This window comes from Centruroides vittatus, unplaced genomic scaffold, assembly GCF_030686945.1.
Source record: "Centruroides vittatus isolate TY-2023 unplaced genomic scaffold, ASM3068694v2 contig_602, whole genome shotgun sequence".
Taxonomy (NCBI): Eukaryota; Metazoa; Arthropoda; class Arachnida; order Scorpiones; family Buthidae; genus Centruroides; species Centruroides vittatus.
Window position 1 is genome coordinate 169,277 of NW_027122368.1, and position 130,962 is coordinate 300,238.

The 130,962-nt window shown below is 33.7% G+C and overlaps 1 protein-coding gene across 2 annotated transcripts; it reads right to left on the reverse strand.

Moving 5' to 3' along the window:
- Positions 1-14,894: 14,894 nt before the first annotated feature.
- Positions 14,895-105,283, reverse strand: LOC136979295 (CTD small phosphatase-like protein 2). 2 transcript variants are annotated; one of them, XM_067275237.1, is made up of 12 exons: positions 105,157-105,283; positions 100,941-101,140; positions 100,718-100,856; positions 100,550-100,636; positions 100,351-100,461; positions 76,982-77,132; positions 65,421-65,532; positions 39,176-39,262; positions 38,952-39,094; positions 38,756-38,882; positions 38,581-38,676; positions 14,895-16,417 (listed from the first exon to the last, which is right to left on the reverse strand). In XM_067275237.1, the coding sequence occupies exons 2-12, from the start codon at positions 101,130-101,132 to the stop codon at positions 16,352-16,354; spliced, it is 1,311 nt and encodes a 436-aa protein (XP_067131338.1). In that variant the 5' UTR covers positions 101,133-101,140; positions 105,157-105,283; the 3' UTR covers positions 14,895-16,351. The 2 variants fall into 2 exon arrangements, with proteins under 2 accessions (XP_067131338.1, XP_067131339.1); XM_067275238.1 differs by having other exon boundaries at positions 100,941-101,133; positions 105,157-105,254.
- Positions 105,284-130,962: the final 25,679 nt, after the last annotated feature.

The window sequence follows — 130,962 nt, forward strand, 5'->3', positions numbered from 1 at the left end:
CTTTTTTTTAAATACTGAGAGGTGAAAAAAGCGAAAAAAATATTGGGTCACGTGACCCGTTTTTTGCCCGCGAACCCGCACATATACAGGTATGGTTTCTTTGACGTTTTTGCTCCCCAGGGGGTCGACAATTTGCCCCCTCCCCCGCGTCATTCGGACCTAGAATCTTGCCAATTTCAATATATATCAAAATAATACATATTGTTATTTTAATAATGTATAGACCTGATAAATCAAAGTGGTTGACAAGTAAATATAGTAGAATATGATCAATATATTCTGTTGATTGTAAGAAGTGTGATAATACTTCAAGTCTTGCTTAAACACCTTCATTACATCTTAGAAGTAAGTATAAGCATCAAAGTAAAGAAAAAATTACTCGCGATTAAAGATTTAATAAAGCAAATAATAAAGATTTTAAAGAAAACGTGATGCCGATATTTTTTATGGATTGTGGATCAACTTAACTATTAAAATTATAATGAAAAAATTTGGCTAAATTTTACTATTTTAAGACAGCATATTTACAGATGTTTTGCTGAATCATTTTATTATTATTTTTCTATCAGTTTGTATTTCTTTAATGTCTGTCACATGTACAGACTGCACGAGATTGTTGCCTTTTATCCATGAACTATGTGAAAAATAATTATGAACTTCAACTGGCACAAAGCCAGTAGTAGTAAACTATTTCATTTGTGGTATCCATAGAGCTATTAGATCACACAAAAATACATTCTTACCAGGAGAGTGTAATGTGTTCCCTCAAGTGGTACAGAACTCTGAGTCTGTAACTAGGTCTGGAATCAAAGTTTCTTTCTATCATGAATTAAATGTTTTAGTATCTTTAGTTCTGAACTATTCCACGTATAATTTGTATTAGTATAACACGTTAACTTAGTTTTTTGTCTCTAAATGCTATTTTATACATTACATTTAATTACTTTTAATGGATTGAATCATCTTTCAACTTTATTAGAAAAAATTATTATTGGAAATTTTTATGGGTCATAATTGATTCAGATATGTTGAGTCACAACAAACTTTCAACATGCTAATGCTAAATTTCGTTGAGAAATAATAATGTTATAGTCTTCATTAACTCCGTAAATATTTGTTTTTGAAAGTATTCATTTGAATTTATGGAAGAAATAAAAGAAGGCTGAATGACTAAACCAATAGATATCGGCTTCTCTTTGAAATCTAGATTCACATTTCTGAAATTTTTATAGGTCATTTGATTCAGATATGTTGAGTCCCAACTTCACCACTGTAGTGATCCATCACTAAAATTAACCTATGTTTTCTTTGCCTTAAGGGCCGTCCGTAAATTATGTAAGGTATTTTGGAGTGGGTGGGGGTCAAGGATTTCTATTTCTTACTCGGGGTACGGGGGTAATAGATCTCGTCTTACATAATATTCTTATTTTTATTTTTTAATTTTGTCGAGTGGTGGAATTTTGAATTTGGCGGTTTCTATTAAGAACGCTCGTTAATGTCATCTCGTGTGACGTGATAGAATAATAACGCTAGCAGACTCGCACTCTACACATTTTTTATCGTGGGAGAAAGGCCGTATGGTGGTTTCTCTCTCTCTTTTTTTATTATTAGAATAAGTGAACTACTCCTGTGGATGCATAACACTAGGAATATGTAAACCAAAATACATGATACAAAGTAAACATAAAATTAGTATTTGGCTTTTAGTGAAAACTAAAATGTAAAACTAGAAATTAGAAGTTATAGTCTTTTCTTCCTTATATTTTGAATATAATTGTAAAAAGCATCAAACGGTAGCTTCTGAACAAGTATGTCGAGTGGACACGGACACTGAAACCAAGTGTAAAGATTTCTCTATTTCAGAATAAGTCTATCTTGATCGTAAATTGGACAATGATAGATCGTGTGGTCGACGGTGTCTAGGATTTCTGTAGAGCAAAAGCAAGAGGCACTTTCTGCCCGGTTATACGTTGCCAGGTAGCTTCTAAAATTACCATGTTCGGTAAGAAGTTGAGCAATAGCAAACGTTAAATCTTTAAATGGTGATGAGAACCTGCATTCAACACTAGGAAAATAAAGTCTTGTTATTCTACCAGTTTTACTGCTCGACTATTGTTGATTTCACTTTTGCATAGCGTTGTCATGAATATAATTTTTAAGGCTGCTACCTGAGAGAAGGACACGAGTGTAGTCCGAGTCAGTATCCTTTTCGGCTGACTTAGCCTCAAAGTCGGCTTTTTCATTTCCTAGTATGCCAGTGTGGCCAGGAACAAATAGTTATCTTAAATAAAAGTTATCTTATTTACAAGATTTTTAATATGGTGCTGGATATATGTGATTTTATTGCAATTGCAATTTGGATTTAATAGAACTTTTAGAACAGGCTGAGAATCATTGTAAATGTTGATAGACAGAGTTTTGTTTGGTAGTGAAGTGGCCCACTGAACAGCTTGGTAGACATCTTCAGTTTGATAGATGGAGGTATGTGGGGGGATATCTGTATGTTCTAACATATTTTGGGCAAAATATGTCAGTTTGGAGGAAGATACAGATACTTGAGCCAACATGAAGGGGACTTTTGGACCCATTTGTGTAGATATTAATGTCTGCATGGTTATCCATGGAGGAAGCAGATGACACCAAATGTACCCTGGGGATAACCTTGTTTACAGGGGAGTGATCAGAGATAGTAGGGTAATTGCAGTGTGGTAGCATTTGAACAGCTGTAGATAGGAGTAGAGACTGTTGTTGAGCCTTGATGTTTGTAGTTTAGAACATTTTCTACAATACATAGTGGCAAAGGAAGGAGCTCTGCTAGTATCAGAGAGGTATCAGAGAGGCACTAGTAGAAACAGTTCTGCAGCACTTTTCAAAGACAGTTTCCATCAGAATTTGCAAAGAGAGTAATTTACTTGCTACTGAATTTTTACATGATCCCAGCAAGAGGCCGTGTAAAGTAGCATTTGTTGTATTGCCCCATTATATAGAGTTTTATTTTTATTATTTAGTCCCCAGGTGCACCTAGCACATTTGAGCAGCATGTAGTTTATTTTCTTGGCCTTAGCCAAGATGTAATCAATATGATAATGGAATGTAGTTTCTCTCTATTCTCTCGTTTATTTTGTATGACATATCTGTTTACACGTGCACTAGTCAGTCGATCTGTCAAAGCTTTTTGCGTCCTTTTGTGAAAATTAAAATTAATATAGAAATGAATATTATGACGTTGATTAATGATGATAATGACAAAAAGATTGTTGATAATTAAAAAATAAAGTTCTTAAAATGAATTGTTCATTCAAATTATTAAATTTTTATATTTTTAAATTTGTTCACATAGTCTTTTATAAATAATAGTACATATTAATTAACTAATTAATAATTATATATTTTGCACCTAAGGTTTTTAGCATTTTATTTTTGTTAAAATCTTTCTATAAAATTATGCCTAAATATTACATAAGATAGGGAAGGGGAGGGGAGATCAAAGAAAATATTACAGTTTCTTACACAGGGGTGGTGGGTGTCTAGAATGGCTGAAATTGCCCTTATGTAATTTATGGACGGCCCCTTATGAATGTTAAGTTTTTAATTTTCATTTGTTATTTTATATAATTAATCGCACCGGTTTCCTTTTGTGCTTGGAGTCCACCTTTTATGTGTTAACCTCGCGGGACTAGCCGATTGGTTGTGTGATTCGTGACGTCGACAAAGGTATAAATGGAAGTGCTTTGCCCGAGAAAGGACCTTTTGCCTTTCGGACTTGGTTTGTTATATGTTGTCTACTTGAGAACTACGAGAAGTGCACGTTGGGTAGCTCGAAGAGAGAGATTAGAGACAGCTTGGAGGTGGTGAAACAATCCATTCTCATCCAAGGCTAGTATGAAGATATGAATTGTGTACACATTGTTTTATGACTATCAATGGACACGTGTAAGACTGTTTTTTTTTTTTTTTTTATATTTTTCTTCTCTATTGTGTTGTTGGTTTATACGACCCCACCGAGAGGTGATAGAATAGCACGTGGATTTCTGTGTCACCTAGATATTTGTATGTCAGACGTGTAATAAGTCAGTAATTGTATGTTGAATAGCTATAACCTCAGTCCGTGTAAATTAATTGTGAGAAATTAAGAGTTAATCATGTATATGTTACCGGCAAAACCCGAAGCGTGTCAGGCCAAACTAGTTTAGAATTATTATTCAAGTATATTAATGGTTAATTTAAGTTCATTATAAAACACAAATAAGTTCATTTTTAATTTTAGTTTGATTTTAAAGTTGTTGTTATTATTTTGTTTGAATTTTTGAAAATATTTTCGGAAGTTAATTACCTTTAAAAGTGCATGGCTTAATAAAAAAAAAATACACACTGATAAGTACTGATTAGCTTATTTTTATTTTATAGTTTTGTACAAGTGTTGTGTCACTTCTAATCAATACCGTTTTTGGTTAATGTTACCCTAGGTATGGAAGATGGCGGCTCGTCTCTGATTCCAGCGATCAGAAGACAGGGAACAGTGGGGACGCACGTTCTAACCTAACCTAACCTATTCTAATAATTTGGTTGCTAATAATTATGGTAATTTATTAGAATAGGTTAGATTAGGTTAGAACACGCATCCCCACTGTTCCCCGTCTTCTGATTGCTGGAATTGGAGATGAGCCGCCATCTTCGATACGTAGGGTAACATTATCCCTGTTTTTTATAATTAAGTAGACTATGTTTGAATAAATATTGTTCAGTTAATTGATTGCCTTTTAATTTTATTTTAACCATTAATATGCTTGAATAATAATTTTAAACTAGTTTGGCCTGACATGCTTACGTCGAACTAGTTTGGCGTAAAATCGGGTTTTGCCGGTAACATATATATTGTATGTAGATAAATAAGCCTGTAAGATCCAGGATTAAATTCATGTCCTTACCTTACCTGTATGAGAAAAGTGTAAAGTCCTTTCCTTTTTTTTATTGTATTGCCTATTGCCCAACTTTGTACCCTGTGTACCTCAGTATATCAGGAAGATAACACCAGGATGGGATCTGATATGTTCAGGTTTTTTTTTCTTTTCTTTAATTCTATGTCCTGTAAGCACTAAGAGGGGCTTTCTTTTAGCAAGCCCATTATAGATTTGTCCAGGCCCACAATGGTACAGCTGGATGGTGAGGGACAGCCTGACATATCTGGTGGATCACCTTTCAAAAAAATTCCTGGGGTTTTTTACCCATCTAGCTTCAATCCACAGTCTTCCAGAGCAGTAGTCACCTAATTTTGTGCATGGCTAGAAGTATAATACCCATAAAAAAAGGGCTTTTACTATTCACAGGACAGGAAAATAAAGAAAATAAAAAGAAGAGATAAAAATGCAGATAGTTTTTACTACAGAGTATTTAACAGGATTAAAATTATCAGAAAATTTAACATTTATCTTACATTGTATATTTATAAAAATGAATATCCAATAATATCAAAATTAAACAAAGGTTTTCAGAAACTACATTCAGAATATTTTAAAGACTATAGAGAGGTTTCATGTTGACATCACGAGTGACGTCATGAGCATGCGCAATTGTCCAGCGCCATCTTTGTGACTCTTTGTGACTTGTTTACGTTTTGTGTGTGTTCACGTGCGCTTTAACTGGAGTTCTTGTGTTGTTTTTTTTCGTCGCGAGTATCACTATGGTGATTTGTTGTGTAATTGGGTGTAATGCTAGTTCACTCAAGAACAAAGGAACATCATTTTTTAAAATTCCCGGCATTATTTGTCATCAAGGATCTCAAACCGAGGAGCTTTCACGACGAAGGCAAACTGCATGGCTCTCGAGAATTAACCGGAAAAATTTCGTTACGAATAAAGTGAATATCAATACAAGAGTTTGTCAGAAACATTTCATTTCAATATTTACGTTAATAAACACTAAGTTATATTTTAAAACCTAAAAGAGTTTACTGATTTGCTTATATTAATTTAGTTAGGTATAATGCATTTATAAACGAATAACTAACGTAATTTCAGGCTTTAGCTAGTGCAAACTTATAAACATTACACGTTAAAACGAAAAGCAAGTAGACTTATTATATGCTAGTTTCAACTAGAAAATAAAGGTACTGAACAATTTGAATTAAAAAATTTCCACGGCTGTTTTTAATTAGACTTTTACTTTCAGACAAAAATTCTTACTTAAGAAATACGTAAAAACACGAGTTTAAACAAACAAAAGAAAACATATCTTTCCAAGCAATATTACTTCGCTGTTATTAATTACTTTTACTTTTATATCAGGAGAAACCCAGCCACTTGTTAAATAGTTATGGGCCTCTAAAGATTTATAAGCTTTCATTTGTGACAGGGTGTAGAAATTTGTTGTAAAAACCAAATAGTTTATAATGTCACCAAATTCTACTTTCGGCCACAACTCTTGATATACGACGAAGTCTGATAAACTGGCTTCGTATGGATCGCCTTGACATAACGAAATTTTCTCTTCGTACAGAGCTGCATCTCGTCCTGTTAGACTGCTAGAATAGCTTGCAAGAAAAGAATCTTTTTTAACTTAATCCATGATAATAGAACTGTATTTTTGTACGTTTAAACTAAAAAAAGACGTTGAATAACAGACTACGTGCAAGCTAAGCGAGCGAAAACTACCACAAAAATGGCGAATGGGCGGAGCAAACGTGTGTTTTATCACGTGACATGCGACCTAGAAACCTCTCTATAGTCACAAATTAAAAGATATTTTAAAAACATTATACTCAAGTCCCAAAAACACTGTTCAGTAAAATTTAATGACATATTGAAGAATTACATATTAATTATTAAAAACTATCTTGCAGTGTTATCAACTTCAAAGCCCAAATAACTTAAAATATACTCAAATTTGATAATATAGAATTATCAAAAATGCTCAGAAAAGTATTTCACACTACAATTTTAAAACATTTCTTAAACATTTTTTGAGCTTAACACCAGAAGAAAATTTTTAGTCATTTATTAATTTCCAATACATTTATGCTTTGTGAAATCATTACTTTTCCTGATATCTGTATAAATAACATTGTTACTACAACAAAATATAAAGATATGAAATATTTTTACTAACTTTGAGTAGAAAACTCCAGGGCCAATTTTTGATTTGAAGCGTTAAATATTTGAGTTATAAGCAATTAAAACTCCTGATGTTATTCCCTGATTAACGAAAATGACGCCTATGTAAGTTAGATTTAACTCTCTCGTGTCGTTAAAGAAAATTATTTCGTCATATTTGTAAGAAACCGAATTCGACAAAAAAAAAAAAAAAAATGCATGATGCCGTCTTACCTATTTGGATGACTGTTGTCCTTTACTTGTTGTACTTGTAAATTGAGATGTTCTTATGTAAAACATCTCAATTTACGGCAAAAGCAACGCTTTCCCGTGACCCTTTGACCCTGGCTGTGCACTACCATTTTAATATCAGAACTAATGGCCCAAGGAGTCAGTCGTTGCCGGTCTCTTGATGGAGTCTTTGTCCATTCCTCCATAGTCGTCACCCGGTCCTATAACAGAAGTCGTCGTTAACTATGTGCCTCCAAAACTGATATATGACTTTGATGCAGAACATTACGCAGAACTCTTAACGTACGAACCTCCTCGTTTATTCAACCTTCCTAAGGGATAGATCGAATCTTCTGCATCGGGTCTAAAAATGGATCCTTCAACCCACAGGTATTTCTCTCCATACGAATCTTGAACTCTCTCTCTCTCTCTCTCTCTCTCACGACCACAGATCCATTAAATTTAATGTCTTACTAAATTGTAAATTGTTTCACGTATTCTTTTGCTTTGTTATTAAACAGTTATTAGTTGTTAACCTAGTATCAGAGTGATTCACTTCTGGCGTAACCTCCTCCATGCAACTCGCCGTCTCTCAGATCACCTCCATCCTGAATCTGATCGCCGCACAACATCAACCCTGACATTAAACAAAAACAGCCCTAGTTACTGTGAGGTGTCTTCTATCCTGACGTAGTCATCGCCAAAGCGATCTGGACCCTTTGGTCAAGTGGTGCAGATAGCCTAGGGACAGGGCGCCTCCTAGGCTATCTGAAAATAAGCATTGTTTTCCTTGTCCCTAGGCAATCTGCATTGTTACATATTTATTATTTTCAGATATGGTGGTATTGTTATATTTGAAGTGTAACAAACATGAGGAAATGGTCAATCACATTAACAACAAATAAAAAATGCTACAGCTATGCTAGTCTATCTCCATAACAGACTTGTCTTTTTTGTCCATGCACAGTAACGTCCGAAGCTTATTCACTCGTGGTGACAGTAATGTATTTTCAATTCCAACTTTTCGCATCTGCTTTCTTTTATAAGCTTTAAACGTGATGAAAAATAAAAGTAATAAGGATGCTAACAACAAGGTAAAATAATCATGCTACGCATAAAAAAAATTAAAAGTTGTGAAGTTTCGAACTTGCATCGTTTGAGGTGGGCAGTTCACATTTCCTCTAAGAGCGATACAAGTTCGCCACTTAGAGGAAACATGAACTTCCAACAAAAGTCTTATCAATTTTCAGAGGCCCCTTTTTTCGAAAACACTTTTTGAGAAGTGGGTCCTATTATTTGGACACAGTGCTGTTTGTGTTAATGATTACACCTTCTTCAAGTTTCCTTAGAATCGGAGACACAAGCGTCTGCTCTTCTTGTCATTAGAGAAGTTTGACAATTGAAACTGTTCTATTCCAATGAATGTTACAATAAACTATACTTTACAAAAGTCTGTACTCTAAATTTTGGATCAGCAATTCTGCATTCAGTTTGTATCATTTGACATTTACCTAATCATCAGATGTGGAAAAACGGTCCAATTTTCCTGTAGCAACCTGCACTTCCAAGTTCTGGACACATTGAGTATCTACAGAACATTGTGTCTATGGAAACACTGTTGACAGTAATGTCACTGAATGACTAAATGGGACATTAACAAATACAGAAAGGACATAGTTTAGTAATTATAAGAACTAAGCTTGTTTTCCGTTTTATTGACAAATTAAAAACTTTTATGGAAACTAGTTTTTTATTAAAATTTTACTAACTTTTTCTGTAATCTTCCCTACTGTTTGGTTACTAATGGCTGAGCCAGTTCAGATCACCTCACAGGCTGCCATTTGTGAACCTGTTATATGTACCATCATTTCGCACAGCTAAATCATTTACATCATTAAAATAAAACTTAGAAACTATTAAATCTGGGGTAAGAAACGATAAAACACACACACAGGAACGAGTTTAAGTAGCCTTTATTCGTTGATGGCATGAGCATACCACCTGTACAACCACTGGTCAGACTGAGGTAAAAGGGTGCCAAAATATTACACAATCATGTTCTTCCTGACTAACACCCCCGGGCCATGACATAGCATTTAGACAATACACTACACCCCTTCCTCCTATGTTTGAATGTCTTGCAGGTATGCTGGAGGGTGAACTGCATGACATAGTCATGGTGAATGCTGAGCCGCATCACTGTGATCCAGCTCAACATGGTCTGGTGGGACTATACCTGACTCCTGTTCTGTGTTTGGTAGCCGATTCTCTGTTGTATCGTGAGTTACAAAAGAGCAGTATCTCATTTGGTCTGTGTGTCTGTGTTGGGGCCCTGTGGTGTTTGCACCTCATAGCTCACCGGTCCTGTATGACAAGGCATGACAGCTGGAATCCATTCCGAGTTCCCTCATGTAGACAGATGCACATTTTTAAGGGTGCGTACCTGTTTCCTAGGTCCCAAGTTTCTTGTAGAGGGTGGTGCCGTGTCTGGGTTGCATAAAGTCAAGACATGTTCTCAGATGCCACTTGAACAGCATTTCTGCTGGCTCATCTCTGTACTTGCACGAGAAGTGATGTGCTGTTGTAGCAGAAATTGACAGTTTTTTCACCAATCCTCGTGCATCATTTTCTTCAGTGATTCCTTTGTAGAACTAACCATGTGCTTGGCTAATCCATTCTCTTGTGGATGGTAGAGTACAATGTGTGTCTGGCAAATGCCATTGGACTTTAAGAAAATGGCAAACTCCTCTGAAGCAAACTGTGGACAGTTGTCTGACACAATATTGTCAGGTATACCCATGAGTAGTCATCAGTTCTAGAAGTACCTTAATCACTGTTGTTGTTATTGTAGTAGACATTATGTGCTTCACCTCTAATCATTTTGATGTCACATCCATTACTACTAGAAACATTTCTCCTTGAAATGGACCTGCAAAGTATGTGGAGACTAGACCATGGTCTTCTTGGGGTTTCCCGTGGATGAATAGAGCACTAGGAGGTCAGGAACAGTTATTCTGACAATCCTGACATGTATTAACCATTAACAAAATCTCATGGTCGATGTGTGGTCACCACACATGATCATGCCAATGCTTTCATTCTAACAATACCAGGGTGGGCAATATGAAGTTCATTCAGAATTTTCTTCTATAGCTGATTTGGGATTATTACTCTAGTTTCCCATAGCAAGCATTCCTTTAACAGCGACAGTTCAGTACTACAGATGAAAAATGCAGAAAGATCGTCACATGGATTTCTATCAGGCCAGCCAGTCAGTACATAGTGATAAAAATGTTTCAGCAGTAGATCCTTAGCGGTTCATGATGCAATGTCTGAAGCAATGACTGGTGAAGTGTCGAGTTGTTCCAGAAATAGAAATTCACTGGCTCATGGTATGTCCTCATGTGGGATTGGTAGTGGCAAGCGACTCAGTGCATCTGCATTTGCTACCTCTTTGCCTGGTTTGTACTTGAGTTTATAATAATATGCACTGAGAATCTGTGTCCACCACAGCATGTGGGATGAAAGAATTAATGGCGTCGGCTTATCAGTCATAAATAGTCCCAAAACTGGTTTCTGGTCTGTGTAAATAGAAAATTTTCTTCCAAAAAGGAAATGATGAAAACATTTTACTCCATAAACAACAGCAAAAGCATAACCACGTTCAGTCTTGGTTAGTGTACAAGATGCAAAAGCCACAGGTAATTCTTTTCCATTCTGTGAATGCAAACTCAGGACTGCACCTATGCCTACAGGTGAAGCATCACATTTGAGTGTGATCTCCTTAGCTCCATCAAAGAGAACAAGTATGTTTTCTGATGAAAGGAAAGTTTTTAATTCATTGAAGGCTCTTTGATGTATTTTTGTCCATTTCCAGGATATGTATGTCCTTTGTCAATAGTCAGTACAGTGGGTGATTGGTTAACAAACAATTCGGATGATGAACAGAACATACAGAAAAAGAAGCGACATAAAATAGTGAATACCGATTGCTCTTTCTTTGTCTCCAGGTGACAATTCGAAACCTTTTGGAGCTCTGAAGACGTCGACATCGATGCTCAACCTGATATCGATTGGATAGTATTTCTCCAAATTTTGAAACTCTCCCTTGTAATTCTAGCTTTTTGTTTACCTTTCTGACAAATAATTTTTTATAGTCTTTGCAAGACTGTTGGGTGGGTACTCGTTAAGTTGTGTCGGTTTTTATTTATGAAAGGCAAGAGTTTAACTGTCCCATCGGATATTCTTTAACATTTTAATACCAAATTTTGAATTTTATCTGGGCCTTCCATTAAATAATTTTATGTTCACTAGTTGATTTCTATTCTCTGAATTTTTATAAGTGCTTTTCTGAACTTATTATTTAAAATAGAAACTGATAATATTATGGAGCCTAAAAAGAATGGAGTGTCAAGAACTATGCTAACTGCAGAAACCAAGAAAGAGATAATAGTCAAGGTAGAGAGTGGGCACAAGATGTCTGATGTTGCTAGAGGCAGTATGGCTTGGACAGGTCTACAGTATGCACAATCTTAGCTATGAAAGATATATCAAGAAGTCTCAAGCAATTAAAGACCTTTTGAAGAAATGGGAGGATGTCAGAACAACAGGCATCCAAACCAGGTTGATGTTAATAGGCTTGGGGATCTCTACAATTACAATGTTATTAATTACTTCTGAAAAATCCTGAAGAGAGAAAAGCAATCGACATTGGACAGATTCCTTTAACCCCCACAAACGGAAAAAACGTGACTGATAAAAATGCAAGACTATGTACAGGTATACCTCGAGTATATCTCTTGCAGTATACCTCTTGCAAAGTCTTTCTCGATTATACGTCGCTTGTCAAAAAAGTATATGGAAAAATAAAAATCAAGTTTAAGTCATTTTATTCGACTTTACATCCGTCTGCCACAAATATTGAAGTTGTAATATCACTAGAAAAGCATTAAAAGCACATAAAATCATATTAAAATATGTACATTTACAGTAAATGTTAATGTAATCATCATAAATCCTAGAGAACGAAACATGAAAACATCTGTGTTTCTGTGTTGTTGTCTTATTTAGTGGTCTTTAAGTGCTCATTGTTGGCATTTTCCACCGTAGTTTCAACTTACATCATAACTACACAAGTAAATTCGACTTACATCGTTTTTCGACTTACGTTGCCTCTCCTGGAACCAATTACCAACGTAAGGCGAGGTATACCTGTATATATGTATTTTTATTATTACATATAAATAAATGTAGTAAGAAAGTATATATTTTTTAGTTTTTGGAGTCTCCAGAATGAATTAATCAAATTTCCGTAAAAACCTGTGGTAAATAGATAATTGGTTAATGAACAATTCGGATGGCAAAGTCTTGAAATGGATTATGTTCATTAACTGATCACCCACTGTATAGTGGTTCCATGATAGTGGCCCTATGGTGCAGAAAATTATCATAAAAGTTCACTAAACCAAGAAAAGCCTGGAGTTCTTTCCAATTTGTTGGAACAGGAGCCTTTTGGATTGCAGTCACCTTTGACGGATGAAGCCCATCACTATCTATTTGATAGCCTAAAAACTCAATATTTCAGACACCAAACAGACGCTTGTCCTTGTTCACATACAACCCATAATCTGATCATTTCTGGAAGACAGTATGAAGTCTTAATGCAAGTTCATCCCTGTTAGCAGAACAGATGAGGATGTCACCTCCCGGGGGGTTGGAGAGGAGTCTGTCAACTAAACTCTGGAATACTCCATACTGAATATGATTTACCTTGTACGCTCTTTGGTGAGTAATGATTGATTGTAGCTGTGCCAAGGGATTTTCTACAGGTAGTGTAGATAGACATATGCTTGGGCCAAGTCCAACTTTGCAAATATTGATGCAGGTGGGAGAGATGTGAACAGATGGACCACAGGTGGAATTGGATACAGATGTGCTCTAAGAGCTCTGTTCAAGGTTAGTTTATAATCACCACAAAGTCTTATTTCACCAGATAGTTTCATAACAGGCACAACTGGTGTAGCTCGCATTGGATCTTCAATAGGTTCAAGGACACCTTCTCTCAACAGAGCATCAAGTGTTGCTTCAATTTTTGGACGGAGAGTGAGTGGAACTGGATGTGCTGTCATTTGGATTGGTGGGTGTGTTGAGTCCACTATGATACAGGAGGACCTCTGTATTTGCCCAGTTTCCTATCAAATACATGTGGGAAATCCTCAATAATCCTCATGATACTATAATAAGAAACAGCATTGACACCACACAATTTAATTCCTAATGGTTCAAACCAGTTCATACTGAGGTTAGAATGACAATCACTTGCAACAAGTAGTGGAGTTGACATGCATGTCCATTGTATTAAACTGGAACAGTCCTTTAAGGTTGATTAATTTACACTGAAAATCATGGAGAACGAAGGAAATTGGCTGTAATTTGGGCATCTTGGTTGGCCACAGACTTATAAACTTGTCTTCACTGATGATTGTATAGTCAGAACCAGTCTACTTCTAACTGACATGGATGGCCATCGAGATGAACAGTGATCTTATACTTCAGGGATGGTGTAATTGGGGCAAGGTTGCTAACAGTGTATGATAATGCACAACCAACATCATTTGCGAAGGAATTAATCAAATTCCCGTCCTTAGTGGTCAATTTTTTCTTCCATATGGTAGCGGTTAAGGTGCCTTTTTAGCCCTACAGACATACTCTATATGTCCAGTTTTCTTGCATTAGTGACATTTGGCATTTAGGTGTGGGCACTTATTTTTTGGGTGTACACCACCACAACCACTACAACATTTTAGTTGAGAGCTTAATTTTGCAAAATTCTTGGCACCCTGTTTCATTTTCTGGCCTGCACATATGTCAGTGATGATAAAAGAATGAGTTCCATCAGTAATATGTGCAGCATGAATTTCTCTGCTCCTGTCAGTGGCGGCCTCTGCTGCAAGAGCAAATTTAACACAGTTGTCAAATTTTTGTTCTGACTCAGCTAATAATCTCATCCGTAAAGCTTCATCCTGAATACCACTAACAAGTTGGTCACGAAGACATTCGGGTAATGTCTCTTCGAAAGTGCAATCATCTGCAAGGTGGCGCAGATCAGTAACATAAGAACTTACAGACTCACCTTCCTTCTGTACTCTTTTTTAAAATTGGAAGCATCGGTAGATTATTGGTGGCCTGGGGCAGAAATAATTCTTGAGAAGAGTCAATAATTGATTATAGGTCCTTTGTCGAGGCTGATCTGGAGCTGTAAGGAAACATAGAATCCCAAGTGTCTTAAGACCACAGGAGGCAAGAAGCGTTGCTCGTCGTCAACAATGTCGTTTGCTTGGCAAAAACAAGTAAGTTGTTCTACATGTCTCCCAAGTCCTTGGTTGATCGAAATCAAATGGTTGTACTGAGCCAATGGTTGCAATGTTGAGATGTGAGCAAGGAGGAAAAAATCTAGCATACAATCGTATTATTGTTGGCCTTTGTGTGCTGGACATATTCCAGAAATGTAAAATAATCTCATCCTTGTTGACAATGTTAAATCCGAGGTAAGAAACAATAAAACACACACAGAAATGATTCCAAATAGCCTTTATTCATTGATGGCACGAGCATACAACCACTAATCAGACTGAGGGAAAAGGGCACCAAAATATTACCCAATCACGTTCTTCCTGACTAACGCCTCTGGCCGCGACATATCTTTTAGACGATACAGTACAGAAATAATGTTCTGATGTGATTAAATCTTTAAAACACACAAGAAGAAAACAGACAATTACTTAAACTTCTTTTACTATTTGTTTTTGTTTTGAATTATAATACACTAATTGTTGCAACAATGTCAAATATGGCAAAGCATTACATAGACTCAGGTAATTCATTTCATTAAAACAATAACATGCAATTTATATTCATAATATACATAAAAATTTTCTTTCTTTAAAAGCTATGTTAAACAATTAAAAACAAGCATGCCATTCAAATTACAATTCAATACAATACATTAAACTGTACATAACAGATCGAATAATTATATGATACAAAGTTGACGCTTTTTTTTACTTTGAAAGCGTGAAATTCAAAATTGTGCAAAATTAACAAATGCAAATTTTGTAATGTTCCATATATTTGTCGGATTTTTTAAAAATCCATAACGTACAATAAACAAACTTTACCTCTGAAAGAGGACTTAGACGTTTTGATTTTCTGAGCAACAACATTTTCTACCATTTCTTTGTTCTGTCTTAATGTCGACATCATTCAAAAATATTGTCCTTTCGATAATTTTCAGTTAGTTTTACCCTTGGATTTGAAAATTTCCGGTGCTCAATTTTGCAACCTGGCACACTTCTGAGACTGTGCAATTTGTTGTATTGTTTTTACGGGCATCCACAGTTTTTGAATGATACGTGCATGTAGTTTAGCATGCCGAATGTCTTTTTGGTTGCCTCGTATCTTGCCAAAATTTTGAAAAACAATGATTATCTAACATGCATCACAATAGCTTATGCATCATTTATATTTATATTTTCATTTTTACTTTAATTTTCCAATAATTTTTATCAACAAAATAGAATACACAAGTTTCACTTTTTAAAAAATATATCACAATTTCAAATTTTGATTTTTCTTTTTAATCTGGGCATCGAAGTGGATAAAATTTTTTATACATTTGGGCTTGTACATATTCTTTTTAACGTAAAATTTATTTAAAGTAAACATTTAACAATGACAAAAAATAAAACATTTTCTGTAATCATAAAATAAATTTGTAAAATGTGACAATTTAAATTGCACAATTGAACTTTTTGAAAGTTTTTCGTTATAAAAGGTAAAACTCCAATTTAGCTTGCTTTGAAATGATGATGATATATCTTGTTGACTGACTTCTAATTGTGTGGAAGAAGAATGTTAACTGTTCATTGTCCAGGTAAATTTGTATATAAGTTTGACATGTGTACATATATATATATTTATAACTGGAGATAAATGAACTAGCATGTTCTCTACCAAAAGTGATGAATGATATTTTAGTCAGGAGGCAAGAAACTGGACAGATGATATTTATTACAAATATGGGGACGAACATCTTCATTCTGAAAATTATAAAAGTTAAAAATGGACATTTAAAGGATTGTACATTTTATAATACTGTCTGATCAGTTTACAATGTTACTTTAGTAAGTCAGTTATTTAAATTAATTAATATTCAAAATTTCTAAATAAGAATCTCAGCTTTGTGAAAGTTATTTCTTTATTATATCAAAAATTAAAGTTAACAAAAAGCAAAAACTAAGTTTAAATGAGGAATGAAACATGATAGCATTCCTCAAACTTTTCGTTCACATGACCCAATGTAGTGTTCCACCATCCAAATGTTCGAAATATAAACTTTTTTTTATAAATCCTAGTAAACCGCAGTCACGGTGTATTATATAACGAAATGAAATTATGCATTATGGATAATAACTTCTACGTGTGAAATGTAACATCAAGTATGTTTCTATTAAGAGTGGTTTGGACCAATTTCAATCTGTAACAAATAAATTTCAATAATAACTGAAACTGAGGTAAGTTAACTATTAAAAAATGAAAGACTGGTAATTGTAAACAAAGCAGACTGTTTCAAAATTATTCAGAAGTTATTTTACTTTGAAAAATATTAATTTTTTTTTTATAAACTTAATGAACCCTTTTTATAAAATGTACTTTACAGATTGTAAGATTTTTTTCAATTTCATTGTGTATACACAAATAAAAAAAAAGAACACTCTTTAAAAATTATTTATTGATCTACTTGTGCCAAAATTCATTCATTATTTATTTTGATAATTTATTGTTACATATAACAATAAACCTAAAAGTTTAAATAAATAAGGGAATATTTCCAAAAGCATCGCAACTTAAATGGCTTTACGATTACAACTTTATGTAAAATTTTTATTTTCGTGTTATTTAAAATAGAAAAAAGAAATCAATTTCGTATACATGTATTCTATAATCTTAACTTTATTAATAAATGACAATAATAATAATTATAAGAAGAAAAATTGTTTAAAAATTTTCAGTATTTAACAAATGCATCTATTGTTCTTAGTTCAAAGAGAACATTTCAGTAATACCACCTTCCACAGAAGAACTTGTAATATTTGTATCATTTTGCGACCCAATATTGGGTCACAACATATAGTCTGAGAAACACTATTCCAGAGTATAACAAATAGCAAAATAAAGTTTTCCATATGTTGAAATAAATCACTTCAATTAAACTTAGATACGGTATTGTATTTGTTTCATATCTCTTTTCTATGTGTATATGAGGTCAACTCTTAGCAACTCATTTCTTTCATTCACCTGCTTCCCAGTCATTCCTTTGCCTTCAGATTAGCCTTCATCTTCTTGTCCTATTCTATTCCTTCTCCCCTAAACTTCTATCTCCATCATCATATGATATGACTTTTACTGTTGTCGGTGGTATTACTTATTATGATGTTATGAATGTCATGCTCAGCTGATACTGGTGCCAAGTGCTATGCCAGACTAAAGTCAAAGCATAGCTACCCCTTACAAGTGCAACATTAAGCTGTGTTCTTGATATATGTGTGAACATCTAGAAACTTCCTAACAATATGACACGTATTCAATGTTGCAGCTTTCTATAGTGCCATGTATATGTTTTTATTAACATTTAATGTTTCTACACTTTTGTGTAATGTATGTGGTATGACACTGGTAGAAGAGAGGACAACAGATATAATAAATACTTTATCCATCCTCCATATCTGTCTTATTTCTTGAGCAAGTGGAGTGTACTTGTTGACTTTTTCAATGTGAGCAATTTTTATCTTATGAGTATTTGGAATGAAGATGTCTATTATATAAGCAATCTTACTGCATTTGTCAATGAGAGTGGTGTCAAGTCCATTGTGATGAATTGTTTTATCTCTGATTATGGCTCTGTCTTAGTATATTTTGTGTCATTTTCTAAAACTGCCTGTGGAATACATTTGTATGGTATCTGGATGTTTAATAAACTGTGTGTGTGTGCAAGCTCTTGGTGTATTATATTTGCTATTTGATTGTGCCTATGTAAATAATCTGTTTGTGCTAAGAGCTTGCAATCAGAAGTTATATGTTGTATTGTTTCTGGCAGAATGTGGCATTTTCTGCCAGTGTCATTTGTTATGATGTAGCCTTCAGGATGTGTTTTTTTAAATAGTTTTTAGTGTTTATGACCTGATCTTGAATAGAATCCATAAACCCCTTGAGTTTGATGCAGTTTTGTCAACATAGTCCTGAGTTAAGTCATAGGAATGCCTGCCATAAAATGCTTTTTGCACCCATGATTGCTTTAGTGGTGTCTATGTTATTTAGTGTTGAGCTATGTCCAGGTGTTCGGAATGAAAGTTTAAAGGTAACGGACACATCAAAACTAATTTAAAACTAGCAATGACAAATATTTAACCAAATATTTTCGATATATTATGTTTACATCAGTTCCAGAAGCTAAATGAAGTATACCTATGCTAATTTATAATTATATATGAATAAATAATTGTGATTTACCAACTTTTTTTCCTCTTTTCTCTTGTATGCGGTCTGCATCAGTTCAAAAGTCTTGAAATGTGGCCCTTACATGGAAAAATGTTGCCCATCCCTGGTCTAAGAAGTCCTTCCATATAACTAGCCAGAAATTATAGATACCTAAATTCACCATGTCTAAGATCTCATGTACTTGTCTAAGGCTTCACCTCTGCAAAGTGCAACTGGTGCATAAATTACACTTGGACAATCATCAAAAGACTTGATTTCTGTGAATATTTACTGATATTGATGGAGAATGAGAATGACTACTGTCAAGCATCATTTGCAGTAAGATTACCTTCCATGTCAGTGAAAAAGTGAACAGGCACAATATTAGGTTTTGGGATAGCAAAACCTGCATCAACATATAAAGGTTGAATGCAACTCTCAAAAAGTTAAATGTTTTTTGTACCATATCAAAGAAAGTGTTGGACAGTTCTTTTTTTGGGAGGCACCAATACTGGTTCTAGCAGAGTCGTAACTAGGATTTTGAATGCCTATGGCCAAGAATAAAAATGGCGCCTTTTTAATTATTATTAAAAAAAAAGTTTTATTCTAAAAAAATGCTATTGTAAAAAATTACCTAATGACATTCAAAATACTATATAAATATAAATATAAAATTTTTTTGTATTATTAATTTCGAATACATATTATTCCAAAACCTTCTCATTGGCACCTTTATTAAATCGGTGTCTATGGCGGGGGCCACATTGGCCATACCCTAGTTATGGCTCTGGGTTCTAGTAATCTAGATATGTTAACTCTGTGGCTACTTCCACAATTGGAGGAGGGTAATCAATTCCTCTTTCAGAAAAACAGAGCCACCACCATACTGGCATCTACAAGTTTGGCAACATCTGAATGCACAAATGGATTGGACATGCTGAGAGCAAACAATGTTTTCTGCATATGGACATCCAGGTCACCTGATCTCACTGTTTGTGACAATTTCTTATGGGGTTACATCAAAAATAGAATGCTTATACCCTCAATGCCTGACAATCTGCAACAGCTGTGGACTACTGGCCATAGTCCATCCTGGTGAATCTGCTCAAGTATCTACGGTGCAAATGTAAGGAATATTGCCTTGATGTCTGCCATGTGATATCCTGGTAATAAATGTCCTAGTATTCAAATCAATATATCTCAACTTAGTATTTGTCTACGATAGAAAAAACAGTATCATTTTATTCAGGAGTGTATAGCAAATTTTGAAAACTTTACAAAATAATTTACTTAATTCTTTATGTATAAGTTTCACCATGTCTGAAAAAATTGAAATTTTTCATTGTTGTGAAGAATGTTTTTAAATTACATTTATATATGTCTAAAATATAATGTTTGGTGTTTTTACATTAAATATTACATAAGGAGTATAATTCAACCATTTATTCTAATATATATAAATAAGTTGTTAGTAAGAAAGCATCAAATTTTAGAAAATTGTACATTTATGCCATTTTTTTCCATAATTACTCGAAGTTAGAAATATTCAAACTCTCCAATTTTGCTATCTGGAAATAAATATCAAAAATACAATGTTTATACCCTCAATCAAGGTTCCCTCTAAGCTGCGTGGCTGCGCACTGCTCAAATTGTTGCTGCGCATGAGAATTTATGTGCCACGCAGGCAAGCATGCGCACTGATTTGAATTGTTTACTGATTTCTCTCTGTCTGCGACATGATTATTGCTATGTATATTTTGATTAAATACATTAAAACATTGACAAAAGATAATATTTTGTATGGAAGTATATTTTAAAATGAATTTTAATCTTTACTTTATAATTAATTATTTTAATTTTTGAAGGAAAAAAATAAGATTGTCTATGTATCTGCTCAGAAAAATTTTTTTGCTCAGAGAAGTACATGTTTTGCGTAGCTACAAAAAAAATTAGAGGAAATGTTGCCCTCAATGCCTGACAATCTACAACAGCTGTGGACTACTGGCCATTGAGTCCATCCTGGTGCATATGCTCAAGTATCTATGGTGCAAATGTAAATGGGAATATCGCCTTGATGTCTGCCATGTGTTATCTTAGGCACACATTAAGTATCCGAGGTAAGCACAAAAAGTTATATGTTTCATTTTGTAGTGACACCAATGTCATGTATATGAGTATTGATAGTGATTTTATGCCGGTTTAAAATCACAGGATATTTGTGGACACCCTGTATATTAAAAATATTCTAAGATTATTAAACCTAAATTTGGATTTTAAAAAGCCATAAGTATATACTAAATAAATTGATTATCCTTTATTGGATTTACAGTTGAACAATCTTTATTATGCAAAATAGTCAAAAAAGTGTCTATCAACTTTAATGCTTTATTACAACTGAATGACAAGGTATACAAATCTTATTTTAATATCATTTAAAACAACAACTGAAGCCTTTTATATTACAATGGGTTCTGTACATTTCTGTTTGACTTCAACGATATTTCTCAATCTTAGAATGTCTTTCAGAACAATGTGAAGATTTCAGAGTTTGAAATATGGGGCAAATTTATAAACTGAAAACATTTGTTTTTTAAACCCATTTGCTGGAAAAGTGTAAATTTTACAAGTTATCTGTTCCAGCTGTGGTTTTGGATTTTAGTGAAGATTTCACACTTAACAGATAATGTGAATTTCTCAAAAGTCTTTGAGTTGATCTAGCATAGAGTTCTTATCTACATACTGTGTTTCTTCATCCTGGAAATTCTCAGGAAAACAAAGCCACTTCCTGGTATTCTGGGAAATCCAGAAATTATTTATTAACCTTACTTAGCATAATAAAAATTATTTGCACAGGACAAATAAAATGTTTAAATAATTAAGTACATCAAAAAATCTTTACCATCTTAGATTTAAATGATATTTGTTCCATTTAGTTAGAATATTGTGTTCTATTTTTAAAATTTTTGTTCGCTTGAAAATGATGAATATCAGTTCATTGAAAGCGCTAGCAAAAGTAAAAAAAATGTTATCGTTGCACTCAATGTGTTTTTACTTTCTTTTTATGTCATATTTGACTTGAGGTTCAAGTTGTATTGTGTTATAAATCTGTATACCTAAGTAGATGAGAACAGACAAACAGGAGTCACTTTTGTTCCTGGACTCAAAAAAGACTGTGTATGGAGTCATACTTTCAACTAGTTGCTGATAGATTACACTGTGATATTCGTAACTTGTTCACTGCAGTGTATATAGAATAAAAATAAAAATGTCAAGTCAGATTATATGTTAGGTTTTTATTTTAAACCCAACAGATGTTCAATTTTGTCCCACTGTTCAATAACTTTTATAATTTTATTGATCAATATAAATCTAAAATGAACGTAAGCATTCTTTTGATATTCGCATAGTTATAAATTTAAATAAATATTGACCAAACTGCTTTTTAAGGATTATCAAACAATCTTTATTTTAAAAACCTTTTCAGCTCATTTTAAGCCATCTGTTAAGAACAGTTTAAAACTTTAACAATAGCTTTCATAAAATAGAATAACCAGCATTTCAGCTAATCAGAACAAACTATTAAATTATGTTCTAGAATAAAAGCTTTGATCTGGTGTCATACCATACATACTACACAAAAGCCAGGGAACATTAAAATTGAATAGAAATGTATACATCACACTACAGAAGGACACTATATTGAATACATGTCATATTGCTAAGAAATTCCTGAACAGAGACACACACTGACACACTTATTTAATTTTTGTCTTGTTTTGAAATTACTATGCCTTGACTCTGGTCCAGCATACTACACAGCCATTGCTGTCAACTGAGTATAACTCCCAAAACCCAACATAATAATAATAATAATAATAGGTTTATGGCATTACGAAATTCTGTTAATAGTATCATATATGTTTTTGAGGGGAATAACATTTTGGTGTGCTGTGTTGAGTCATGTCGAGTCATAGGTGTGCCGCGAGTGGAAAAAGGTTGCAAAACACTGTTATATGTGACCAAATTTTCATTGTTTTTAGACCATGTATCACTTTATTTTTTATATTTTGTATTAAAATGAACCCTTCTTTTCATTACTGTATTTTAGGGCCTATTAGGCGCAACTTTTGTCCAAATACTGGCTTAAAAAGAAAATGCAAAAATAAAAACTGGACTGCATGTCATATGTGATGTTACGATGTCCCATAGACCAGCGTTCTGCAACGAAATAGAACAATAGAACAAAGGGTAGAAAGAAAAAAACTAAACTAAACTTAAATTAATATTTACAATAAACATGGCATACAGCCACAGTTACAACTGAAGAGGACTATTTACAGCCAAAATGCATTTTAGCACAAAAAATAAAATAATAAATACTTGTATTGGAGAAACAGTGCATCATGATTCTTACTTAGTGCTTAAACACAACTGGACCTATTAGAAAACTGTTTGGAAAGAGGAACCCTAGCAGATACATAGATATATACCAATAACATTACATTTTATAATATTTATATAGCCACCCACAACAAAAGATTAACTTTATAGTTTTCTTTTTTATGGTTTTTTTCATATTTTAATTGTAAAGAATGTCCATGCTGATCTGCTGTATGTTCCACAGAAAATACTGGTAGCTTGCTTTACATATTTTGTTATAGTAGCTAATTACCTTTTGCATGTATTTATGTAGTATTTTTACAATTTTAATTGTAAATAACTTCTTTTAAACTCCTTTTTTTCCCTGATAAATAAAAGTGTGCATTCTAATTCTTTTTTTAAATTAGAATACAAAAAAACAAAAACTTTGAGGTTTAGTAACAAAGGCATGGGTGAACTTAAAATTCACTAAACTTTTTCCTAAATATTCTATAGGGAAATGAGGTTATGTATTACATGCTGCAAAATACAGTATGTTCTTTATGGCCAAGACTGACTGAGTAGAGATATGCCTTCTTGCCTGAAGTTGACAATCGGTATTTTTGTGGTTGAAATAATTAGTTTTTTGTTAGTTTTGTATGTATTACTTTGGAGGAGGGTAGCATTATTGCAGCATTGTTCAACTTACGCATTTTTGATAAGGGATTTTGTGCAAGTCTTTCACTGTGGCTTTTGTATGCTAGTTTCCCACTTTCTTTTTGTTATAAGAAAATCCATAATACCTTTGGTATTAAAAAATGAAGTAATTAAAATCAATAATTAATTGAATAATTGTAAAAGGAAATCAATGTGTAATTTAAAATGTTAAAGTGATGAGAGGAACAGAGTGTAGTACTTACTAGTCAGATGGAAACTCTTATTCAAAGTGAAAAGTAACAACTATTTCTCCATAAAAACAACAAGGATGAAACAAATATACTGTTAGAAAATAAAAATACATCATAGCAAATATTAATCAAGAGACTGGTGCAGGTTTAAAAAAAAAAAAAAACAGATTAAGACCTAAATTAAAAAGAGAAAAAAGTACAGAAAAATAATACTTTGTACTCAACATATGTCATCAGAGACATATAAATTCTTCATAAACAAAATTAAATTAAAATGTACTTGCTTTCTTGAAGTTTTAAGAGGTTTAAAGAAGCATCAGAAACATTGGGCACATAGCTGGAAGAAAAACGAAAATATTGATGGAATGAGAAAGTAAGGATTATTATAAAAATTACGAAATAAAATTTAAAAACAGACTCAACAAAAATGCATCAGATAAAGGAATACAGGTTACAAATTTATGATAAAATTGACAGAGATATAGGAAGGCAAAGAAATATGAATGCATTGAATAAATTAAAATCAATACAATAATCCAGAAAAGTGGAGAGTACTATTGCTATATAAATACAAAAGATTGGCTTAATTAATTTTAGTGCTTCAAGAAAACAGAGAATAACTTCTAATAAACACTAAAAAACTTTCAAGAGGATGAAAATATTAAAATTCTAGTAGAGAGTAACATGTACAAAATTATTAACTAATGTGCATTCCAAAACTCTTTTGGTATTAAGAGTTTCTAAATATAATTTGTTAAAATAAATAATATATATAGTAATGTCTGTGTGAAAGCCAAATTTGGTACAAAACCCTCTTTGTTTGGTTTTTGTTTTTCTACAAAAAATTTAGACAGAGACAAAATGGAAAAATTTAGTCAAAGACAATTAAAACTGTTTCCCACGGACTTATTTTCTTATTGAAGGTGACACATTAATGTGTCACCCGGAACCTACAAGTGAAATTTTAACTATTGGCCCCAATGTACTAAAATTTTAGCGATTTCGTGGGAAAAACCAAAGAGAAGCCCCCTAATAAAAGGGAAAAGGTGATGACAAGTAGAGGAGTCATCGTAATCAACATAAACTAGTTACCTAAAGTGTGTGTTCGCCACCAGCCAAAAAAAGGTGGGAGCCAATCCTTGTGTTCACTTGTGTGGCCACCTTTGGGAGCCAAACCTTATTGGCTTACACAAGTGAACAACCCAATTACAGTTCCAAAAACTAATGTCTCATTCTGCCATCAGAAATTCTAATCACATTACAGTAATATAGAAACCAAGTTATTCTTTGATCTGATTTCTTGAGAAATTTCAATACTCTAACTAATCAATGAATACTATGATACGCTTCTCGTCTAGTCTTCATAATAGCTTGTGAGCACTAAGATTGGCTTTACTTTACCACTAGACTTATTATACCACCACAGGATATCAAATTAGACTTAGAAAAACACTATTTTATTTTCAAAATGCATTTCAGACGTGGAGTCCCTCATCAGCTTTTTGCTACAAAATTAATTAAAAATTAAAAAATTGTTAATTTTTTAAAAATTAACAATTTTTAAAATAGGGGGTAATTGACAGGAGTTAAAAGGGTATAGACTTACATTTAACATGTCGATTCGATGTTTTGGACCTCAAACACTAAAAGGTTAAACACGGGATAAAACAAAAATTTTTGTTACAATAACACAATAAAAAACTGAGGTGCTGGTAAAACAGTAAAGTAGTAAAAATTATACATTGTTAAGACAAAATAAAAAGCAGATTCACAGTAACACGAATAGAGTAACATGATGATTTGGAGTACATACTGGAATAGCCGTCACCCTCTCCCCTATCTGTTTTCACACTTCTCCCTTCACCCTATGTCCCCTCTCTGGTTAACTATGCGTACCACAATTCGTGTAATTTTTAGCCGAAATTGTTGTTTATGATATTATCTTTGTTTTTAATTATTTTTAAGTGTTCATACCATCTTCTTTTATAAGTATTTTTTCTTTTTTAAGGATTTGGAAAGTATCCTTTACAATTCGACAGCCTTCGTCATTACAGAGGGCAGCTACTGCTGAGTTATCATTATTGTATGCTATGGCAGAGATATGTTCTTTAAAACGTATCTTTAAATTCCTGCTAGTGTCACCAATGTAAGATTTGGGTGTGGTACAGTTGCATTCAAATTTGTAGACAACGTTTTTTTGGTCCCATGTTAGTTTTACTGTTAGGTACATTTATTTTCTTATGTAAGCTGTTTTGATGTTCAGATATCAAAACAATACCATAGTACAATGCCATAGTTAATTAGTTTACTTTTTATTCTTTCAAAAATATTCATAACGTAAGGGATTTTAAAAAATTTGTAAGCTGTGTTGTCGATTGGTTGTTTGTGTGTATTAATATTATTATTATTAATCCAGTTACTGATCATGCGCTTGCTAATGTACTTAATGAAACGGTTGTTCATTAAGTACATTTTTATGATGTCTTCGATTTCATTGGATTTGTCAATATCATGTGTAGTACGTTGCATAATTTTATCCAAGTACATGTAAAAGGTATTCTTTTTTATATAAGTGGGTACTTCAGATGTAAAGTGTATGACGCTGTCAATAGTACAGGGTTTTTTATATTTTTTAAAAATAGTTTTGTCTTTGAGTCTCGTAACGAGAATGTCTAAGAATGGTAGCTTGCAGTTGTTTTCAGGTTCTAAATCAAATTTAATATCAGTATCTAATTGATTTACATGTTCCAGGATTTGGTCAGCCTGTATAATGTTGTCATCATAAACGAGAAAACAATTGTCGACATAACAGTACAGTTCTATTATTCCCCTGATATTAACAATGTCATAATCAATATTGACTATACTTAATTTGGCAAGGATTGGGCCTATTATTGAGCCCATGGGGATGCCATCACATTGTCTAAAGAATCTTTTTTGGCTAACAAAATAATTATTTTCCAATACAAGAGATACCATATCTATAATCCATTTCTGACAGTTTTGGGTTTTCAATGTTTCTAAAATCCTGTTATGTTTTATGAATGGATACATATTGCGAATGTCCAGGGAAGCAATCTTGTAGGTGGGCTCAAATTGTAGTGTTTTTAGTTTTTGTATAAAGCAGTCAGTGCTTTGTATGCTGTGAGGAGATTTCACAAGGGTGTTTAGTTTTTCTTTTAAAATAAGTTCTAAATTATAAAAGACATACTTTTACATCCACCAGAGGTCTATACGAGATTGGAATTTTGTGTGTTTTAACTCTGTAAGAAAGCTTTGGTATGAACACTTAGAAATAATTAAAAACAAAGATAATATCATGAACAACAATTCCGGCTAAAAATTACACGAATTGTGGTACGCATAGTTAACCAGAGAGGGGACATAGGGTGAAGGGAGAAGTGTGAAAACAGATAGGGGAGAGGGTGACGGCTATTCCAGTATGTACTCCAAATCATCATGTTACTCTATTCGTGTTACTGTGAATCTGCTTTTTATTTTGTCTTAACAATGTATAATTTTTACTACTTTACTGTTTTACCAGCACCTCAGTTTTTTATTGTGTTATTGTAACAAAAATTTTTGTTTTATCCCGTGTTTAACCTTTTAGTGTTTGAGGTCCAAAACATCGAATCGACATGTTAAATGTAAGTCTACACCCTTTTAACTCCTGTCAATTACCCCCTTTTTTAAAAAATTGTTAACCCCTATTAATTAATTTTGTAGCAAAAAGCTGATGAGGGACTCCACGTCCAAAATGCATTCTAAAAATAAAATAGTGTTTTTCTAAGTCTAATTTGATATCTGATAATTTGGTATAATAAGTCTAGCGGTAAAGCAAAGCCAATCTTAGTGCTCACAAGCTATTAATGTTAATCAAATTGTTTTGAATATTCAGTACTAGTCAGTTACTAACTACTCCATATGAGGAGAATTGGCAGTACTATTTTCTTACTGTTTTTAATAAATTGCATTTGTTACTTGTTCTTGAGAACTTGATTATCAGCAACTTCAGAATTACGTTTTGTTCATTAGAACAAAACATAATTCTGAGAATTCTGAGAATTATCAAGATGAAAATACAGAGAATAATTAAGTCAAAAAATAATATACAAATCTTATTCAAATATCATTAAAATCAGCAGGTGACTCCATCTTTATTCTAAGGAATTCAATCTTTTTATTAGCTAGCTAGCCTGTATATTCTCTAAATCTGAATACTTACATTTTATGCAGATATCTGAAAGATAATGTATCAAACCAACCCAGAGATTTGAGGAGTTTATATCAACTATTGAATATATCATCATTATTCTGAGGACATTTTTCATATCATGGTTTCAAACTCTGAGATATGACTGAAGAATATCACTGAAGTTACGGGCAAACATACAGGGTGTCCAACTTGGGAGTACAACTTTAAAAATGTGAATTACTTGCAAACGTGTGAACGTAAAGGCGAGCTGTAAGAACTGAACATACCTGTATTTAGTGGAAAACAAGTCCACAGTACAAAAGGTGCTGAAACTGTCCTCTCCCAACATCCACGCACAAGGAAACACGACGCTCCATATTTGAGAATGTCCTCTGCAACCTGTCACTGTCGATGGCAGCAATTTCACGCTCGATGTTTGCTTTCAGTTGTTCGATGGTCCTGGGTTTGCTTGCATAAACCTTGTCCTTTAAATATCCCCATTGAAAAAATCTGGGAGAGTTAAATTGGGCAATTGAGGTGGCCACAAACCTTTCGAGATCACCCTGACAAATTGGATCTCTTCCATACTGGCATGAAAGGTATGGCATATTGCCCCGTCCTGTTGGAAGTAACCTTCTTTTGTTCGTAGTCCTCCAGTTGTTGCACAAATTCGTCAAATATGGACAAGTCATCGGTGTTCACAGTATAGAGGGCGCCACTACGGCAGCCGCTATAGTGCCTGCCTCTTTATGACACAATCAATTTTTCATTAAATAAGGAATATTTTGAACCTTGTTGCATGATGATACATGCATGCGTTCACAAGTAATTCGCATTTTTAAAGTTGTACTCCCAAGTGGGACACCCTGTACTTAACATATTGTTATATAAATGGCTTTGTATATTGATTTGAATGATAATTTGAGATTTGTATAACTTGTTGTCCAGTTGTAATAAAGCATTAAATGTGGTAAACACTTTTTCAGTTATCTAGAAAATGTAACACTACTAAATAACAACTAACTGTTTACATGTAAAACTTGCCTAATACAGAAAAACATGCTAAAATATTTAAACTACTTGAGGAAGGTCAATCATTATAAAGTGGTATCTTGGAATTTGAATGTCCCAGAGGTTGAAAAACTTGGAACCCAAACACTTTTTTCAGAGAAATTTTGTCCAAAATCAAACTTTTCTTGGAACTTTTGTACAAAGATGGTCATATGGGTACACATGATGCAGCAACATTGACAGATAGGGTTCATTTTTATTCTGGGCTAAAAAAATGAATATTACTTTTCTAAATTCACTGATGTCAATTTGGGACATCAGAGTTGCACTCAATTCATCTCCTGCTCTTGTTCAAAAACATCTTTGAATAACTTACTTTTACTCGCTGTTTGTTTGGTACTCTTAAATAATACTCTGTGCATTAACCATGGCACCTAAGAAGAGTGTTGAGGCTACAAAACCTCAGTGAAAGCTTGAAAGAGCAATGATTGAGGTAAAAAAAGGAACTCATTGCTAAGCAATTAAAATGGGCATTTGTAGTGTTTTGGAACAGATTAATTCACTTTATATTATTCTTTATGGAAAAAATTGCTTTTGGAACTCAAATAGCCTTTAGGAATAAACTGAATTTGAGTTTTGAGATACCAATGTATTTTAATTTTTTGTTTTCCTTTCACTCATTTTCCTTTCTACTTTCTATTTTTTTAATCTATTTGTCAGCTCTTATGTTCAGGAAGTCACACTCACCAACAGACATTTGTTTAATTCCTAATTAAATAAATATCTGTTGACCGAGTGACAAAAGAAATGAGAAATACAGTAGATTTGAAACAATAGTACATTATATTTTATTTGAACATTAAAACTTAAAGAATTTATTCTTCTACTTTAAACTAATTTTGATATTTCAAAATATTTACGCTGATCAAATATCATAGTTTGTTTTCAGTAACTGTAATTTGGTGACTATGGAAATATACTACAAAACTGATCAGACAGTAATTTAAACATAGCAAATTATTTGATAATATTATGCAAACAAAAATTAAAATGTATTAATCCTTCAGTAGTGAAACCAGTCTCATAGTAAAATTACACGTCAGATTGAGAACAAATTATCAACAACAAAGAACCACATGTAAACAGAAATAAAACTAATTATAGAATTTTAAAATGTTTTTACTTAATCTTTTCCAAGCGTCTTCGGGTAAATACTTATAAAACAAAACAAAACTAATTGGAATAAATTTGAATACAAAACACGAACACAATATTTAAAAAATAATACCAAAATCAATAATAAATTGAAATTTGCATTACAACTAAAATTTAAAACAATCTTGATGAAATTAAGTTTCTTGTTGATAATTTGATACAACTCTCTCCAATCACTCTCTCTTGAACTGGATTAATTTTTATCTTGATCCTGGATTAGTCGTGTGAACCAGACATAGTAGCTATATTGATAGCAGAGAAAAAAGTTAAAGTGCTATTAATGAAAACTTATCATATCACAATTAAAATACGACCAGATTAGAACTTCTTTATTAACTAACATATTTTGGAATATAACAATTCTGTTAACAATAAAAAACAGATAACAAGAGGAACTTTTAGTAAAGTCATTTTTCACTTGATGAATTGAACATGAGAACAAATAATACACTTGTCTAGTATTGAGAATTGTAAGCACAATTTTACACTTTTAGCAGAGATTATGAGTTGGCAATTTGATTCAAGATCTTAGATTATGTCACAGTGCTGCAAAAGCATGCTGGGCAAGAAAATATGCATATTTCTGTTTTCTTTTGTAAGGTAATATAAACATTGTAATTATACAGAAATAGCCTACTTACTTTTGAAGATTCTCTCCATTTTCGTTTACAAAATATTTCAAAAACATTCCAATCCTTCCCCAATAGCATACAAAGTTAAATTCTTTTGTGATAGTTTTAAGAAAATTGACATTGATTTACAGCCACTTTTCCATCCAATTATCTTCAAATAAGTTCTGAACTGCTACTTCTCATGATAAAGTTAAATCTTTGTTAAATGTAAATTAAGCATCTTCCACCATCTTGTTTTCTAAATACAGTGGAACCTCGCTTAACGAACGTAATTTGTTCCAGAGTCTTACTCGTAATGCAAAACAATTTTTCCCATAGAAATTAATGTAAACTATGATAATGCATTCTATGCCAAAAAAAATGCTCAAATGTTTTATGTATAATGTTTATTCAAAAAAAAAAAAATTGTACAATATACACTGTTAAGGAGCATGAATCATCATCATCTTTTCTTCTAGCGCAGAATGAACCATCCAGGAATGAGAATTTGATTTGCAGAAACAAAACAAAACAAAAAAAAAAAAAATCACAGCTAATATTTTTGATAAACACTCCAAATGAGTCTTAATTAACCATGTATGCCAAATTCTTGGGTTATGTAAAGGCTATAATTAAATATTAGAAATTAATTAATTTGACTAGAGGTAGGCAGTTGTTTCCATCTCGTATTAAATTTAATAATTATAAATAGTTAATTTTAATTTAAGACATGTCTGATTAAATTTTAACTTAAATTTTAGAAATGTCTGAATTAAAAGAATTTGGCATATCGTTTGGCGTGTTTATTATATAACGTCAATGGTTGTTGATGTTTATAAGAAATATGTGTGAACACAAGTTTGGAAAAATATGTGATAACAAGCGATACCAAGATGCTAGCAGAATGAGTACTAAGCACAGACTGATGGAGCATGCCACATGTGCACAATTTGGGACTTCCCCTCTCCTCGTCACTCGTTATGCAAAACATTGCTCATTAAGTGAGGCAAATTTTTACAATTTGTTTTGCTTATTATGCAAAATACTCGTGTGAGGTGCTCGTTAAGCGAGGTTCCACTGGCAAACACATTGCCCGGCCTCATGCAAGTCCAATAAACAAAGATGGTGCTCCTTTTGTTTCCCCACCTGTTTACAAATACAACTCCAGGTGGGACCAATTCACAAGATTGCATCACTTTTGTCCCTACTCTGTTAAAAGCAATCCTTTACAGCATGGGTCACCCTTTGTTTCTGAAAAATTAGCAGCAAGGTCACTTGAGCACACCGACAAAATCTGTGGCAAATTTTTCGCAAAAAAAATCGACAAAAACCAAAACCAACGATAACCAAAGTCAACGAAAACCAAGGTATTACTGTACATTTCTTACTTTTATTCTAATAATACAGAACATGTAGAGGGCACAAAAATATTTTAAAATATAAAGAGGCTTTTCTTTAAAAAGTTTGAAAACCAATGAATTAACTAAGCAATAACAATCTGTTACAGTAACCCAGCTAGCAACCAGAGAGATAAATGGATACTTTTAGAGATTTATTAATAAAATGTAAACTCAAAAAACCTTTTTTCAATCAGAGGAGCAGCCATAAATTGCAATTACAAGCATGTATGTAATCTAATGCAACAAATTCCAATCATAATTACTTGCCAAACATATTTTTCTGTTTTCTTACCAGAGAAAAATTTTAATTTGTACTAAAAAGGTATTAGCAATATTATGTCAATCACCAGATAACATTTTTGCAGTCATCAATGAGGACCTAGCTACAAGAAAATTTTGAGCCTGTTAAAGGATGTAATACTGTCTGATTCAGAATTCATCATTTGTTTTATTTGCTTCAAAAAAAGCAAATAAAACAAATGATGAATTTTGTACAGTGAAACCTGGTTAACTCAAAATCATTTTCTTTTCCTAATTATTTGACATAGTGATTTACATGTCAAATCAAACAGGTTAATTCAAATTCATTGCATTGTTTAACTCAAATGAGGTTTTGATATTGTATTTTCATAAATCCTCTGGAATTTTTGATTTAAATGAAAATATTTAAAACATTCGTTTATTGAATAAACTACTCACAAACTTTCTATAAAGCGCAGGAACCAAGTACAAATAAAAATAAACGTCATGACATGTGACAGCAGGCTGGGGTTGGTGGCTTCCAGAGAGCACATGTGACCTACATAGATCCGGTACAGTACCTACCATTTGAACCTGCTTTTTTTCAAACAGTTGTTAAAAAATTTGATTTGGGGGATAAGCTTCAAAAACTTATTTCATGAATTTGAATGAGAAACTCAATTTGAACTTCATATAAAGTTTAATTTTAATGTCTTTAATTTTAAAAATAATTTTAAGTACGTAAACAAAAATTATATTTATTTAGAAAAAGGACTTTTTTAAGTTAAATAAGAAAAAACATTGTTGTATTTCAAAGATTTCACATAAAAAATAATTTCTTATCCACATATTTATATCTAAAAGTAACTTTATAAATTTTCAAATGCTCATTGATGCAATATTTCTACCAAATAGTTTTTAATATGCTAGCAAATATGGCTACTGGCGTATTTTCAAAGCACTCGGCTCTCTACATCAAGAACAAGAATTTCATCATTTTTAAACGTTAATTATCACTAATAACTTAAATTTGTTATTGTTAACTACTTATTATAACTTATATTGGCTATAACAAAAATAATTACTATGCAACGTTCTCCACCCAAACGAGGAAGACCTCCATTAAATCGTATCCAATCGGGAACAAAGAAGAACCAGTCATCTTCATCAAATTCTAAAACAATAAAGGACTTTAATTTTTGCCCCGAAGAAAACCTTCAGGAAGAATGTATTGAAGAGGTGAATTATAATCGAAAATCATCGCAAACTGGTGTAAACGATACTCCAGGTGAGTCAACTATTTCTGAACAGATTTTGACTAACAAACCGGACACTTCTTTAGACTCCACTACTTCCATGCTTTGGGTCAGAATTTCGGATTTGATAAATACAACTAACGATAAATCTTTAACTCTTAATCAAATGGTAATTATCAAACAGGAACTTGATACTATTCACGAAAACATTCGTGAAACGAAAGAAACTCAGAAAAAAATGGAAGTAGAGATTAATAACTTGAAGCAAGAAATAGACAAACTACAAACGGATAAAGAGCTTCTACAATTTAAAATGGACTCGTTAACAAATGAATATCGTTACAACAATATAATTATGTATAATTATCCAACTCATAAAACCACTTCAAAAGCAGAAATACTCAACTTTATTACTAATACATTAAATTTACAAGAAATAACTCAAAAGGATATATTTGAGATAATTCAACTATCAAAAACTTCAAACCTAATAATTAGAATCACTTTTAGTAATAACCAAACGAGAGATCTCATCTTTTCCTCATTTATACGTAGAAAACAACAAAATCTTCTTGGTGACTGGCAAAATGTTCAGATCTCCCCAGATATAACTATTAACTCAAGAACTAGACGTAAAAATCTACTATCAAAATTTTACGATCTACGAAGACAAAATCCCCAGGTAAAATTACGGAATGATATTTTAACAATTGAGCGAGAAAAGTTAACTTACAGTTTAAGAACGGGAAAATTAGTACATGTTGATACGTTTCTCCCATCATCAGGGATAACAACTTTATCTAAATGACAGATCAACAGGAGAGAGAAAACTCAATACCGCAAATCATGCTCTAATAATCAACACTTAACAATAATAAATTGGAATAGCCAAGGACTCAAAAATAAAATATCACAATTAAATATCTTTACTTCAAAGCACGATCCGGATATTACTGCAATTACTGAAACCTGGATAACCTCAGAATCAATCTATAACTCAAACTTCTTCGAAAAATATACATTGGTATCAACTCTAGCAAAAAAACAAACGGGCCCAGGCCGACCAAGTGGAGGCCTATGTTTACTAATAAAAAAAGGTCTTTGTAAAATTCTACAGACAAAAAAATCTAACAACTTCATTTTGCTTCTTATCCAATTCATGAAACCAATTCTACATAACACTATGAATAACCTAATAAGTTTGATGCTCATATATATTCCACCTGAAGACATATCAACATTGAACGAAATGTCTAAACAAATAGAACTTTGGCAATATATGACTCCTTACTACATACTAGTCGGCGACTTCAACGCGAGAATTGCTGAGTTAATGGACTCTAAATATTCCGGTAATAATTTTTTAATACAAAATATCCGTCAATCAAAAGACAAGCATTTAAATAACCTCGGCCAAAAGTTAATTGAAATAACAAAAAATCTTAAAATGTATATAATTAATGGACGAATTAAGAACGATACTCCTGCAGAATATACCTGCCTAACTCACAATGGAAGATCAACTATTGACTACACGATATGTTCGGAGTTATTACTGGACTATTGCTTGCGATTTGATGTTCTTGATTTTGACATTTCGGACCATCTTCCTACAAAAACAACTTTTTTATTCTTCTTGGAAAAAAATTCTAAAAATACCTTGGATAGAAAAATAAGTATACAATATAAAGTAAATAGATATGCTAATGAATTCGAAAACCGATTTGATAACATCCCGAAAATTATAGAGTGTAACAGCGATCAAATTTATAACTCAATGATAAATATAATGAAAAATTATATAATTGTGGATAGCGACAGAAAGAAACTTCATAAAGAGCCTGGACAGGGATGGTTCGATTACGACTGCTACAAAATGAAAATGGAAAAACTAACAAAACTAAGAACGTTCAGAAAATATTCAAATGAAATCAACTTTAACAAATATAAGGAAGCTAAACGAATGTATAATAACTTAATTAAGACAAAAAAGAATAATTATTTTAGAAAGCTTGAACTAAATCTAATTCAATGTAATAAAGACAACAAATTTTTCTGGTCCACTGTAAGGAAATACCGGCCAAAACCTTGTATAAACGAAATCTCTTCAATTATTGACTTTGATACCTGGAAAAATTTCTTTCAGCGTTACCCAAGTATTTACTTAAAACCTCCAACAATAAATAACGCAAAAGTTTATGACGAACTTCTAGATGTTGACTTTACAATCGAAGAATTAAACGATGCAATTCAAAAAACCAAAAGTCACACAGCTCCAGGTCATGATAATATTCCCACGAAATTTTTAAAATTAATGTCTAACAGTTCTCGATTAAAATTACTTCATTTATATAATACTATGTACAAAACATCTACTTTTCCCGAATCCTGGAATACAGTTAATTTAACCATGATTTATAAAAAGGGTGACAAATCATCTCCAAATAACTATAGACCTATTGCACTGTTATCAACGTTAAGAAAATGCTTTACCTCCATAATAGCAAATAGATTCCAACAATGGACTAAAACTAATGAACTAGACGCCAAATTTCAATACGCCTTCACAAGAAACAAAGGAACAGAATCTGCTATATTTATCTTATTAATGATAATTCAACTACATCTTTTAAAAAAACACAGGAAAGTCTACGCCGCATTTATCGATATTAAAAAAGCTTTTGACTCAATCTACACACCGTTATTAATACATAAATTAAAAGTTAGCGGTGCAAGTGTTAAATTCACCTCTTTAATAAAACAGTTATATGGAAATTATACCATTAGAATTAAACAAGGTAATTCGTTATCTCCACCTCTAAATCTTTCACGTGGTGTACTTCAAGGAGATCCTCTGTCACCATATTTGTTTAATTTTTATCTAAGGGACATTGATCAACTTTTTAATTATTCCTCAGATGGCATTGAAATAAACAATACCTCTTTTCACTACATCCTTTTCGCCGATGATTTAGTAATTTTGGCTCCGAATAAAATATCTCTGCAACGTAAAATCAATCAACTTAATCATTATCTTAACTCAATCTACCTCGAAATAAATCCTACAAAAACCAACATTGTCATTTTCCGTAAAAATAAAAAACTAGCTAATAAGGACTTGAAAATTTATCACGAAAATACTCTACTACAAATAACCAATGAAGTCAAATATCTGGGAGTGGAATTTGACTGGAACTTATCTTTTAAACATCAAGTATCCAAATTAAATGTTAAGGTCAAAAAGGCAATTGATAAGCTCTTATTCTTATGTTCAACAATGAAAACGTCAAATTTAAACATTCACTTTAAACTTTATAATACTGCTATAAGCCCTATCATTTATTATGCCAGTCCAATCTGGGGCTTGGATTACATTTACAGCCTTGAATCTTTACATATTTATTTCCTACGTAAATTGTTACAACTAGAAACTACTATACCTGGCTATGCCATTCGACACGAAACATCACGTTCTTGGCTTTTTCCTCAATTGTTAAAAAGAATAATAAAATTTTACTATAGACTTAAACATACAAGTGATAACAATATTAGACTATTATACCAAGAAATGGTAAAACAAAGTAAAAACAACAATAATAAACAGTTATGGCAATATAAAATTCGAAGAATATTAAATTCTTTTGGAATATCGGAACTATTATTTACAGACTCAATTCATGACTGGAAATATGGTTATTCTCTTTTGATGAATTCTGCTATCGCTCAATCAATCAATAAAGATCAACTTTCCTTATCCCAAAGCAATTATCACCCCTGGTACACCAACATCTTAAATATCCCTTCATCTCAACCTTATATATGGCTACCAGTAGACCTGAATATAAAACGACTAATAATTCAACTACGCCTAAATAAATACTCGCTTTTTATTAACAATACTTATATAAATCTTTCAAATACACACTGCCTGTTATGTCAACAAGAGGACTTCTCGGTGCTTCACCTCTTACAAAACTGTCAACCCTTGAATAATATACGAGAAAAATGCAATATCACAAATATATGCTGCTTAAAATCACCTATTGACTTCAGAAATAAATTAATCAACATCAATAAAAAAGATGCTTATAAAATTTTTAATTTCTTTGTAAAATTGACTGAGAAAATTCTCTATGTTATTTAACCATTGATCTTCCAGCTCAACTTTGAATCCTGGAAAACGAACTATTAGACAAATTGTATCTCTGATTTCTTAAACCATCAACCAATGTTGTGTTGATGAGTCATGTAGACTTACTGACTTAATTTTTATATTATGATTCTTGTTATATAACTATATAAAATAAAATGTAATATTACATTACTATATGTATACCCCCCAAAATAGGGGAATCTCCCTTGGAAATAAATTTATTATTTATAATAATTTATATGCTAGCAAATATATACAAGCTAATTTATTATACACAATGCAATTACTAGTGAAACTGAAGGATTAATATTTTTATATAATAATTTTTGAAATATTGATTTTTAAATGATAAATCAAACAAAGCTTATTTTTACTTACCATTGCAACAAGACTATCTAAAAATGGTAATAATTTCAATAATTCCATATCACCTTTGTCCATAAACCAACTTTCAATTGGAATACCATTTTCCAACTATTTTAAAATTTAAAAAATCCTCAGAATATTTTTATATATATATATAAAGTAATAGGTGTCTAACTAAAAAGCAAACCTGATAACCAAATGCTTGAGGAGAATTATCAATGATGATGGTCTTTGCCAAATCTCGACCTAAAATAGTCAGATCTTTGATATAATTACCACTTACGCATACGCAGTGCTCTCGAAACAAACGATACCTAAATAAAATATTTTTCAAGAATTAATAAAACACATCATTGCTAATTAAACTGACAGAATGAACTCACTTGATTAATTTCCTTTCAGGATCAAGTAGATTTAACAATTTATCAGCATAAACTTTCTTGGAAGCAGTGAAGAGTATCACTTCAAAAACTTTTGATACGCGCTCTAGGAACTCCCTGAAGTATGGCCTTGTTCGAACGTATACCTGCTTTGCAAAATCTATGTTATTACTATATTCATTTTAATTGTATGTAATCTAAAATTTTACAATGAGAAAGACATTTGCCTTGTATTCTATGTCTTGGAACATGACAGGAAATGTGAATGTTGCATCTTCTAATTCAGTAAGACTACAATGTACAAGTGTTTCGTCCTAAAACAAGATGGCATAACAGGATTACAATGCTGAAGATTCAAAATATTCAGCAACTCATTGTCAGATCCTGAAAGTTAAAATACACAAGTATACAATACATTTTAAGCTAGAATGACTGAGTTAATGAAGATTAAGTGCCATTGGAGGATTTTTTATTTGGAGTTGGGAGATTTCATAAAATAACAATGTATTGTTTATAGATAAGGAAAAATCCCTTATTTCATCTATTTCATCAAATACTGTTTTTTATTTGCACCTGCAGTATACTATTTAATTTTTTACTTTTCAGATAAGAGCAATCAAAATAATACAGAATACATCCATCAAAGAAAATTTCTTATTTGTCTTATATTGGAATTTGTTTAAAAAATATATATATATTACAATAACAACAACTATGATTTTAATAAGACAGAAAATATCAAATTTTTCTTATGACATAATCAACAAACTAACGGATATATGTATAATAAAATTTATAACATATATATTACATGACAGTTAATTTTTAAAAGTATCAAATTTATTTATAATATAAACATATAAAATAAACTTCTTTAACATAGCCTTCCTCATAATTAATACTTAAACTGAATTAACTTATACCAATTAGGATAAAATCTTATTTACTTAACGCTATCATTGTAAGCCACTAAATTTAATTAATTATATGCAGTTTCAAACATTCATATTTTCACTTTAAAGAATCTGAGTATATATTGAATACTATGACAAACATACCTTATGTCTCTGAGAACCAATATTTATTGTTTTACAAACGTTTTCAACCTGATCTACAGGCCATCGTCAGGTATTTTCAATTTTCTGGAACATTTTTCTGTTGGTTCCTGGTTCGAACAATTATATGAAAAGAAATTCAAATTTTTATAACTGTTCGAACATCTCGTTGAAATATCAAATATATCAAAAATGTAACAAATTAGTATAAATATGTTAAATTGAACTACAGTAGAGCATCGATTATCTGACCCCCGATCAACCGTCACGTCGGTTAACCGACCGTGTTCTAGTCGGCAAATTCAAATGTCCACTAGTGATATGGCACTACAATATTTGGCTATGGTCTTGGCTACTTTATTATTATTTTTGTTAAATTTTTGTGTGTTTTAGCTGACAACACTGGCTCGACCATGAAAGGGAGGTCGGTATTTAAATCAGGCTTAATTTTCTATTTTTCTTTATTTTTGTATTTATTTTGTGCAAAATAAAGAAATAATTTTTAACGATACAATAGCAACGATTATTATTTTTTAAAAAAATTTTGCTAGGCTTAACATTGATGAAAATTCAACGCGAAGTAGGTTTTTTTTTTTTCTTTGTGTTTAGGCCTTTACCGCTCAGAGAGCACAAAAAGGCCAAGCGAGTAGGTTAATAGCGATTATACTAATTACATTGGGATATACTAATATACTGATATACCATCATGTATTTTGTCATTCTTTTCGGTTATCCGTTTTTTCAGTTATCTGACCAACCCCAGTCCCCAATTGAGTCGGATAATCGATGCTCTACTGTAATTAAAATACATGGAATAATAAAATATAAATATATCAATACAATATACATAATTATATCGACAGAGTGCATGTTACGTATTATATTTTACTGCATTATCTTTTGATCATATATTTCCATGCTGATGGTAATCCTGTGGCATCTTTGTAGTTTAAACATTTCCCAGTAAGGCTGGATCTATATATTTCAAACTTTTCTATAGTCATTGCTAAAGATGGTGAGCGCACCAGTTTAACAATCCTAGCCTCATTCCATTCAACAACCGAACCCTCTGTTTGTGCTACTCTGGATAGTGCCATAGTATAGTACTCTTTGTTTACATCGTATATACAAGGCTGTGTCTGAAAAGTTCAGTGAACGGTCTCATAAAATAAAGAAAACAAGAGATATAAACAAAATACTTTACTGGAATTGTATGTGTTGGTTTCTTTAGATGTGTTTGTTTTGTGTTTAGTTAACTGAATGGAATGGACCTAAACTTTTGCAATGCACCTTAGGTGTCACCACCAGGAATTTCAGCAAAAGGCTTAAAGAACATATATACAATGTAAACAAAGGGTACTATACTACGGGACTATCCAGAGTAGCACAAACAGAGGGTTCGGTTGTTGAATGGAATAAGGCTAGGATTGTTAAACTGCTCACCATCTTTAGCAATGACTATAGAAAAGTTTGAAATACATAGATCCAGCCTTACTGGCAGGCAAATGTTCAAACTACACAGGATTACCATCGGCATAGAAATATATGATCAAAAATAATGCAGTAAAATATAATATGTAACGTGCACTCTGTCGATATAATTATGTGTATTGTATTGATATATTTGTATTTTATTTTATTTTATTCCATGTATTTTAATTAGTTCAATTTAATATATTTATATTATTCATTACATTTTTGATATATTTGATATTTCAACAAGATGTTAGAACAGTTATAAAAATTTGAATTTCTTTTCATATGATTGTTTGAACCAGGAACCAATAGAAAAATGTTCCAGAGAATTGAAAATACCTGACGATGGCCTGTAGATCAGGTTGAAAATGTTTGTAAAACAATACATATTAGTTCTCAGAGACATAAAGTGTGTGTGTCGTAGTATTCAAATTTTCATTATCTCCATAAAGCACTTTTCTAATGATTAAATAAACACTTCACTAAATTTTTCTACCCTGAAATGGTTAATTTAATTCTAAGATTTAAAAATTTCAACAATATTTAATTGCATTCAATATTGCATTTAATAAGCCATTCAAAATAAATTAACACATAAGCTCTCAGTTAATAAATGTAATGAATAATGATAAAATAATGTGCGTACAAATAAAAATCTTTAATCTTCATAAACAACATCAGGATCAGAAAATGTAATCAGTTACTAACAAAATATCAAATTCAATTTTTTAAATACTTAATGAACTACGTAATGTTCAGGGTTACTCAAACGATGACAGGATATAACACAAAGAACATATTATCGAGTACAAACATAAGATTTTTTTCGAACGATACAGGATCCAACTCGGAGGCAAGTCCCCCAAAAATAAAAGGATTTCACAACACAAATATATACAAAATTTGTAATAAAAATCTTCATTACAATCCTTTAGATGCCTGGAGTTATCCAATATAATGGTTTTGAATTATGCAAGCACGTGCTGCTTTTCTTTAAATTTACCTTAACCTACTTATATAAAAATGATGGTTCAGGTGGACTTAACTTCCTTTGTCTCACCAGATCATTACTCCACTTTTGGGCAGTCTCTGCATCTCTCCTTGAATTTTCCTTTTTTGATGTTCCTTCTGCAAAATACCTCAAAGACTCCTACTATATTGTCTCCTTATTCTTATTTGCTGGCTTTAACACCGCGCTTCTGTACTCTTGTCTTCTACTAACAAAACAACCGAGAGTCTCCCCTTGATCCATCCGGTCTCTCTGGCGTCTACCAAAAAAAATGGCTCTGTCTCCCTTCAGATCGCCCCAGGGCCTTCTTCTACCCATTGTTCACCTCCCACACCTTCAAGATTTTCAGTGTGGGCAGAAAGTTCTCAAATTTTGGGGAACAAAGAAATTAGAGAACAATAGGAAGTTGATAGGTATGAAAAAGATTGACAAAAGAAAGAAAGAAATTATAATATAAACCTATAAACTATGGCATCATGCCACACTATCAACACACCTTCTGTTGCTGAGAAATGTTTATTAAACAAAACACAAACATTTTCAGCCTAATACAATAGGCTATCTTCAGGTGTAACTGAATTTGAATGCCTTTTCAAAAATTTAACATTTTAACAACAGAATGTTCAAACATTTTACATTTAAATTTAAAACAAAAATATTAGATAAATTAATAAAAAAATAATAAAATAAAATGTATTAAATAAACTAAAACAACAACAATATAAATACTGTAATAAAATAAAATACACAAAAAATGCATCCAAGTATAAGGGCAGGTGTGGACTAAGAAATTTTATATTTTAATTTTTCTTTTATGTAGAATTTTCATGCAGAAGCTAGTCCATCCACATCTCTAGCATTAACACAACCATCCTTTAATTTACTTTTATAGATTTCAATTTTTTCTTCACTCATTGCTATGTAGAGGACCCTGTAGTCAAATGGAATAAAGTGACAATCCTCAGAGCCATGTATTTCCCATTGCTAACAATGAGGAATGCATATAGCAGTATATCCAGTGGATATACTGCTAGCAATGGGGAATGCATGGCTCCAAGCATTGTGATTTAACATACTTTCAGCAATAGTGGATATCCCTTTCCTCAATTAGTCCATTAAATTGAAGGTTTATTGTATCTACAAATTTCAATTTGATCAAAATGCTAAATTAACACAATACATTTATTTATGCCTCACCACTATTTCTATACTCTCATGAATGTATAACAGCTTTTCAATTCTACATCACAATGACATATTTTCAACAGAAATTTCATGACATTCAGCATCAGTAGCACTATCTGTGCATGTAACTAAAGTGACAGTAGCGTGAGGAGAAATAACAAAGTTCACTTGTGTGCAGATAAATATGCCATAACTTGATCTCCTGAAGTTGTCAAACTGGCAAATTTCTTTTGATAGTAAACTCTCATTTCAGACACATTAAAATGTGAAAAAAATGTGCATCTATGTGAATCAAGGAAATGTGAGAGTTGATTGACAAATAGTAGTGTGACTGTCGGCCATATTAATGTATAGTTTTTGTATATATTTTATATTTTAGGCTTAGTATTTTCTTTGTTCTTTGTCTTCACTATTCTAGAACTTTCTTTCTTAATCCCTTTTCCCGATCACCGATTCTCAGAACGGATATTGTAAGACAAAAGAGGTAACGAGATCCAAGGGGTTGGAAAGAGCAGGAAAGCTCAGTTGAATCGAGATCTCGAGGCGAGAGGAAGCACAGAAGGATCGTGCTTTGGGATTGCATATAGAGAGATCAGAGGCAACGAGGACTTTAGAAAAGAACTGGAGAATATAATCCAATATAGTAGAGTCAGCTTTTGTATTATTCCTGAATTGTGATTAGAAAAGAATGGAGTCCAGAGACAATTGTACTAAAAGCTAAGATTTTCTCATTAAGGATTCCGGAGTAAAGAAATTGTAAAGATACTCCGAGGAAGGTGGACTGATAAAGCAGAGAGAAAATACAGATAAGTGTAAAAATCAACCAAATATTGTTTAACGGTGGCCTGTGTGAGATACGTTGTAAGGAACTGAATCCGAACGTTATTTTTATTTTATTATTATTTTGTTTTATTATCTTTTGTTTGGGGTTTATGTTTATTTAGGACGAAGGTTCCCCACCACTCTCTTGTTAGTAATGAAAAAATGAAGATAAAACAACTCACGGAGAAATAAGCGCCGTAGGAAAAATCTTGCGCACTTGCGCTGCCCGGCGGAAGTAACAGTCCGCAGAAAAAAAAAATGGAGGGGGGAGTCCCCACAATCACTAGTAGAGAAATACTTGATAAACCGTCTTAAACATCCCAGAAAATTATGATAAATATTTTGTAAACGGTTTATAAGCTTTGTCGGAAACTTAAAGCTGCCAGAAAAGAAAATTAATGTTAGCAACTAAGTATGTAAATAAGGGAGTAACCCAGCTCAAGTGTGACGTCACCTCACAGTATAAAACCCGTACGTTAACCGAAGAAGGAGAGGTGATTTCCAACCGAGGTGAATTCCAAATCGAGGCGACTGTGAGAGCGAGGTAGATTCGAAAGCGAAGTATTTTCTGATAGAAGTCCAGATTGATAATTGGATGATCCAAGGTGTTAAAGAGGAGTTCGATTGACGATTTGACGATATCGAAAGGATTGAGGAAATAGTTTCTTCGTATAGTGAGGTGACGGATAGACGTTTAATTAGTAAGAGATTTTGTTCATAGTTTCTAAGTATTTGATTGTCGAATTTCAAAGGGGAAATTACTATTAAGTTAAGCTAAGTAGCTGAGTTTATTGTCGGGTTGACTTGTTGATTTTCGTTAATAAATTTGGTTTGGATTATTGATATTTGTACGTAGTACATTCTAGTTGCTAATTAAATATATTTGAACTTTTGATCTGACTTGATATTTATCGTTATTATTACTAATCTTTCGGTGCACGCTTAAAAGCCCAGGCCTGGCAAACTAATCTCGAATCCGCGTAAAGTACCCGTTAGGTTAACGGAAGTTTCACCGACCGTAATTATAGTCGGTTTCCTAAGATACTAAAATTAAGTACTTTACAACGTGGATAAAAATCCCCGGGTATTTCTTTCTTCCCTTCTCTTATTCTTAACAATCTGTTCTTTGTCTCCTTCTTAGTTTGTAATTAGGTTAAGTCATAGTTATAAGTCCCCACACTAATCCTGTCGCATCCTGGTCAACTCAATCACTATAAAAGAATATTTGATTGTTGTAGATGTGTAACCACTGCCTACAAGTTGGGATCGTGTAAATTTGAACCTATTCAAAGCAAAATAAAATTTGTTTGTGTTTTATACCTTGCTGGATTGTATTTCTTTTATGTATTTCTGTTTGCGGAACCACATAATCATCGCTTCGAACTTCACAGTAGCAACAATTTTTTTTATCTGAAAAACTACAAGATACATCTGGATTATTTAATGCTCTTTTTAATCCTTATTAAATTACAAACAATCTGATACTATTTCCATAATCTTACACACAGCTTTTCCAGTGCAATGCAGTTGGCAACAGAGCATCTGACCAATCCTCGTGAAGTCTGTTGTCACATTTGGAACAAACGTGTAATGTGCCTAAAAATAGCCTGATAATTTGGGCTATTTTTAGGCTACATTAATACTATTGTTCTACATGAAAAAGTTTATTTCTGCTCCTGTCAAACATTTTTACTAGTTTTTAGTTTTAATGGTGCCAAATCCAAATCTTGCGAAAGAATTGGGCCTAACACCCACCACTATTGAAAGGAATTGGGTTTTTGAAGGAAAACATTTTCTGTTCAAAATATGTTTTTTGGCTACACACATTGCTAATCGGAGAATTAGATATAAATAAATTTATGTTAATTACTCCTTTTTCATAATTCTGTACATTTAAAAACTGAAACATTTCATGACATGTTTTCTTCCTTTTATATTCTTCTTCTGAAGTTTCTCACTGTATAATCCAGCAGTAATTTGCTAATGTGTTCTCGTTTCACCTTCCACTATACTACTTTTCCATTTAAGAAAGGGTCTGATGCAACCTTTCTCCATGTTCATCAGAATCAGCTCCTAGGTTGGTGGGAAAAGAATCTAAATGGGAATGCAGGAAATGCTTCTTGAGTGACCTATTGCAACCCAGCATTTGGTAGGATGTTACCAACTTCTCCACGAACAACTTCCTCATAGTTGTTAGCTAGTATGTTCACCAAAAACGTCTTGCTCGTGTTTCAAATGCATCCCACGCTGTCCTTTCCTTCATGTTAACTTCTTCCTTGAAGCAAGGATCCTTCAAAAGCCGTCTTACTTGGGGACGAACAAAAATTACTTTCTTTACTTTTGCATCACTCAGATGGAAAAAACTCTTGCTTCGGGTAAGCAAAGCCTTCTCCTCCTCCTGTCCATACCTTTCACAAAGTTTTTCATCAAACTAAACTTGACATGAAGAGGAGGTAAGAGGATTTTAATTTTCTCCACCAGAATGGGAAAACCAATATTCTTCTGATCTTGTACATTTGTTGCACAATCAAGCCACTTTTTCACCAAGTAGTGACCGGTTCTTGCTCAACTGTCTCATTTACATAAAAACAGTAAAATTTAGTATATTCTCCTTAACTTCTTTCTACAAAAGTTCTCTCTTCTATAGACATGATGCATGTTGTTGAGCCTTTCTTTTCAAAAGATCCAAATCACAAATAAGATCATTCAACTAAGATAGATTGATGAACTGGGACTCTTCTGTGGAACTCTATGATAGGTACTCATCACACCTTGATTGTCATTTTGGCAAGGCATTTCAGGATTGGATTCCTCTTCTGAATCTTCTGTGAAATTCAGAGGTAGGGCCAGTACTGGCATCAATTCATGGGGCACAAATGGATATTGGAATATTGTATCTTGCTTTTTTGATTTTGCTGTAAAGCACTTGATGTCAGTTGTGCAAAAGTAACAATCATCTACATGATTCTGATGTTCCCACTAGACCATAGGGACAGCAAAAGACATTGATTAGTGCGTACCCTTCAACCATCCAGTCAATTTCTGCATGCATGAATTACAGCATATTTTAGAAGCCCAGGTTTTGTCTTGATCTCCCACTTCACAGTCAAACTAACAATAGTATGTTTTCTTCACTAGATACGTCAGTGATTTTCGTTGCACTTTCAAAGTCAGTTTGCCACAAATATAGCAGAAACAGTCCGACTATTTTTTGCATATATGTGACATGTCGAGTCTGAGAGAGAGAGAGAAAATGTCCGAGTCCAAGACTAAGTTCCTTGGATCTTTGCAGGATCTTATATAACTGACAGGCCATACCACCACACCTGACAGGTGGAGGTATAGCCTGAACTGGGCCACCTGACACCTGGGTGAGTGAGGTCACATAATGGTCTAGTCTGATAATAGAGGTACCTGTGGTCTAGTAAGATGTAGCACCTGCCCCAGGAGGGTCCTTTTAAAATAATTCCTGGCATTAAGGAAATATGATTTCTCCAATTTCATATTTTATTGAAGCAACAATAACAGAAATTTTTTATAAAAGAGAGATTTTTCTGCAGAAAAGTGGTATTTTAAAAAACTGTGGGTGATAGAAGCTTTTGGACTTCAGATTCATATTCATACTAAAATACATTTAAAAAATTACATTTTCTTTCACAGGAAGATTTTGATGCAGAACAGTATGATTAGTTGCCAATTAATTTGACTAGAGGTAGGCAGATATGCTGCCATCTTGTATTTTTTTATAAAATTATTCTTAATGATGGAACTAATAAATCAGTGATGAAAAACTGACTTCTCATCCATTTCCAGCCAGAAATGTTTGCAATTTCTTGTACAATACTGTCACTGCTGCAAATGTACAACAGCTCAGTTTAATTAATAAATACAGTCAAACCTGTTTTTATGCGGTGGATAGGGACCGGATAAAAAAAACGCATAAAAAAAAATCGCATGAAACTTCACGAGTGGCTATAAAAAATAGTTTTCGCAACACAATTAAAAAAATATCTTTTTATGCGATCAATAGGGACTGCATAAAAAAAGTCTCACATAGAAAATAACTCAAAACCGTACGAAATAGAATTTATTGACAACAGATGTCAGCACTTGACTGCATCGTCTGGTCTATCGTCTGTTTTACATATTTTTGTCCAGGTGGTGTTTTGTTGACTTAAAAAGTAAATTATTTCATTTTTCGCATATTCATGCAATAATATTACTATAATAAGTTCATTTATGCTATAATAAGTTTATTTAGCTATAATAAGTCAACGTGAGACACGACAAATCGCACGAGACTAGTCGCCAACTATACCGCACAAATAAAAAATCGCACAAAAAAAGACCACATAAAAACAGGTTTGACCGTACATACATACATTAATTAATATACTTAGTATATTAATGCCATATTTATTAATTGTACACTCAAACCCGTTTTTTGTGCGATTTTTTTATTTGTGCGATTTGTTTGTGCAATTTTTTTTGTGTGGTATACCAATTTGATCAAAATTCATATACCGCACAAAAAAATTGCACAAAAAAAAAATCACACAAAAAAAGACCGCACAAAAACAGGTTTGAGTGTACTCACTTGGCATCATTTTTAAGTGTTCATCAATTTTATTACAGATCAGTTTGTTGTAACATATTAATTTTAATAAATTAATTTTTAATTAAAGAAATTTTTGGAAGAAAAAAATCTGCCTGGAGCAGAACTCAAATGCACAACTTCTCTATGGTTATACAGTGGTACCTCGGTATACGTCTACTTTAGAATACGTCCTGTTTGGATGAAACAAATTTTGCTCGGTATACGACTTTTGTTCGGTATACAACTTAATTCAATTATATGCACCACCTATGAACAAGTAGCACTATCAGTGTACTAGACCAAATTAGATGTTCGCAGTGCCACGCAAACATCTAGTTCTATAACTTTGTTAAATTTCTTCTGATTTTAATTTGTAAGTAAAACTTTATTATTTTTATAAATTCAATAATTAAAACCAATGGGATCGGCACATTCAATGAACCACTAAAAACAAAAAACTATTTTCAGTTAAAAGCAAGTAAAACAATACTCGATCTACTACTCAAACAATACATTTACATGATTGCAATAGATGAAAGAATTTCGAAGTTAACAGGTATTAAATATTATGCAAGATACGTTGATGACATAATAATAGTATATGATTCTCGAATAGTTTCGTCTAAAGACATTGAAGACTATGCGAATGGACTACATGAAAACTTAAATTTTACAAGTGAAGATGAACAACAAGAGATGAATTTCTTGGATGTTGTTATAAAGAGAGAGGAAACAAGAGTGTTATTCTGTGAGTATGAAAAACTATGCAATAATAATAAAACTATTAATTATCAATCTTATTGTCCCATAGAGACTAAAAACAATGTATTTGTCATGGAATTAAGGAAGATCTTGAATAGAACAACCTTACAAGAAAATATAGATAGAAATAAAACAAATTTTTAAAAAATTTCTGTTAAATGATTACCCGAAGTATATCCTTTGTATGTGGCATAATTCTTATTTGAATCATAGATATAATGTTAAAAATAAGATGAAAAATATTTCCTATATAAAATTTCCTTATGTGATTAATTTATTCGAAAAATATGAACCAATTTTTAAAGAATTTTCTACATGTATAGTTGCGACCCAAAAAAATAAGATGTCAAATGTGATCAGCATCATAAATAGTGAAGATACAAATATGCCCAGGGATCAATTTAAGATTGCAGATGTTGTATACAGAATGTCTTGTATCTGTCATAATCCAAATTATTACATTGGAGAAACTGGAAGAAGGCTGGAGTTAAGAATAAAGGAACATAAGGCAGCTATTAGATTAAAAAGAATGGAATCTGCGTGGCTTCTGCATTGTAGTGAATTTAATTGTAACATAGATAAAAAAAAATCCTAAAATATTGTATAAAATAGAAAATTGTACTGGAAAAAAAAAAATTGTTGAACATTTTTGCATCACTGCGTATGCAAATCTACTTAATTTAAATACCGGAATGAACGCTGATGCATGCTGGGAAAAGTTGCTGGATATAAAACAGGAACAGCGATTATTAACTTGATGTATCCACTGATGAGGCTTACTAAAGAGGCAAAATGCATTTAAACAAAATAAAAGCGTTGGTAATGAAAGTTTAGTTTGTTTCCTGTCATTTGTTTGCTATTTTGACCTATAAGGTCCTCGAAGTCGGAAGTAGATCAAGTATTGTTTTACTTGCTTTTAACTGAAAATAATTTTTTGTTTTTAGTAGTTGATTTATTATTTTTATTAATCATGAATGCAAAAAGGCAAATGAAAAGCAACAGAAAACTAAAAAAATGAATAGAATCACAATGGAACTGAAAAAAGAGATTGTTGAGAAATATGAAGGTGGCATGCGTGTTCGAGATTTAGCTGTTGCATACCGTATTCCAAGAACGACGATATCGACAATCGTGAAAAATAAAGACATTATTAAATCTGCTAACGTTGTGCAACGAAAGGGGTTAAATCAATTTCTAAACAGAGATTGGAGACATTATATCGTGTTGAGAAATTGCTTTTGCTTTGGATAACTCAAAAACAGTGTGCTGGCGACAGCATATCAGAAGCAATTAATTATTTGCAATTATTACTGCAATAACTTTAAAAATCTATAATAAAATTTATTTTTTTATTAATGTGCTCAAACAGTGTTTCAAGTATTTTACAACCCCATTAATATACCATATCAAGAGGAGTTTTTTTACATGAGAACGAACTAATCATTTTTACATTACTTCTTATGGGAAAGGTTGGTTTGGTATACGTTCTATTTGGTATAAGTCCAAACATCAGGAACCGATTAAGGTCGTATACCGAGGTTCCACTGTATCTAAATTAATAATTCTGGAAACAAAAATCAGAAGGGGGTCTAGATAGCATAATCAGTAATACATCTGCAAAGTAAGCAGAACTTGCAGGTTCAAGTCCCACATGAAACCAATTCTCTTCTTCCCACAATTTCTAAGTTAGAAATTGATTTATTATAATTATTAAAATTGAGATAGATTAAAATTATTAACATATTCTAAAAATAGTTTGACAATTAGGCAAATCATTTGACTTTAATCAATTAAATCAGATTATGAGTTGATGATGTTAATATATATATATATATATATATATTACATCATCAACTCATCATATACATCATATTAACATCATCAACTCATCATAACATCATATATACACAGGGATATATACTATATATATATATCCCTGTGTATATATTATATATATTATATATATATATATATATATATATACACAGGATTAGATAAGAAAGTTCTAGAAGGAAATAGAACAATAGAACAAAGGATAGAAAGAAAAACTAAACTAAACTTAAATTAATATTTACAAAAATATAGCATACAGCCACACTATGAACAATTTGACATATAGTTGAAACTTGCAGATTCCATAATTAGTGGCAGCAATGCCATAAAGTTGACTGAGATGAAGTTTCTTGCTGGTATGTGACATGCAAGAATAATGATGGAAAAATATCAACATATATATACAGTCAAACCTGTTTTTGTGCGATCTTTTTTGTGCAATATATGAAAATTTCAATCAAATTGGAACATAATTGACTCCTGTAAAATTTTTTAAAACTCTATTGGTTGTTTTCTATGACATCAGCAGGTTTTTTCATTTTTTATTCAGTAAAATTTTTTTCTCATACGTTTTTTCGGTCTCCTCTTATTTTAATAGCATAAAAACCATAAATATTATGTTATATTTGAACAGATGCGGTAAGTTAGCTCCCCTCCAGCTTTAGACTGCAGGTGTGAAATTTCAGGCCTTGTTAAATGAAATAACACTTCCTGCAGCTATATTTATCAAATAAAATCATTATTTAACGATTATTTTTAACTTTTTAATGTTAGATTCGTATTTAAGTGGAAATAATTAATTAATATAAAAATTAAAATTCTTAGAGGATTTTTTTCCCCATTAGGTGTTGCAGAAAAAGGCCCAAGGAGTTTAAAAAAGCAATTCCTAGTTATTTTGTACAGTTTCGAGTTATTTTCTAGTGAGACTTTTTTTATGCGGTCCCTATTCGCCGCATTAAAAAAAAAATTTTTTTAATTGTGTTATGAAAACTATTTTTTATAGCCACTCGTGAAGTTTCACGCGATTTTTTTTTAATGCATTTTCTTTTATGCGGTCCCTATCCCCCGCATAAAAACAGGTTTGACTGTATATATAAAGAAACTACATTTCTAAACAAAGCCCCATAAAACAAACAAAAATTAAAAAAAAGATTAACCAAAGAAGAAAAAATCAAAAAAAGACAAACACATTTCCCCTATATATATATTGATATTTTTCCATCAAACAGAGAGGAACAAAGAAGTGAACAGGATCCTGAGGACAAAAAAGAACAGACAAGCCAGTCTTTTGCTAGACCTTGAAGTGTACAGATGTGGTGAGAACACTCTGAGTCACGTTAGCAACGACTGGAGATATCAGAATTAAGTCAAGAAAAAGGATCCTGTTTTAAGAGTAGTATCGCTGAAAGTGGAAGAAAAAAAAAACCTAAGTATTGAAGAAGACAACAACGAGCCAATTTTTATGAGAATAACTTGTGGTATATCACCCAATCGTACACATAGTTCAACACACTGAAAACCCCAGGTATCCCTATTCTTAATATACAGGGTGGGCCAACGAAAACAAAACGGCAGAGTGTTCGTGTTCGTCCAAGCAAATCGCTCGGACAGGTCGATTTTATTCTCGAGGGGACATCTTTTGCAATAAAATTTTTGCGATTCTGAATACAACAGACAACAAAAAATTTTAAAAACTCATTTATTTTGTATTAACTAAATAAACATTTATTTCAAAAAAAATGTTTGTTTAGTTAATATTCAGATTCGCAAAAACTTTATTGCATAAGATGTCCCCTCGAGAATAAAATCGACCTGTCCGAGCGATTTGCTTGGACGAACACGAACACTCTGCCGTTTCGTTTTCGTTGGCCCACCCTGTATATATATTCTTTCTTCTGTCCTCTCATTTTTATCCTTTTCTTTCATTAGTATTAATTTAGTATATAAGATTAGTTTTAAGGTTTCGGGTTTCATATTGTCGTGATCGGGATCTGTACCGTACATGTGCTTTGGATACAACGAACTATTGTTCTACCTGTAATTTAGTATACTATTGTATTGTGCTGTGATGTTGGAATCCCCAATTAAAAATCTGTACAAATAAAACTATGTGAAATTGTTTACTTGTAAAAATGTATCAAATTATTATTTTTACCGTATCCTGTCTGCCTTTGTGGTGAATATTAATTTTGCGCAAACTTAACAATAGTACAGGGTGTCTGAAGTGAGAACGACACATTTTAAAATGCAGCACAAATTCAGTGCATAAAAATAAATGCATTAAACACATTTCATGAAGAAGAACAATTGCGTAAGTTTTCTCAAGAATTAATTAGAATTAATTGAGGTGCATAATAAAATTAATTTGCACTCTATGTCCCCATGATCCCAACATTACACCTTAAGACTTCCTCCTCTGGGAATGTGTAAAGGACAGGATTTATGCTGACACCAAAATCAATAACCTCAATGAAGTTCATTTATGCATACCAGACAGTGTTATGTCACAGATGTTGCAGAACACACAGCAGGAAATTTATTATTTATTTAGATATTCTCCATAAAACAGAAGGAGCACATGTGGAATTTTAAAATTTTGTGTAAAAAGGAATAAAGGTACGACTACAAATTTTTGCAACAAATCTTTGTGAATTTGTCTTCAAATTGCATACCTTAGTTTTATTGTAGTTCTTACCTAATTTTAGTTATAACCTTTCAAAATGTATCAATCTCAATGATAACATCCTGTATAATGAGTAGTAGTATAAATATTTCATCATTCAAAAGCATTTTGTAGATCTTCACATAAATAGTTGTCACTATTTATCAATTAACCCTCATACTATATATAAAAATTGAAAAAATTGAAATATACTAATAGTTATATTTTATAAAATTTTCTCAAGATTTTAACTTTCTGGACTTTTACAGAAATTAATTTTCGGTTATTTAAATAAATAAAATAAATAAATTATTGTTAAACTGGAGTAAATGCCACAAAAACTAAAAACTTCACACTTTAAAGCAACTCCAGCAACATAACTTTAATAAACTAAGCCATTTTCAATCTAATTTGATGGGCCTCCCTCAGTTGTCAAATACATAACAGATATAGATAGATCAACCAAATTTTGAATAAAACAGAACAAATACATTTAACAGTCTTCTCGAAATTACTGGAGTGAGTAAATAAACAAACACAAACAAAAAAAACCTTTTTTAACCAGTAACCAAACTTTAATGCAAATTTGGAACGTTTTCAACCTTCACCAAGGTCTGCCTCAGGTTTTTAACTAAACTGACTTCCAAAATTGGAACGTTAGAATGATGATGTTTGACTTTAAATTTTGAATATCTCAAATTCATACAGCTGATTGACTTTTTGTTCAAATTTTTTTGTACAAGTACTTCCATGCATGTGCCACCATCTCTCAGTCTTTAAAGTTAATACGGTTGTCTTTCAAGTTGGCTTTATATACAGTGGGTGATCAGTTAACAAACATAATCCGTTCCAAGACTTTGTTTGCTATCCGAATTGTTTGTTAACCGATTATCAATTTACCATAGGTTTTTATGAGAATTTATTAATTCGTTCTGGAGATCCAAAAAAATAAAAGATATATACTTTCTTACTATGTTTATTTATATGTAATAATAAAAATACATATATGCACAGTCTTGCATTTTTATTAGTCATGTTTTTTTTTTTTTTGTGGGGTTAAAGAATCTGTCTAATATTGATTGCTTTTCTCTCTTCTTCAGGATTTTCAGAAGTAATTAATAGCACATGTAATTGTAGAGTTCCCCAAGCCTATTAACATCAACCTGGTTTGTATGCCATTGATCTGACATTCCCCATTTCTTCAAAAGATCTTTAATTAATAGCAGATATCGGCATTAATCCTCTTTTTCGGAAGAAAACATATCTCGCCAAGTTTCTTGGTGTTCTTCATTCAAGAGTTCTCGGCGTTCTTATGTCGTCAGATCCGTTTAAGGTTCCATTATGAGTTCTTTAATGTTCTTTATTTCTCAGATGTGATTTTTGTTACTCCTTTGCCTGCTTAAGTCTTCTTGATTTTACTGTATCTTTCTTAGATAAGATTGAACTGCACCCTATTGTAGATTTGTTCAAGCCATACTGCCCAGCAACATCAGACATCTTCTGCCCATTCTCTACCTTTGCTATTATACTCTCACCTTTTGAAAATAAAAACCGACGCAAAACTTAATGAGTGCCTGCCCAACAGTCTCGTGAATAATATAAAAGAATTGTTTCTGTCAGAAAAATAAAAGGCTGGAATTACAAGGGAGTATTTCAAAGTTCAAAGAATACCATCTGATTAAGCATCAATGTTCGAACTTTAAATTTTCCCACTCTGAATAGTTTTGAATTGTTACCTGAAGACAAGGGAAAATCAATTGGTATTTGCTATTTCCATTGCTTCTTTTTATGTTTGTTCAGCAAAGTGTTCGTTATCCAAACATGTGTTCATTGTCCGATCATAAAAATCTTTTGCGAAAGTGTTTGTTATCCGATTTGTTCGTTAACCGATCACCCACTGTATTTCCAAAGCATCCAGGTTACGAATATGGTCTGTTTGAAAGGCCTGCTTAATTAATCTGGTGTTCTGGAGGTACGCATGTACTTCCGGCTCAGTGGCATATGTGGATAAGGCGATGGTATGCCTGTTGTTTGCAAGGTCGTATTGATGTTTACATACCCTTTTACAGTATTGATCGTATGGTTGAGCCAATATATACTAAGTCCCTTTGGAATCTATCATCCCTAAGAGGAATAGAGTACACTCCTGGGGCTCTGCTTTGATCCATTTTATCTTTTGCATTGCGTAGCAGCTTGTATATTGTAGTGGATCTCCTGTACGTGATTTCTGTACCATTCTGGCCTGCAATATCTTTGCATAAGAAGTTCAAACGTTGATTGAACTGAACTATGGTGCACCTGGAGCCTGTGATGCATTGTTGGCCTCTATTAGAAGTAGACTGGGTGTTGGAAATGTTGTGTGAGGCAAATTGGTTGGCGTAGACGCAGGCTGTACTATGTATCATGTCTCTTCTGTAGCCATGTTCAACCGCTATATCTTCTATACTTTGTAGCTCCAGCAGAGTGTCTTGCCTATTAGTGTGATGAGTGAAGGCCCATCTAGTTAGGGCACAGAATGTGGCAATTTTATACGAAAAGGAGTCTGACAAGTTTGCTGGGATGAATAGTGGTACTTAGTCCAGTTTGTAATAAATGCTCATTTCCACCCGGCCCCTATTGAGATGCATGCTGACATCTAAGAAATGAGCGTTACAGTTACTTATTTGATCCAGCTTAAGGGTAAAATTCAGCTTTTTTTTAACATGCATGAACAACAACTTGTACAATCTTAGAGCTGTATTGTCCACTTTCTTATTGACTGTGTACTGGTATTCATTAATCCTGTGAAGCAAGTTGTGCCTGGTAGCACCTATATATGCCATTTTTCTGTTGAAGTGAAAGTCTTCATTTAGAAAAGAATAAATTCCAGAGGAATCATCAAAGTAATAATGCTTCTTGTTGTTCCATGAAATCTTAAACATCATAGGACTGCATTTATAAACCAGGCTTATGTTGTTATTCATTATTTTTACTTTTAATTTTGGCTTAGATTTAAATTTTAAATATATTTATTTGTATTTTGTTAGCATAAGGTTGCCGTTGAGAACAAATCACACAGGAACACTCTTAGTGGAAAAAAGTCGGTTTATTGATAGGAAAGGATATGCATTTTGGGCTTAATGCTCCTCTTCAGTCCTATTATAACAGATTTATCAGAAAAAATTATTACAGAGTTACAGATTTACCAATTGTGTTGAAATATTTAGGATACGTGTACAAAGGTTTATACAATAAAACATAATTACCTGAGATTATAGTGAGTTAGGACAACACGACTCATGAGAAGACATAGGTGGAAAAAAGGGAGAAAAGGGTGGAGCTAAAAGAATTTAGCTCCACCCTTGTACACATTTTAACAGTATAACAATATGTGCTAGAATAAAAAGGGAGTAAACATAAATATAAAATTAAGTACATAATTAAGAGACAGAATTTTTATAAAATTAATAAGGGAATACTTGTAGGGTGTGAAATAATTCCGATAAAATGTACAGTACAAAAAACATAGAGCAGATAAAAGAGGTTAAAAAGATATGAGTATTCCCTGTATCGTTCACTGAATGTTTGGTATGATAACCTACACAGTGGGATACAAAAGAGGGAAGGAGGTAGTACATCTTAATGGGCTTTGCTACTTAGTGAGGAATGGTTGCCAGATGTCATTGACGACTGCACCTGTATTTAGGTTCATTCTGTGTATTTCATTTGTTTTAATAATTTCAATGTGCTCATAAAATTTTATTTTAATAATATGTTTTTCTTTTTTAAGAATTTTGATGCTGTTGAGTAAGATCTCACTGAGTTGGTGTAATCATACTTCACTGCTCTTATATGCTCATTTATATGGGTTTTTAACACTCTGCTAGTTTCACCTATGTAATAGTACTTTGGATGACACATACGAGCAAAGCTGTAGACAAGATTATTATTTAATAAAACATCAGTATTACTATTAGTTTGTTCTTTGATTTTTAAGAAATTTTTGATTTTATTGTTTAGTGTGGGTGCTAAAATGATATTATATAGTGTTAGTATTCTTTGGATTTTTTCAAAAATAGTAGGGGGTATAATCTAATTTTTTGTAAATTATTTGTGTATTTGGTTTGGGTTGACCTGACGAGTGGTTGTGTAGCCATTTTTTGATAATTCTGTTTGGGTAGTTATTTAATTGAAAGGTGCAATAAATTTGGTTTAATATTTGGTTATAATAGGACTGAAGAGAGGGCATTAAGCCCAAAATGCATATCCTTTCTTATCAATAAACTGATCTTTTTCCTGTGCAATTTGTTCTCAACGGCAACCTTACACTAAGAAAATACGTAAAGAGAACAACAAGCAACCAAGATTTAAATATATTGTTTTTTCTTTATTTTTAAATTTATTTGTTCTATATTCATATATTCTCGTTCTTTATCCATATGTATTTGATAACTGAGAAAGATCTAACAAATTAATACATAAAAACATTTTTAACTTAAATTTATGTTGCTGGAGCTGCATTAAAATGTGAAATTTTCTGTTGCTGAAATAACTTTAAATATCTAGAAGTATTATTAAACAGCTACATTACAGGGGTCAGCAACCTGCAGTTCTGGAGCCATGTGTGGTTCTTTTAATGCATAATTGAGGCTCTTTTTAAGTTCGTAGATAATACACATATAACAGAATAAAATTTTAAATTTAAGTAAAATAAAAAGATAATTTGTAAACTCCACTAATATTTTTTAAAGACTTTTTAATTCCACTAATCACTTATAATTTCACTATCAAAATAAGAACTAAACTTAATAATAATAATGATAATAATAACTGAATATCACCCTGAGAAAAAACACACCAAACTAACCTACCAAAAATAGAATTTAGCACTTCAGCAGATGGCAGTGGATGGGTAATATTTTGTGAGCATCTTTGGGCAGTTTCGTCCATGGCCCTCATGGTTTCGTCTAAAAATATAACCTGTGGAGACATCTTGTGACTGTAAGGCAAATTTAAAAATCGGAGAAATGAATCATCACCAATACTCCATGCAGTTTCTGCTGCCTGATTTAATTTAAAAATGGTGACATGAATAATCATGTCCTCTTGGCATATTTATACTGTTCTTATTTACTCGTGTTTAGTTCATTAAATATTATAGTGTGCAAAAGAAAAATATTGAATAAAAGTTTTTCCTAGTATTGAGGGTAACATTTAATATGGCTGGAAAAAGAGAAAAGTAGAAGAAGAAAATCGAAAATTTAGAAATGAATAGACTGAACCCTATGCAGTTGTTGCAAATTTAACAAGATTTCCAGTGTGTTTAATATGTCAAGTAAAGTTTTCTAATAACAAAAAATCGAATGTACAAAGGCATTTTTTAAAAAAAACATGAAGCATTTGCAAACACTTATCAAGAGAGAGAAGAGAGAAGAAAGGCAGTAGAAGAACTTCAACGTAAAATGAACTTAAGTAAAGGAACATTTTCAAATTGGATAAAATCAAATAATAATACAACCATTGCCAGTTTTGTTGCCACTTTAGAATTAGTGAAACAGAGTAAATCATTTAAGATGGCGATTTTATGAAAGATTGTTTTATTAAAATGTATGAATACTTTTTTTCAGATTTTAAAAATAAAACAGAAATAATTGCTAACGTAAAAGATATGTCATTTTCTGCTAATACTGTAAGAGACAGAACTGTTCGTATGGCAGAAGATGTAACTAGTTAGCAAGGTTACAGATTTAAATTCAACACCAGGATTTTCTATTGCCTGTGATGAATCTTGCAATGTAAATGATACTGCACAGGTTGTACTTATTTATAGATATGTTGACTCTGTCGGACCTCGGGAAGAGTTACATGATATACTGCCACTTACATGACAAACTTGAGGTGAGGATATAAAATCTGCTGTTACCAATTGTTTGAAAAGTAAAAATATTGATATTAATAAAATAGTTTCAATTGTAACTGATAGAGCACCAAGTATGAAAGGTGAAAAGAAAGGTTTTGTTTCTGCGTTTAAAAAAACAAAATTTGCATGACGTTTCTTTGTTTCACTGCATAACCCCTCAAGAGGCAATTGTTCACAAACCTTTCTGAAGCAAATAAAATTAGTTATGGACCCAGTTGTACAAATTGTAAACAAAATAATGGCAAGACCACTATATCGTCAGCAATTTTGTGAACTTCTTAGTGAAGTTAACAGCCAATATTCTGATCTTTTACACAACAAAGTAAGGTGGCTTTCCAATAAAGCATTGTTAATGCAATTTGCTGCTTGCATTGAAGAAATAAAATAATTTTTTTAAACCAAAAAGATCTTTTGAACAAAAATTATGTTTGTTTACTGCAGACTTAGAGAAAGGAACAATGCTACATTTTCCTAGATTAAAGAAATAGCAACAGAATCATATTTCAATAATTTAATATATTTCACGCAAATAATGATAAATATGAAATCGGAATTTGGTGAGAGATTTAAAGAATTTATAAAAGAACAAGAAACCTTAAAATTTACAAGCAAAGAAGCACTACAACCAGAAATGAATTTTTTAGATATCATTATAAAGAGAGAAGAAACAAGGGTTTTATTTCGTAAGTACGAAAAACCATGTAATATTAAAAAAATTATTAATTACAAATCTTATTGTCCCTTAGAGACTAAAAAGAATGTATTTATCATGGAATTAAACAAGATTATAAATAGAACAACTTTACAGGAAAATATAGATAATAGAAATAAGACAACTTTTTAAAAAATTTCTGTTAAATGATTATCCTAAGTATATTCTCCATAAGTGGTATAACTCTTATTTGAATTATAGATTTAATGGTAAAAATGAAATAAGAAATATTTTTTATGTTAAATTTCCTTAAGTGATTAATTTATTCGAAAAATATAAACCAATTTTTAAAGAATTTTCTACATGTATAGTTGCAAACCAAAAAAACAAGATGTCAAACATGATTAGCATCTTAAATAATGAAGTTACAAATATACCTAGGGATCAATTTAAAACTGCAGGTGTCGTCTACAGATTATCATGTACCCGCCCAAATCCAAGTTATTACATCGGGGAAACTGGAAGAAAACTGGAATTGAGGATAAAAGAACATGAAGCAGCTGTCAGATTAAGAAGGAAGGAATCGGCGTGGTTCTTGCATTGTAACGAATTTGATTGTAATATAAATAAGAAAAATGTTAAAATATTATATAAAATAGAAAATTGTATTGAAAGAAGAATTATTGAACATTTTTGCATCATCACACATGCAAATGTTATAAATTTAAATACCGGGATGAACATTGATGCATGCTGGAAAAAGTTTACTTGACATAAAACAGGAGCAGCGGTTGCTAGTCTGATGTATCCACTGATGAGGCTTACTTGTGAAGCGAAATGCATTTGGAGTATAGCAATTGTAGAAAAAACAGAATAAAAATGCTGGTAATAATGAAAGTTTAGGTTTTTTCATCATTTGTTTATCTGTTTAACTTGTATTGTTCCTCGAAGTCAGAGTGTTTTTTCTTGTTTTTAAACTAAAAATATTTTTATTTTTAGTATTTTATTAATTATACCGATCCCATTGTTTTTAATCATTGAAACCGTATCGCTTTTATCAAGACCACTCAAAATCAATTCTACCAATTTGAATATTTCAAAGTTCAACATCGCCTAAACACCAGGTTGAAATCAGCACTTCTGGAACCTGTTACTGGATGTGCTTCGTAAAAATATAGACTTCACAAATGCTTTTGAACTTTTGAACAGTTTCTTCTTCAGGTGAAATCCAATGGAATGTTTCAAAATGGAACGTGAATATTCAAAAAAACAAATCGAACACCTGTTTTACAAAATCCGTTGCGAAAGGCATGCACGTTCATGTGTGGATGGTAGTAATTAAGGGACGGTGTCTATGAGAACCTGTCAGGTTACCAATAGATTAAGCTCCTCCTTCCAGTTGACGCAGGTGGTCCTGTAGCTAGCTCTGTGAATGACTATGGTTTCCAGCCATTTAAGATGCTCCTGGTAGGGTGTACTGATGAGGATCTCAGCCTTGTTAAATTCTGCCTTGATGTCCGGATCTGATGAATACATGGCAAGGGCAGTAGTGAGTCGCCCATGCTGAAGGTCCGCTCGGTGTTCTCTTATTTCAGTACTTAAAGAACGTTTGGTGGAACCAATATATATCAGGTCCTTGTCCCATCTGTTGTCTTTAAGCAGGATGGAGTAGACACCGGGAAGTCTGTTACAATCTGGAGAGTCTTTTCCATTTCGAAGGATGTCAAAGATCGCCGGAAACCTCCTGTATGCTATCTGCATATGATGTTTGTTGGCAATCTCCTTGTATACCGCCTTAATATATGGGTTAAATGTGATTGGGACACGTGTTAGAGCTGTTAGGATTGATGCTGGCCCTTGCATTCATGGTGGGTGTGCATTGTAGTGGTGATGTCACTCAATTAAACAGTGCATTAGATTAGGGTACCTGTGTTGGTTGCTATCCTCTTAATGTGAGCTAACTCGGTGGTTAGGACTTGCACAGTGGACGAATGGGAGAATGCCCTTCTAACTAGAGCATTCAACACTGAAGTTTTATATGAGAATGGGTCGCATGAACCCACAGGTATGTATGTAGAAGACACACACGGTTTGCGGTATACCGATGTGCAGATGGTAAACCCTTCCACTATAATGCTTATGTCCAGAAGATGGACCTCAGTGCTGCTAGTTTGCTCAACTCCTACTGTTAAGCCATATGAATTGTTATTAAAGACTTGTACAAAAGACGACAAATCTGGCACCGTCTTCCACTTGATGAAAATGTCGTCTATGTATCTCTTATGAAGTAGGATGTTTGGGAGAAATGGTGGGAGGACCTTGCGCTCAGTTGTCTAATGACCATTTCGCAAAGGTCTCCGGACACTGGGCTACCCATGGGCACTCCTCTTTTCTGCTTGTAAACAGTATCATTGAAAGCAAAGATCAAATTGTAACAGATGAGATGGACCATTTCTAGCATTTGTTGGTGTAGAGTCTGATCTTGAACCAAAGTAAGCAAAAAATCCCTAAGGGAGCAAAAGGCTGGAGGGAGTTCCACTGAAAGGTAAAGAAATTTGAAGTCCAAGATGGTAATAAATTGCAGTGATGAGCATAGATCCTGTAGGAGGTGGATGAGGTCTACAGGATTATCAATGATATGAGGGTAGGCTTCCAGGTGGGGAGATAGTAGATGGTGGGTAGCCTTCTCTAGCTTGCATGTGGCTTTATCCACTATTGGACGTAGTTGCTGGCCCATTTTGTGCTTCTTGGCAAAGGCGAAAAGCCTAGGTGTGTCTGGGGAATCAACTTCTATGTTGCCCAATGCCAGGTGTCTGGCTAACTTAGAGTTTGTGAAGCACTTAATGTTAGCTTGCAGCTTGTCAACAAAATCTTTATCCTCTCTCTCACATTGAGTAATACTGATGTATTCCTTTAATCCTTGCTGGTATGAGCTACGCTTCATGAGGACCAATGTCCTAGACTTACCAGCTCTAGTGAGAGTGATCTCGTTCCGTCGCATCCATTCGCTAGTATGTTTTAGCTTACTTCTTAACTCTGCTACCTCCGGTTGCTCATTAGCTTTTTGTATTTTTAGCGTGGCTACCCATCTATAGTACTCTTTTTGGGTGTCAGGCAGGCTCTTTATTAGGAACTCCAAGTCTGGAATGAGGTCTCTAGTCCCTGCTCTAGGAGGTGGAGGTGCAAATGTTGAACCATGCTTAAGTACAGTACATCCATGACAAACTTAGATGGTTGTATGTTATCCCATATGACAAAGGGAAATGCTGAGTGTTGTCTACTCTTGGGTATTTGAAATCTTAATATCCACTGCAGCTTCTTGTGGTAGCATCTCTGTAGGTTGGCATATAGTCGTTCATGGATGGGAAATAATCTGGCATTTTCCTGCACTAATAGTTCAGGATCCCTACGGAATAAGGAGTCTTCAATCTTAATCAGCTCCTTCAGCTTAGAGAAAACCCATTTCCTGGAGGATCGAATGGCCCTGTTAAGGCACATATTTAGTGATATTTTGAATATTTCACCTTTTAGTGATATTGATCAGGCAGTTTTTCAACTAGAACTAGCAGATTTAAAAATCAAGGAAATGTGAAGTTCAAAATTTGTAAATCTTAAAAGTGAATTAGAAAATTTAGAGAGAGAAATCTACTTTTGCTGCAACGGTCTGAGATAGAAAATCTTAAAAGGCAAATCAAGTTGATTTTGATACTTGGAACAGTTTTCCTGATATTTATATTCAATTAAAAACTTATGCATTTGGAGTTCTATTGATTTTCGGATCAACATACTTTAGCCAACAGACATTTAAGAACATGAATTTTATTAAAAATAAACTAAGAAATCAGCTAAACAATGTGAGTCTGCCATTTGTTTGAAAATGAAAGTAACATCGCATTCACCAAATTTTGTCAAACTTTATCGAGAAATTCAGTAAGAAAACTCTCATTACAAACCATATATTGTTCTTATTTTTTTATGCAGTTTTCTATTTTAATTTAGTTATTCATACAAGTTAAATATATGAAATATTTTAAATTTCAGCATACTATTTGACCAAACAAAAATGTTAATTTATATGTAAGAATGTTTAAAATCATCTATTTTTTACTTTAATAATTATACTCTTTTTTATAATTACGACTATTATAGCATTGATAATAAATAATTGAATTGCAGTGTATTTTATTACAGCACAGAACCTTTAAGAAAAGCACAAATGAACCCATTTTAACAAAAATAACACATTTTAGACTCAATTTCAAAAATGTAATAATTCAAGTTGCTGACTTGTGGCTCCATAAGTATTATTATTTTGGTAAATATTATTCTAAAAATGGCTCTTTACAAAATAAGGTTGCTGACCCCTGAGCTACAAAATAGCTTTATTATTATTATTTCTATTTAGGTCAACTTGATAATACTGATTATAGAAAATATAGTTCATATTGAAAGCTTTATTCATAATTAATTTAATTATTCACTCAAATATCTGCAAAATTATTTGATATATTTTAACTTACCAAATCTAATACTAGAGAAAATTCTGGGCTGCTACGAGTTTTTAATGGGAGAGCTGGGCATCGAGCTCTCATTTCGGGTGTAAGTGGCGGTAGATGCTTAATAAAATAATATCTGAAAAAGTTTATATTAAAATTTTTTCATTTTCAACTATAATTACAATTCACAAAATATAATCATATGTTAGTAGTTTTTTTAAAATTTCAGGGTTCATAGCAGTTTGTCATTGTAAACTCTTCCAATATGTAAGCTAAAACTTATATATAATAAATCAAACCATTCACACTTTTTCCAACAGCAACACTTTAATACACAACATTTTCAGCCACATTTAGGAACCTGCATCAGGTTTTAACATTAGCGAGGTTGAGGACGAAGTTTTAAATGCAAAAACGTGTACGTCGGACGTTCGGCGCAGCTTTCCTGTAAGCCTAGAAGTTTGACAATGGTGTTTGGAAAGTCAGTGGAATCATGTTCGACATTCTAAATGCCATTATCAAACTTCTAGGCTTACAGAAAAGCGGCGCCGAACGTCCGACGTACACGTTTTTGCGTTTAAAACCATGGCCTGAACCTCGCTATTAACTAAATCAAAAATACATAACGAAATAAAAATTCAGTATACTTTTGTGTGATGTTGATGTCAAAAGTTTTGAAAATAGATATTTCCCAACCATATGTTTATGTAGATAGAATTACATGAATAACAAAATCAATTAATTAAATAAGTACATATTATAAAGTAATAATATATAAAATAGATATCACATAACTTTACAATTACAGAAAAGTAAGTTGTGACCCTTGAGCTAGACCTAGGTCTGCTAGTCTACAAATAAAAACAAGTCAGCTTACAGAAATGGATTTATTTAGAACTAACACATGCTCAGCAAACAGAGGGCTCATACGATTTTATCTGCAAAGCTCTTTTCTTCACTCACATGTCCCAAGTACAAATAGCATGTGTATCATCACTGTCCATCCACCTATGTTAACGCATAACAAAGTCTACACAAAACTTATATTAACAAGGTAGGTTCAATGAGAACCTTGAACTCACAGTAATTCCATACTTGAACAGGGATGTCTAACCGACAGTTACAGCACGTAAAGACAAAATAATTGCTCGGGACGATACCTCAGACGCTTTCACTTCCTTTCCAATTCTCTTTACTCTGTTGTTCTCTCAACTGCCTCAGATGGAACTGGATTCTAGTCCTTCTCCTTTCTCCAATGTTCCAGATGGTTTCCTTCTTCCTTACACACGTGCCTTCTTGATATCTCAACAAATGTGCCAACTAAGACGAGATGAATAAAAAAATGTCCTTCCACACCTGGACCTTCTGCTTAAACCCCTTTCTTGCTGACCTTTTGACAACCAATCTAAAAGCCCTTTTACACACACCTCTGAAAAGGTGGTTTGGCAAAAGAAGGTCATGTGTCAACCGTGATAGTATTCCTTCGAACTTTGAAACTCTCCCTTGTAATTCCAGCTTTTTGTTTACCTTTCTGATAAATAATTTATAGTTTTCACAGAACTCTCATGCGAGCACTCATTAAGTTTTATGTCAGTTTTTATTTTCGAAAGGTGAGAGTATAATATCAAAGGTATAGTGTGAATAAAAAATGTCTGATGTTGCTGGGCAGGGCTTTTTGACACATAATTTCTTGGGTAGAGATATCACCTCTCACCTGCCTGTCATTGATCCAAACCATCAACAGCCTTTCCATTTCATCATGGAGTGAAGACCTACGCTTCACATGGAAGATTTTGGAGACTCCCTTGGCAACCTTGGCTGACTTGATGGTGTCTTTCTTTCTTAAAATGGTGTTGATGGTGGTCTTGCTGAGACCAAACTCTTTGACAAGATCACACTGTTTTACCTCACTTTCACTCCTCCTGATGAGTTCTTGCTTTGTTCCAATTGAAACCACCTTTCTGTTTTTTTAGAAGCCATGATCTGCACAACACTTGAATAAATGTAAATACTCTGCACTGAGGTGATGTACAGTACATAATAAACAAGGGAGCAAGCCAAATCCCAATGGGAGCTCTGTACTTCAGGCAGCAAAGGAGTTCAACCATCAGGGATATTCGTGAAGAAGGAAAAAAAAACAGCTTACTCTTCTGCAGCCAAAGAGAAACTGTTTTCAAGGCTCCCAAAATTCCTACATCAAGAAGCTATTCTGGGAAGCCAAGAAGGGGAAAACATCTAAAAATAGCAGATTGTCATTGGCAACGGCAAAAGAGTGGAAACATCATTTGCACTTGTTCTCAGAAAGTCCGTTGTTTGCCTCACGTAACTGCCGAACGGAAAGTCCATTGTTTGCAGCGTTCTTTATTCGAGGCGTATGTTTTACGAGGCACCACTGTATTTTTTATTTTTTGGAGTCTCCAGAACAAATTAATCAAATTCCCATAAAAACCTTAGGTAAATCGATAATCGATTAACAAACAATTCAGACAGTGAACAAAGTTTTGGAACGGATTTTGTTCGTTAACCGATCACCCACTGTATATAACATATATACACACACACACACACACACACACACACACCTGTAAGTCCAATACTTATATTAAAGCTAAATGATCACCAGATTAAATCTGGTTATATTACTGTTACTATTAATAATTAAATACCGAGTAATTTGTGCCTAAAAGTAGTCATTAGGCCCATCTCTTATTAAATTTAATAATTATAATTAAATTAACATTTATTAAATAATTTAGACAATTCTGGAAGAAAAGAATAGGACCAGAGCAGGACTCAAACCTGCAACTGTCACTACAGTGCACATTGCCAAGTTACACTACCTGGATTGCTGTCCAACCTTTGCTTCCAAATACATTAATTTTATATATAAACATACAAGTTACTCATGGTGCCAACTAAGGACAACTCGATATCCATAGCCCAGTTGGTGCCATGAGTAACTAGTATTGGTGCCATAAGTAGCTTTTTACATAGAGTTGCTAAAGAAGTTTTACTAAATTAACAACATAACTGTCTATCGGAGTTACAGGAAAGATTTATTTAAGCAAGTACTTTCAACAGTATATAATCATCCTCTTCAAGCAGCATCATCATACAAAAAGAACAAAATTCTACTTTTTAAAAATGGAAGACAAATAGTAAGGAAGTAACATTTCTCAATGTTGTTCCTCATGCACAAGCACGGAACATATTAATAAGTGAAGAAATAACACACACTTCGTGCTTGGAATGATACTGATGAGAAACAACAGTAAAACTGCATTAAAATTCACATACTTTTAAATAAATTGCTGGTACTTTCAATGACTTACAGTCATTCGTCATCAGGCAATAATTGAACATAATATTTAAACTTTAGAATAGAACAAAATGTAAAATGGATTTTTTAAAAGTATACAGGCACATGGCTAAGATACCAAACATTTGTATAATTAAAACAAGATATAAAATAAACATAAATAGTAAGGTTTACATGAAAATTATTGGGATAAATAAAAATAAAAATAAAAATAAATCCTGAAGTGTAAAATTTTGTAAGAGCACCTATGGGCTGACTTGTTTAAACAATGCTATCCACAATTGTGGAATATGAACGGTGATGCAGATGGGATATATAGGTTTTCCCAAATGAACAAAGTTCTTTTTTTCATAGCACTGCCTCATTAACTTAACTTGAGCCCAAAGGGGCTCATAGCCATGCTCTAATATTCCTTTAGAGAATTCCGTTGCAGGTCTATTGTTTGCGATGTCATTTTCATGCTCCCCAATACAAACTTGCAACATTCTGGCTATGGCCCCAATATACAATGTTGTAGATCCTGTTAAAGAGTGCTGTAACAGAATTGTATAAACCCCCAATTTTTCATATAGAGTAACACTGTACCTGTCATTACACCACAATCTATGTAAAGTTGGTTGAGGAACAATTGGTAAAAGAAAGTCATAAGTTCTAAAGATACAGGCAATGTGTAAAGATAAAAAGCCACAAAAGGAATCGGGAGTTGTGCAAAGTGGCGTTCGTGTTTATTACAAAGGAATGTCTGTGGAAATATAGACCTCCTAACACAGTTAACAAGGTAATTAAACTTAGCTGGAAGATAACCTGTTACACACAGCACAGTTGAAATAATTTGCAGCTCTTTATTTACTAATGCTTGGGTGGATGAAACTAAGAATGCTCTTCGTATGAGAGCCAAAATAGTTGAATTTACAAAGGACGGGGATTGGAAGGCAGTGGAAGGAACAATGTGTGGTAACATGCTAACATTGGAACTAAAAGTATTACCTCAATTCACTCCTCACATCCACACTTATGAAATATATATGGATGACATTTACATCATCTGGAGAAATAAACCAGATATAGAAGTGTGAGATCCCAGGCTTCAGTTTTTAAATTTTGTTTAAATAGTTAACGTTTAGTAGAAGAGAACTTGTAGAAGAAAAATCAGTCAGGAAGTAGTCAGACAAACTTTCTTTCACACAGCACTCTGTCCAGTGAAAGTTAGTCACCTCTCAGGAAAAAAGAGAAGAAAAGGTCTGATTGGTCGACAATCAAAGCTTCATCTGACATTGCCATTTTGGGTAGTGATATGAGTCAAAACAGACCAAAAACATATAAAAAAAAAACCAACCAAACATCATTCAGGTCATCGCTTCCAATTTGTACAGTCGCCACTGCCAATTCAGATCATCACAGTCGTTGTTGCTGTTGTTACAACCATGGTACAGATCGTCCAACTCAGGTCATTGCCCTATTGTCATGGAAGATAGATCCATCAAGAGTGAGACTCAACATCCACTTGCTTATTGACCAGAATTACAACAGTTAATGAGAAAATGGAACTTTAAATTCATTGTTAGTGGAAGCAATTCATCCCAACTTTGAAGGATCTTATCATCATTAAAGGCATCATATAACTTAGAGGTATTTATCTATGCCCGACTAATTGTAAACTCTCTCTCTCTAACCCCAGGTTCAGTTGTTAAGATTGAAGTTAGAAATAACATATTTAATAGGAATAGTGTATGTTTGATAAGAATATTGTGATAGAAGATTATTGTTAGAATTGCTAGAGATCTCAGAATTTTTGTATGTAGTATTCTCCTTATATATTTTCTTTGTATAATAATCAAGTATAATCGCATCTATAATCACAAATAAATATAGTTATGTTTAATATAAATATGATGTTCAGTACTTCTTTCCAGACCACTATCTCTCTAACTTTCCTTCCTCCATCTGCCCACATTCAGCCTTGTACACGACTGTCACACACAAGTTGTGCAGGAAAAATGTAAATCAAAGGTTTCTGTATTTGCCTTAAAATACAGTAGAGTCAGAAGCCTGATAAGGGGTGTTTCGAGCATTTCACAGAAGCATTTATAAAAGGCATAAATGATAATCCTTTATCTTTTCCTGTGTCTCAAACTGGACCAGTCCAGCAATACACAACTTCACTTCTTGGATCTACATGTATTATTTCAGGAGGACAACATTTGCACTAACATTTATTACAAACCTGACCATCTGCCATTATTTAAACCAGCAACCTCAAAATCCCTATGCTTATAAAATTGCTGAATTTAGATCACAAAGAGAATTTAGATCACCTATTATACTGTCCTGATTATACAGACACATTGAAAGAATTACAATTGTGACTAAGCACAGTTACAGAGAAAACATCCATAATTTGGCAAACAGATAAGAATGGGAAAAGCAGAGTTTATAACACAAAAGGGAGGCAGAGCATTAACAGACACAATAACAATACTTGCCATATCATGGTCAAGTATGAATCGCATATACAAAGAAATGACACATTATAAAAATGCCAAAATAGTATACATACGCAACCCCACTATATATAACTTATTGTGCAATGGCAAACATACAGCCAACCAATTCCATTTACTGGAGTATATCGGATTCCAATAACAGACCAAAGTTCCACTGTGACTTACAGTACATTGATTCCACCACCTGCTCTCTACAAAAACAATTTATGGAACAATATCGTCAACAAAACACATTACTTTTCCATCCATAATTGCCTCGGACAACATGCAAGACGATCTACAGAATACCTCCATTGTTAGGCGAATTAGGCAAATTGATAACATCAGGCTCATGAGGCACTGGAAATTTATAAAGCCAAAAAGAAGGAGAAGAGTATTAATTTCGAACATGAGAATCATTTGTCCTATACATAGCAGACATTATTTTAGAAGCTGTAACCAAATGCAATTATAACAAAAATATTAAAGCAAAATTATTTCACAGAATATCCCATCGAAAATGTTTTTAGTATTTTATTTACAGTTTGTGGCCATTTCATGCATGTTATTGACTAATTTTGTGATACTCATGCCTCACACCAAATTTAAAATTATAAATGCATTTTTTGAATGCATTTATAATTTTAAATTTGGTGAGAGGCATTAAACTGTACATATTTGAAAATGCAATGATATTTGAAATGCATTGATTTTAACAATATTTGGAAAGTATTCCAATTCAAAACCTTTGACCTGAAGATCCATGGAAAGGATTGAAAATGTTGGTCCATCTGTCCATAATTATTTACTGGAGTTATTTAAAGCTCCTGAATTAGCCTAATTCACTTTTTGTTCTATTAAAAATATTTTAAACTAAAATTTGTAAAGATAAAATTAAGTTTATAATATTCAACTACTGAATACACCGGGTTGTATATATATATATATATATAAAAACCTTACTTGAACCAAATAACCAGAGTAAATTGTTTCTTAGGTGCAAACGTTTTCGACACCCCTTCTGGGCTCTTCTTCAGGCATTCCAAATCTGTTGCTAGCTGTTCTTTAAATTTTAAAGCTTCTTTAGAACGTATTCTGTTCCATATTCTTAATGCGCCTAGAGCGTCGAAAGGGTTTCAAAAACGTTTGCACCTAAGAAACAATTTACTCCGGTTATTTGGTTCAAGTAAGAAGGGGGTTTTTTTTTTAATAAGCTTATAATAATTAAATTTACTTATCTTTTACATAACACTAAACTACTATATCTTATTTACAAATATAATAAACAAGACAAAGCCCGATGTGTATATAATGAATTACCAACAGTGTGGCACAACTGGCAAGCGCACCACACGGCAAGCAGAGATTGTGGGTTCGAGCCCCGCCCTGAGTCAGTTCTTTTATTCCAGAAGGTTCTAAATTATTTAATAATTTATTAAAATTATAATTATTAATTTAGTTAAGAGATGGCACCTAACACCTCCCTCTAGTGACAAATTACTTTATATTAATCATTTCATTAGCCGAATTATAGCCTGATCTTTCAGGTGATTGTTGTAATTCATTATATCTTATTTAAGTGTGAAATTCTCAAAATAAAATTACGACAGTTCTATTTATTTCAATTTTTTTGTTTTATACAAAATTAAATTTTTATTAACACATACATAAAGGAAGATTTCTAACTTGGTTAATTTGTTTACATTAGACAAATCACCTTTCCAAAACTAGCAAAATATTTTAATTTTTAGTACACGAATTTCAAAAATTCAAAAAAAATATATTTAAGTACAGTACATACTGTTCTAAATAGTTATAGATTCCTGAAATCAAAATAATTTAATTAAATGTTTAAAAAGATCTAGCAGAGAGTTACTTAACTTTCCTAACAACAACATTTAAAACTGCATGCAGTGCCATCTGTTACTATATTTCATTAAAAAAACTTTTCCTATAATTAATTATTATAAAATGGCAAAAAGCTTAATTTTTAATACAAAATGTAAATGCTGGTAATGATTAAAATCTTCCTTAAGTCTGACCTCATTAGAGATACAACACATGAACCCCTCTAAGATCTGTCCAAAAAGTTCAGGTAATTTAATATTTTTGTGAAAAATTCTATTTAATTACCATATATTTCTGCAGATAAGACGATAGTTGAATCATAAAAAAGGGCCCCCAAAATCCGGGGTCGTCTCATAGGACAGATACAAAAAAATTAGATTGAAATTTATATAAATTAAAACCATTATAAAAAAACAGACAAACCGTAATTATTTACTAGTAGAGAGTAGGGCTTGTCCACAAGATAGAATAACCCATACAATGTTTTTGTGAATAGTCAAGGTCATTACGTGAATGCCTGAATCAGTGCGAATGTTTGCAACAATAGTAAGGCAGAAAATAAAATTTGTTCGTTCAAAAAATTACAAATAGGACATAATTCCGTATACGCTATACAGTATTATTAGCCAGATAATGATCGCCGACCTAAACTAAATTCATAGGCCATTGATAGTTTGGAGATCGTCTTATAGGACAGATATATGCTAAAACTATAAAACTTTGACGAAAATTTATACCTCGTCTTATCTGTGGAAATATACGATAAATATAAATATTGTTATTTTTATTTAATATAATTGTTTTTAATACATCAATTAATAATTCTTATTATTTAGAACAACTTTAAACAATAATTTGTTTTAAAAATTAAAAAACAAACTGAAACAGTTAATGGTGTCATCTAGTAAACGATTCCAAAATTTTTCAATTTCAGATTTTAGGTCATATATGATTTAATACTGCTTGCAATTGGCATATACCTGACTAGATATAATGCTCCAAAAATTTTCAATATGGCTCAGGTCTGGGCTTCTAGCTGGCCACTTCATGACATTAACATTATTTTTTGTAAACCAGGTTTGAGCTGAGTGAAACACATGAATCAGGACATTATCTTGCTGAAATAACCAGTTACTTTGAGCAATTTGTTCTGCACAAGGTTAAAAATACTGTTGAAGAGTTTGTTGATAAGTTCTGTGTTTTGTTGTCAAGAAATAAATGCAATTGAAGTTTTTCCACCATATCCAAATGCTGCCCAAACCATAATGCTTCCTTTTCCTTGTCGTCTACTGAAATATGTCCTAGGTTCTTTTCTAATATCATGCCAACAGAAGGCCCACAAACCACTCTGGCTGTAACTTTCCCTAGAAACATCTCAGCATATTACTAACTTACTAACCTACGCCAGGTGTTGCCAACGTCAGGAATCTGATATGGCATACACAGAAGAAGAAGAAGGCCCACCCATCAGGACCATCTAAATTGCACTTTTTTCCATCACTAAACCTACACTTTTTCACTGTTCTTTCCATGGCATATGTTTTCTTGTCCAGTATAACTTTGTCTCAATGTATTGTGGTTTTAAGGGAGGTTGTTTGGCCATTCTTGTTGGTGATGATTCTTTAATATATTATAAATGGTGTTTTTACTTACTTTATGAACCAAATCTACTGCAATTTTTCAAACAGATGTAGAATTTGAAGCAAGCTTTAAAGTTCTCCTTTCATCATGTTCAATAGTCACTTTTTGTCTTTCAGAACTGGTTTAGGTTTCCAATTTTCATCTTTTTCAATAATTGTATATATTCCTGAGGTAAACTTGTAGCAATTTGATTAACACTAGCACCTTCTGCTTTTCTTTTTCAAATGTAAACCACATCATTTTCAATACAAGACGTTTTCTTATTATCCATAAGATGCTTCTAAGACCGTCTTATGGATAATAAGAAATCGTCTTGTATTACGTAAAGATCTTTATTTTCGAAGCTGTTAAACATGTGATTCCGTTCTATTGTGCATATTTTAAAAATCATTCCAAATGGCTGGATTGCGCTTTTAAGAATCCTTTCAAATGATTCTTTGCCTGAAGAAGGACCCAGGAGGGGTTTGAAAATGTTTGCACTGACTGATGGATTGTGCATCACACTGGTTAAAGTTTTTATAAGCAGTGTTATATTTAATATGTATAGAGTGTTGTTTCTCTTTACTCTGAATAGTTCCATCTTTTGGAAGATATAATTTATATCTTCCTATCCAGAAGTTTCCAGAATGTGTTTTTGATTTCTGCAACAGGAGGGCATATGTCTTGACAGCAGTTAATGCTAGTTAGTGCTAGCTGTAGGCCTGTAATTTTTAGTCTTTTCTTGGCGGCATGCCAATTGGCTGCCATTATAGCTAGAGGGGGTTTGAAGCTGTATGTAATGTACAGTACATGAAAACATGATGCATCAAGACTGTGCATGTATTCAACCATTCCAGTTACATTCATTTCCACACGATGAAATAAAATAGCATTTTAAAAATTTTTTTTAAATGTTATGTATTATATGTGCTAGTCCTAACTAAAGAACACTTATGAATAGATCAAAAACATTTTTATTATAGTAAAATACTACTGGAAATCAAAAGGTGTGTTTCACTATATAAGTCTTTTTAATAACCAAAAAATTTTAACCATTAAGTCCTGTTCTAATAATGAATTAAGAATTTAATACCTTTTTTCAAATATATTAATCAAAAGAACTAGTGGACAGTTGCAATACTCATGGAATAAAGCATTGAATAAAAATTGTTAATTTAGAATTAAAAATTAGAATTTAATGTCTATTGAAAATTACTTGTAATCTGGACTACATGAAATAAATTCACTCCTAAAACCAACTATATATCAATAAATGGATTACAAAGTAAATATACATTTAAGATTGTAAATCCAATAAAACAAAAGCTCTGATTAAAAAAGAAATAATTGAGGTACAACTTTGAAGTCACAATACAATGGTAGATGATACAATTGTTACATAAAAGTGTCCATACATCACTTTATAATAAAGTGCAGAAAACTCACATTAGATGAAGCTATTTATTACAGCCATACATTCTTTCATCATAGATGGGTCATCAGTGAACCACTTGACACTGAACCACTGTGAAAAGTTTATCAATTCCCTACACAAATGATAACAAATTTTCAAACTCTGGAACCCAATATCTTCAGACCAGATCATTGAATCCAAAAACAAAGTTTATTCCATATCTGCAGATCTACCCCTTATCATCTAACATCTGATTCATTAAAATCCATCAAGAAATCTAGGAGTTCAGCTAACAAAAACCTCCTTTGCATAATATATATACATCTATCGCTCATATATATGGTGTTTTTACAAGATTCTGAAGTAACGTGATTGACAAAAGAAAACTAATCCACTTTTCATGCAATTGATTTTTTTACACAGTGAAAAAAAGCTTATTTCAAAATTTTTAAATTTAACTTTTGTTAAAATTGTGCTATTGTTAAACTTACTCATCTTGTTGAAAGATCATTTATCTTTTTTATGCACAGTACAGTACTGAATCATATTATACATCAGAGAACACTGTATGTTGATTTTATGTTTCATATGTTACCTTGTTTACTATATTTATGTACATGTATTTATGTACAACGTAAATGAGAAATGCTTTTAGAATAAAAAAGTTTGTGTTTCTTTTGTAAATTACTTATTGTTTCATTCCATTAAAGTTGTGAATCCTGTCAAGTATTTTTCTACAGGATGTATGTACTGTACTTTTTTATGAGATTTTATTTTACACTGCATTTTTTGGAACATGTCCACCATGCAAAAAGTGAGACAGATATACAGTACATAGATTTCCCCTTGCTAAAATGATTAAAACTAATCTTTATTTGTATTTTAGTAATATTTTCCTTACGGATCAAAACTATCCCATTCCTCAGCAACTTCTGCTTCTTCGGGCGACGGATATTCTGCATTATAAACAGTTACATGGTGCGCACACGGTTCAGAAATAGGCAATGGTTTCTTAATTACATCATCACCTTTTAAGCTTCCATTCAGATTTCCTGTATAAAATACATATATTGCATAAAGTAAATGAATAGTAATTTAATATGTACAAAATATCGAAACTTTATATTTAAAGCCAAACAATCTGCCAAATTATCAGGCTATTTTTAGGCTACATTAATAATTAGTTACCATTAATTCAACTAGAGGTAGGCAGATAAGCTGCCATCTCATATTAACTTTAATTATTATAATGTATTAATTATGCTTTATCACTTTGGTTACTGAATTTTTTATTTAAAACTGATCTAAAATAGAACACATTTATTCAGAAAATTATTTAAACAAAATTATAACGTCGTGATGCAAAAACAAGTTTATTCTTTCGAAGTTTAAAATTTTGAGTTTTAAAAGATTGTTTAATATCAATAAACCATTACAAACCAAGCAAATTAACTTTATAACATAAATGTTGGTTTAAAGTGGAAATTATATTGAATGAATTTGGTTTGTCTAGATTGTATTTTAAATCGAAGGAAGTTGGCAACATAATATTTAGTAATGAGTTATGTCTTTGATAATGTGTTAAACCAGGATATATTAAGTTTGTCTAATTATAAATATTGGATGATATCAAAGGATTTTTCTTTTTCTTTTTTCAAATCAAGCACTCCCCTACTTATGAACATGTTAGGTTCCCAGGATTTTGTTGTAAGTCAAAACTAACCTAGAAAAGTACATTTGTACACAGAATAACCACTTATTGTTAGTGTTTGATACTTCAACATACTTATTAGAATACATTACACTCGTTTACCCATTTGCTACTGCTTAGTAGCGACGGTTCAATTCCAGTTTTTTCATCTAACAAACTTAGTTTTATAGTGTCAAGTTTAGTTTGCACAGTAACAGAGCCACACTTCTTGCATTTATCTCCACTGCTAAATTTAATATTGTTTTGGACATATTTTTGAACCATTAATCATAAAAGTTAATAAAAATTTGCAAACGATAGCAAAAATGCCTAATGTTGGAATAACTACATTATTGACTTTGATACCTCCTCAGAAGTGGTGATGAAACATCAGAATTAGCACAAAAACAAAAAATTACAATATGCAATAGAAATAAATCCACATTAATTATATATTAAAAATGTATTACTTATTACTGGCTAAAAACTGACTTAAACACTAGCCCACTAGTGGTAAGAAAACTTCAGAATACAAGTGAAATTTAAATTTTAGACATACAGTCAAAAAGTTTGTAACACAAAGCAAGGGAGTGCCTGTAATTCTGGGCAGTACAGTCCAATGCTGTTTCACTATCTTCCATTTGACAATTTTGCAAGCAGCTTCAGTATCTTTAAGGCCCAGCTTAAAACAGTGCCTCAAAATTGACAAAATTTCAATATTTGTATTTGCCATTTTAACACCTGAAACTAAGGAAAAACCCACTTACTACTGATGGTAAAAACAAAGCAATATATGCACTTTCTAATGAGATATTGTGTTTCTATACAATCCAATATCTATACATGCAATAGTCTTAGAAGTATAGGTCTATTCAAAAACAAAAATACTTTAATACATCCCAATTGAAGTGATGAATTCCAGATACCCATTTTTATACCCAAGTCCTAAGGTATTCATTTAAAAGAATATGTATACTTGACAATTGTAAACAAATTGTTTATAAAACAATTAACTTATAGAAAATGATTAAAAATCTATTTAGATGTTTTTAACTAAATGTTCATTCAAATGAATTATCGTTTTCTATTTCTTTAAAATCAGTTTTGCAAACTAAAATTTTTAATTAGTTAGAAAATTGTTAATTAAAGAAAGATAATACAGTGGTGGCCAATTGTTTAGGATCATTTACAATTATTTTCAAAACCGAGTTCTGTAGAATTTGAAACCAAACAAATGAAACTAAAATTCAGGAAAAATATTAACTTTGTTTTCATGTGATAAAATTATAACCTTTATTTCATAAACAAAACATTACTTTTACTCAAGCAATGGATGATGTGCAACAAGTTCAATTTATTCCTGGACAAATATTTAGGACCAATAACAAAATTTAGGAAAAAAAACTAATATTTTGTTGGATAACCAAAATTTTTTATTACAGATAAGCAATGACGGGGCATAGAGTCTACGAATCATTGCAAATGTTCAGGTGGGATGTTTTTCCAAGCTTCTTCAATTGCCACAAATACCTCGTTTCTATTTCGGTATTTTTTATGTTTCAAAGCAGATTTTACATCATTCCATAATATTTCAATAGGGTTTAAATCTGGTGATTGGGCTGGCCATTCCATTACCCTAAGATGATTGTCCTGAAACCATTTTTTGAAAAGTTTACTGGTGTGCTTCGGATCATTGTCTTGTTGGAAAATCCACTTCAGATGCAAATTGTCATCAGCAAATGGCAGCATTACATCTTCCAGAATTTGTTTATATTGAAATTGGTCCATTATCCCATTTATGAGGTGAATGGGTCCAATTTCATATGAAGAAAAACATCCCCACACCATTGCATTTCCACCTCCAAACTTTACAGTGGGTTGAATACAATTAGGAAGAAAATTTTTTGTCTTCTTATGTATTTGCGACCATCACTACCGAACAAATTTATCTTCGTTTCATCCAAACACAGCACACACTGCCAGTTTTGACTTGTCCAAATCAAGTGTTCACGAGCAAACTTCAGACGAGCTTGTGTATTTTTCATTGATAAGAGTGGCTTCTTCCTTGCAACTCGCCCGAATGGATTAAATTCATTTAATTGACACCCAATGGTATGGGTACTAAGTTCAGGCAGTCCACATTTTATCATTTTAAATTTGAGATCAGTTGATGTTTGTGTGCAATTTTTACTATTCTGTGAATTCTACAATCTGTGTATTTGGTGGTTTTCCTCAGTCTTCTAGGCTTAGGCCGATCCAAAAGACATCCAGTTTCTTCCCATAGCTTCACTACACAAATACGTGATGTTTTGCTGCACCCCAATGTTGTTGCAATTTTGACATAGCTGATATTTTTACTTCAAAGACTTACAATTTTTTGACAAAGTTCAGGACTCAAATTCTTTCCCCTGCCCATTTTGAAGCAGAAAATATATATTACTTTAATTACATTTCAATGTTTTGATATGTTATAGTAAGTTTCTGGAATGTACTTACTTTGTAGGATTTATTGTGACTGGTCCTAAACTAATGACCAGATGTATATGGGTGTACTGCTAAACAACTCATAATTTTTCTGCAACAAATTATGCAAATTACTTCATGTTCTACAAATGTCTAATACAAATACAAACAATTTATTTTTGCATAATTGTTTATTTATTTCCAGTTTTTTTTGTATTTAATCAATGATTTTTGCCACAATCATGTTTGGTCCTAAACAATTGGCCACCACTGTAGTTTTAAACCTTATCTTTTTAGAATCATTAAATAAAATGTTTTAAAGCCAAACAATCTGCTGGATTATACAGAGCTATAATATGGCTACTAATTTATAATTATCGAATTTATCAAAAGATGGTGCTGTGGCATGATGCCATAATTTGTATATAGTTTATAGGTTTATATTACAATTTTTTTTTCTTTCTTCATTTCATACCTATCAACTTCCTATTGTTCTCTATTTCTTTGTTCCCCAAAATTTGAGAACTTTCTACCCACACCCAAATCCCAAAGGTGTGGGAGGTGAACAATGGGTAGAAGAAGGCCCTGGGGCAATCTGAAGGGAGACAGAGCCACTTTTTTGGTAGATGCTAGAGAGACCAGACAGATCAAGGAGATACTCTCGGTCATTTTGTTAGTAGAAGACAAGAGTACAGAAGCGCGGTGTTAAAGCCAGGAATAAGATAAGGAGACAATATAGTAGAAGTCTTTGAGGTATTTTGCTGAAGGAACATCAAAAAAGGAAAATTCGAAGAGAGGTGCAAAGACTGCCCGAAAGTGGAGTAACGATCTGGCAAGCCAAAGGAAGTTAAGTCTACCTGAACAACCGAGGGAACATTCAAAACAATCATATACCCCTATCCTATCTCTCTTCCTCCATCTATCTATGTTTGTCTTTTATCATTTTTATATAAGTAGGTTAAGGTAAATTTAAAGAAAACGCAGCACATGCTTGCATAATTCGAAACTGATATATTGGATAACTCCAGGAGTCTAAAGGATTGTAACAAAGATTTTTATTACAGATTTTGTATATATTTGTGTTGAAAAAAAAACTTTTTTGTTGGGACTTGCCTCAGAGTTGGAACCTGTATCATTCTAAAAATCTTATGTTCACACTCGATAATAAAGTTTTGTTCTTTGTATTATATCCTGTCATCATTCAATTAACCTTGAACATCAAAGTGCCTAACACTTACCTCTAGGCAAAATTACTGAATATTTAGTAATGTTATAGCCCAATATAATATGGCAAATTGTTTGGTCTTAATCAAAACTTGGAGAATAGATATTTTTATTTAATAGAACATTTTATAAACAATTTATTTCCCAAATGATTGCTGGATTATATCGGGCTATATTAATGCTACTATTAATATAGCCAATATAAATCTGGACTGTTATTAGAATTAACATAGCCTGATATAATCCAGCAATTGTTTGGAATTAATCTTAAAGATCAGGTTATTCAATGTTTATATCTGTAAAATAATTTATTCTATCATTAATCCAAAATACTAAAATTATGACTTTGATAAGAAGTAAACTAGCAATTAACACTAACTAAAGAACATCAAATTAGCTTTGCTAGCAAAAAAAAAAACCTAGGTTAAGTGATTTTTTTAAACCATTCTCCATGATTTATGAGACTGATCATACACTTGGAACTATAAAGGATGCATCTGAAGAAGATAAAGTTGTTGCTGATTGTTTATTTGACATTTCTAGTATTAACATAAGATCTGCCTGAGATCCACTCAACCAGTCCCAAGTCCAATAAAAGAGAATTGGTGTCAGGAAGGGCATCCAGCATAAAGCTTTTGCCAAAATCCAAATCATGTAGACCATTAAGAGAAACAATGTAGAACAAGCCCCAAAGGCAACATGCAAGGACTTTGCCTGATTCCTGTAAGAAATGGGCTAAGACAACCATATCAAGAGTGCATATGGCTAAAGAAAAAATTGATGTCCTGAGCTTTGAATTGGTACCTTAATGTGGTTACAATGACAGAGACAAGTAGAGTGATGGAAAGGAGAAAAATACTAGTTCTTTGTGTGCATGAGACAAGATGGAAAGGAAGTAAGGCTAAAGAGATTGGAGAGGCTTATAAGTTCACAGAAAAGAGGAACAGTGTTGACTGAGATTATTTCAAATGGTAAATTAAAAAAGTGTGTGTCTCAAGTTAAAAGAATCTCTAACTTGGTTAAGATAGATTTGATGGGTAGTCCCTTGAATATTTTAAGTGCTTATACACCAAAGATAGGATGTGATCAAGATGAGAAGGACACTTTTTGGACAGACCTGGAAAAATTAACAAGTAATGTGCATGGAGACAAAGGTTTGTTTGTGTATGATGATTTCAATGGTCATGTTGGTGAGACAAATACTGATACAGATAAAATGCAGGAATGTTATGGTAAGGAAAAAATGAATGTTAGAGGAGAAATAATTGTTGAGTATGCTATAGAAACAGATTTTGCAATTCTGAATACCTAATTCAGGAAACGATTAAAACAGAGGATAATTTATTATAGTGGAGATAGATCATCACAAGTGGACTATATACTCCTCAGGAGAACACATCTTAAAACAGAGACTGTACAGTGCTGTGTGCTGAGGCAGTAGCATCACAGCATAAACCAGTATATACTGTAAATCAAATGTAGGAAGAGCAGTAGAAACTATGTAGAGCTCCAAAGATTAGATAGTGGAAGTTAAAAGAACCTGCACAGAAGAAACAGTTCATAAAGAAAGTGAGGAGACTTAATTATTATGCCTTTTTGTCCTTTCTAACTCTATTTAAAATTTATTTTGTATACTAGTACATTCTATATATTAACAGGACTTATTATACTGGAAAATTATGGATGCAGATATTTAGTCTTACAGATCAGAAATAATGTTCTTTATTTAGTTCACCTGAGACACTATATGCATCCATTCCAGTATAATAAGTCCTGTTAATATATAGAATGTACTAGTATACAAAATAAATTTTAAATAAAGTGAGGAGACACTTGGTAACATCAACTCTGAAGGTGATTTCAATTGTGACACATGGAGCAGAGTGGCAAAAGAAATAAAAAAATACTGATGATATCCTTGATAGAATATCTCAAAAGACGAAAACATTCACTACTTCCAAAACTGGCTGTCTGAAATGAAAAAAAAAAAACACACACACACACACATATACCCAAAAACAAATAAAAATATTAAATATATTTACTAATATGAACATTTTTGTCCATTTCCAACAATCATCATACGAGGGTTGTCCCAGAAGTTCCCAACCTGACATATAGATGGCAGTAAGTTGTCTGAAAAAATTACTGTTGTCGAAAGTATCAACCTTATAAAGCTTAAGTTTGAAGTTTGAAGACGCTACGTTGTTTAGTATTTGTTTGACAGCAATCAATAGTGAATAATCTCAGTGAATTTGTAAACATTGAAAAAATTGGTCATCATTGTGTGATACAATACTTTCATTTGAAAGGTTTCAGTCCAACCAATATTAAAGCTGAGCTAGATTCTACTCTGGGGGAGTCTGCTCCCTCATTTACAACAATAAAATATTGGGTGGCAGAGTTTAAACGAGGCCGTACGAGCTGCCAAGACGAACATTGCAGTGGTCAACCAAGTGAGGTGACCATGCCAGAAATGGTGAAAAAAATCCACAAAATGGTATTGGATGACCATTGACTCAAAGTGCGAGAGCTAGCAGAAATGGTAGGCATTTCAAAAAGTGCTGTACATCACATTTTGACTGAAAATTTGGACATGAGAAAGCTGTGCGCAAGATGGGTGCCACATTTGCTCACAATTGAACAAAAACAGCGTCATGAGGATGTTTCAATCGAGTGTTTGGCGATGTTTCGCAACAACAAAGCCGAGTTTTTGCATCGATTCATAACCATGGATGAAACATGGGTCCATCACTTCACATCTGAGACAAAAGAACAGTCGAAACAATGGACTGAAAGGGGAGAATCAGCTCCAAAGAAGGCAAAGACTGTTCCATCTGCTGGCAAGGTCATGGCGTCAGTTTTTTGGGATTCGCATGGGATAATTTTCATTGATTATCTTCAAAAAGGAAAAACAATCAACGGCGAGTATTATGCAAACTTATTGCAGCGCTTGAGTGATGAAATCAAGAAAAAACGGCCACATTTGGCGAAAAAGAAAGTGTTGTTTCATCAAGACAATGCGAATCGGACCGACTGTCCTAGGACTGGTCAGACGTGTTTTCGTGAGCTCCGATTTTCGCGAAGTTTTTCCTTGGCTATCTTTGTAAGTGTGTGATATTATACATCGCTGGATTTGTCTTTAGACGTTCTCTCGATTGGTGTTACTCTTTTCCGGATCGAACGTTTCATTGGAGAGATAGGAGCCCCGAAAATTCAAGTTTTTCTGTGTCCGCCATTGGGTTGTTTTCCACGGGTGAGTGGATTGGATATATATCACTCGATTCAGGGTTTTTCACGCTTTCTAATGGTGTGATTGGTTCGTTTTTCCGTTTTCTCGTTTACTTTTTATAACGGCTTTTGTTCTCACTTTTCGGACCTAATTGCGGGCCTCTCGGGCCGCCGACGTGTTTCATATTTTATTGACATCTTTTTTGGTAAATGCGCTACTTGACCTGTAATTCTCAGGTTCCTAGCTTCTTCGTTCGTTCGAGTTTTATTAGCACTTGCAAATTTACCGTTAACAAAGAAACACAGGTCATTTACCCGACCACGTGTCACGACCATTATACACCTAGCTGACCCTAATTCAGCCTCTTGTTTGTCGGTTTCTCGGGTCCTAGTTGGGTCGTTTATTGCGTCTTATATATCATTCGATTCAGTCTTTTTTGTACTTTCTAACGGTGTCATTGCTTCTGTTTTTTGACTTACCGTTTTTGTTCTATATCAATCTTTCCTATCTGCTTTACGGGCCTAATTGCGGGCTTTCTGTGTCGCCGGTGCTTCTGATACTCTACTGGCGTTTACTACGTTTTGTTCTCTCCACGATTTGCAAATTTCAGGCTCCTAGCTCCTTCCATTGACATCTTATTGTCGCAGTTATACTTGCATTCACCTAACTGACCCTAATTCGTCTGATTGTTTCGCCGGTTTTCCGGGTCGTGGTTGGTACGTTTCTCTGGCTTTATATATCATTTGGATTCACTTTTTTTTTTTTTGTGTGTGTGTGTGTGTGTGTGTACTTGCGAATGTCTACGCGAGGGTCTCGTAAACCTGGGATCAAGCAGTCAGTATGCAAGGGCTGCAGTCATCACCAGAGCCTGACTTCCTACAACAATGAAGTCCTGAAGGAACTGAAAGAGTACATTAATGACAACAAGGGCTCTAATATTGAAAATAAGCGCAATGTGGATTTTATAATGGGATGTTTTGACAGAGTTGTTAATTATCTCATTGAGAACTCCTCTGGAAAACTTCTTGTAGAGTTGAATGAAAAGGTAGACGCTCTTATTGAAAAGAATATGACTAAAGATGTTCTATCCTCTCAAGAAGCTGTTTTAAAAAAGCTGACTGCTCAAGGGCAGTCAGCTTTTTTAAAACAGCAGAAGGCTTTGCCTCCCAAACCAACTGCACTTTTGTACAGTACCATCGCTAAATCTGGCATTGAAAGAAGTGAGGCACGTAACATCAAAACCCCACAAGCACCAAGAGATGTTTTGCTGATTTATGGTAAGGAGGAAAATCAGACAAGCGAATCTGTGCGCAAAATTATACAAAATAAGATTAAACCCTCGAAATTACATATAGGGATTGACAAAATCAGAAGAATTAATAGCGGTGGATTGGCGGTTGAATTGGAGGGCCGCGAGGACGCTGCCATTCTAGAGCAATGCATTAAAGAGGATGTCCCTGAACTAATAACAAAGAAACCAATGAAGAGATGGCCACATCTGGTTGTCTACTCTGTCAACAGGAACATACCCAAAGATGACTTAAAAACCTTAATTTATAAACAAAATAGTAGCCTCTCCGAGCATTTCTCCGAGGAAGAATTTCTCCAACAATTTAAGATTAAGTTTAACATGGGGAAACGGGAAAGTCCATATAGAAACTGGGTGGTGGAAGTTTCTCCTGAACTGAGGAAACACTTACTAAAGCTAACAAAACTCAACATCGAATGGTCCCGCTCCCGTGTTGCCGACTTTTGTCCTATATTGCAGTGCTTCAGATGCTGCCAATATAACCATTCCACTAAAAACTGCCCACAAAAAGATCCTACTTGCAGTCATTGTGCTGGAGAGCACTTATACAGGGACTGCCCCAATCTGGAAAAGACACCTTGTTGCTGCAACTGTAAACGGTATAAAAATAACCACGACAATAATCACAATGCTCGGGATGGCGATTGTCCTATCAACTTAAAAATCAAAAACAACTTAATCCTTCGCACTGATTATGGATTTTAGTGACCATAATTATATCAGTTTATTGCAGATAAACCTAGGAAGGAGTATTGCCGCCACTTCTCTTCTCAGTAACAAGATCTTAAATTATGATCTGATCTTGGCACAAGAGCCGTACTGCAAGAACTATTCTCCAGCATGCCTACCCACATTCTGCCCAGCTCTAAGGACAACAGACGCTTTTCCATGGGCAACTACTCTTGTGCCTAATACCAGCCTCTCAATTCTACACCACAAGACTTTTACCAGTAATTACATCGTTACAACCGAGCTGATGATCAACAACTCCAGGATTATCATCTGCAATATCTACTTCCCCAATGATGCTAACTCTGTGGACTTCATTAATAATCTCCAAAATATTATTGATCAGTTTAGGGACACCCCCCTGATTATTGCTGGTGACTTTAACGCCCACTCTCCCACTTGGGGTGGGGAGAGGATAGACGAGCGTGGTGACCTCTTTGAAAATTTTTGTTCTACCAACGATTTCCTCATTCTTAATAACCCACTATCTCCACCGACTTTTTCATCACACAGGGGCGATAGTTGGATCGACATCGCTGCCTGCAGCAGTGGGCTATTTCCCAGGATCCAGGATTGGAGGGTCCTCGAAGAGGACAGCCTCACCGAGCACTCTTTTATTGAGTTTAAGATTCTTACTGACAACAACAGTTCCCATCCTATTGTTAACCCACGGCTGTCTTACTGCTGTTCTGGTGCTAATTGGGATGGAATGCATGATTTTCTGGTAGCTCATCTTGTGGACTTTTCTTCGGATGACCCGGACAACACTAGACTCCAAATTAATAAGAACATTGACATAATCAATGAAGCCTGCAACAGGTTTATCCCTAAGAGGACAATTAAGAGAAGAAGGGTCCCATGGTGGACGCCTGAACTTAGCCAATTAAGAGAAACTAACAGGCGACTTAGAAAGAGGTATCAGAGGTGTAGAGACGACTCTACCAGGCACACTTACAGGGCTGCATTCCTTGACAACCAGAAGTATTACAAACAGGCCATCAGAACTGCAAAAACTGAGAGTTGGAAAAGGTTTTGCACACAGACGTCAAACAACCCCTGGGGATACATCTCCAAGATGTGCACGAATAAATTAAGGCATACTAAAATTCTAACTGCTTGCAACACTGAGAGTACTATACCTAGTGACTTTCTCCATACTCTGAATGTACAAATAAACGCTTACTGTCCCGATGACAATCACATGGACGACACTGCCTGGCAGAAACAACTGCGCCTTGAGGCCAACGCTCCATCCAGATCCAACCCTATGCCTCCCTTTACTTTTGAAGAAATTGAAGATGTCTTCTCTAACCTGTCTAGGGGCAAGGCCCCTGGGCTAGATCAGATCACCAGCGAAATTGCTAAGCATATTTGGAACATAATCCCTCAACAACTGTACAACCTGTACAATGCCTGTTTACGCTATGGGATCTTCCCTGAGAGTTGGAAACTAGCCAGCATAGTTCCAGTCCCTAAGGCTGGTTCCTCTTCTGAGACCAGACCCATTTCTCTATTGCCGGTCCTTGGCAAAGTATTGGAACGCCTCATTTATGGTAGGCTTTGCTGGTACGTTGAGCACTACAATCTCCTGAACGATGCACAATATGGTTTCAGGCCGCAACGGTCTGCAGAGGATGCCATCAGGATGGTCGTTGATACAGTTGACCAACTACTTGATGATCACAAATATGTCCTGGGGATAAGTGTCGACATTTCTAAGGCCTTCGATACAGCTTGGTGGCCACTTGTCATTCATCAATTAAGAGCTATCGACTGTCCCGCTAATATATTCCACCTACTTCAGGACTATCTCCGCAACAGAAAAGCTGTACTTCATTGGGGACAACACTCCGTTCAAAAGTGCATTACAAGAGGGTGCCCGCAGAGTTCTGTCTGTGGGCTACTCTTATGGAATATCACTTTCAACTCTTTTCTTGGGGAAAGTTTTGGCCAGGATAAATTATACGCCTATGCGGATGATGTCATACTCCTTATGGGTGAGCGTTCTCGTGCAGATCTGGAACACAGGGCCAATTTAATGCTTGGAAAGGTCAATAACTGGGGCACGGAGCACAAGTTGCTTTTTAACCCTGCGAAAACTAAGGGTATTGTCTACAACAGATCGGGCAAGCCCAATCTTTATCGCCGCCCCCCCACATCAAAATGAACGGTAAAACCATCAAGATTGAAAGAGTGATTAAATACCTCGGTGTGATTATGGACCACAGGCTGTCATGGGATCAGCATATTGAATTCATAACTAAACGAACTGGACTTATTACGCAAGCCTTCATGCAGGTTGCGAGGAATAGCTGGGGACTCTCCAGTGAAGCTATGAGCACCATCCATGACCACATATATGTTCCTATGATTACGTACGCTTGTGGCAGTTGGGGGTGGGCTGCACAGAAAGTGCACCCCAAAAGAAAACTTATCTCTTCACAAAGAAAGGTGTTGCTACTAATTACTAAGGCGTATCGCACAGCCCCCACTCATAGCCTACAAATTTTGGCAAGAAAACCCCCCATTGATCTGACCATCTCCATGAATGTCAAGCTGCACCATGCCAGATGGGGCCTCGACATTCAAACCAATGACAGATGCATCCATTCAAGTGCCATTGAAAGACCATACCGATATTGCAACATACCATGTCCTGGGACCTACACCAAGATAAAGTCCTCCTCCCTACACCCGGCCAAGATTGAACTATATACTGATGGTTCCAAAATGAACGATAGCATTGGCTGCAGCTTCGTTGTCTATGAAGACAGCAGGGAGATTCATCACGACTGCTTCCGTTTGGACAGGAACTGTTCTGTTTTCCAAGCGGAGCTCGTAGCTTTACGCACGGCAATCTCTTGGAGCATTGCTAACTATGCTAATACCTCCATCCACATATATACCGACTGCCTATCTGCTTGTAACATCATTGGGAGCAACTCGCTTCATCATCTCGCCTGCGAGATCAGTGACCTCGTTACCAATTCTAACAACCATTACAGCATCTCCTGGACCCGTGCCCACCAGGGGACGGTAGGGAATGAGAGAGCCGACTTCCTAGCCAAAGTCGGCAACCTCTAGTAACTCAACCCCTATCATTTACAACAAAATAAGTAAACGGTGTCTACGCCACATACTCTGGACAGAATGTCTTCAAATCTGGCAGAATAATTGGAACCACAAAAATAAGTGCACGACCTACAAGTTCCATTCCCAACATACAACAGTTTTTCTCTCTTAAATGGTTCACCCCTAGTTTTCCAGCGACTCAGCTAATAACCAACCATGGAAAGTTTGCCTCATATTTCTACAGGTTTACTTCCAGCGACACCAATCTATGCCCGATCTGCCAGACTGAAGATAACAGCGCTCATTACATCTACGATTGTATCACCCTGGAAAAAGAGAGACTAGACTTAAGGCTTTTAGTAGAAGATTCGGGCCACACCTGGCCTTGTGACTACAATGTGATACTCTCATCTAAAGAAATATATAAGGCCTTCAGTAGGTTGGCCAAGAAATTCGTTGAACTCTCTCTGGTGATTGTAAATAATTAACTACCCAGCATTTTGCTATTAATTTGTAATATACCATTAACTGTTCATTATCTTATCGTGTTTATTGTCTCACTGCGTCTTGCTACTGTGTTGTCATTCTATTGTCATCCATACAGATTATTGTCGTGTCAATATTTATCATTGTATTGTAGCCTAACTAATGTCGTGCCAATAACTTGTTAACTATTCTCTTAATGTAATTGTTTGTATTATTATCTGTTCATATTGTATCACGTTTACACGCACCATTTATCTTGATAGTCTCTAAGTTTACCCTCATTTTTATAATCAACACGTAATTGTGTATTATGTTCTAATGTATGTCCACTTTTGTTTATTGTATATTCTGTTTGTATTTGCATCTGCTGTATATCAATCAATTTTATGTATTTTCAACCCTGGTAAAGCCTTTCGCAGGGCCAGGAATGTACTCACTTGTACGTATTAAATATTATTGTATTGTATTGTATTGTATCAAGACAATGCACCAGTTTACATAACCATTATTGCAATGGCCAAAATCAGAGTTAAGGTTCGAATTGCTCCCTCAAGCACCCTATTCGCCAGATTTAGCCCCCTTAGATTATTTTCTCTTTCCAAACTTGAAAAAATACCTCGGTGGTAAAAGATTTGCCAACAATGAAGACGTTGAGTCTGCAGTTGATGGCTATTTTGAGAAGCTCGACAGTTCTCACTATAAACAGGGTATCAAAGCTATTGAACATCGCTGGGAAAAGTGTATCGAGCTAAAAGGAGACTATGTTGAAAAATAAAGATACGTTTTTCCAAATTTTTTGTGTCTTCTTTGTTAGGTCAGGTACTCCTGGGACTACCCTCATACTAAATGCAGAACTGAACAATCTTCGAACAATTGAATATGATAGTAATTTTCCTTTTAATGCTGCTTTGGAGATCTGAGTAGTTAACTACATGTTTAGTTTCAACTAGTCTTAACTAGTACTAAGTTGGGAAATAGTTAACTCAACATAGACAAACAACTCAACTAAAACCCAATACTTTTGTTTGGTAATTTATTATTATTATAGCTGTTATACAGGGTGGGCCAGCGAAAACGAAACGGCAGAGTGTTCGTGTTCGTCCAAGCAAATCGCTCGGACAGGTCGATTTTATTCTCGATGGGACATCTTTTGCAATAATGTTTTTGCGATTCTGAATACAACAGACAACAAAAAAATTTAAAAACTCATTTATTTTGTATTAACTAAACAAACATTTATTTTGAAAAAAAAATGTTTGTTTAGTTAATATTCAGATTCGCAAAAACTTTATTGCATAAGATGTCCCCTCGAGAATAAAATCGACCTGTTCGAGAGATTTGCTTGGACGAACACGAACACTCTGCCGTTTCGTTTTCGCTGGCCCACCCTGTATATCCCAATGGCATATGGCAGTGGTTGTCTTTATTAGCATAGTTTTTTTTTGTTTTTAAACTCTTTCTGCCCTGTGGGCACTAACAGGGCCTCTTTTTGCAAGCCCATTATGGGTTCAGTCAGGCCCACAATGGGGCAGCCAGTGGTGAGAGACAGGGCCAACATATCCAGACAGACTGCCCCCGGGAAAATTCCTGGTGATTTTTCGACTTGTCCAGATTCGATCCTGGGTCTCCCAGAGCAGTAGGCTGCCACCTTGACCACTCAGCCATCCGGCCAAACTTAACATAATTAACTATATTGAGAATGGTTAACTACATAGTTTAATTACACTAGTAGTTAAACTATTGCCCAACTCTAAAGAGACATCTGTTTAAAAAGTATCTATTCCTTAAAGTTTCAATATTTCCCCACTTTTGACAGGCCATAGTCAGTCCAGGACATAGCTATAGTGAGGTGTCACAAGTGACAGGCCACAGTCAGACATGAATGACAGTTCTAACTTCTTCCTATTGGCCTTGCAGCAAGTGCTGCACTGAAATTTGGTCACTTGGCACTATGTAAGAGCAAACCTCTGAACAGTAATTAACTACAAGTTTGGGCCACTGAATTGCAGTCCTTTGCTATGTGTCTGAAGTCATAACATCTGTAGCATCAAGTCAAAACTAGAAATTCCTTTATTTGGTTTTTTGTCCAACCCACAAGGACTTTGCCCCTTTCTAAAAACCTTTTGAACAGAGAAGTCATTAGCTCACAGACCCAATTAAGAACTGAGAACTAGTGATGTAACGAATAGTATCTTCGGCCTCAGCCAAATACCGAATATTCGGCTAGGAGCGTGGCCGAATATGGAATATTCGGCCAAACTATTCCGCTTGATTAACACATGTACGAAAATTGGCGCACAAACCGCATTATGGCAAGGATAGCGCACCCTGCTCTCTATTGGCACGCTGTCACTATGATTTTTTCTTCCAGTAGGTCTAAATTATTTTAATTAATTAATTAAATTATAATTATTAAAGTAAATATGAGATGGAGCCTAATGTCTACCTCTAGTGCCAAATTGGTTTATAATTTATGTAATAGCCGTAAATAGCTCGATATGATTCGGCAGTTGTTGGTATTTAGATGTAAGTTATAACTTATAAATTATTTTATTTGCAATCGATCATTTTAACTCTTTAATTAAGCACTAAATTTTGTTTTTACTACGTATTTGTAGACTGAATAGTACCCTAAGGATATACTTTAGTGGGGACATATGATCTAGTTCATGAATGGAGAACCTGCAGCCTTAAGGCCGCATGCGGTCTTTTTGGGCCAACAAGTGTGGTCTTCTGCGGCCTGTGATGTAAACGTTAATATATATTTTTTAAGACCTTTATTTTTTTTATAGTTATTATACATAAATTTGCAATACACAAACGCATATATAGACTGTCTTTCTTTTATTACATAACTTTCAAATTACTTAGCGGCCTAAGCCTAAGGATAAAATGACAAAAAATTTCAATGCGGCCTCTATAAGGAACGATGAATTGTAATGTGGCCTTCATGAACAAAAAGGTTCCCCACCTCTGGTCTAGTTTCTCCCCAGTTGTGGAACAGTTCAAATATATTATTGGGGGGTTTCTATTTGTGAAGTTTTGTGATATTTTGTTGCTATTGTTTTTGTCAATATTTTTAAAATTAACATGATTTCAAATGTTATCTTTTGCATATAATGAGAAATGCTCATTCTTTGCTTTATATATAAAATAAATTATATATTAGTTACTCATTTTCTAGAAATAGATAAATAATTCTTTCATTAAATACGATAAGTTTCAATAAAACGTTTCGTAAATCATTTTTAAAATATCGTAAAAAATATTAAAATATACACGAATACGAATATAACATAATTAACAAAACAATAACATTGATGCCCGATACATTCTAACCTACACGCCATCAATGCCATAAGATATCGGGCTAGATAAAGGCTATAATATTATTTAATTACGAAATAATTTAATACTAGAGTTAGACGCTATTTCTTATTAACTTTAATAATTATAATTTAATGTTCAGCATTAATAAAAGTTACCAAAATGATTAATTTACTGTGTTTTTGTTATTTCTTACTCCTGTTTTTAGGTATTCGGTATTCAGCCGAATAGTGATTAAATATTCGGTATTCGGCCGAACAGTGAAAAATAAGCCAAATAGGCCAAATACCAGGTAGTAACCGAATATTCGTTACATCACTACCGAGAACCATTTGCCTTTCATTGAGAACTTACATTTCAAATTGTTGGTCTGCCTCTTCAAGTTTTTCTGGACAGATATGATCTCTGTCAGTTTGTCTTCGCTGATGTCTGACTTGACAACATATAAGCTATTATAAATCTAGGCTGGCAATCTAGGCAATCAACAAATGACTGCTTCTTTCAGTGTCTGCCTGAATTGACCTTTCTGTCAATTCTTTTTGAAGTACAGGTTATAATTAAAATTGCCCTGCTCAGACCTGTATAGAGTCCATTCTCGTTGAAGTATTTTGATGAATCTTGGTATGGACCAACAGGAAAAGGAAAATGCAAAAAAAATAATTAGTTCAAATTTCTACCACTAGGTGAAAAAATGCCACAAAGAACAAGAACCACAAAATGGAAACACGCAAAACGTGTTATTCACAACATTTGTTTGATGTGCAATCCATTTGCATCAATCACATGTTCAAAGCACCCTACAGCGTGTTCAACAGTAGCCTGATAGGTTTCTTGAGAAATTGCAACAATATGGCATGTTAAGCCAATACATCACCAACTGCCGTAGATAATCCGGCTAATTAGTCCGATTATCTACGGCAGTTGGTGATGTATTGGCTTAATGTTATCGGGTTTAGTGTGATGTTTATTTGAATATGGCATGTTATGCTTGCTTTCAATTCAGGCAGAGTTTGTATGCCTCATCTATAGACACGATCTTTCAGCTATCCCCACAACCATATGGACTCTGCCTGAATTGAAAGCAAGAATAACATGCCATATTGCTGAAATTTCTCAAGAAACCTATCAGGTTACTGTTAAACATGTGATTGATGCAAATGGATTGCACACCAAACAAATGTCGTGAATAACATGTTTTGTGTGTTTCCATTTTGTGGTTCTTGTTCTTCGTGTACCATTTTTTCACCTAGTGGTAGAAATTTGAACTAATTATTATTTTGCTTTTTCCTTTTCCCCATGATCCATATATAACATATATATCAAGTTTCATCAAAATACATCAAAGAGAACAGGCTCTGTACAGGTCTGAGTAGGGCAACTTTAATTATAACCACCCTGTACTTGGATATCTCATTGAAATGTGACCTCAAACAGGACACCATTCCTTCTAACCTGGCAAATATTTTTGATACCCACTTTAAGCTCTGTGGGATTTACATATTTCTTTAACCCTTTGATGAATGGGTTTACTGGTGCACCCTCTCCTCCCAGAAAAAGTAAGTTTACAACAAATGTAACATTTATTATAAAAATTAAAATCTTCTCTTCTAATTCATATTTTTAATAAACTAGGTAGTTAACTTACACTTATGGTGAACGTCATGCCAAAAATTTTTACTGATTGGAGAGAAAATTCACACAAAAAGGCATTAACTATTGTTTAGCTGTACATTTATTTTCTTACAAACACTTTCAACACAGTAATAGACATTGTCCTCAAGTAGATACAGAATCGTACCAATTTCAAACCAAATTTTAACTTAAAATAAGAATGGCATTAACTGTTTGGAACTTTAAAACATTTAGAACAAGAAAATTTTAAAACGTGAGTTTGAAAAATGCATAACAATGAAGCACATGCACCTTAATACACAGAGTAGGTGAAGGGCATAGGAGCAGAGCTAATATTGATGCTTTAATCACATGTATAGATTAATCCAGATTCCATGCAAATCCAAGGTGGGGGAGTTGCAGGACAATAGCAACTTGGTGAAAAGGGCCTCCTGAACGTACACTTGGTCCTCTTCATCACAGCATCTGAGCATCACAACCAGGTCCCAAAGCGAAGTGTATTGGTGTTGCAACACCATCCTGGCCAGCTTAGTGTCACACTTTCCCACCGCGACAGAATTTTGGTGCTCGGAGATGAGGGTAGAGATCATTCTAATGGTCGCCCCTATATAATGGGTGTGTACACCAGACACTGGATTTTCTAACAAAACTGATTAAAAACCCGACTTTTCCAGGATCAGCACTGCATCTCTCATTACATAAGTCTCTTATATTGATGCACTGCATTCTTTAATTCATCTAGTTCAAAACAATATTTATTGGAATTAATCGTTTGGTTGTTGGGTAAAGCTCGTAATAAAAAACCCTTTTCCAATCCCACCAAACTGAAATCATTACTTTTCTGGATGCAAACCAGATTTAATTTGCGGCACTGGAGCATCACCTGACCTACTCCAAGATCTCTTGCATTGAATATTGTTATAAATGATCTATTTTTCATCACCTGTTATTAATTGCTTTAAAAATGGATCATCTTCATTGCATTTTAAAAGTGAATCACAAACAGAAACATGTTCAAAATAAGGTTTCGTTCACTTAACTGATGGGGAACCCAAACATCATAATGGGGAGTGTATCCAAAGCTAGCCGAATGTCTGATAACAGATGTTTGGGATACTTTTAAGATGTCAGCTATCTCTCATGTTGTTTTATGCCAATCATTTTGAATTAAAGTTGTTATGGACTCATCTTATATGGCCAAAGGCAATTCTGACCAAGTTGCATCTTCAAGAGAAAAATCTTCTACCCTAAATTTTGAAAACCATTTCTGACATGTTTGATCAATAACTTCATCTTCCCCATATACAGCACATATCTTCTTCTGAGTTTTTGTTGCATTTTTTCCTTTTCGGAAATAATAGAAATTGAGATGTCGAAAATGCACCTTTTTATCTTCCATTTTAATGTTTTTTTCTTAAAAGATAACAGAATTTTAAAAACTAACTGTAATTAAACTTACATATAAAAATGCAAATATTTGTAATGGCCACTTAAACAAGTTAAAACTTGTTTATTTGTGAGACATATGGGGGAAGCAGTCAAGTTAGCAAGAAGAGGAATGTAAGTGGGAAAACGTAGTGCGGAAGGTGCTGGACAGATGCCCACCAGATGCAACACATGTACATTACGTAACAGACTGAAGAGGGGCGAAAACCCAAAAGACGTCTCTGTAAGATAATGGATTAAATAGATGAATTTGCCAAGTGTCTATAAATTCACGAAGTTGTGACACCAAACAAAACAAAAAAAAAAAGTTAAAACTTGATAAGCATGACAGTGGGCGACACAAATGAGCAATTATATAAATACTGGAACAAACTTTCGATTCAACCCAATGCATTTAAAAACTTTTTCTAAACTGTTTCAATTAAAATAGTTAAAATGAAGTTTTATCATCATTTTATTAACATTATCTTACTTTATATTTCACATTTTGCCATAAATTTATCATACAGTAAAAAATATTAACATCTACATATATATTGTATATAACAAGAACCCATAACCCAATTTAATTAATTAAATACAAATCCTCTAAGGTCTAAATATATTTTAAAACATTATAAAGAGAAGGTTGCATTTTCAACTAATAGTAATAATGAAAAAGTCGGTCAAAAACTAAATAACTTTAAAATTTTGCAAAAAATTGGTGCATTTTTAAAATAATTTTTCAGAAAAAATTGTATGACCACTGTCATGTAAATAAATTTTGCATTTTTGATTCAAAAAGTCTGTTAATTAAATTAAATTATTTTCCTGCATTACAAAGTTTAAATAAAAATATATACCCATGTGATTAACAAGTACTGGGAATGGTTCAATAAAACAGAAGATTTGAATTTATTCATCAAAATTTATTTTGTTCCCTTCAAAGCAATTCCCTCCCACTGCAAAAGTTCTGTATGCTAATAATCTCTGGTATAAAATTTGTCTTCGTTTTTTGCACCTGTGACATGCACATGATTTAAATTTTCATACACATTCTATTTACTGTTTAAACATTTGTATGCAAGATGGTTTACAATCTTTCTTTGTTAGCTATAGAGGAAATAAAGAAAACGTCTACAGTTTTGCAGCTTTTTTTTCAAGGAATGAAGAAATCTAAAATTTTCCATCTTCCAAAACTTGGGGATGTTTTACAAGAAACTTAGTATACTGTACCATTAAGAGGAACAAGGAAATTATTAATATAGAGAAGCATCCAAAAAGTGGTCATCCAAGGGATAAAAAGACTCCAGGATTACTTATAGCTTTCAAATGCCAAATAAGATATCCTTGCCAATGACAAAGAAAGTTAGCCTTACAGATGAATGACTCAAGAAAAATTATTCATCTAGCACTGGAAAAGGACCTCAAACCTCAGGCTTTAAATGTGGTATATGCCACACATTGATGCATGCTCAAAGAAAGAACATGCCAATTCCGTCACTGCTTTTGCAAAGGTATGGAAATGTGAAAAAAATTTTCTTCACAAATAAACCTTTCATCATGAAGAAAAAAATTTAACAAGTAAAATGACCATGTCCATGATAAATCAATGAAAAATATTCTCTGCATGTCTTAAAGGATTCATTGTCCTGAAAGTGTTATGGTCTGAACAGGTATCAGTTGGAAAAGAAAAGCAAAACTTCATTTTGTATCAATGGGAGTTAAATGAAGAGACAGGAACTACAGGACAAATTCTCCAGACAATTGTAGAACCATTGAACAGAACTCTGTTCAAAAATTAAACTTGAACTTTTTAGCAAAACTCAATGCCAGCCCACAGTACCAAAACCATCACGGGCTGGTTAAAAAAAAGCTGCAGATTTCAATTTGAAGGAAGAATAACTTACTGCATTGCCTGACCTGAACTCATTACATTACTCCAAATGGTCAAAGTTTGTCAGAAGGTCTGTGATAACTCCCATACAAATGTTGAGACTCTCAAGAAATCTCTTCTTGAGTTACAACATGGACTGCAAAAATGGACTGCCTTTCTTATGAAAAGCATCTATCTGTACTACCATAAAAGAGTGAATACCAAGGATTAAGCCTGTATTGAAGCACATGGACACTTTGAACATCAGAGATGCATGTTATGTACCTTATTACCTACTTGTTCTAAAAGATGCTTGTTACAATATTATATTTAAATACACTTCAATTGTAGACATTAATATTTGTATGAGAACTTATTAGCATACTAGGTATGTTAGTTAATAAGTTCACCAAATAAGAGTTTTTAATTATAAATATTTGCAGTGACATGCTGGAATTATGGTAAGAGGTAGACAGATACTGTTAGAGCTCTGTTCCACTTGTTAACCACTCAATGGTAAAAGTTCTCATTACATACCTGCTGTATAAGTCAACTACTAGTTTGATAAAGTTTTTTTCTCAGGTTTATAAAACTTGATTTATATGTTGGCCTATACAGTATAACTATTTTAAAATTTTCCTTAATTTTTATTTACTTCAACAATTTTTCAATTAATTTCATAAAAGCCAGTGACTACATGTTCACAAAATACATTTTCCCAATGTGAATTTATTTCTTTGAATATGTAATCTTTATTTGCACAAATCTTCCTTAATGCAAGCATTCCAGGAATACAACCCAAATATAAATCATGACCACACCGTATCACTTACAAAAATGAATATATAATTGCAGAAAAACTGTTTGTTGCATTTAAATAAAATAAGCAATGCATTACAATACAAACAAACAAGGATGTTAAATTTCAAAAGACTGAAAAACTTTTCTGTTATGATAAGATTCTTTTATAATTCTCTATACTATTATATAATTAACATCAACAGCCACTTTTAATAAACCAGCAATGAGTTGCTCAACTTTCCTGGCAACATTTAAAGTTTTGATGGCATCGTCTGTTACGATATTTTATTTAAAAATTTTTATATTTTTAACTATTATAAAATGACAAAACGCTCAATTTTGAGGATAGGAATGAGTTTTATAAAAAACTGTAAATGCTAATAACAAGTAAAATCATCATTATGTCCAAACCTACACAAACCCCATTATCTCCTCACCCTCTCAACCTTTAACCACAAAAATTTAATAGCATCAATTCCCCTAATAAATAGACCTCCCTGCAAAATTTCAGAAATTTTTCACAAAAAGTACAGGAGTTATTAATTAAGCTTCAAACAGGGTGACAAAACTGTGCCCCCCCCCACACACACACATCCATACATACAGAAATACCTCCCAAATGTTTTTGCATTTATTGAAATTTTAAGGTGTTCTAAGTCCAAACACGTAAAAACCTTGGGAGTCATTTTTTGACCGATTGCCATACTTTTCCTCTATTATATATAACAGCCGGGAAAGTAATAAAATAATAAATAAAAAACTTTAAATGAAATTTTGAAAGCTTTAGAAAATGTATGTAATACGAGTAAATGTATCTATTGTTTAGCACTAGTTATATGAAAAATACAAACTCATTTTTTAAAAGTAGCAAACAGTAACAGAAATTAAAATGATTATTTTTAATATCATAGGTTCTTAAAGTTATGGTATAATTTATATCTTATTTAATATAAAAACTAGTTTAAATACATAAAATTAAAGCAGAAATATGAATTAAAACTAACCTGATATATCACATTGAGTTTGTAAGGAAGCATGTTCATATACCCTGTTAATTTCTTTAGTTGCTTCTTCTAAGGATAACAGTGTAATCTTTTCTGTATCAGCTTTATTTTCTGAAAAGAATATATTACATATGAAGGAACTATTATAAACTTATCAACAGTTTACTTTTGGAAAGATTTATTTCTAACTTTGACTAACCTTCTAAAAACTGATATACAGGAGAAAAGAGAGCTCCTGCTTGTTCAGATAATTTACAGATTTCGATTTCAGTAGATATTAATGTTGCTGAAGAATAGAGTTAAGCTTCAGTAAATGTTGTTCAAAATGTTTCAATGCATATTTTTAAACTCAAAAATATTCAATTACCTGATCTAGTTACTTTGCTAGAACGTCTTTTCTTACAAGACATATTTGTAATAAAAGAGTCATCCAATTTGTTATCGGCGGGTTTACAAATCCTTGCGTCCTTCTTTTTCTTTTTAAAACACTTTTTCCTTACGTACAACTAAAACATTTTAAATTTTATTTAATTATTTTATTCATAAATTGAAAATACATCATTAGAAATGCAACAGTTGAATTCACTTACTTTTTCCGGTCGACCATTTATTGAGAATTTACAGTTTGTTAAATGATCATTTGACGAATGAATATTTAAATTTGATTTGCTTATAGCATTATTTCCCAGAAGACACCAGCAATTGCTTTTCTCTAGTCTGCGAGCACTTCTGATCCTTAAACGTAACCAATACGATCCTCGCACTCTTCGTTGAACCGGCATTCTCGGTACTTAAAAATAATAATAAACCATATTTTATTACTTTAACGTTAACGGTTGTAATTGAATTAATACAGAAATATTCATAAATTAATACAAATAGATATAATATAAAGATTGACCGGATCACTAGTCGATCGAAAGTACGGCACGAACGTACGTACACGGAGTTGGATATTTTTGGAAAGTAAGATAGTAAGCCATTTTGAAACAAAAAGTAGCTCAATGACAAAAGTACTTATGACTTATTTACACAGCAAGAAAGAAAAGAAAAATATTATTCAGCTAACTCCACTGTTTTTATTATTATGCGAGTTATACTCGGTTAACACCAGCGGACGCATACTATGCCACACCAGAGTAAGGCATAGTAACCAAAACAAAAATTAAAAGTGTGTCAGTGTGTGTGTATGTATTCAGGAATAAAATATTATTTATTGTCTCTCCATCAATACAATTGCCAATTTTTAAGAATTTAAAGAATTTTGAAAGCGTTACAACTTCTCGAAATTTTTGTTTACGTTCCAAATGTTTAATAAAATCATTTAATCATTTTATGCCACTCGTCGAGCATACAAAACTTACGTATCGATTCGTATTTTACTGCAAACACAACCGGATGATTTTAGAGTAGAGAAAAATATTTTAACGAATCCAAATATTTTGTTTAAAAGGCATCACTATAAAATAACTAGTTTTTAAATAATTTATTATCAGAAGTTTCTGTAATGTGTTTTTGCTGAAATAGCTTAAATTACGTACTGTACGTAATTTAAATGTACAGTACAGTACATAATCAATCCCTAAGAAATTGTTACAAGTACTTATATTTTCTAAATATAAAAATATAACGAATTTAAATAGCTTCATTTCATTGTATTTGGAATCAGACGTCGAAAATGTATTCGATTTTTACAGCAAATTATGCATCCGAATAATAATCTACCAAATAAACTTTTAATGCTACAGCGAAGTGTTAAACGTGTTAACTGCTCAAGGACAAAGATCGTGATTTTTTTTTTTTTTTTTTTGCAATCGCGGTTATTTATATAAATCGGCTTGGAAATAATTGTTCTCTTTATCATCTTAATTAATAAATTACTGTAAATCACATGTAACTGATGGAACGAAGATGCAATCATTACAACATGTTAACTTAAATGAAACAAACTTTTTATTTACTTGGACAAAATTTCAAATTCGAATTCGTAGAATCCATTCTATCTGCAATGATGAGAAGCGGGACGACTGGAAAATAAATCCGTAACCATGACAACGAGATAAAGGATGCGGTTCCAATTCAATCATTTATTAGCCATAAACATAATCCAACACGCTGTACCACGTGCTATTTTAGTTACACGCTCCACGTGTAATAAAGCAACTTTAAAAAACAAAGAGAATAAAAACTCCTAAATGAAGACAATTTACAAAAATCTGGTCAAGCGACAAACCAGAAATGCAGTTCGCCTACTTATATACAAAACCCGTTCCTAAAAATCACTATAATACGTCTCGAATGTTATATAACAATAATATATATATATTAGAAGTATATCGGATAGTTTTGTAATTAGACGGGATTCCTAAAATAACCTGTTACTAGATCAATAAACGGTTACTTGAGGTATTATAAACCTGGTTGGATAGCAAATAAGCGTATATTTTAAACTCAATATACACCGAGTTAACTAGGAGAGAGTTTGAAGGTCAGCAGTAATCACCCCTCATTTACAGCACCTCGGTTTTAACCATTCTATTGTGGAGGGTAGGACGAAGTTAGCAGTAGTGTGACCTGTTATTACACCACCTCTGATTCTTCCACAGGCAAAGGTGAGGAGGGCTACTCGCTCAGACGTCTGGCACCAAGCCAGAATCACTTCGATCAAAACTGCACCAAGAATTTATACCCAGATCAATATTTATATTAAAACTAAAACTGGAAAAGTTGACTTTAGTTTGGCCTCCATGTATTAATTAAACGAAATCCAAATAACTGTTCTTTCACAATATATAACTAAATCGATATCAGTTTCGGATAATCTAAAAAGGAAGAAAGAAGAAAACATTTCATTCCTTGACTTGACCTTTACAAGTTTCACCATAAACGTTAAAAATAGAAAATTTTGATAATGCTATTAGCAATGAGTTTTAAAAATATAACAATTATACAGCACTTTATTATTTTAGATTGGTAAAAGGAGTAAAACATCTGCTGGAAGAGATTTAAATGTTATTGAGATATGGTGAATATTTATCATTTCCTGCACTAGACTACATAGAGGATATTAGGAAATGCGAGTAAAAAATGCTAAACGATGAAAATAAACAAGACCCGTCGTATGCTGACACCGTAAATTCTTCTTGTCATAATTAAAAATAACAAGATTATTGACAAGATTAATTCTGTTTAAAATTACGTTTAATTAATTCTGTTTAAAACGTACGTTATAGTAAGCCTTTTAGTGGCTTATCGTAACGTATGTCACCCTTATTTCCTCCTATGCAAAAATCGATACGAGCCTTTAAGCATCAATATCGATTTTCCTTAGAAGAATATAGCTACTGTATATAAACTACATATATGTAGCCTATTAAATTTAAAATAAGTGACAGAAATATGTTAATGGTAATTTTTTTAATTTTATCAATTCGACCACTACAGTTGTCAGAATGCGTGTTGTAAAACCTTATTCTCTAACTGAATAATAGGTTATCGATGCAACAGTCGGTTATACGGATACTTTAACATAATCAATCACTTTACCAGAAAATAACGAAATGAAGATAGAGTATATGTTTCCAGCCTTTGCTACCGACCTTTCGTCACGATACGTGTGTAAATATCGACTGATAATACATCACGTACTGACCATAAGTGTGACGTCATTGAAAAGGAAGGCACTGGTCAAATTCTCGACTAGAAATCGGTCATTCCGGCTAACGACACAGGAGAAGAAATAACTCAACTACGTATTTTAACGAATGAACTAGACTTGATTTTAAAAACAATCCATTAAACAAAAATTAAATGCTAAATTTCACTTCCGATTGAAAAAAACAAAAAAAATTCTCTACCAGTCGTCGAAAGCAGAATTAGATTTGATGCGTGACATAGTAGCAAATGAATTCCGTTAGAAATATCCGTTAATCTTTAAAATATCAACGTAATTGTATGCAGAAAAATAACTTTTGACGGTATTGTTTAGCGCATTATAGTCTGGCATCAATAAACCATGTTTAGCTTTACATTTAAACCGCTTGCATTAAAACGACAAACAGGACATTTTTATGCATGTGTTATCCTTGTGGTTGGAAGGGAACGTTGTGATATAAACGAAATGTTTAAAACAAAAAAGAAATGCGAATAGCAACGAAGAAAATTGGAAAAAGCGAAACAAATTTATACAATTTACTCAAAGCACGTGTTTAAAAAAAACCTAAACTGTTCAATTAAATCGTTACGCAGCGTACTAATGACACGGTAACACCAGGAAAGATATCTGCAGTAAGTTATGTTATACGTTCCCGTACACAATTGTATAAATTAGAAATTTATCAAATATTGGAACAGATTAAAGGCCAAATCATCAATCAATATTCCTCTGGTCCGTTCTGTTCCACAAATGCGGACAAACATTTTAAATTTTAAAAATTCAAAACAATATTTATTGATTTGAAAATTTAAATAACAAGTTAATCAAACTCCGCCCCCTACCGAATCAATGGCAAACTGATCAATATCGATATCTATGGAAAACATATATATGACGCTTTTAATAATAATTTTTACAATTTAAACAAGAAAAATAATTTCAAATAATATTTACTTTTGATTAAAATATAAGAATTTTATATTAATAGAGGCGGGAATTTCTTTCGGATAAAAAAGAAAGTCTGGATGATCAGAGCCGAACGCAGACGCTCTGTCACCCTGTCACCGCCCACACAGAACCAATTGTAATCAACATAACTAACATACGAGCGCGTAAGGCTACGAACGAGTAGAAATTACGCGTTAACTTACTTTTATTTGCTGGAAAAATGAAGGATACAATAAATGTCAACAAATATGTCTTCCCGCCTTCGTAACAGGACGAACACGGTTTAGCAACGCGCGATAACTACGATATCCCGGATGATGACGTACCAACATCTAACTGAGTGTGCGCAGTAACCATTATCCCTCATCATTCAAAATCGTTTGGCGCCAAACAACCGTCGAGATTCTCTTACACTTTTTAATTAACAAAGCTTAAAATTTTTACGAATAATTATTATTTAATAAAAATCCAATTAACTGCAATTCGTTTAAAACAAAGTAAACAGTTACTTTTTTTTAAATATACTTTTACGTAACGTTGTAAAATTTGTATGTTATTTATTTATTAAATACGACATAATACAAAGATTGACGTTCAAAAACAGTTATCAATATTTATTAATTACGTTATAGCAATAGAAAATAGATACGAATGTTAAACTACGCATCAAGCGAGAATTAAGGGATTCGGATTACCGTATATTTCCACCGACAAATATCAGGAACGCGGTTCTACACACCGACTGAAATTATTTTTTCGCTGGTTTAATAATAAAAGATTTACTTCCTTTATTTAAAAAATAACTGCATTTTTAATCTCGAGTTTTATTCCTTATAAAACACAGTCATTTATAATTTCAAGGACAAGCGCGAAAGAATTGGAACGGTTATAAAATAATATTAGTTAAATTTCCTTGGAAATGACGATAAAAAAATAATAAGTTGGTTTGTACCAGTACCACTTATCCAGCTATTTTTCTGTACTTATTTTGGAAATGTATAGTATATTTATCAAATGAGATAATCACTTTTACAGTCGAAAATTGTAAATGACCGAGCATTTCGTCTTGACAATTTTCTTGAACAAACAGGTTGTGATGTAGATCCTTATTTGTACAGCAAATCTTCAAACGCAATGATGTCGGCCTTCCAACCAACAGTTCCGAGAGACCTAGGGGAGGTCGACGTAAAAGACGACGCCACTCGACGCCTTACGAAACAAAACAAAAACAAAAAAACCCTTGGTTTAAATGTAGGCCGATAACAGTAATCAAATTATGTAAAATTTCAGTTGATTAAAAGGCCTATATATATATATAAATGTGTCTTGAAATAACAGGCAAAAAACCAACGTGAGACGTAAAGAACACAATAGGTTGGAAGGAACCGTTAAAATTTTAAATATTTTAAAATTGCGTAATAACATTTAAGTGAAACCGTATCGCGATAATTTTGCGTGGATGAAGTTGCGTAACGTGGCACGTAACTTCGGTGACATTTAAATTCTAAGAAAAGTAATTTGGTTTTTATAAACTGAAATTCATTAACAATTGTTGAAGTGAGTTATTTATGAAAAGTTTAATGACAAGAAATAATTTAATCCCGTAATTTTTCGTATATTTTTAAAATAATCCTCTGCACCTGACGTAATCTAGCAAATTTTATTATTTTATTTACTCATTATTACTTTTGAGGGAAAACACGATGATATTAATAATTAATTATAACGTAATAAAGTTCAATTTTATTTCATTTCTTTCACCTAATCATAATTTATCTATTATATATCACGTGATTTTAGTTTCTTATTACAGTGGGTGATCGGTTAACGAACAAATCGGATAACGAACACTTTCGCGAAAGATTTTTATGTTCGAACAACGAACACCTCACAGAACAAACACAAGAAGAGACGTAAAATAACGAATACCGATTGGTCTTCCCTTGTCTTCGGGTAACAATTCGAAATTTTTCGAAGCGCGAGAGACGTCAACATCGACTCTCAACCCGGTATATACTGATCGAATAGTATTCCTCCGTACTTTGAAACTCTCCCTTGTAATTCCAGCTTTTTTATTTTTTGACAGAAAGAATTTTTTATAGTATTTGCGAGACTGTCGGGCGGGCACTTGTTAAGTTTTGCGTCGGTTTTTATTTTCGAAATGTGAGAGTATAATAGCAAAGTAGAGAGTGGGCAGAAAATGTCTGATACTGCTGGGCAGTATGGCTCGAACAGGTGTACAGTAGGTTGCAGTTCAATCTTATCTAAGAAAGATACAGTATAATCAAGAAGACTCAAGCAGCTAGAGTAACAAAAATCACATCTAAGAAATAAAGAACATTGAAGAGCTCATAATGGAACCTGAAACTGATCTGAGGACAGAAAAACGCCAAGAACTCTAGAATGAACAACACCAAGAAACTCGGCGAGATGTGTTTTCTCCCGAGAAAGAAAATTAATGTCGATATCTGCTATTAAACATTTTTTTGAAGAAGTGGGAGGATGTCAGGACAACGGTCTTAGAATAGCATCCAAACCAGGTTGAGGTTAATAGGCTTGGGATCTCTACAATTACAATGCTATTAACTATTAACTTCTGAAAAATCCCGAAGAAGAAAGAAAAGCAATGGACATTGGAGAAATTCTTTAACCTCCACAAACGGAAAAAAACATCTAATAAAAATGCAAGACTCTCTCTCTCTATATATATATATATATATATACATATAAACTTTCTTACTACGTTTATTTATATGCAATAATAAAAATACATACATATACAGTCGACTCCGCATAAGTCGACACCCCAAGGGGAAGTGGAAATGTGTCGAGTTATCCCATGTGTCGACTTATCGAGATTCGACTGTATAGGCCTATACATGTATTTTTATTATTACATATAAATAAACGTAGTAAGAAAGTATATATATTTTTTTAATTTTTGGGGTCTCCAGAACGAATTAATCAAATTCTCATAAAAACCTATGGTAAATCGATAATTGGTTAACGAACAATTCGGATAACGAAGAAAGTGTTGGAACAGATTGTGTTCGTTAACCGATCACCCACTGTAATCATTCACAACTTCATTTTATCATCAGTTTATTCGTTTTTGCTGTGTATATTAGAATAAATGTTGCAAACTAGCAAAAGTAATATTAATTTTTAAATTAATAATTATTTTGATTAATAAAATTAATAATTATTAAACTGAAATTAATAATTATTAAACTGAATTTTTCTAAACAGTAACGCGCCCGTACATAGTCGCTTTGGGGATTGGTTGTCACGTGATTGTAATCTCACGTGATGCAGGACTACTGCGTGTTACTTCTGCTCACGTGATCATTTGTTCTGTCGTGCGTTTAACGAATAAAATTACTTTTGAAATAAATCGAATATATGTTGGCAAATAATGAAAAGTTTGATTTAATTTTTTTTAAATTGTCAAGTCACGTGATTTCACGAATCAACTAGTGAAGCGCTATCCGTTTAGAAAATTTATCTTTCACTTTATCAGAGGTTACGGTTTAATCTATTATTAAAACGAGAGAGTAAAATTCTTGCCAAAAATCGATTAGGCAGTCGCCCATTTTCCAATTTCGCCATACAAAGAAAATATCGATTGTTTAAAGTTAGATAAACTGGATCGATAAAATTTTGGGTAAAACCCTCGGTTGAAAATCGATATCGTTTCTGAATTACTGATTGATAATTCTTTAGATTTATACATTTTTGTCAGGTGATTATATTTTCCATTCACCTCTAAGATCGAATGCAACCACGCCGCAGAGAAAGAATTTTCACGGATCCCAATCGTTCGGGTATCGCGGCCAATCGGAAATACTTGGGAATCATCCCCAATACACTTGCGCGGTACTATGTTCTATATAAATGGGAAATTGAATTCATTAACGTCCGGATTTATAAAAATTAATGAGGTATGAAAATTAGGTATGTACTGTATATATATAGACGTATATTAATACATAGGTATACACAGTTGCACCTGCTTATCTGAAACATGTTTATTTCGAAATTTATTTTCCCTCTTCATTTTCAGCCGAAATTCAATATATTTTTCCACAATTATCTCAAATAATTTTTTTCCAAAACCTCTATATCTCAAATTATGAACTGTAATGTTAATTACAGATTAAAAGCTCGGCGACTCCATTTTGATAGCATAAATTGTAGTTGAGAAACATCTCTTGCAATACGGTTCGTAGTTACAATTAGCTTAATGCTGCTTTTCTCTGATTGGATACGAGTTTGGCTTGTGTCTTATAGGTTGAAAAAAGTCGGCCATCACAAACTATTGACAAACTATTTCTGTTAAGCTATGTCAAAAATGTTTTTACATAATACAAGTACAGTAGAGCATCGATTATCCGACCCCCGATTAACCGACTTATCGGTTAACCGACCGAGTTCTAGTCGGCAAATTCAAATGTCCGCTAGTGATGTGGCGCCACAATATTTGGTTATGTCTTGCTACAGTACTTTAATATTATTTTTGTTAAATTTTTGCATGTTTTAGCAGGCAGCAGACCATGAAAGAGCTTAGCTTACCATGAAAGAGAGGCTAGTATTTAAACCAGGCCTAATACACTATACTAATAATGTATTTTTTCATACTTTTCGGTTATCCGACCAACCCCAGTCTCCAATTAAGTCGGATAATCGATGCTCTACTGTATTAGGTAACCTTTATTAGATATGAAAAAACATTTTTGACATTTCTAAAACAACTATACTTGCTATTGTACTAATAAAATACCGTATCTCCAATCAAACTGTGTTCAGTAACGCACTGAGTCTAGTTATGTTTAACTAGTTTCTGACTACTGCTCGACTCCTCCCACCCCTAGAATACTAGCTAGTTCAGTCAGCTTCTTTTATCTACGCTAACTTCTACTAGTGACGTCATTGTTTTTGTCTCGTCATACGATTTGCAAGATGGCTGCTCGTGCCATCTTGCAAATCGCTCTTAGCCACTCAGAACTCTAACTTAGGTGTTCTGCGTTACTGAACACGGCTTTGTTATCGTTTACTGTGTAGGAACCTCTATATCACGAAACCTGTCTATCTCCAATCTGTCGAGCTAGGCAGGTTATATGTATCTATATTTCTCTATGGGTTTAACTGGGTTTTAAAAAGTAAAGTAATATTTATTAATTAAATATATTTATAATGCGTGGAAATTATTATTATTATTATTATTATTATTTCATTTTGGCCTAAATTTCACTTATTAATTTTATTAATAGTAACTACAATTGGAAAGTTGAGATGCAAATTTTCTTTTAAAAAGAGGAACTAAAAAAGTGATAAATTTTAGCGGGAAAAAGTGCTCCTAAAAAGGTATAAAAGTAAAACTGTTGCGTTATTGCCCATGAAACACGAAACACGTAAAACTCGAGAAAATAATAGAAAATTCGAATCACTCAGTCACTTTCGGAATCTGATCCATCAAGTTTTATAGTTTACAAACAGAAACAATATTCTTGCAGGCACAGTCGGTTCTACTTTTTCCACAACGTCAGCCGCAGACGGCCGGAAGAAAGTAAATCTTTGAATTTCGAAAACGATCGCTCAACATCGACAGATGTGAGAGGAGCTTATTTGGTTTTCACTAAAAACACCAGGCTTTGTGATGGAAGAGATTCGGGAATTATATCTTGAATATCGGAATTTTACTCGGAGAATATTCTAGTTTTTCTAATGCAAATCAATCCAACTGCATCTAAGTAGACATATAGCTTTCCTCAAGTTCAGAAACTGAACTTCACAAGAATTTGTATAAATGAACAATTTATAGTTTCTTTAACACGGCTTCCTGCTTCAATAGATTTTTGAGTTTCATTGAGACCAGTTTATCAGTGAATGCTCCTACGGATGAGAAACTTTTGGCATAAAAACAAATCTTTCGAATCCACCTGCTCCACCAGATTTTTACAGGATATTTTGGTAGTGGAAGCCGGGTATTTCTTTATATAGATGTACTGTACAATACATTCGCAGATAGGGATTTTATATATACATATATAAAATCCCTATCCATTAACCATGGCATGCGAACAGAGTGTGGAAGCAAGAAAGCCTATGAGAAAGATTGTAGTATCGACGATAAACGATAGAAAGAATTTATTGCGAAGCATGAGAACGGTACACGTGTGATGGATCTGGCGGCCATATTTAAAATCGACGTTGTGCACCATTCTAAAAACAAGGAAGCAATAAAAGCAGCAAATGTGGTTAAAAGAGTGACAAGGTTGACCGACAGATCGTATCTTATTGAGAAGGAAAACCTCCTCCTTGTGTATATAAATGAAAAGCAATTGGCTGGTGATATCATCTCCGAGAGGATTAGATGTGAGAAAGTCAAGAAACTGCATAATACCCTTACGAAAAAGAGCATCACCACTCCTCGCCAAGGTATAGTAAATGCAGTTTTCATTTTATTATAGAGTACTTACGTATTTCATTTATTGTTTTTATGTTTTGATTTATTAAAAGCATTTAATTGTGTTATTTTACCTTAAATGAATTATGTGTATTTGCTGTTTAAGTTAATCGGAATTGGCATTGTTTAGGGTCTGAAAATTCACTTTCCAATATTCCTATCATGGGGAAAATTGATTCGGACTTCAAACGATTCAGAGTTCAAAGGGTAGCCTTCTGGAACTAATTAAATTCGAAGTACGAGACACCACTGTATTTTTTGAAGGTTGCTTCTTATTCAAGCTGCGCACAGCTTTACATTAGCGTGCTTTGGTCAGGGGCAGAGTACTTGGTATATGTTTCTAGAAATTTTATAATCTCAAGATGATTTACCTTGTTCTCTGGCCGTACAAAACTAGCCAGTTCACAGGAAACTTCATTCTTTTTGCTTTGTTCTTTACAGAATTAAATAATGCCAAAATAAAGTTATTTCCCTTCTTTTCGTTCTTTCTTTTTCTATTGGAAATATGTTTTGCGTATTTAACGTGCTGCTTCACCTGTGAAGAGAGGTGCCATCCATTTAAATTTATGGTAATATTACACAGTTCACGTTCTCAAAATTCTATCGTCGGTCGTAATTCGTTCATCTTTAAAATTATTTCCTAACTCCTTCAGTTTTGACTTTGATATTTTTTAAACTGGAAAGCCTTCGCGTCATCACCAGTCACCGCATCTCTTCCTCATCTTCGTCAACAATGGAATCGTCAAATTAATTCTGACGTTCGATATCACGAAATCTGTAATCAATATAAATAATACGATATTGTGTAATAATAGACAACAATCGATATTGTCAAAATATCGATTATCAATCGATTAAATTAACTACATTAATTCGACTACACCAAATTACAGTACTTAATATTAAAATTATTATATTATTCTGTTTCTGACGCCTTAAAATCATACAAATGTTATTAATAATTTAAAAACGCCACTGTAAAGAAAAAAACATGGTCTAATAGTCGTATGTAAAAGAATAAATTTATTCTACTTACAATAAGATAAAACGGCGTAGAATTTTGTCAGAAAGAAGACACCGAACGAACATTTCCTATTTATGTGGTTTTTAATTAAAATCACCCTTAATTAATCAACTGATTTTTTCATTAAATTTGAGGAACGTGACACTACGACTGCTAAAAATTCGCAAATGAATAACTTTGGAAAAGGAACTGAAGTTTAAATATATTTATTTATTTGTGAATTTTTAGCAGTCGTAGTGTCACGTTTTTCAAACTTGGTTGTGTCTGAGTGTTTTAACTCGAAGTTTTATATTTTTTAAAATTTTTCTTCTATACCAAATTTTATATGGATAATATCGTATCGATAGTCGATTAATCAATAATATGAAACATCATTATTTTACAAGAGATAAAGGTATTTAATCGAAATGTGAAAAAGTTATTAATTAAAAATATAATAATTTAATTAATAATACATTTGTAAATAGAAATAGAAAAGTATACCAAATATCCACTTTAAGTGCAAAAAAAATGAAAAGTGTCAAAAACTGCTCAAAGGTAAAAAGGGGAACTAATAGCCCTTCAAACGATCGTAAACTTAATAATAATAATAAAAAGAAACCATCTTGTGATACTTTGAAACAGCCCCTGCGCAAATAACGAAAAAGGAGGAGGAGCGCCCGAACTTCCAAACTTTAATAACTATGTAGATTGTTTGAACAATAAAGTATCCAGGATTTTCAGAATATAGGTGTTGCTCGAGACGGATTTGGGATGAAAGCACACGCCCAGTAGTGGATTATGTTCCTTTCGGGTTCTAGGAGCAATTTCACTTTCCCAGCTCTGTTATTTATAACAGAGGAAAAGTATGGCGATCGGTCAAAAAATGACCCCCCAAGTTTTTTTACATTTTTGAACTCAGTAAACCTCGAAACGTCGAGAAATGCAAAAAATTCGGGTTTTTTCCCCCCCTGTTTGTATGGATGTTTGTATGTAGCACGATTTTGTTCACCCTCTTTCAAGCTTTATAACTCTGTTTTCTGTTGAAATTTTATGAAATTTTGCAGGGAGGTTTGTGTATTAGGAGGATTAATGTTATTAAAGTTTGATATTCTATAAATTTCTCTCTATGAAATTTCGGGATGTTGAGTATATATTTGAACTCGGGGACCCAAGACGAGTTCAACGATACCTTTACTTTTGGACCGGAGACCGAAAATAAGAAAGTTATCATATTTACGATTTTTTACCTTTCACAATGCATTCTAAGCCACTTTAGATTTTTCCACTAGGTGGCGTTCGACTATTCGTGTTCTCGATGTACTCCTTCCGGAGGGGAGCCGCTGGCATGCCGCCGAGTGTTTAACGTCACCAGTTATTGATTCACGGTAGTTCTTGAACAAAAGAAAAAACTACAAGCAGCGCAACCTAACCTAAACTAACAGAAAAAAGAAAATTAAGCGGCGTTCTACACAGAAGACACAGTTGTTGCTAGTAGCGCCATCTAGCGATGAAAATGTGCAAACTACTCAAAAGACACTGTGAAAGGCAAGAATTCGTTAATCTGATAACTTTCTTACTTTTGGTTTCCGGTCCAAAAATAGGATATCGTTGAACACGTCTCGGTCCCGAGTTCAAATGTATACTCAAAGTCCGGAAATTCCATATGGAGTAATCTATAGCAGTGTTTCTCAAACTTTTTGGTCCGCGACCCCCTTTTGCACTTAAAAATTTCAAAGGACCCCCGAAGAATGACTATGTGTAGGAAAACATCCCGGAGGGAGGGGGTTAAGTACCCTCTCATGGTCGCTCCAGTGCCAGCTAAAAACGCATACCAACTAAAATAATATTGGAGTAGTCCAAGACATAGCCAAATATTGCAGCGCCACAGCACTAGCGGAAATTTAAATTTGCCGACTGAAAAGGGCCGCGTTTCTTTATGCAGCACTCGAGAAACGTTTTACAGCGAACACACTGAAACTGGTTTCTAATTGGCCAAACTGCTCGTGACGTCATTTCGCTACACACTCGCTGCATAAAGTAACGCGGCCAAGCTTTCAGTTGATCGGTTTTCGGATCGACGTTCTACTGTATTTCTAACTCGACTTGCCTACAGAGACAATGCTGCTAGCGAACACTGTTCCAAATGACAATGTTGTTCTATCATAGTTTAGGCTGAGAGTGGAACTCGGGGAATTCCCTAATAGCGCACAAATTTATGAATATTAGGCTCGTATTAAAATATTTAGATTGTTTTTATTACTTATATGTGCAATTTATTTAAGTAAAAATTATTTTATATATTTTTTATTTCTATTATTTCTAAACATGAATCCATAGTAAATTTATTAAATATTTGAAAAAATTTGATCTGGCATCAATTTTTCAGCGACCCCCAAGTATTTTTCGTGACCACCTTTGAGAATCATTGATCTTTAATACACCCGGCGCCGATTAACTATAAGAGAGTCCTATACTTTTGTACAATTGCTATTTCATACACATTTCGTACTTTCGATTTTTATTGATATTAAATGGCAAAATGCGCATACTTTCATGTAATGATTCTCTTCTTTTCACGAACTATTAGTCACTATTCCCTCCCCATCTCTCCCACATTAATCACGTCCATTTTCGGCGTCATAGATTCAGTCTTGAGCAGGGACGTCTTGAGTTAGTCTTCAATCTTGACAAATTTTTGACCATCGTGGAAGAATGTGATCCGAATGGAGAGCGTATATCTCATATACGAAGAGCAATAGAAAAAGACACAGCGTGTTATAGACTTCTTTATCAAGAAAAGAAAAAGAAAAGTACAATTCAATTATCTCTTGACAAATTTATAAAGAAAATACCAGATACTAATCAACGACTTTATTGCTAGCAGCAAAGTATGATGTACAGGATCAAGACACTACTAAATTTGAGGTGAAGAGCATATAATTTAAATTAAATTAATTAAAAATATGATTAAAAATTGTGACCATTGTGGCATTGTGACCGTGTCACAATAAATAATTAATTAGCATTTACAATTTTTTCACTTTATTTTTATGTTTAATAAAGTGATTTTAATATTTGTACTTATTTTGAATCTACATATTTATTTCATAAATGTCAAAAATTTAAAATCTCTGCTCGTAGTTTTTGCTTTAATTTTCGTTAGTGCAGATTTCGATATTTTTTTTGCCTTTTTTTGACTGTTTTTGGATTCAGAAGGCCTGAAAACTTGGAGATTTGCAAAAAACTCGGAGGGTCAGACATAGTTCGTCTCGTATGAAACGGGCTCTGTAATTGGCTAGATTACTTAGCAGCTTTCCACCTAGACCTGTCCTGAGACTGTATTGAAACTGGAATAATGATATTGATCACGCATTATATTAAGAGTTAATTAATAAATATTACCGCTTTATTTTTTAAAACCAACAATTCGAATAGACAAATATATATAATAATATGTATTCGTACCAGGGGCGTTCGTACTTTGTGGCGCTTGGGATTTTCCCCCTTTTCGTCTGGGTTGCCCTTTTCTTAATTTCAAGGGAGTCCCAAATTCCATATAAACAAACAACAGAAGATTCGTGACTTCCAGCCTATTTTGCAAATAAAAAAGAAACTAATAAACGATATTTATCTACTGTCTCATTTGGTATGTTTACCAGAACTTGGCCTTGAAAACAAGGAACACTCCTTGTTTTCAAGACCAAGTAAGTCCCGATTGCAATTAGCACCACCTTATGGGACAGCTGATCCGAGTTTAAACCATAGTTTGAAGCTTCTTTTTAAAACTTCTACTCACTTTTTATAGTCTTTTGGCTCCACTGATTCTAACTTAATTTTTACCAATGGTTTTTCATTAATTTTTAGAGTTTCCAGAGTCAATCAATCGGATTTCACATTTATAACTAAAATGGAAATACCCAAGCTCAGTCGGATGGTACCCAAGCGTTTTCTCATTGGTTTCAGTGCTTGTACGTTTGGGATTTGCAAAACGCTGATAGAAGTGTTAATTTCTACCATGTTTCTTCTACTTTTATGTTGACTTCTATCAAGAAATCAGGCGATTAATCTCCTACGTTCGATGTTTCAAGTACAATTAAGTCCATTTAAGAGTTCGCTTAAAGTATGATATTTCTCAATTTGAAATTTTACTTACGCGAAGCTTTATTCTTCCGTTTTATTTAGCCGAATACATTTCAATCACGTGATTATTTTTCATCCAACTTTCCTATATATCTTATTTTGTAGCGAGTACACAATTACGATTTTCTCAGTTATAACATTTCTTTAAAGTATAATTAATAGCAATACGGTTCTTTTTTTGTGTTTAACACGTTATGTTGATCACGTGACAAATAGAAATGTAACTAAAATAACACACGACAGGTTGACTATAGAAGTTAAATTCCTTTAGTTGCGATACCACACAAACAAATAATGCTAAACTAATTCATTAAGTCAATCGTTTGTTTAAATACATTACATAATTAATTAGGTCACTCGAAAGTAATTCATTTTCGTAACGCTCTGTCGGATGTCACGACTAATTAGCTCCAGTTAATTATTTATATCATAATATCTAAAATAAAAATTGTTATTCTTAAAGCAGTTTTTCAGTAAGTCTTTTTGTTTATACCGTAGTGTGGCGTTCCGCCATTTGTATATATGTATTTATATTAATTTTGTATAGTTTCCTTTCTTTCCTTTGCCTATTGTTTACCCCTTCTCAACCCTTTCTTCTTGGGTGGTGGTGGCTAATCCCTTTGGAACAAAAAATACACTGCTGGCCATCCAAAATGCAACACCAAGAAGGACCAGAGATATCACAACCAAATTTATTTGAGAGATAACACCTTGTACAAAGATCAAATGATTGAAAATAGTCTCTTGTGAAGTGAGGAAGATGATGGAATCGGTATGGAAGTGTTGCCGCCATTGCTGGCTATAACCGCTGTTACACGCCTCGGCATTGAGTCAAAGAGGCTTTGAATATGTTGTTGAGGTATAGCATTCCATGCTGCTTCCACATATTGCCAAAGTTGATCTGGTGTATCAGCGGGTGGTGTATCCCAGGCCAGTCGTTCTGCAATAATTGACCAGACGTTTTCTGTAGGCGAGAGATCGGGAGAACAAGGAGGCCAAGGCATCAATGCAATCTGATGAGCGAAGAAGAAGTCTTGAGCAATGCATGCCACAGGTGGTCGCGCATTATCTTGTTGGAATGTGGCCGTTGGCAAGCTCTGGAGGTATGGGAGGACAACAGACTCCAACACCTCAGAGATACTGGTCAGTGTACTGGCAATACATACTAGGGGGGTGCGGGAGTGGAATCTAATACCACCACAAACCATAATACCGGGTCTAGGATCAGTATGGCGATGTTATGCATCGCCATACTGATCCTAGACCCGGTATTAAGGTAAGAGTTCAGCAGTCTCTCACCACGGTGTCTCAGACTCTAATCCGACTATCGTGGTGTTGCAGGCAGAAGCGGGATTCGTCAGTAAAAACAATGTTGTTCCATTCGGTTGTCCATGTCCGTCGTTCATCGCACCATTGCCGGCGCAAAAGCCTGTGGTTTTGACTCAACGGTACTCGCAGCAATGGATGCCTTGCAGACATTCCACTCTGTTGCAAACGACGTCGAATGGTATGCGTGGACACCGATTGTTGCACAATAGACCGAATTTGTTGTGATATGGTTCTTGATGTGGCACAGCGATTCATCACTGCCATGCGCACGATATGTCTGTCATCACGTGCAGCAGCGCAACGAGGTGAGTGCAATCGGTCTCATCGGTCCGTCGTTTCCTCCTGCATCCAGCGGTTACAGATCCGCATCACAGTTGCTTGGTTATGTCCAACACGATCACCGATTTCTCTGAAGGATAATCCGCAATCTCTATAGGCAACTTTCTTCTTCAGTCGAACTCAGAGACGTGCTTGAAAGACGTTCGTTTTCTTTGCGTGGCATACTGAAGCTGCTTACGCCAAAAAAAAAAAAAAAAAAAAAAAACGCACGAAAGAACAATTCCAGTACTTCAAAACGGCCTTCTATTTTCCCTTTATATAGCGCTTGCAGGTGGCACAACAGGTACCATGATGTGCATCTACGCTGAAATGCTAATCATTTGCATATCTCATCGCCGCAAACGCATGGTGCAAATTTTACTTGATTTGGATGCTTCCTTCAGGGTGTTGCGTTTTGGATGGTCAGCAGTGTAGGAATGTGGCCCTGAGGTCTATGTATGTGAACAACGGCCATTCTTAGCAGGGACGGTAAAAACGTTTTGAAGATCCACCACCCGGAGATCGTCACAAGTATTTCGGTACCCGCTTTCCTGTCCTCTATTCTATCATTCGTTTCTGAATTTTTATTTCTTCCTCACTTAGTTGTAGTTAGTTATAAGCGTGTAGTCGTAATTAATATTATATGTGTTACAAATATATCGGCGACAGGAATTTAGTGTGTCGCGAGTGTAGAATTTGTAATAACCTGTTATAATAATTGTAGTACGGCTCATATTATTCGTTTGTACTGGGACAGAGAATAGCTGGCTGGCATCCCAAACACCTGGGCTGTACTATAGATTACTCCCTATGGAATTTCGGGACTTTGAGTATATATTTGACTCAGGGGACCGAGACGAGTTCAACGGTATCCTACATTTTGGACCGGAGACAAAAAATAAGAAAGTAATCATACTTTTTTAATGTTATCATGCAGACGGCACTGTACTTGCTAGTACCGCCATCTTGCGGTAAAGTCTGCAAACAATGACGTCGGACTACGGTCATCTCCCGGAGGGATAGGTTAGGTTTATTGGACAAGCCGCGATAACGGCGCGGCGTAGTACTAGCCGACCGCGAGCGATAGCGAGCGTGTCGTCGGCTGAGGGGTCGTAGGCCCCGAGGTGGAGGAGCGCGAAGGTGTGCGAAAAGGACTTAACTCCAACTGCAGACGATCGGTGTGCACGTGGATCAACATCTGCCTCTGTCGAAGGTATATATGGCCGACTTGCCGGACTGCCTGTTAAACACGCGATGGGCTTAGCGGAGAGAGCGACGCGACTCCCGATCATCGCGCGATCGCCGAAAAAAGTATAACAACTTTTTTATTTTTCGTCTCCGATCCAATAGTAGAGTATCGTTGAACTCGTCTCGATCCCCCAAGTTCAGATATATACTCAAAATCCCGAAATTCCACAGGGAGATCTGTAGTATATCCATCTTCACAATGGATTTTGAAATTTTGTTATTTAATGAGCAGCTTCGAACACTCCACAAGCGTCTAAAAACTGGCGCGTTCCACTTTACTCTGATGGAAGCTCTCTCTGTCGGTCAGTATAGGAACTAGTGTACATAAAGTAGTTTAAATATACTTAAGCGTCGAACTTGAACTTACTTATCGGCTTCCTTGTCAGGGAATGGCCTATGCTGTAAGCGAGTGGGAGGGTTGGTGAAGTCGAGATAAGGTGTCGGCCGTACTCAAGGATGACAACCAGTAAATTATAAAAAGAAAATATTTAATGAACATCACAACGATTTCAGGGGAATACAAAAACAGAAAGGTTATACACAATCTAAATAATTCTTATCGGCGCGACAATTAACAAATCACCGGTAGACGTCAATGAGGGCGTCCGTCGAAAATTTGGCCTTTAGTACGGGTCTAAGGAATTTAGTGCTTCCCGTAGCAAGTAGCTATCTTACAAACTAGTCGAGAGAGAGAGATTTTTCTAAGCAAATACCTCGTAACTTGCGGTGATCAAGTCCCGAACAGTCTGTTGGTAGGGTAGCGGAACAGAGGTTCGAACGAAGTCTCTCGCCTGAAGGATCCCCTCTGACGATCGCCCGGAGGTTCGGGTAAAACCCCTTTTTATACGCGTTTGGCCGGGGGAATTCTAATGCAATTCATGATGTAATGTGCTCTAAGTTCGATTTAGGTCTGGATGTTATTTATACTAATTGTCAGAAATCGAACATTCGTCAAATTTATTACTTTTGTCTATCCGGTATTGTTACTCATTCTATCTCATAAAATTGATAACAGATGTCGAACATTCGGAATAAATGGCCGGAGGTGACTTAAGGTCAAGATTTGTCTTGCGACCTTAGTAATAATTGTTTAGTCGGTGGGTCGTCTGATCGGGTTTATCAGTGACAAAATCGGGCAAAATGGGAAGTGCGTGGGTTTGTTCGGTTCGGACCCCTCTGTTAGGGTGACCTTCTCATTACTCTCTGTGGAGTAACAAATTCAGTCTCGTGTTAATTGGCTAACGCCGTAGATCACGGCGAAGGTGGAAATGAACAAATGATACCCGGTTGAGAGGGGAGAACCTTCTCTGACGTTCGAGACGTATTTAAAAGGGTAAAGGATCACTTCTGGAAGTGCCGCAGAAATCGGAGGTGAGAAGGTCGCCTTCTTGACCTCCCACGGAGAGAAGAAAAAAAAAGGAAAATTGAAGAAAGAAGGGAAATAATAATTTATCTCGAAACTTTAAAATTCACGGAAGAGCTTAAAATCTCACAGTGTGTTTAATTTGTCTACAACTAATGGCAACTGTTTCCTTTATCTAAAAAATTAATCATTGTTTATTTTCGTCTGTACTAGATAAATTTAATATAGTAGTTATATTAGAATTCTATGTCGATGTGTTGGTCATTTTCTTTATTTTCTCTTGGAAATGGTTACAATGTTTTGATAGACTGCAAAACACTTTCCACGAAGAAAGGGAAAAACAACTACTTTTTTATGTGCAGATATAAGATTAGGATTAAAAGTTCATTCAGGAAGACTGGGTACAGTGCATTGCATGGGAGGGTTCGGCACATATCAAATGTGCCAATCAAGGAAATATTTTGTATTTGTGACAATTGTAACCAATAAAGTTCATTGTAAACTTTTGAAGATTTGTTCTTATGTTTTCCTAGTATTCACTTTTTAGAAAAAATGTTATCATTATTGGTTATAGTACTATAGTACACTATTCTACTATTGTGAACGAATTTTGTACTTTTATTTGCTTGAAAAAAAATCACTAAAACAATTTATATTATCATTAGGATGTTAATACTCTTTATAACAGCGATCGGTCGTTACTGGACAACAATTTGATTCTAAAAAAGAGTCACTAATTTGCGCAGTGAAAATTATTGACTCTTTTTTAGAAATAATTAGTACTTTAAGCAATATTTTACAGAAATATTATCCTGTACTTTATGAAGCACTCTCTGATGTATCATATTACTGTTGTAAAATCAGTTTTTTCCGAGTCCTACATTTCTTACGGCCGGAAATATGAAGGTGGTCGGTATTGCACGACTCTCCCCCTATAACACAATATGACTTAGTACTTGACTGCTTGCTGTTCTCTCAATTAATTGAATATTCTTTGGAACTTAGCATAAAGTTGTTATTGAGAACAAATCATACAGGAACACTCTTTTTGATGGAAAAAGTAGATATATTTTCTATGATTTACAAAGGATATGCATTTCGGGCTCTATGTCCCTCTTTAGTCCTTATTTTATTATGTAAATCGGTAAAACTATATAAAAATTACAGAATGTGTTTAATGATGTGTTACATTATCTTGGATATTATTAGCGTATCGAAGTATAATTTGTTGGTCAATTAGTTTCATGTTACAAACGACAAAGTCGTCAACACAACGATTATAAAATATTACACCGCTAGGGTTTCTAATTATGCCGTCAATTTTTATCGTGCAGCGTTGGCAAGTTTTGGACCGAAGCCCATAAAGATGCCTTCTAACGGTCTAAAAAATTCCCGTTACAAATAAAATAATTAGCGAGATTGCGGCCGACGTTTTCAACGCGAAAACGTGTACGTCGGACGTTCAGCGCCGCCATCCTGTAAGCCTAGAAGTTTGACAATGGCGTTTGGAACGTCAGTGGAATCATGCTGGACATTCCAAATGCCATTGTCAAACTTCTAGGTTTACAGGATGGCGGCGCTGAACGTCCGACGTACACGTTTTCGCGTTGAAAACGTCGGCCGCAACCTCGCTATTATTATCTAAAACAAATTCGACGAGTTGAGTTATCAAGTTGTCACATTTTAAACTATGTATCTATTATAAACTTTTTATGGATAGAAGGGTACATATATTTTATATCCAAAAGATCGTATGCTAAATTTTGAAAATTTTTGTGAATTACGCGTACAGTACGTTAAATGTAAATAATTATGAAACACATTTTGTAATTTTTATCTAGTTTTACCGATTTACATAATAAAATAAGGACTGAAGAGGGGCATAAAGCCCGAAATGCATATCCGTTGTAAATCATAGAAAATATATCTACTTTTTCCGTCAAAAAGAGTGTTCCTGTATGACTGTTCTCAATAGCAACTTTATGCTAAGTTTCAGAAAAAACACACAACAATGTGACTTGTTAAACACAATTACAAATATATTAGAATAACAGATTTATTAAACAGAATAAATCTCTTATAATATGTTGTTTGTGGACTGAAAACATACTTTAAAATTTAAAATAAAATACAGTAATAGAAATTAAAACTTTCAAACATTTAAATTAATATTTCATGATAATTGAGAGTAATGGAACATTACAAATTGCATATTCTGATGAATAATTATGTTGCTTAAAAATCATTTTATTATAAAATAAACAACAAAATAAATCAAGTTGAAGTCGATATTGTCTACTGTTTAATAAATTTTTATAAATATACTTATTTAATTCTGTATAAAAATAATTAAATTTAGTTTATATGCACAACTTCCCTCATCTAGGAACCTTCTTATTATCTCTTGTAAATATTTTTGAAGATTTCCTTTACTTAATATATAAATTTTCTGAGAAAGGTTTTTTTTTATCTTCATCTAATTCACCTTAAAAAAATGTTTACTGTGATGCTCCTGTTTGCAGTTTATAATGTAAAAATGCATGTAAATATAGAAAAGTAAATATTCTTATTTTCACAAGTATCTGCAATTTTTTTCTCTAATTTCGCATTTCAAAACTAAATAAATTTATACTTGTACTGTATTATACGAACCATTGACATAATTTTTAGTTTAAAATATAATTAGTTTGCCTAGAAGTAAATGTCAGAATAGCCTCTGAACGAAAATATAGCTTATTTCGAATTATGTAAGGAATTTCGTAACTTAAACTCGAACAAACGTGCAGATTACTGCACATGCGGAACGTGAAAGCTACACCGGAACCACGGAACTAAGGAACCAAAATGGCGACTCCGTAAGGAACATTGGTGTTCTGACCTTGCGTTTATAGATCTTGCTTTATATACACAACTCATTCACCTAACCATACTTCTCACTGTATGATTAAGGTGTACTTGAGATGTATTGGCAAATTTTATAACTATAATATGCACAGGTGTGGATTCCCAGACGGGGTTCGAACTTTAGTAACGTTCGAAATTCTTATGTAAACAACAGTGGCGTGCCGTGACATTTGATGACAGGGAAGCTGTGTTTCTGTAAGAAGCCGACTTCCAGGGGCAATCAGTTAATTGCGCGTCAGTGATGGTCTAGGGCAGTGGTTCTTAACCTTTTTATACTCGCGGCCCACCAAATATTTCATAATTTTTTGTGACCCCCATTTTTTAATAATAATTTATATTTGATAATTTGATAATTTATCTATAATAAATTGATTTTTTTATTATTGCTTTATTTTTATATAATAAATGTAAATCATAACTTTATTATTTCATTATCTATTTAAATAACATTCAAACTTCACAATTAAACATGAAAACTCATTAATTTTTAACAGAAAATAAAATAAGAAACACGTCGATAAATCGATCCAATGTCGATGCTAAAACTAAACTAAAACTAAAACGCCCACTTGTCGTAAGGATTTTGCATAACTTTTGCAAAAATATTTAAATTTTCAAAGCCTACTATTTTTCCTAATTATTTTTAAAATTCCAAGCATTAATAGTTTCTTAGAATTACTTTGGAATAAAAGAAGTAAATACTGCGGTGTAAGTAGCATATTTGCATTTATTTCTTCTGTACTAACAAAGTTGTATGTAGGAAGAAATAAGAAATAAATAAATAAACTAAATAGGAAAACTTTATCTTTCTTACTTCACTTTTCAATACGATATTCGGATTATACATCAATTTTCTTTTTATTATATTCCGAAGGAAATTTTGCATAATTTGGCGGCCCCCGGCAAACTTCTTACGGACCCCCTGGGGCCGCGGCCCTCCTGTTAAGGATCACTGGTCTAGGGTCCATTCGTATTCATTTGTTCGATAAGCCAGTAAAAACTGTAGACTTCTCTAAATGTATTTTTAATATCACAATTACATTCTGAATCGCTAGCCACGATATAAGGGCTAAAATTAAAAATAAATTATAAAAACTTACTCGGTGAAATAAAACGTGCGGTGGATATACATACCTGGTACAATGTATTGTTCGATTGTATTAATATACTTTTAAAGAAAATTATAATTAAAATATAGCTTTGTAAAGAAACGTACATAAAAATAACATAAAATAGTCTTTACTTTTTAAATCTTAAAACAATCCACTTAGTCAAATATCTCGATACGAGTAGCTAATGGATGGAACTAGTGACGGTCCAGGTAGGTGTGTGGTGAGTGTGTGCGTGCCAAATCCCGAGGGTGCCGATACCGGTCAATGTCAAATGCCTCTTTTGTCGCATCACTAGTATATCTCAAAGGACGCCACAGGGCTGTTGTAAATTTTAAACGTTTCTCACCATAGATGTAAATATGTTAAACTTAATAGTCATTCGTTTTCTAACTAATTCGTTTTAATACCAGGTGTACACGGAAATCAGTTTCCCACTGTACTGAGCGAGTGATCGGTTCTGTTAAGCTTTTGTTGAAGTAAAATTCTGGCTCTTTCAACAGGATTTTATTTATGTTCCCATTCCATAATCTCTTAATTATTTAGTCACTTCTTAAGTAGAAATAAGTCGAAACCAGTTACTTTGTACCCGAATATCTGTAGTCTTGGGAAAACAGTGGAAAGACAAATTTTTATGACAACGGATATATAAATCGTAAATTTAAGAAAAATAAATTCTAGAGCTTTTTTTTGTACCATTGTATGTACAGTACGTCTCATTCATTAAATTTGGTTGTAAATGATGCTGCCAAAGTAACAGTTAATTTTTAACACTGTACTAGAATTGTACACGTTTTTTCTGCATCCCCTTACAGATGGGACATACTAAATCGTAATATCACCGGTTTAACATCGAAATCCGTAAGTAATATAAGATGGGAGAGCGGAATAAACGCGGAATAAATATATCAAATATTTTAATGGAGTTTTTTTAAACTCCCATCAACTATATAGAACTATCGTAAAAACGTGCCAGTAAATTCCTATCGGTTGGGTTGTTATAAATCTAGTCTAGGGTGGGCAACCCTTTTTATAACATGGGCCAGAATAAATTTTACGTTTTTTTCCGCGCCGTAGTAGTTAATTGACGCCTTCTTGTGACTCGTAATTTTTTTAGTCTGCAAATATGAAATAAATAAATAAAAAGTTAATTACTACATTTATTTTTTTATCGTTTTCGAAAATTACAAAGAATTGGAAAAATAACTAATTAATAGTTATTTTTCCAATTTAATAATCTATTAAAGATCTCGCGGGCCGGATAGAAACTTTTCGCCAGCCGTAGCTGGCCCGCGGGTTGCCCGCCGTTGATCTAGTCTGCTCGTGATTCACATAATCGGGCGAGGGTGGCCGAATATCTAGCAGGCGGCTAACAGCCCACAACCGCTCCGGGATATAAAGTCGCGTACTCTTTACGCGTGTGTCGCTTCTACCAGCTAAACCGGGTGAGGTTGGTGCTCTGTAAACCGCATGTGCTAATGCCTATATAATCTGGCTGATTAGAAACTGACCCGGTTTCTACATTCCTTCCGCCACCGAATTATTCGAATATACAATAGCAATCTTATCGTTTTTTTTATTTTTTTTTCACATGTAGTATAGAAATTTGTAAAAGATACATAATGCAGTTATAATAAAATATTCATTTTAATTAATTCAAAGTACGTTAAAATATGAAAATTTATATTTTATAAAATACAAGGGAAGGTCATTGGAAGGTGGAATCGGCGCTTCCATCGCTTCCAATGACGGCACGCCACTGGTAAACAACAAGACTCGGAACTGTTCGAGTACGTGTCAAATTTCTGTAAAGGAGTTAGAGGAAGACAAACTCTAACAGCGCTCGTAGATAGGTAGATCATTGACTCGCGAATCTATAAAATGTTGGCCGGGATAAACCTTTTCGAACAATAAAAGAGAGAATTTTTGATAAATGAAAGATGAAAATAATCGTTAAAATTCTTAGACGTCAAAAATGGCATAACAACGGCCTGAATTCAGGCCGTTGTTATGCCATTTATGAGTGCAGGTGTTTGTGTTTTATAAACAATTGCCGGACAGAGTCGATAAAGAGATATCAAATAGACACCTCGAATCGGACGTTTCCCGCGACCCGAAGAGGCTTCGTTTTGCACCTGGAGACAAAGGAGAGACCAATCGGGAAGCGAGGAATGGGACGAGGGACCAATCCGAAATGCGAATAGAAGGGGGGAAACTATAAAAAATCGGGATTTCAGAGTCGAAGGACAGTCTCCTCTGGTTTAAGCCAAGAGTCTCCTCGTTATTCGGATAACACTCGTGATCCGTATTGAGTTGTGTCGTCGCTCCGTTGCACCATTTCACCGATCGTCCGTCTGTCCAGCGATCTCATTTCGTCCGCCCAGGGGCTGCGACCGACGTCGAAGTTCTCGTTTGGATTAGTGAAGGACTGTCAATTAACGATGTGAGCACTAATGTTAACAAATAAACGGTTTTCGTGTGAAAAACACTTGTCATCATTTGCCTCCTCCGTCACGACTCACATACAACCCTCCTTTCGGTTTATCTTGACGCGAAATTAACTGATCCCATCTAAAAGACGGCAACCTAACACGGGTGCCGAGGAGTGGGTTTCGAAGTCCCCTATCTCCACCGGGTCGGCTACCTTATACAAGGACTGTACATTCACTATTGTAATCATTTATAAATTTACCTTTCAAAATAATTTTACTATTACTTTATTTGCAGCCAATTTAACCCAAAACCCTTTTATTTTTACTTTTTATATTTTTATTTTTATAGCATGTGTTTAAACTCACAAGATTGTAATACTGACAGATACAGGTCAATACAAATTGACCTGTATCTGTCAGTATTAGATCTGTCACAATAAAAGTAGCCGTATAAAATCGCAATTTTATACGGCTACTTTTATCGTGAAATTATAGTGATTTTTTTTAATTTAGTATTTTAAAGATATTATATACTGTATACAACTTTGGCTATTTAATGTTTCGTATTTTAAAAGTTACACTTATCCATATATAATGTTAATCATTCTATCTGAATTTCGAGAATTCTATAATAGAGCCACCTTTAAATAAAACATGATTTCATTTATTATTATTAAACAGTAAATCTATCTTGTTTATCAGTTACTTCATAAACTATATCTGGCATTGTTTTAATAAAATTTTTCATTTCCTCAACTCAACTGTGGTTTCGTGCCAAATATCAGTTATTGCCTTTTCAATGATTTCACCAATGTTTATTTTTACCATTCCTATATACTTTTTTCTTAAGATACAAACTGTGCTAATTTTATAGGATTAAGATGGAGAAAATTTTACGACCAGTCCATGACATGCACACCATTTGCCATTTCAAGTTGATTTTCATTATGAGTGGGTGCATTATCTTGTCGGAATTGGAAAAACTTCTCTCCAAGTTTTTTGCAAATTGCATTAGGTGCATGTCTAGTACTTCATATTATACAGTAAAAATACGACCAGAGATAAAAGCTAGATTTGTCACACCGCACCGTAACATTTCTCGCACTTGCTGCCATCTTGAGTAAATTTTTCTCATAATATTGCCGCGATTCACTTGTTTCTAACTGTTAAGTGCTATGGTGCAGCGATTGTCATCTCTGTCTATGAATCAGGTCTCTGGTTCGAACCTGCTCCGTAGTACAACAGTGTTTTTATGTTTACGTTCTCAAAAGTTTTTCTTGTACCTCATGCTGCAGAGTTAGTACGTTCTGTGAACTAATAAACATCTACTTGTGTTCACCAACGACTCGTGATTGTTGTCACCTTTTCTCTACGTGACATTTTGGTGGAGACGCCGAACAGTTTTATCACCTCCTTTGTCATAGTGGAGAAACCATCCAGTCCTCGCCGAAGTCTACATCTTCAAGGGTTACCACCAGAATACAGGCTGTATTCGCCTCCTGGATGTATAGTACACTAAAAAGAACAATGGCTCAAGACACTGGTAGTAACCTCCGTCCCCCCGGTGATACATTACTGTAGAAGTCCTTCTACGTTTGCTGGTGACGCTACCGAGGACCCAGCAGAATGGTTGAAGGAATACGATAGAATAGCGATATTTCTCTGCTGGGACGCTATGGCATGCCTCGCCAATGCCTACTTCATCTTGAACGGTACGGCTAGACAGTAGTATGAAAATAACGAAGTGAGTCTTGATTCGTGGTCAAAATTTAAGACTGAAATCCAAAAGGTATTTGGAGACAACCAGCAGCAATCCCGACGAGCAGAAGAACTTTTAAAATGTAGAGCACAGAAGCATGTATAGAGTATGCAATCTTACGTATCTTGGGTCCCCAATTAGAAGACGCCGATCCTCAAATCTTCTCACTTGATTCCTTTGTTAGAGAGGAAGTCGAGAGAACCCTAGCACCAGTTTCCCAGCCTGTAACATCTTGGACGAAAACTCAGCTGAAACGTCGTACCACCTGTGCTTCCGCTGCCTGACGAAAACTCTAACTCCCAGTTGCAGAACCACCAAGAAGAAAATCCGACTTGTCGAGAACAGACGATAATCGCCCAGTTTGTTTTCATTGCGGACGTCTGGGACGTTATTGCCGCGAACAGAGGCAAATTTTTGGCGCTTATCGCACTAATAGAGGGATGCAAGCGGAGCAGCAGTCCCGCCGACTTTTCACGGAAGACTATGCTTTTTTTCTGTAATCTCAGAGGCATATTGTTGGCAATTCGGAAAACTGCCGATATAAAGGATGTCAAGGTTGAGGACAAAAATTACGTACATCCAGCCGGAAAATGTGTAGTTCGAATCAGTATAAATGGCCAGATTAACATTTCAGTTTGTAGTATTGCAGTACTGCAGTCATAATATTATACTGGGTTGGGATTTCCTGGAAGCCTTTTAAGCTATGATAGATTGTGGTCGTTCTGCCCTTCTCTTGGAGGAAGACCTTCAAAAGGATGGGAAGAAGACAAGAAAACCTAGCTGAGTCTTTCCACTTATGCGTCTTAGACGACTGTTTCATCCTTTCACGCTCTTTAAAGAAAATTGTTGTTTTATGTCCAGCAGTTCACAGTTCTTTTGAAACAATAGCGGAATGCAACAAACTCTTACTTCTAGAAAAAGGAGTCGCTATCTCCTCCTTTGTCATATTATAGGTCACCAATGCTAATCTCTAACCTAAAACCATTCCAAAACGCATCTGTATAGGTGTAGCTGAGGAATATGTGCTTATGTTACCTAGACTAGTGTTCCGCAACCAGTGTGACGTCACAAGGTGAAAGGTTGACGTGAACTTTTACATATTCTATTAATTGTCAAGTTTTATTTGTGTTTTTATCACAGTTGCTGTGTTTCTTATGCTTGTATTTCATTTTCTGCCGCAGCACTTATGAAATAAGATGACGTTTGTTTATGCTTTATTACAAGCCACACATTCTTAGAACACACATGTGTTCTAAGAAATTAAATGTAAAATAAATTTGCTCACAGGTGTTAATGTCTGTATAATAATAATAATAATAATAATAAGTTAGTGGCATTACATAATTCTATTAATAGTATCATATCATACGTTTTTGAGGGTAATAACATTTTGATGTGTCGTGTTGAGTCATGGGTGTGCCGCAAGTAGAAAAAGGTTGCGGAACACTGACCTAGACAATATAGTTGTGTTTTCCGAAACATTCGACGATCATCTGGTGCATTTGAAAGCTTTTCTACTCTGCATACGGGATGTGGGTCTCCAACTGAATCCGAAGAAATGCACATTTGGTGCTAAACAGATAAAGATACTTGGACATCTAATATCTAAAGATAGAATACAACCTGACTCCGAGAAATAACGAGCAGTCACCGATTTTCCGACTCCAGAAAATGTACATCACATAAGAAGTTTATTGGGTCTATGCTGCTATTACCGCTGCTTCATTAAAAATTTCTGTGGTAAAGCTCAGCTATTGCAGAGCTACTAAAAAAGGATTTCATGTAAACTTGGGATCGATTAGAAGCTGATTCCTTTGCTACCTTAAAAAAGGCACTTACTTCTGACCCTGTATTAGGATTGTACTACGAGGAAGCCCCAACAGAACTCCACACAAATGCCAGTAGCTACGGGATTGGGAGTATCCTAGTCCAAAT

Excerpts from the sequence above, each read along its gene's own strand:
- LOC136979295 (XM_067275237.1), bottom strand. The coding sequence starts at position 101,132 with ATGCCGGTTCAACGAAGAGTGCGAGGATCGTATTGGTTACGTTTAAGG. Across the intron at positions 38,677-38,755 it reads CTCAAGCATTTGGTTATCAG|TTGGAAAATGGTATTCCAAT; the intron begins GTTTGCTTTTTA and ends ATTTTAAAATAG. Across the intron at positions 16,418-38,580 it reads TAGATAGTCTTGTTGCAATG|AATGAAGATGTTCGTCCCCA; the intron begins GTAAGTAAAAAT and ends TATAATTTTCAG.